This window comes from Pelobates fuscus, chromosome 2 (genome assembly GCF_036172605.1).
Source record: "Pelobates fuscus isolate aPelFus1 chromosome 2, aPelFus1.pri, whole genome shotgun sequence".
Classification (NCBI taxonomy): Eukaryota; Metazoa; Chordata; class Amphibia; order Anura; family Pelobatidae; genus Pelobates; species Pelobates fuscus.
Window position 1 is genome coordinate 110,534,391 of NC_086318.1, and position 144,179 is coordinate 110,678,569.

Sequence of the window (144,179 nt, forward strand, 5' to 3'; positions counted from 1 at the left end):
CATGCAGTGCTATAATGCAATTAAGCTGTATATACTATTCCCCAGTTCTGAGTAAAATATTTTGAGGAGAGGCAAGTCCCTCTAAGTAATTATATCATTAGCATGCCAGTGGTCATTAGGGGTTAATGCAGGTTTGAAGAGATAGTTTCAAAGATTGTTAAATAGTGGGGAACTCGAATCAACCTAAGTATCAGAAAGGAGATCTACACAGAGGCAATTACTTGCTGTGTACAACTTTTCACCAACACAGTAAGTGTTACAAAACACTGAGCAATTAGCATTGTATTTACCCAATCCAAACATTAGACACAATAAAGGCCAGATTAGTTTATTGTGCATACAAACTACTGTAGGAAGTAAGGTATCACTCTTCCCCAAACCTCCTCCCCCACATCAAGGCATTATTTGCACCTCTAGCATGTAAACAAAACACATTTATGGCTATACACTAAAATGTATTGTTGGGATTTCACCAAGCAAATGCAAATTTAGAGCCAAAATAGCCACAGTGAAAACATAAAATGACTATGAAAATGTGTACATTTCTGATAACTCACTGAATAATCCTAATTTTCTTTGTTTCCCGAGTTTTCCAGGAAGCAGATCACACTGCCATTGTAAAAGTGATCTAGCAGTGTCCTTTGAAACCCGAGGCCAGGCATCTCTTTCACCATCGCTAAACTGAGAGGCTACTGCCTGGCACCTGACTAACATATTCATACAGATGTATGCTGATTACTAGGTTGGAAAAAAATAGGTCAAAATCTATAAACCACATTTGTAGATAAAAAAAAAATAGCCCACGTGATAAGGGATGGATGGATAGATATTAGTACAATGCCTGCTGCCAATCAAAGAAAGATAATAAAGGTAAGAGTCTCACAAAGGGTAATACTTATATTGGTCAAACTACTGAGATAAGACCAAAACCACTGCATTAAGATGTAAACAATGTTACTGACATGCCAATGTGTTTCTTCCTGGTAAACTGACTATTATGTATTTACAGTAATGTAATCGTTTGTTTTGAAGTGACAAAGTGAATACTATCTACAGGACAGTACAGAATACAAATTGTAATGGGACCACTGGACATTTTAGCTTAAATGTTTATAATGGAAAAACTATGGCGGGTAAACGGACAAATGTACATATCCTGAGCAAATTGTTTCATTACAAACAAATGTAATTTAATCATGATTTTAGATTGCAGTTTTGTAAGATTAAAATACAAATAATTTGTAATCTAAAAGTGGGACACTCCATTGAAATAGTGTAGGTTTCACTGGTGATTATAGTACTTTTACAATTTTTTTTTTTTTTTTTTTTAATTCTTTATTTTTGCAGTGCATATGGTGATAACATTCAGGCACGTGGTACCCCAAAGGCAATCCGCGTGCTTAGTTCAAAACAATGAGTGATAACATGGAAAGCTTTAGGGTATGTTAGGACAATGCACTATTTTTATATATATATAAACAGGTTTAAATCAAGATAGTTAGGCATGGTATAGATTATTTACGTAGTGTGCTAGAGTAACTATGCGTGTTCAGAATAAAACATACGTGTGCTGAGACAGGTTAAACTAGCTATATACTGAGTTAGCAATACATATATGTGGTCATGCTTAGATCATGCTGAGTAGGTGTTGTTTAGATTGAGATTCTACGAGACAACAAGGAAATATATAGGACGGTAGCTTAGCGTTAGAATCATATGGTTACATGCAGGTGTTATGCGTAGTTTAGGTGAGTACATGCTTAGGTATGAACAATGTAATTAGGTATCCATGAAGTAACTTCACCTATTACTCAATTTTAATTGCTGTTCTGATCATAACACTTTCACAAATCTGACCAAGTGTCCAACTAAACATGGTCATTGATTATTCATAGTTTCAGTGGTGTTTACCCACTGTACAGAACTGTAAAATGTCAGAACTTAAAATAATAGAGACGTACTGGATACCGCACTCACCAAGTAACCCAGGTGCTCTGAAACCAGGGCTGGCTAGGCCTCCCTTTCAAGATATGCAGAATAAATAACGGTTCAGACACTCCGGGATAACAAAAAATAGTAGCTTTATTGGGGCAAAAACAGCAACTTTGTTATCCCGGAGAGTCTAAACCGTTATTTATTCTGCGGAACTTAAAATAATGGAACAAACTGCATTATTTTACTAAATCATATTTACCAGGCAGTGCAATCTAGGTGTCTGTTGCTATAACTTTGTGAAATCACATTTCTTCTCAGGTAAAAAATACATGTTATAGCTTTATAGAAAAACATTTAAGCTATGCATTATGTTAGTAGAACATCTCACACAGATAATTCTACTATAAAAACTATGTGCGGCACATCTGTTATCATGTACTTCAGCAGCCATGTTGGAAGAGACATAAGAAATCTTAAAGTAAGCATACCTTTTTAATCTGTACATATCTATTTTTCAGAAAATCTCCAAATAATGAAAATACAAGCAGACTGTTATTCATGAATGTGGCATAGGAAATACTTATAAAATATTGTTCATTACCAAAGCAGTTTGTTACAAATATTAGGAAGTAAAAACATAAATTCTTTGTTCATATAAATATGTCTCTTGAAACAGCAAATTGGAATTTTATTAAACATATATGTACACATACACAATTATATATTCTTTGTCATCATCACAATACAGTCCGTAAAGATCGTATGCATATACAAACTGTCCTGCTAGTTTAATTTCAGTAGCTCAATACAGTCCAGCTAAATGAGTGGGACATTCCATTCTACCATAAGATCCAACCAATCGAGTCCTTAAAGGAATACTAGCATTAAAAATAAATATATTGATTTGTTATGTTAGAATGTACCATACATAGAATACATGTTCCCCCCTGCCAGTAAAATAATAATAATAAACACCAGTAAACCTACTGGTAATCTTGCGGCAGGCAATCCTCATCAGGGCGTTGTTCCTCCCTCAATGAGACTATCTGGATGATTTTAGGTCCAATCAAAGCATCTCATAGAAAAGCAGTGGGGACCTGCGGGGCATGTGCAACAATCACTGGACAATCAAATTCCTTCTATAGAGAAATATTGAATCCAATGCTTCTCTATGATATCCATTGTGATATTGAATATGAATATTTTCAATTATTGAAAGTCTTCACAAGGAATGTTCTCTAGTGGCTAATTGGCATCAACAAGATGTATATTTGTGACAAATGTAAACGTTGCTACTTCTCACAAACGATAATGCTTACATTTGTCACACTGCAGGGACAGGGTCTATGTACTAGAACCACTACATTAAAATGTAGTGGTTTTGGTACTTAATGTCCTTTTAAGAGTTTAAACAGTAAAGCATACATATTTTTTTCAAACCTCTTGACGATCAATTTGTCCAAATTAATGCACATATTAGAATCATCCACTTTACAAACAAAAATAAAACTGTCTTTCATTTACCAATGTGCCAACTGGAAATCTTTTACAATAAAATGTTTATTAGCATAGCTGTTTCTATAGTACATGACATGTGTGATACTATGTGTGTCTGTTTAAACAAATCAAATATCTCAAAATTTATCCTTTTGTAACATATATTATTATTAAATATCACATATGTACAAATACACAATAAACAGTATTAAAATACTCATGTTCTGAACTTTTTCCAGTAGTTCATAATAAAACTGGTAAGATGGTTGAGCTTTTGCACAACACTATTATTCAGCATTTTATTAGACAAAACATCAAGCCGACTATCCAGTTTCCACAAGCCTTTTCCTTTGTTCTGAGCCTTTACTTCTGCTTGTAAGAGTCTCTTGTAAAATTTCCAAAGTATTGGGTTTTCATCTAGTTTTGGAACGTGAGCTACTTTACCAAGTCCTTGTGTCACGATCTCCACGTTGATACATTCACTGAACAGTCTTTTCTGCAGAAAAACAGAACATATCAAAATTTTAGTATATGTGCTTTAGAATCTTCTACACAGACAAACTGGACATTAATAATAATAAACATACATAAAAAAAGTAGTTTGCAAGACCCAAGTGCAAAGACACATGAGAAACATAGAATGTGACGGCAGATAAGAACCATTCGGCCCATCTAGTCTGCCCAATTTTCTAAATACTTTCCTTAGTCCCTGGCCTTATCTTATAGTTAGGATAGCCTTATGCCTATCCCACACATGCTTAAACTCCTTTACTGTGTTAACCTCTACCACTTCAGCTGGAAGGCTATTCCATGCATCCACTACCCTCTCAGTAAAGTAATACTTCCGGATATTATTTTTAAACCTTTGTCCCTCTAATTTAAGACTATGTCCTCTTGTTGTGGTAGTTTTTCTTCTTTTAAATATAGTCTCCTCCTTTACTGTGTTGATTCCCTTTATGTATTTAAATGTTTCTATCATGTCCCCCCTGTCTCATCTTCCCTCCAAGCTATACATGTTAAGATCCTTTAACCTTTCCTGGTAAGTTTTATCTTGCAATCCATGAACCAGTTTAGTAGCCTTTCTCTGAACTCTCTCTAAGGTATCAATATCCTTCTGAAGATACAGTCTCCAGTACTGCGTACAATACTCCAAGTGAGGTCTCACCAGTGTTCTGTACAATTGCATGAGCACTTCCCTCTTTCTACTGCTAATACCTCTCCCTATACAACCAAGCATTCTGCTAGCATTTCCTGCTGCTCTATTACATTGTCTGCCTACCTTTAAGTCATCAGAAATAATCACCCCTAAATCCCTTTCCTCAGATGTTGAGGTTAGGACTCTATCAAATATTCTGTACTCTGCCCTTGGGTTTTTACGTCCAAGATGCATTATCTTGCACTGATCCACATTAAATGTCAGTTGCCACAACTCTGACCATTTTTCTAGTTTACATAAATCATTTGCCATTTGGCTTATCCACCCAGGAACATCAACCCTGTTACATATCTTAGTATCATCAGCAAAAAGACATACCTTAACATCAAGACCTTCTGCAATATCACTAATAAAAATATTAAAGACAATGGGTCCAAGTACAGATCCCTGAGGTACCCCACTGGTGACAAGCCAAGCTTCGAATATAATCCATTGACCACAACCCTCTTTTGCCTGTCACTCAGCCAGTGCCTTACCCATTCAACAATATTGGAATCCAAACGTAAAGATTGCAATTTATTGATAAGCCTTCTTATCAACATATAACGGTAAAGGAAAAGTGTGAGTTAAAACTCAAAAACCTCAGTGTTTTATTAAATTTATATTAAATATTTAGTAAATGATAATCCATCCAATCATAATACCATTCATGCCAGGACTAGCCAAAGCACACATTGCAAATGAGCAGGGGAAACTCTTCTCTTTGTACTTTCTCTATGGTGACTGCCAGATACAAATGACAAAGCCAAGATGCAGGTGCCCAATTGCAGGATAGCGAGATGTGTGGATTTCTAAAATTCATTTTATTTTTCACACATCTCAAGCACAGACTTGTTATAGATAGAAGAATAAGTGAACATTATATTAAAATTCCTGGGAAGTGACAGTTCTTCTTTAAAATAATAATTTTATGATACCCAGTAATTAGAAGAATTAAAGACTACCAATTTTAAATTTCGAATAAAAATATGCACGGTTTTACATTAAGCCTCCCATGCCAGGCCTCGCTACAACTCATAAATGCAAACCCAGCAATGTGACTATTCACGCATAGAAGAGGCCTAACTGCTAAAATGTTTTAATCGTTCATTTTACGTAAATGTCTCTCCAGTGACAATCCATTAATGTTAAGACGGAAGTAGGTCACGCAGAACTTTCTCACAGCAAAGTCAGTTACTAAACGCAGCTAACCCCCTTATGTATATGCTCTGACTAACACTACAACATAAATTGAACTCCCCTATGTATAAAACAGAGGCAAGATTAAACAGCAGTAACTTACAGCAATGCAGCAATTTATCGTGTATGTTCCACCGGTTATTATTTAGTTAGCCTATGTTTAGTGTTTATCTCAGCCTGTAATGCAACTGACTTAACCAGTATTGTCTTTCCGCGCCATAAGCATAATTGATAGGCTCTCAGAAACTTTACCGACTACTCATGAAGTTAAACTTGTTCATTTATATAAAAATGTGCAAACATAAATGCCACTACCTAACCTGCATGCAAATGTATGAATACGCTGTTGTGGCGTCTTGGCGTCATTTTTTATAGGATATTAAACAGTTCTTATTAAAAATCTTGGGAAGTGACAGTTCTCCTTTAACACCTGCGGATCTATTTACAAAATGGACATGTACCAAATCGATCAAACCATCAGGATATTGCAATTCAGGCTCCAAAAGAGCCAGGATTGTGTCTGGTTGTTACCCTGTCCAAACACTGCCATGAGGCTGGAATCCTCTTGATTTTACTTGGCTAAATCTTGTTAGTCAACGGTAACTGAAGAAAGTAATAAAAAAGAAAAACATTTTGCACTTTGACGCTCATTGCTGGGTGCCTGGGGACATCAGGGGAGCAAAATGTTAACAATGACATGTGGACAAGACAGTGCCCACTGCCCAGCAATCCACCTCCACCAGTGATTAGCAGGTGGGTGCTCTAACATAATACATGTGGGGGACATGCCATGCTCATGAGAGATGAGACGTGATTGCCAGAGTTCTCTGATTGGTTGGTGGGATTAACAAAGGTATATCCACCATTATTATTTTGCACTGGCATGTCCCACTCTTACATATACAATAGCTCCCACCGACAGTCAATGGGTGGGAGCTAGAGGTGCTAATATCCTTCCTGTTTTAATTTATGATTAACAGTTCTGAACCACCACATATGGGTAGTGTCTAGGGGAACACTATCTCCCCCCCCCCAATTTAAATTTTATAGCCCCATCTGCCTCCCACATGAGTGGACCTACAGTACAATAACATGTCCCTGCATGAATTATTCTAGAGCCCACTCTGACCATGAAGGAGGACAGGGGGGTGGACCTTAACATGTTCATTCACCAATGTTAACATTTTGCCCCCATGGGTGGGGCCACATTGAGGGACCAGTGTTAGGTATATTAAAAACCATTTTGTTTTACTTGCTTCCATTAATATAATAGTGGTTCGTCCTGCAACAGCAGAACCTTAGCAAGGTACATATAATTCACTGTTTAGTGACTAGGTAACTAGCTGCCCACTCTCTAGTTTTATTGGTGAGCAGTCACTGACTGCTCACATGTGGGGGCATAAGGAAATGGTAGAAAACCCCAATAGTTAGAAAGGGTCATATAGACACCCAGAGGCTTTTATTTTACCCTTTTCATGTGGAGGCTGGCTAGCAAGTCCACATAACCTAATCTAGCTGCCAGGTGGAAAATAGCACTGAATATAATGATTTGCTTTGAAAAAGCAAGTCAAAGATAATTTGCGGTTGTGCATCTTACCATATGCATTTGGTCCTGAATTTCTGTAGAATCTGTGATTTGTAAAGGTATTTATCCTATGATTTACATAGGATTAGGATGCAAAAGCACTGATTTTAAAATTGACACCTAATGCATTTGGCCAATAGCTCAACTTCAAAAGGATTTGGCTTTAGTAAATATGAGACTTGCCAATGGGGTTGGAATTTGGTCTTTAACTAATTGTGTGCGTCTGAACAAAATTCTTGTTTACTAAATAGATCCACTGCAATTTTAACGAATATTTTAAATATATAAATATTATTTCTAAAACTCAATAAAGAGGGGGTACACATTTGGAAACCTCTTATCAGTAATATTTAGCAATTTGCTTTACTTTCCTCAAATATATGAGGCAGCTCAGAAAGGGAAATGCGAGAGAGTGGACAAAGTGTAGATAACATTTGTGGGGATGTGGGATTTTCAATTTTTAATTAATGACCTGAATACCTTTTATATGAAATCTGAAAGGCCAGTATAATGCTGCAGTTGGAAATTACACATCTTTGGTGTTAAAAGAAAACCACATGTGACTGCCCATGCAATCTACAATGCTAAAAGGTAAAGTGCAAAAAATAATTTTTGTGCTTTCTAAGTGCTTCTTTGAAAATTCAAGAAATAAAGAGCTCCTGAAATTCAGGAAAAGCAGGTTTCTATTATGTGTACACAGCAAAATATCCAGGGTAAAGTGATATTTGGAACCTTTGTTCATTAATGTATCAAATTATAAGGTTATTATTGTTCAAAAAGTCTAAAAGCTTTATTAATGCAACTTAGTTACATTAGCACATTTTTTTAAAAAAAATGTAAAAAAATATTTTCTCTTAAGCACAACAATATAAAAAAAGGATAAGAGTAGAGTGATCCACCTCAGTTTGAAAAATAGGGTAGTAAATATTTTACTACCTTTTTTGTTTATATGACATGTCCTCATTTTCAGTATTTGATATATTCTGCTTAATAAATGTGGGAACAGAATCATAGAGGGACCATCGCCCGATTTTGATGGTAGAGTATGATATGCTCTATAAAGATTCAGGTCAGAAGGCTCAGAAACCTGAAGGCATCAGAACTCATGCAGTGGTTCTGCAAAGTATACTGCTGTGTGAACATATCAATATCGGTTTGCATACTGGTTATCAAGTGAACTAGATCGGTAACACAGTTGAAAAAAGTGTGTTAAACACCCTATCGAGTGTTAATTCTATTTATAACTCTGGATATAACAGCAAATCTTCTAATTATTCTTGAGTGATGAACCTCAGCGATATTTTGGGTGTGTATTTTTTAAATATAAATCTAACTCTCTTGCAGCAAGCAGTAAACAAGAAGATGGTTCACGTTTCAGTTGTAAGTAATTTTTTTTTTATCAATAACTAAATCATGAAAAGATCAGATTTTTAAAGTCAATATATTCACAATGATTCTTAATTACACTCAAAGTTTTATTTATTTACTTTTCCTATGTGTGAAACTTTTTGGTTTGAGCTTTTTAGGACTACTGATGGTCCCAATGATTTAGCTATGAATCCCTGGGGGACACCCTATGAATCATAAAACTAATTAATATTGGCTTATGCACAGGTTTAGGATGGGAGACAGAATGGAACATAAGGAGTCCACAATATAGGTTAAAAGTCACATTTACCCACTCACAAGGAGGAAAAAAAAGATCAATTTAACATGATGGCTGCTTTAATACTACAATCAAGGCAGATTTCTACTGGACAGATGCTGAGGTGAAAGCCAGACAGGACTGATAACAAGGAAATTGAAGGATGACGACGCATTAGTGGTTGGTAAGTGGCTGATGGGATCACTGCTGTTAGGTAATAGCAGCATAACTCATAGTTAAAAGGGAAATTTATTTTAAAGGAACTCAGACTGGAGTTGATAATTGCACCCATACCACATTACTGTATATAAGTAATGCATAAAAAAATTTAAATAAAATAAAAGATGTCTTTGAGGTTTTTCCATTTTGAGCAAATCCTCAGAATTGTAATTTTGCACTGCTCTCTCTCAGACCAGAAAGTGTCTTTACCCCTTGAGGACTGAGCCAAATGTACACGTTATGAACAGAACAAAACGTAAACAAAACCTGGCATTTGCACTATATCTCTGTCCAACCGTAATTCACCTCTTTCATATTAAATGCACCCCCCCTTATTATATATAATTTTATTCAAGGGAAACAGGGCTTTCATTTAATATCAAATATTTAGCTATGAAACATAATTTAATATGAAAAAAAATGGGAGAAAATAAGAAATGTTATTTTTTTTAGTTCTACATGTCAATGTCATAATACTGTTTGCTTTTACTGCAATAAAATACACATATTTGTATTCAGCAAAGTCTCACGTGTAAAACAGTACCCCCTATGTACAGGTTTTATGGTGTTTTTGGAAGTTACAGGGTCAAATATAGCGTGTTACATTTGAAATTGAAATTCGCCAGATTGGTTACGTTGCCTTTGAGACTGTATAGTTATTTTAGTAGTTATTTTTTTAATTTTATTTTTTTTACGTATTTACATTTTTTTTTATATTAAATATAAATATATATATAACAATAATTATATATATATTTAATCAGTATCAGTCTACGTAATTTGATATTAATATATATATATATATATATATATATATATATATATATAATTATACAAACGAAAAAATCAGAGCACTCCAAAAGGACTTCTTATTCAGTGTTTACTGTGACAAAAGTTACATCAAATCATCAAATCGACGTTTCGACCCCTTAGGGTCTTTTTCAAGATCAAATAATGTGTGTGAAAACAAAGTTTAAATAGCAAAACATTAATGAGCAACTCACCAATCTCGTGTGTGCGGCTACTCGAACCCGGAAGTGTTACACCCCTTCACGTGACTCATACGACGTGCGTACGTGTGTACGTCATGGTTGCTAAGAGATGGAGTATCAACTCCGTGAAAATGACCGTGCGGTTGCTAAGTGATAGAGTGTAAACTCAGTGGGTAAACAGTGAGTGAACCGGAAAACCCGTGCATCGAAACATGTAGTGTGGGACAAATTACGAGATCCCACAAGGAGATCATAACGTGTAATATAAAAACAAATGAATATGAGCACATATTCAAACGGAGGATTTCTGGTATGTCAAAGGATATCAAGTCGGGCCATATGACGAAAAGAACCAATCCACCTGTGACCAAGTGATCTAAATATATGTGTGAAGGAACGTGAACATAAAAAAAAACAAAAAAAAAAAAACGATATCCGGCAAAGAGCCTCAATAACATACCAGTAAAGCTGATCGTGATCGATGACAAAAATGTGAACATTAAGATATAAAAATATATGTCATACAATATGAACCAATAAGGTCAAAGGTAATAAGTGACTGAGAGACCAAGGTTAAATATCTATATCAATGTCTAAAGGACGGAGTACGGCTACCAGATTACACTCATAAAAACATAGTGAATGAGATGTATTCATTTAGTCCCTTTGGGGTGACAGTGTCTAAACGATGTATCCAGTAAGTTTCTCGTTGGAGTAGTAATTTTGATCTGTCTCCTCCTCTGGGACTGGATGGTACATGGTCAATGGCCATAAATTTGAGGGTAGGAAGTCTATGATTCAGTAGAAGGAAGTGTTTGGCGACAGGTTTGTCGGATTTTTGATCCCTAAAGGCAGTGGTGATGGTGGATCTATGGCCTCGGATCCTTTCACGGAGGGTCAGATCCGTTTTTCCAACGTAGGACAAACCACACGGACAGGTGATGAGATATATTACATGGTCAGTCAAGCATGAGATGTAATGGGTGATGGAAATTCGAGTGCCACTATGTGGATGTACGAATGAACTGCCTGTGTTCATATGGCTACAGGTGACACATCCGCTGCAGCGATAACAGCCTTTCTTGGTGGGTCCAGTAGGTTTCTGGTAGCATTTGATAGGATCGCTTTTAACTAATAAATCTCTCAGGTTTCTATTTCTCCTTAAACTAATGTTAGGTTTTTGAGAGAAAATTGGTGGTAAGTTTTTGTCGGATCCCAAAATGCCCCAATATTTATGAATGGCTTTTTGGATTTGTGGGGTACCAGTATGCAGAGTGAGTGGTAAGTACATCTTAGTTGGAGTGGGTATGTTGCTAGCAGTCTCCATATGTTCCCTTGTCATGTGTCTATTTATAATTATATATATATTAATAGTAAAATACACCTAGACAGTGTATGTGTGTGTATGTATATGTGTATATATATATATTTTTTTTACACTGATTTAATTAATTTTATTTTATTTCCAGCCAGCAGGGGGACTAACTGTCATTACAGTTAGTCCCCCTGCTGGCAATGCCTCAGCCAGCTAACCCGGCCATGTGATTGTGAGGTCCTCGCAAGGACCTCACTTTCACATGGCCGGGGTGGCCCCCAGGACGTCGGATGTGCCGCGGGGGGGCTCCCTGGGAGTCCCCCCAACCGCGATCGCCGGTGTGGGATTGCCGGCGACCGGGTAAGTAAGAAAAGACCGGAGGGTGTACAATTACGCCCGGCGGCGTTTAGAGACGCTCAAAATAGGGTCTTAAAGGGTTAAATAATGACTAAAGTCACCCAGAGCACTTCATCCTGGTCACGTGGGGTTGCAGTTCATAGAAAAGCATTGAATTCAACGTTTTACAATGAAAAGCAGGTAGAAGTGTATCTGGGCACATGCCGTGCATGCACATCACAGTTTCCAACGCTCCTTTATGAAGAAAAGCTGAGTAATATTGATTAAAGGGTTGAAGTAGCTGGGAGGTGAGGTGTAGTTTTACATTTGAGTGGGTAAGTTCAAAGTTAAAGAAACACTACAATCAACATAACCACTAGAGAGTGCTGTAGTGGTTATGGTGGTTATGTAAACATGTTAACAAGTGAAATTCAAGTTTCTTCTTACTTTAGGGACCAAAACAAAACAATCAAGGGCTAAACCTTCTCTTTGAAGAAGTTGGAACCACAGTATTTGTGACGGTTGGAGCTTCTCTCTTAACCATATCTTGCCACTTGGAGTCAACTGCACGCCAGCAAGTTTGATAAACAAACTGCCATCTCGTTGCCCTGCAGGATGATAGGAGTTAGGATTATGATACATCATATATTTACAAATTACTTACCTCTTCTGCCGTGGTGTGGAAAATGTAAATACAATTACTACTGTGTGCTTAGAATTAATGTAAAAACAGAAGTTCTCCTTATATTGCAGGGTGGTCAACATAGTTACAGCTTGCAAAGCATTGTGGGAGTAAAAACAACTACTAAGTAGTTTCATTGGTTTATAGGAAGTGATAAAACGCAGATACAAACAAAAATAACAACAAAAAACAAAACAAAAATGCAAACATGTCTTCAATAAAACAACTGCATGATAGCCTGGCAGGGAATCCACAGTGACAGGATTGAAGGTTTTCATACTGCCTTTTGTGTTCTACATATGTTTTATATGTGCTCTGAAATCTTTTTTTTTTTTTATTTATTTTTTTTTTTTTACTTTTACCAATATACTGCTCTAGAACCTGAAGATATAGCAGTGACAACGACAATATGGGGATAGGTAGGAGCATGCTTTGCAAGCACAAAAAGGTAGCATATGGATCATTTTTGAAATGATTCAATTCCATGTACATATAATCATAGAATAACATGTTTGTTTCTACATTTAAAATTTTTCCTGATTTATTGAGCACATTATTATAAGGATAATGAACTTCATAATAAAATTATGAACTTACATCTGTTCTGAAAGGACGTGATAAAGGGAACATTAATTGGCACATGCTCGACTTCTAGGCCTTCTTCTGTGATACAAAGCAACTTTCCACGTAACTTTACATTTTTCTTTATAAATTTCTCTGGTATGTCTTTGGCACTTGTGAATTTTGTTACCTTTAAGAAATTAAAGCATATATAAATATTGTTTCTAATTCCCATGTTTATGCAAAGTGTGAGTCACAAAAAAGTGATTAAACAAAAGCTAGATAAAAATTTATCTTCTCTAAAAATATAAAAGGAATTTTTTGTGAAGGGATTACAACAGCACACGTGAACAAGAACATGCATTGATAGAGGGGATAACCAAAAACGTTTGTACCTTATGTCCTTGAAAATAAATCTTTTTGTAGCACCTGGGGCACATTTGCAATTGTTTGCACTGCCCTCATTTTTTCTATTTTTGTGGAGCACACGTGACATGCACTGTCAAGTTTGATTATACCAAAACGTCACTCTGTGTTTTCAAAATACCAATTAAAACAATATAAATACTAATTTTATGGGAGGAACCATTTAATGTTCTGAAAAGTTGGTTTGCCTGCTATAGAGCAAAAATAAAGAACGAAACAAACAAACAAAAATGCATTCTCTCATTTAGAAGGAGGGCCAGTTATTGAGATAAAGTTCAACCTTTGTAGGTAATTAATAAAATGCCATTTTAGACTTGTTTTTGTAACTTTCTTTCTTCTATAGGGTCAGGAATACAAACATGTATTCCTGACCCTAGAGTGTTAAAACTCTATCTAGCCTCCCCTCCCCCCGGAGACCGTTTGAGAACAGTTTAACCCCTGAAAGTGAGAGTGCATTCGGGGGCTCCTGGCACCATAACAAATTAATTTAGATTAAATTGTTTTGGGGCCTGGAGTCCCCCTTTAACCCCTTAAGGACTGAGCCTAATGTACACGTTGTGATCAAAACAAAACGTACAACCGTAATTCACCTCTTCATATTATGTGCACCCACACTTATTATATATCATTCTATTCAGGGGAAACAGGGATTTCATTTAACATCAAATATTTAGGTATAAAACATTATTTAAAATAAATAAAATATAAAAAAATGGGAGAAAACAAAAATATTTATGTTTAGTTCTACGTGACATTTTAACTGTGAATGTTATAATACTGTTTGCTTTTACTGCAATAAAATACGCATATTTGTATTCAGCGATGTCTCACGTGTAAAACAGTATCCCCTATGTACAAGTTTTATGGTGTTTTGGGAAGTTACAGGGTCAAATATACATGTTACATTTTTCAGTTTTTTTCACATTGAAATTCACCAGATTGGTTACGTTGCCTTTGAGACCGTATAGTAGCCTAGGAATGAGAATTACCCCCATGATGGCATACCATTTTCAATAGTAGACAACCCAAGGTATTGCAAATGGGGTATGTCCAGTCCTTTTTAGTAGCCACCTGGTCACAAACACTGGCCAAAGTTAGTGTTAATATTTGTTTGTGAGTGAAAAATGCAAAAAACGAATTTGAAAGCCAATTTTGGCCAGTGTTTGTGAAGAAGTGGCTACTAAAAAAGACTGGGCATACTCCATTTGCAATACCTTGGGTTGTCTACTATTGCAAATGGTATGCCATCATAGGGGTAATTTTCATTCCTGGGCTACCATCAGGGCCGGTGCTTGGATTTTTAGGTACATAGGCGAAGATGCATTTTTCCGCCCCCCCCCCCCCCCAAAAAAAAAAACATCTTCACCTATGTGCCTCTTAACCAGCCCCTCCCTGGTCCCTTCCCTGTCCCTTAGTGTTCTTCTCCCCTCCCCCCTCTTTTCCCTGTCTCTTGGTGTTTCTCTCCCATTCCCTCCCTGTCCCTTGGTGCATCCCACACCCCTTTAGTGGTCACACTCCCCTTCCTGGTGTGTCAATGTGTACAGAGTGTAGCGGAGCGCGGTACAGGAGCTTCAGTTTTCTGTACCCGGCCGAACTGACAGGGAGTGCTCTCTCTGTGAGCACCTCCTGTCAGTCTGGCCAGGTACAGGAAACAGAAGCTCCTGTACCGCGCTCCGCTCCGCTACATTCTGTACACACTGACAGACACAGACTCATTGACAGACACACTGATAGTCACACACAGACTCAATGACAAACATACTCTCACTGATTTGACAGACACACGCCGTCACTCGCACACACACACACGCCGTCACTCGCACACACACACACACACACGCCGTCACTCGCACACACACACACACACGCCGTCACTCGCACACACACACACACGCCGTCACTCGCACACACACGCCGTCACTCGCACACACACACGCCGTCACTCGCACACACACACACGCCGTCACTCGCACACACACACACACGCCGTCACTCGCACACACACACACACGCCGTCACTCACACACAGACACATACACTCACACACAGACACATACACTCACACACAGACACATACACTCACACACAGACACATACACTCACACACAGACACACACACACTCACACACAGACACACACACTCACACACAGACACACACACACTCACACAGACACACAGACACTCACACAGACACACAGACACTCACACACAGACACTCACTAATTATTTTACAAATACATATTTTCCACCCAGCCTCCCTACCTGGAGAGCTGGTGTGGATGAGGAATCCTTCCCTGGGGTCCAGTGGGGCTGCTGGGCGGCGTGCGGCTGTGCTGAGATCAGATGCGGCGAGGGAGCTCTAACCTCTCTGCTCTGCTCCCTCGCGCGCTGCCTGTCTGCTGATACCGCGGGAGCCGGAATATGACGTCATGGCTCTCGCGGTATCAGCAGACAGGCAGCGCGCGAGGGAGCAGAGCAGAGAGGTTAGAGCTCCCTTGCCGCATCTGATCTCGGCACAGCTGCACGCCGCACCGGGGGCCGAGATGGTGGCCCGGCAGGAGGGAGAGCTTCCCTCCTGCCGGTCACTGAAATCTTGCGCCCCCAGAGCCCGTGCGCCCTAAGGCAGCCGCCTGTGCCGCCTTATGGACGCGCCGGCCCTGGCTACCATACAGTCTCAAAGACGATGTAACCAATCTGGCGAATTTCAATGTGAAAAAACTGAAACGCAAGCCTTATATTTGACTCTGTAACTTTTGAAAACAACATAAAACCTGAACATGAGGGGTACTGTTATACTCAGCAGACTTCGCTAAACACAAATATTAGTGTTTCAAAACAGTAAAACGAATCACAACAACACTAATATTTGTGTTCCGCGAAGTCTGTACAGGTTTTATGGTGTCTTGGAAAGTTACAGGGTTAAATATAGTGCTAGCAAATTATGCTATGTCACTCCCCGGTGTTTAGAGCTGGGTCCCCAAGGACGGCATAGCACGCCTGCCGTCCTTAAAGGGTTAAAGGGTCATTTAAGGCGGCAGGAAAACAAACATTAGTAAATGTTGTGCAATACAAATTCAATACCATAACAATTCATAAAAAGTAGTGATAAATACCTTTAAAAATATGGGGCAGAGCCTGACTGCTGAGCCGACTGGTCTCATACTGCCCGAGCTCCGGGCCTGAGTCCCTAACATTACCGGCTCTTCCAGTCAAAAATGACTTTAAGGACCAAACTTCTGGAATAAAAGGGAATCATGACATGTCACACATGTCATGTGTCCTTAAGGGGTTAAAGTATACAATGCCACAGCGGGCCACCTATTCACATCCTGGTGACACCACTTATGAAGCATTGCGGCCAGCAGGAGATTGAGGCGGAAAGAGGCGGACGCTCTCCATGCTCTTGGATCAACTGCGGGGCCCGAGCTTGCTCCCGTCTCCCCCCCATGGACCGGCAGGGGTCATCACGGTCCTCCCTGTGGAGAGACCACACTCACCACACCTGGACCTGAGGGTACATGCGGAGCAGGAAACCCGCTCAGTGCAGGCCAAGATGGCCGCCAACACAAGGCCAAGCATGACCCAGACTCCAGTGACCGCATTGCTCTGGCCTTCGAGCGCTTCTGGAAGCAATACTGGGAACACATCAAACAGCGCCAGACAAGACCTGCCGTTGCGACCTAGTTCCATGCCGGCCCCTTACAGAACGAAGACAAACCGTTGCAGTCCGGGCTAATGCCTAACGCAGCACGACAAGTGGGGAAGTGAAGGTGGAGGCCTCATAAAGTGTCCCGACGCAGATGGCTCAGCCCAGCTGAAACCTGCAGACCACATGGACCACAGCTCCTTCGGAGAAGAACCCTTCGACACCACTCAGCCCCGCGGATATTCTCCACCCACCACGAGCAGTGGAATCCTTATAGAGGGCCCGGTGCACAAATCTTGCCTGCAACCACACAATGGAGTAATGAGACCGGAGAGGGGAACAGCCACCTAATCTGGGACTGGTGGGGTAACACGAAGCAGGAATCTTGTAATTTCTCTCACAAGGCCACTAGACATGCAGTGGAAGGCATAGGTTAAATGACGAATTGATTAAAGATGCCACAGCACAGAAAGAGATATTCCCAACCTATACATTGTGTATTTGTCTACCCGGGGATATACATCCACTCACTATTAAGCAATGTTAGATGATCGTAATTTACCTTATAAAAGCAGTTACCTAGTTTGTTTACCTTATGCTTATTTATGCTTTTAATTATTTTGTTTTTTTAAACTCACACAAATACGATAAGCCTTAGTTAGGCTTGTGAACCTATAATCTTACAAAAAGTCAGTATGTTAATCTGAATCAGTATTTTGTCTGCCTTATCTTATAACTGACATGTTGATCTAATCCTTAGTGAATCTACTATATAATATAAAATGTGCAATCTTCTGATATGCCAAATGAATGTCTTTAAATGTTGACCTAAAAGCTGGCAATAGCGGTTGTGTCATTACTTGCCTCTTTGTATTTTTCGTGCACAATAAAATAAAGAATTATATTAAAAAAAAAGATAGCCAATAGAAAAAATAGCAACACGTTTGGAAACTACTAGTTACTGCCTGTTGTTAATAGCAACATTTTTTTGGAAAGTTATATACTGACAAGGTTGGAAATGAGCCTTAGTCCTGAAGTAATGATTCTAATAGTGAATTATTGCTTCACTCTGATTGGCTCCAGAAGGGAAACCGTTTGAGATTTGAAAAGGAAATGGGAGACTAGAAGCTAAGGAGCTGTTAGTCTGCAAAAACACATAAGGGAAAGGGTATTATTTAAAGCTTCCATTTAAGATATTTTTTTTAATGAATGCTAAGTTAAAAAAAAAAATGTTTTCCCAAGGACGTAACTCTAACTAGAAAATGATATAGAAAAAGAAGCCCCCTTCCTCCACAAAATCAAACTGTAATAGTCACAGTAAGCACCGCAATCACTACAGTGTATTGTAGTTATTGTAGTGCATGGAATCTTTGGGTTCAGTCCTTTAGGTTATTGTTAAACTGTTTTTACTAGCAGTTTGAAAAAAAATGGGGGCTCTCCCAACAAACCGCTGCTTTCATGAAATTAAAGTTGTACACCTGCATTATGCATACAAATATATCTGAGGTTGAATGCAATTATGGAATGCAAAAGCTTGGACCTCTTGTGAGCTAAATACAGGCTGTGGAAAAAAAATGTATAGATTATACCCAAGACTCATTATAAACACTACCTCACACTGAACTCCAGTCCCTATTGTAAAATTCAACATTTTGATTATGCGATATTTAAGATACAAACTGGTATTCACTGGTAAAGGGATATAGGGCTATGTTATTTAGTCTCTAAACCATGTTTACAATGCAATTGAAGAGCATTACAATAGTATATACATTTGATTGCTAATTTATGTGTACACAGTAAGAGGAAAACATTGTTTTAAGCTAGCATTGGGGTTATGTAGAAAAATAAATTATTGTGTAAAGTTCTCACAGCAGGAAAATCAGCTCGGACATTCTATTGGTTGATTAGCTTATAGTCTGGGTTTCTAAAATTTGCCCCAGAATTGGGCTTCCTAGAAAAACTAAATTTTATGCACTGTAAATTCTTTTTTTTTCTTTTTTGTTGCTGCTTTCCTTCCTTAGGCAGATCCATTAAAGCAACCACTTTAAGCACCATAACCACTAAAGAGTGCTGTATTGATTATGGAACCAGGAGTGCTTTGGTTCCTCTCCAATGTAATTCATCAAACCAACTTAGAACAGCTCACTGGGCACCTCTGCCTGCCTGCACTCCACTTCCATCTCCAACACCTTCTCAGCTTAGACAGCGAGCATGCACTCTGAGCCAAAGAAAACCCTTTGATTGGGTCTTGCAATGGAAATAGTGATGTCAGATTGGGCATAGAAACCATGGCGAGGGGAACTTTGCTTGGCGCTGGATTCCAGGTTTCCAAGTTTATAGCTTATTTTGCAGGTTTATAAGGAGGTGACCTAATTACTAATCCCCAGTAGGACATTCTAAAAAATAAAAATGTTCATTAAAAATGTGGGGAGTAAGCCTTTAAAAGTAGTACAAAGGAGAAACAATTGTATTCACACTGTTGCAGTCTGTCAAAAACACTAGTATGCTGCCATTTCAAACAATGTAGACAAAAACTAGGTTGGTAAAAAAAAGTTGATACAGCATTTACTTTCCGAACATGATCTGGACTAAATCTTTTATACCTTTGGTGGAAATAAATATTTGCTATTTGCAGTATATAATTATACATAAATGTTACAAACATATCATATCTAAATATCTAATCACCGTGGCCGTTGTGTCATTGGACCATATTGCTATGACATAACCTCTGGTAGCAAGAACAAAAAAGTATCCTACTACTTGCTAACAGGTAGGAAAGGGGAGTGGTAGGTGAGAGGGTATGTAATGATCTCATAACATACACAGGTACTTTCACCACCAAACAATAACTCAGTGTAATAGTCAGTGACCCATTATCTAGTGAAGCAGTCTCTTGCTCACAATAGTAGGTCATCCAGCCTCTATTCATGGTATATTTACCACTTCAATCATATAACTGATTTTTAGAAACTAGTTTCCAATCTGTAAAACCATTACTGTGAAACATAATTTTGCTTGTGCATGAATGAGTCACAACTAAAATCTTATTGCTGCAGGCATTTGCAATTCTACGAATTAAGAACAAGTCACAGAATATGTGTTTACTTTAAAGATCATATCCCTGGAGATTGCTTACCCTGCAGAAAACTCAACTTACCAGTTTTATACTCCTTGCAAACAAAAGCACGCCAGCTATGGCCAGGCCAGTGCTGATATTCTGTTAAGGAAAGAAATGTGTTTAAATACATGTTTCTTAAAGCAAGAACAAATTATAGCATAATAAACTCTTTTTTTTTTTTTTAAATAGAATGTATAATTAATGTATACTTAATATAAGCATCTCACTTAAAAAGCACAGGCTTTTCTGAAAGATAGATCTCACCCATTGTCTAGTATATCTTGTAATTTGCCAAATGATTGTGACTGTAAGCCTCGCTCAGATATGTTACCCATCAAGACACACAACTGAAAAAGCATTCACAGAATTACTACGAAATGAATATAATGAAAAATCACACATTAGTAAATAACTTTTTTTTCTGTAAGAAAATAGCTTTGGCCTCACCAACATGTTACGTTATTAAACCTGCCACCAAAACCACATGGAAGCTGTTGTGGACAGCTTTTTCAACTGATTAGTCATCATGGCATATGTAGCCAACAACAGCTAGTGTGCCAATAGTATTTGACTATCTGAACATCACTGAATGCATATATGGTTGCACCACCAGTTAATCGTAAACACATATCACTTATACATACTACAGGACAACATTTTTCATGTACTCTCATCAACATGAAAAATCATGTATTCACGAAAACATAAAGGTAGCCTTGGGTAAATAGATAGCTGTATGTACATTGTTCACTTGGGTCAGTGAGTAGATGAAGATTACTTAGAAAACAAAAAGCTCTGGTTCTCAGATTCAAACTAAATTGGTTTTCAAAGTCCTTGATCTGGCAGACGTCTGTATAATTAAAGGAGTATCTCAAATATGTCAATGAAGAAAAGGTCCCCTGGGGAAGCTTCAGTGATGACCTTATGACCATTAGAGATATCATTAAGTATTCTTTGATTTTATATTTGTTTTTATACTATTCACTCAGTATGAGATTTTGTTTTTATATAAGAAATAAAGTTTAAACTATAATTACTTTGGGCTGTCGGTTCCTGAATACAGGCGTGTAGTCCTTAACTACACAAAGTGCTGTGACAGAGCCGAACGGAGTGGCTCTATGTTTGTGAGTATATATCGTATTGAGTATACATAATTATCTGTGATCTGCAATACTGCACCATATATAAATTATATTTAAGTCCTAGAAGACACGACACAAGACTGCATAATCAAAAGAAGGGGAAGGTCGCTTCTACGGACCTACAAGCGCTTATCCCTGAGCTTGGTGTTAAGCTCAGGAGAATGTGAGTGTATTGACTGTTAGCCATATAAGAATATATAAGTACGGTATATACGTTATCACACTATTAGAGGTTTTAAATTCGCTTTATAGGTGCATTCTGGAACACATATTCATTGTGGAATTGTTACCAGTACGAATACCCTCTGGTTTGGCTCAAAAAGAACACCATATATGTATGTAGCGCTACACCTTTATTTGTTGTTGGAAGAAAAGGTCCCGGCCCGATATTTCTCCGTTGACATCACTTCCTCCCGCCATTGGTTGTCTATTGCCACAGTGCTCTGCCTCTATGATCACTTTAAATAAGTGAAGCAATGGAGGTGCTTGGACTTTAACATGTACCATGTGCCAGTCAGAGGCAAAATTCTAAATAAGGCCAATGTCCCAGTTTGGGAACAGCTCTTTCAAATATAACCCTTTAGTTTACTGCATTTGGGGTGCCAAGGGTTAGGGTATACTACCCTATATACAGTGTGTTTAGGGGCATGCTCATTATGAAAACAGGAACCTGACCTGGTTAGTAACTAAAGTGTCAATTGTCATAAAAATGCACAAGGCAGCTTTGTATTGACTTTAACTATTTTAGCTTTAAGGAACACTATAGTGTTAGGAACACATACATGTAGTCCTAATGCTATCCTACTCCCTATTTAGATTCAAGGTCCCCTTTTGCTACACAAAAAATGGTTAAAGATTTTTAATTATATTTTCCCCCAGCATTAAGACTTATTTGGTGCTGTCGCCCACTCCTCCTCCTGCGACTTCCTGCTACGGGCATCACTTCCTGGCTTCTTGTCCAATTCTGATCCTAGAGGGGCACTGGGGACAAGATGAGTGTACACAGCAAGCATCACACATGTGCCCAATGAAATGCTTCTCATAGGGAAGCACTGAATTCAATATTTCTCTATGATCTGCATTTGATGACGTTTGACGTCCTCTTGGATGTCGAATGTCACTTAACCGTATAACACTAGGTTGTTGCAGTGTCAGGAAGACAATCACTAAAGGTTTGTTTAACTCTTCAATCAAAACCTTGTTGTATCTACTAAACACAGTGACAGAACTAGTGCCAGTGCACTTAGGGCCACCCGATGTGTACTTCTGAAAAGGGCCTCAGTTGAATGCAGTGGCCCTTTAACAGCACAACTGGGCCATGTCAGATAATTAATGCTAGCAGGAAGTGAGCGTCTGTTACTTCCTCCAAAATTCAGAGGGAGCCACAGGACAGGGAGAGAGCAAGCACAGAAGTGGGGAGGTGCAAGGGGAGCACCAAACCAGCACTCCTGCAGCAGGACCCTGCATGTTTGTATGAGTATTTATGTGTCAGTATTTGTAGGTGTCTGAGTTTATATGTGTCTAAATCGGAGTGTGTATGTGTCAGTGTGTGTATCTGTGAATGTGTATGTAGAAAAACAATAAGTTACTGCAACACCACAATAAATGTCAAAGAGATTTATTCCACCAGTGTGGAACCGGAAACATTTCAACCTGACTTCGGGGTCTTTGTTGTTGTGGCTTCTTATTTTTTTTATTTTTATAAATAATCTTTATTAAGAGTTTTTTTTACATTTAATACAAAACAACATGCAATACATGATACAAGATTAGTCCAGTTATTATTTTGCATATATGGATTACAACAGACCAATACCTTTTATACATATTACTTAGGTCATTTAAAGTGTCTTACCAGGACATCCTATTACTTAACATATCTACAGATAGACATAGACATAAACAAGCAAACACACAGATATGTATTGCTAATATCTTAATTGACGGGAGAGGGAGGGAGATACTCATAGTCAAAGTTTTCCTACATATCGTTTATATTAAACACTGCACTTTTACAAAAACTGTTACTAATTCAGTCCGGGAATACCAAATTGTCTTGTTTGCTTCTTAAACTAAAAATAAAATTAGATTTTACTAGTTAATTCCCAACATGCGTTCCATAAAGGTAGTTTCTTTTTTTATTTTGCAGTGCATATGAGGGTAACATACAGACATGTGGTACCCCAAAGGCAGTCCGTATGCAAGTTTCAGAACAATGATAATATAACATTGAGAGCATTGGGGTATGTTAGAACAGTGCACTAATTTTATATTTAGGTACAAGCTTGAATCATGCTAAATCAGCATATAGGGTATAGAGATGCAAGTTAAACATTTTCAACTAGAGATGCAAATAGTTGCGGATCTGGTAGATAATCATTAGTGACATGCTAGGCTGTATATGCATACAATCTAATATACTTCGCTTAAGGCTTTGCTCATGAGGAAATACGTAAAGAGTCTAACAGATAGAAGATCGCTTGAAATACAATATGTATGGGTGTGAGTTATGCTATGTTGGGCGGTAATCGCATGTCTATGTCTACCGTGCTATGTGTGATGTATGTGCTCCCCAAGCCTTGGCATGGTGGGGAGAGACAGGAAGGTGCTTACGGCTGATCAAGTTTAAGTTAATGCGATTATCTAACTATGTAAAATTCTGTGCTGTACACGTAGAATTTTAATATATATACATATATATGTATTTAAAGACTACGTGTACACTTATGTAGTTATTTATGTAATTATATATATTTATCTGTATATATATATATATGCAGTTATTTGTATTTAACTATTTTAAATATAGATAGATATAGAATGTCATTCTAAGTGTATTTTGTTTCCAATATATATATATATACATATATATATATATATATATATATATATATATATATATATATATATATATATTAATAACAAAATACAGTTAGAATGAAATTACACATGCATGTATAATTTATTTAAATTTTTTAAAATATTTTATTTATTTATTTATTATTGTAATTATACGTGTATATATAAATATAAAATTTATATAGATGCATTATATATATTTAATATATATCATATATATGCAGGGGTCAAGTCCTGGAGAAAAAAGTGTGGGAACTCACCCATGATCCCCCCCCCCCCCCCCTAAAAAAAAAATTACACTCCTATGCATATAGTGCAGTTCAGGGTGTGTGTATAATGAATGTACTGTGTTTGTATAATAAATGTAGTGTTTTTGTAGTGAGTGCAGAATGTGTATAATGAATTTAGTGTCTGTAGTGAGTGCAGAATGTGTATAATGAATTTAGTGTTTGTAGTGACTGCAGAGTGTGTATAGTGAATGTAGTGAGTGCAGAGTGTGTATAATGAATGTAGTGTGTTTGTAGTGAGTGCAGAGTGTGTATAATGAATGTAGTGTGTTTGTAGTGAGTGCAGAGTGTGTATAATGAATGCAGTGTGTTTGTAGTGAGTGCAGAGTGTGTATAATGAATGTAGTGTGTTTGTAGTGAGTGCAGAGTGTTTATAATGAATGCAGTGTGTCTGTAGTGAGTGCAGAGTGTGTATAATGAATGCAGTGTGTTTGTAGCGAGTGCAGAATGTGTATAATTAATGTAGTGTGTCTAGTGAGTGCAGTGTGTATAATGAATGCAGTGTGTTTGTAGTGAGTGCAGAGTGTGTATAATGAATGTAGTGAGTGCAGTGTGTATAATAAATGTAGTGTGTTTGTAGTGAGTGCAGAGTGTGTATAATGAATGTAGTGTGTTTGTAGTGAGTGCAGAATGTGTATAATGAATGTAGTGTGTCTAGTGAGTGCAGTGTGTATAATGAATGCAGTGTGTTTGTAGTGAGTGCAGAGTGTGTATAATGAATGTAGTGAGTGCAGTGTGTATAATAAATGTAGTGAGTGCAGTGTGTATAATGAATGTAGTGTGTTTGTAGTGAGTGCAGAGTGTGTATAATGAATGTAGTGAGTGCAGTGTGTATAATAAATGTAGTGAGTGCAGTGTGTATAATAAATGTAGTGTGTTTGTAGTGAGTGCAGTGTGTATAATGAGTGCAGTGTGTTTGTAGTGAGTGCAGTGTGTATAATGAGTGCAGTGTGTTTGTAGTGAGTGCAGAGTGTGTATAATGAATGTAGTGTGTTTGTAGTAAGTGCAGAGTATGTATAATGAATGTAGTCTGTTTGTAGTGAGTGCATAGTGTGTATAATGAATGCAGTGTGTGTAGTGAGTGCAGTGTGTATAATTAATGTAGTGCATTTGTAGTGAGTTCAGAGTGTGTATAATGAATGTAGTGTGTTTGAAGTAAGTTCCGAGTGTGTATAGTGAATGTAGTGTGATTGTAGTGAGTGCAGAGTGTGTATAGTGAATGTAATGTGTTTGTAGTGAGTGTAGAGTGTGTATAATGAATGTAGTGTGTTTGTAGTGAGTGCAGTGTGTATAATAAATGTAGTGTGTTTGTAGTGAGTGTAGAGTGTGTATAATGAATGTAGTGTGTTTGTAGTGAGTGCAGTGTGTATAATAAATGTAGTGTGTTTGTAGTGAGTGCAGAGTGTGTATAATGAATGTAGTGGGTTTGTAGTGAGTGCAGTGTGTATAATAAATGTAGTGTGTTTGTAGTGAGTGCAGGGTGTGTATAATCAATGCAGTGTGTTGGATGATGTGGGTGTGCGCTGGATGATGTGTGTGTGCGCTGGATGATGTGGGTGTGTGTGTGCTGGATGATGTGTGTGTGTGTGTGCTGGATGATGTGTGTGTGTGTGTGCTGGATGATGTGTGTGTGTGTGTGCTGGATGATGTGTGTGTGTGTGTGTGTGCTGGATGATGTGTGTGTGTGTGTGTGTGCTGGATGATGTGTGTGTGTGTGTGTGTGCTGGATGATGTGTGTGTGTGTGTGTGCGCTGGATGATCTGTGTGTGTGTGCGCTGGATGATGTGTGTGTGTGTGTGTGCGCTGGATGATGTGTGTGTGTGTGTGTGCGCTGGATGATGTGTGTGTGTGTGCGCTGGATGATCTGTGTGTGTGTGTGTGCTGGATGATCTGTGTGTGTGTGTGTGCTGGATGATCTGTGTGTGTGTGTGTGCTGGATGATGTGTGTGCAGTGGCGTACACACGATCCATGGGGCCCCGGTGCGAAAATTAATCTGTGGACCCCCCCCCCCCCACACGCTTACTCTGCACGGGCCTGGGCCGCAACACATGGTGCGACCCCTGTGACCGCGTGATGTAAGCCAGTGCATGCAGATACACATAGACTTAAAGGACCACTATAGGCACTCTGATCACTTCAGCTCAATGAAGTGGTCTGGGTGCCAGTTCCCTCTAGTTTTAACCCTGCAGCTGAAAACATAGCAGTTTCAGAGAAACTGCTATGTTTCACTATGGGTTAATCCAGCCTCTAGTAGCTGTCTCACTGACAGCCGCTAGAGGAGCTTCCGCGATTCTCACTGTGAAAAATCACAGTGAGAAGACGCTGGACGTCCATAGGAAAGCATTGAGTAATGCTTTCCTATGGGCAGTTTCAATGCGTTCCCGGCTTCGCTGCGCATGCGCATTCGGAGCTGAGAGGCGGATCAGGGCGGAGAGATCCCCAGCGCAAAGGGAGCCCGGCGCTGGAGAAAGGTAAGTGCTGAAGGGGTTTTTACCACACACACACACTCTTACGAACAGACACATACACACTAGCTAACAGACACACACATTTACTGACAGACACACTTAGTGACAGACATACATACACTCTCACTGACAAACACACACTCACTAACAGACACACACAAATTAACACACTCAGTAAGACACACACAGTAACACACTCACTGACACACAAACACACACACTGACACTCACTAGCAGACACACACAACTAACACACACACTAACAAACACACAAAAACTAAGACTCACTGACACTCACTAGCAGACACACACAAACTAACACACTCAGTAACAGACACACACTAACACACACACTAACACACACACTGAGGGCTGCACACAGAGGGTGCTGCACACAGAGGGCAAGGGGGCTGCACAGAGAAGGGGGAATGAACTGCACAGAGGGGGAAGGGGAATTCACACAGGGGGTGGGGGCTGCACACAGAGAGGGAAAGGGGGCTGCACAAAGGGGGGAAAGGGAGATTCACACAAAGGGGAATTAACTGCACAGAGGGGTGAGAGGGGGAAATTAACTGCACAGAGGGAAAAGGGGGGATTCATACAAGGGGGAGAGGGCTGCACAGAGAGGGGGAAGGGGGCTGCACAAAGTGGGGGAAGGGGGCTGCACAAAGGGGGGAATGAACTGCACAGAAGGGGGAAGGGGAATTCACACAGGGGGTGGGGGCTGCACACAGAGAGCGAAAGGGGGCTGCACAAAGGGGGGAAAGGGAGATTCACACAAAGGGGAATTAACTGCACAGAGGGGTGAGAGGGGGAAATTAACTGCACAGAGGGAAAAGGGGGGATTCATACAAGGGGGAGAGGGCTGCACAGAGAGGGGGAAGGGGGCTGCACAAAGTGGGGGAAGGGGGCTGCACAAAGGGGGGAATGAACTGCACAGAAGGGGGAAAGGGGGAATCAGAGAGGGGGTAAAAGGGTTCAAACAGGAGGAAAGGATGCACAAAGGGGGATGGGCAGCACACAGGATTGCCAAGGGACTCACTGTGGTGGGGATTAAGGACTTTAAAATACTACAACAATGCAATGCAAAAAAAAAACAAAAATAACAACAACAACAATACACCTTCCTATGTGTTGTCCCCCTCACTTTGGCTTACCTTGGGTCAAAGAGGGGAGACACAATGATCTGGACCTGGCCTGACTGGGGGGATGCACAGCAACACTCAGTGTCTGCTACTTCCTGCTGTCAGACAGTGGCAGTGCTGAAGGGCTGCTGCCTGCTGGAGATGCAGTGAGGGAGATCTGATTTCCTGCGGAGCAGGAGGAGAAGGTTCCTTCCTGGCTGCCTTACCACCTCCACGTTCCCCCCCTGGGCTCCACCCCCACTACCTGCACCACCCAGTCAGACAGCATACCGGCCCCAGCTTACCTGCTGCATCAGTCACTGAGTCTGAGACTCAGAGCAGCCAGCCAGCTATCTGCCGAGGCCGCCCACAGCACCAGGAAGAATGTTATTATCTGACAGTAACAGCAGGGGCCCCCAACCCCCCCCCCCCCCCCCCTTCCCTGCTTCTTACCTTGTCAGGGAGGGGGGAGATCGCCTGGTGGTCCGGTGGAGGGAAGCAGCCGCTGCACACAGGGGCCATCACACGCTGTGTTTCCTCTGAGGCTCTAACTCTCGCGAGACTCGCCTGTGCGGAGCGTTGCCATGGTAACCCGTGGTCTCGCGAGAGTTAGAGCCGGAGAGGGAACACAGCGTATGATGGCCCCTGTGTGCAGGTAGCAGGGCAGGTCCTGCAGGACTGGGAACGGGAACGGCGTTCCTGCTTTGGAAAAAGTGCAGGAACGCCGTTCCCATGCGTTCCTGCAGGACTCGAGCCCTGTATATATGTAACGTCATTTTAAGTGTATTTTAATACTAATATATGTACTTATATTAATATTAAAATACATTCCGTATGACGTTACATATATATAAGATGTATATATATAATATATATATTTTATATATAGTATTTATATATATAAAATGCATTTAAATTTATTTTAACATGTTTATTTTTTTTTATTTTTAATACTTTCCACCAGCAGGGGGACTGTCTGACATTTCAGACAGTCCCCCTGCTGGCAGATCCACAGCCAGCTATAGGGGGCCTCATTTGCCGGAGGATCTAGAATTGAACGAAAGTTTGGTATAACATTTCTTGGATATTGTGTAGAGATATTACTTGGCTTATATATTCGATGTATCCTTTCTAGCGAGTAATCTAATGTTGAGATATCTTGGAGTAGTGCTTTAAATAGGCCTTTGAAATATTCTTCAATTTTCTCTACATTAATTTCTTCAGGAATTCCACGTAAATGTAAGTTTGATCTTCTTGATCTGTCTTCCAGTTCCGATATTTTTTGCTCCAATCTGTTAATTTTAATTGTTAAATTATATGTTGTATCTTTTAGGGACATATATTAGAAACATAGAATGTGACGGCAGATAAGAACCATTCGGCCCATCTAGTCTGCCCAATTTTCTAAATACTTTCATTAGTCCCTGGCCTTATCTTATAGTTATTATAGCCTTATGTCTATCCCACGCATGCTTAAACTCCTTAACTGTGTTAACCTCTACCACTTCAGCTGGAAGGCTATTCCACGTATCCACTACCCTCTCATTAAAGTAATACTTCCTGATATTATGTTTAAACCTTTGCCCCTCTAATTTAACCCCTTAACGCCGTTACATGCCGTCCCGGCTTTAAAGCCGTTGCCGTGGCATAGAACGCCGTAACGGCTTTCTGCCCCAGGAGGAGAGATGTACTCACCTCCGCCGCGATCCTCTTCTGGAGGGCTGCCTGATAGCCCAGGCAGCCCTCCCCAGCAAATTAGGCCCCCGGGGGCCATGTGATCGCTCTCAAAGAGCGATCACATGGCCCCCTATAGCTGGCTATGGATCTGCCAGCAGGGGGACTGTCTAAAATATTAGACAGTCCCCCTGCTGGTAGGTAGTGTAAAAAAAAAATATTAGACAAGTGTAAAATTAAATTAAAAGTATTTTTATATATATAATATATGTATATATATATATAATATATATACATATTATATATATGTAACGTCATACAAAGTGTATTTTAATATTAGTATATATATTAATATTAAAATACACTTAGAATGACGTTACATATATATATAATATGTATATATATTATATATATATATATAATAGATATATACACATAATATATATATATATATATATATATATGTGTGTATAATTACAATAATAAATAAATAAAATAATTAAATAAAAAAAATATTGAAACAAATTTAATATAAATTATATATTCATATGTAATTTCATTCTAACTGTATTTTGTTATTAATATATATATATATATTGGTAACAAAGTACACTTAGAATGACATTCTATATATATCTATCTATATATAAAATACAAATAACCGCAAATATATATATATATATATATATATATATATATATATATATATATAAATACATATAATTACATAAAAGATTACATTAGTATACACGTAGAATTTAAATACCTATAAATGCATATATATTAAAATTCTACATGTATATTTAAATAATCTTTTAACATAATTATGTGATTTTATTAATTAAAATTTGATTGACATGCCTGGCAACACAGGGAGAAAGTGCAGAGAATTTAATTCGCAAGCACTATATTTGACCCTGTAACTCTCCAAGACACCATAAAACCTGTACATAGGGGGTACTGTTTTACTCGGGAGACTTCGCTGAACTCAAATATTAGTGTTTCAAACTGGTAAATTGTATTACAACGATAATATTTTAAGTAAAAGTGAAGATTTTTTGCATTTTTTACAAACGAACTGCACTTTTATGGACTATATTATTGTTGTAATATGTTTTACTGTTTTAAAACACTAATATTTGTGTTTAGCGAAGTCTCCCGAGAATAACAGTACCCCCATGTACAGGTTTTATGGTGTTTTGGAAAGTTAGAGAGTCACATATAAGGCGTGCATTTCATTTTTTTGACATTGAAAAGTGCCAGATTGGTTATGTTGAGAGCGTATGGTAGCCCAGGAATGAGAATTACCCCCATGATGGCATACCATTTGCAAAAGTAGACAACCAGAAGTATTGCAAGTGGGGTATGCCCAGTCTTTCTTAGTAGCCACTTAGTCACAAACACTGGCCAAATATTTGTTTTTTGCTTTTTTCACACAAAAACAAATATGAACGCTAACTTTGCCCAGTGTTTGTGACTAAGTGGCTACTAAAAAAGACTAAACATACCCCACTTTCAATACCTTGGCTTGTCTACTTTTTCAAATGGTATGCCATTATGGGGGTAATTCTCATTCCTGGGCTACCACACCGTCTCAAAGGTAACATTACTAATCTGGCAAATTTCAATTTGAAAATGGAATGTTCTATATTTGACCCTGTAACTTTCCAAAACACCATAAAACATGTTAGCCCCTTAAGGACACAGCTTCAGAAGCTTGTCTTACGCTTAACCCCTTCAGGACGGAGTCAATAGTGCACGTTCTGATCAAAACAAAACGTAAACAAAAACTGGAATTTGCGCTATATGTCTGTTCAACCGTAATTCACCTCTTTCATATTAAATGCACCCACACTTATTATATATCATTTTGTTCAGGAGAAACAGGGCTTTCATTTCATATAAAATATTTATATATGAAACAATTTATTATGAATAAAATAAAAAAAAAAATGTGAGAAATTTGACATTTTTTTTTTTATTTGTAGTTCTGCCTCACATTTTAGCTGTAAATGTCATAATACGGTTAGGATTTACTGCAACAAAATGCACATATTTGTAATCAGCGATGTCTCACAAGTACAACAGTACCCCCCATTAACAGGTTTTATGGTGTTTTGGAAAGTTACAGGGTCAAATATAGAACGTTCCCTTTTTGAAATTGAAATTTGCCAGATTAGTAATGTTACCTTTGAGACGGTGTGGTAGCCCAGGAATGAGAATTACCCCCATAATGGCATACCATTTGAAAAAGTAGACAACCCAAGGTATTGAACGTGGGGTATGTTTAGTCTTTTTTAGTAGCCACTTAGTCACAAACACTGGCCAAAGTTAGCGTTCATATTTGTTTTTGTGTGAAAAAAGCAAAAAACTAATATTTGGCCAGTGTTTGTGACTAAGTGGCTACTAAAAATGACTGGACATACCACATTTGCAATACCTTGGGTTGTCTACTTTTGCAAATGGTATGCCATCATGGGGGTAATTCTTATTCCTGGGCTACCATACGGTCTCAAAGGCAACATAACTAATCTGGCAAATTTCAATGTCAAAAAAATGAAATGCACGCCTTATTTGTGACTCTCTAACTTTCCAAAACACCATAAAACCTGTACATGGGGGTACTGTTATTCTCGGGAGACTTCGCTAAACACAAATATTAGTGTTTTAAAACAGTAAAACATATTACAACAATAATATAGTCCATAAAAGTGCAGTTCGTTTGTAAAAAATGCAAAAAATCTTCACTTTTACTTAAAATATTATCGTTGTAATACAATTTACCAGTTTGAAACACTAATATTTGAGTTCAGCGAAGTCTCCCGAGTAAAACAGTACCCCCTATGTACAGGTTTTATGGTGTCTTGGAGAGTTACAGGGTCAAATATAGTGCTTGCGAATTAAATTCTCTGCACTTTCTCCCTGTGTTGTCAGGCATGTCAATCAAATTTTAATTAATCAAATGATATAATTATGTTAAAAAATTACTTAAATATACACGTGGAATTTTAATATATATGCATTTATAGGTATTTAAAATCTGCGTGTATACTAATGTAATCTTTTATGTAATTATATGTATTTATCTATATATATATTTGCGGTTATTTGTATTTTATATATAGATAGATATATATAGAATGTCATTCTAAGTGTATTCTGTTTCCAATATATATATATTAAGAACAAAATACAGTTAGAATGAAATTACATATGAATATATAATTTATTTTAAATTTTGTTTCAATATTTTATTTATTTATTTATTATTGTAATTATACGTATATATATATATATAATATATATATGTAGATCTATTATATATATAGTATATATACATATTATATATATGTAACGTAATTGTAAGTGTATTTTAATACTAATATATATACTAATATTAATATTAAAATACATTACGAATGATGTTACATATATATATAATATGTATATATATTATATATATAATATATATACATATATTATATATATATATATATATATAAATACTTTTATTTTATTTTAACATGTGTATTTTTTTTTTTTTTTTATACTTTCCTACCAGCAGGGGGACTGTCTAATATTTTAGACAGTTCCCCTGCTGGCAGATCCATAGCCAGCTACAGGGGGCCATGTGATCGCTCTTTGGGAGCGATCACATGGCCCCGGGGGCCTCATTTGCCGGAGGGGGGCTGCCTTGGCTCTCAGGCAGACCCCCAGAAGAGGATCGCGGCGGAGGTAAGTATAGCTTACCTCCTGGGGGCTTCAGCCGTTACGGCGTTCTATGCCGCCGCAACGGCTTTAAAGCCCTTTAAAGCCGCGACGGCATAGAACGCCGTAACGGCGTTAAGGGGTTAATGACACAAGCAATTTTAGCATTTTCTTGCTGTATGCGTTCAACTTCAATTTGCATCTCTCTCGTTTATTGCATCGACGCATATTATATACCGTTTTTTAGAGGACAGAAAGAGCTTTAATTTGTTGTAACATATTATATATATATAAATGCTTATTTATTATTAAAAAAAATACAGAAAAATGAAAAAAAAAGAAAATTTTTGTGTTTTTTGTACAGTTTTTGCAATAATAATGTGTGCCTAATTAGTGCAGGTTAAAGAAAGTAATTAAAAATAAATTCATTTAGTTGTTCTGATTTACAGAATATATAATGTGTCTGGGATTTTCAGTTTTTTTTGGTAGTTACAGGTCACAAAGCACAAAGAGTAAAATAAACTTTTAATATGGAGCGATTTTAGAATTTGGTATGTTTGTCTTGTAAGCTTAATAGCCATAAAAGAAAACAAAATTGCCACACAAAAGTATATATTTATATAAAGTAGACATCACAGGCTATTGTCCTAAGGTTGTTTTGACACTTTCTAAGTAGCCATTTCACCGCCAATCTCTGCTAAATATTGGAGTAAAATTTTGTATTTTGGGGTTTTTGGCACACAAACTTATAACAAAGAACTTCTCATGTGTATTTTGTAAAGTTGGTGTGTGCTATTCCTGTACAAGGTTTTATTATGTGATCAGTTACCGTATATACTCGAGTATAAGCCGAGTTTTTCAGCCCATTTTTTGGGCTGAAAAACCCCAACTCGGCTTATACTCGAGTCAGAGTCTGTATTATGGCAATTTGCATTGCCATAATACAGACTGGGGGGAGAGGGGTGCTGGCAGAGCTGTACTTACCTGTTCTGCAGCTCCTGTCAGCTCTCTCCTCCTCTGCGCCGTCCGTTCAGCACCTCGGTCAGCTCCCAGTGTAAGTCTCGCGAGAGCCGCGGCTCTCGCGAGACTTACAGTGTGAGCTGATAGAAGGAGCTGCACGGACGGCGCAGAGGAGGAGAGAGCTGACAGGAGCTGCAGAACAGGTAAGTTACAGCTCTGCCAGCCCCCCTCTCCCCCCCCACTGAACTGCCACTGGACCACCAGGGAAGGAGCCCCCCTCCCTGCCATATATCAAGCAGGGAGGGGGGACGAAAAAAAAAAATATATAAATAAAATAAAAAATAATAATAATAAAAAAAAAAAATTAATAACAAAAAAAGGGGGATAAGGACCACTATGGGAGGGAGGGGGGGGGGGATAAGGACCACTATTGGAGGGAGAGGGGTATAAGGACCACTATGGGAGGGAGGGGGGGTATAAGGACCACTATGGGAGGGGGTGGGATAAGGACCACTATGGGAGGGAGGGGGGTATAAGGACCACTATGGGAGGGAGGGAGGGGGGGGTATATGGACCACTATGGGAGGGATGGGGGGGGATAAGGAACACTATGGGAGGGAGAAGGGGGATAAGGACCACTATGAGAGGGAGGGGGTGGGATAAGGACCACTATGGGAGGGGAGGGGGAAGTAAGGACCACTAGGGGAGGGGAGGGTAAGGACCACTAGGGGAGGGGAGGGTAAGGACCACTAGGGGAGGGGTGAGTCAGGACCACTGGGGGGGGGGTGAAGGAACACGGGGGTGGGGAGGTAAGGACCACTGAGGGAGGAGGAGGGGAAGTCAGGACATATGGGGGGGGGAGGGGGCGGCAAATTTTTTTTTGCCTACGGCGGCAAATATCCTTGCACCGGCCCTGCACACACTGCATTCACACACACACACACTGCATTCATGCACACACTGCACTCATACACACACGCTGCACTCATACACACACACATACGCACACACTGCATTCATTATACACACACTGTAAATAAATATTCAATTAATATATTTTTTTTAGGATCTAATTTTATTTAGAAATTTACCAGTAGCTGCTGCATTTCCCACCCTAGTCTTATACTCGAGTCAATAAGTTTTCCCAGTTTTTTTGGATAAAATTAGGGGCCTCGGCTTATATTCGGGTCGGCTTATACTCGAGTATATACGGTACTTCTGCTGAGTAAGACGGTACCCCCATTGTATGTCTTTGGCACTATTTCGTGAAGCTACAGTGCCATATAGGAGACCTGTCCGTTTCAACATTTACAGTAGAATTTTGAGAGGCGGATTTAATGGGCCTATGCTTCAATTTGGGGTATTATAGCAGTTTGACTGTTCAAAAAAACCTCACAAAGGCCTACCATTTGTAAAAGTAGACACCTCAGGGTATCTCATATGGTGCATATTGTGCTTTAACATATTGTGCTTTAACATGCCCCCATTTTTCACCAATATGCTAAAGTATGTGGTAAAATATAATTTTGGGCATTTTTTACATATGGATTACATTTTTGCTGGGCATTTTGTACATTTCATATGGGCCACTAAGTTCAAACCCCCCAAATTATGCTCAGCTAAGCCTTCTGAGTAAAACAATATGCCCAAATGTATGACCTAGACACTATTTTGTGAAGTTACACTGCTGTAAAAGAGACATAACAAGTTAAGTCTTTAAGTGTGAATTTTCATGGAGGGTTTTGATGCTTCCGTGTCCCACTTTGGAGCACTTGAGCAGGCTACATATTACAACTACACTTTAAAGGCATACCATTTCTTAAAGAAGACATCCCAGGGCAATTCAAAAGGCATTTTTTGAACCTTAGCGTGGGATCATTTTTCCGCTAGCTTGTACCAAGTGTAGTGGTAATACGCATTTTTTCTGCCTTTTTGACACACAAAGTGAGTTTGCGCAGTATATTTTTCAAACCTTATGTGTACTACGACTGTATAATACTTCATATGTTGCTCAACTATGTCGGCTGAGTACAGAAATACCCCCGTATGTACCTTTGCCAGGTATATGTGGACATTGAAGGGTCACATTTGAGACACAGCCATTCCAGTTTTTTTTTTTCAAACTTTGAATTTTTACGCTGTGTCCATGTCCCATTTTAGAGTATTTTACAAGGCTATATAATCCAATTACCCCATAAAGGCATACCATTTCTTAAAGAAGACATCCCAGGGCAATTCAAAAGGCATTTTTTTTAACCTTAGCGTGGGATCATTTTTCCGCTAGCTTGTACCAAGTGTAGTGGTAATACGCATTTTTTCTGCCTTTTTGACACACAAAGTGAGTTTGCGCAGTATATTTTTCAAACCTTATGTGTACTACGACTGTATAATACTTAATATGTTGCTCAGCTATGTCGGCTGAGTACAGCAATATCCCCGTATGTACCTTTGCCAGGTATATGTGGACATTGAAGGGGCACATTTGAGACACAGCCATTCCAGTTTTTTTCAAACTTTGAATTTTTACGCTGTGTCCATGTCCCATTTTAGAGTATTTTACAAGGCTATATAATCCAATTACTCCATAAAGGCATACCATTTCTTAAAGAAGACATCCCAGGGTAATTCAAAAGGCATATTTTGAACCTTAGCGTGGGATCATTTTTCCGCTAGCTTGTACCAAGTGTAGTGGTAATGAGCATTTTCTAATGTATTTTTTTACTTTGTAAAACATTTTTTACTTTGTAAAACTCGTTTTTAAACTTTTTTTTTTACTTATTAAATGTTTTACATTTTCTTAACTTTTTTTACACTTTTAAATTTTTTTCTAAACTTTTCTTTTACCGTTAACCCCTAACTAGCAGTTGATGTAGAATTATTAAAAATCTTTATTGTACTTGTATTGAATTATTGTACTAACTCCATTTTAACTTCATACCGTGGCAAATCCTCCATCTTGTCCTCCTAACCTGACTTCTTCATTCCTCCATTTTGTCCTCATAACCTAACTTCTCCATTTGAAAACTACATTACATGACAGAATTTCCCAGCACATCTAACAATGGACAAAGACTGTATTTTCTATAAAGACATGACTAACTCAGGAACTGCTGACTTTCCCCTAACTCGCAACATAGTATAATTTGAAGGCCATGAGAACACAGTAGTAATGAAATGTTCTATTCATAAGAGACCTTGCACCTGGCCACGAGATCTGAGATCACTGACCGTGTAAAATGACGCTCCAGACCCCCTTGTCCCCACCCGTGTCCAAAAGAATACCACCTCTTGGTGGGTGGGCACGGGACTAACCACTTAGTTTTTGAGCCAATTAATTATACTGATAGGTGGACACTAATTCAGACACTTAACAATTAACCCAATTAATGATGTTTATTCACTAATATATTGATAATCAATGATGACGTAAAATGCCTCTTAAAAGGGCCTGCGCGCCCGCTTTGCTTCACTTGCCAATAAATTTTCTCGAAGTTATTTTAACCTGAACTCCGTGTGTCAGACTTAATTACTTCAGCGTATATACGCAATTCAATTTTCTTAATTTGGACAGGAACAGATAGACATTTAAACATTTTGGTTTACTGCTAAAAAGTACCATAACAACCTTGGCGCCCAACGTGGGGCATCGGGCTATGTCCGGCCGGTGAGCCGTCCTAAGGAAGACGCAGTTGGACGGAGGAATCCGGGGGGAAGGAAAGAAGATTGATCACCTCCAGGTACACGGTAGAGACTTCTGCAGAGCCACCGGTATGTTCCGGCCCCTTTGATTGACCCGTCCACGTGTCTGTGACTGCTTCCCGGGAGGACATCAAAGACAGGTAAAATCTTGCCCGGTGCCTCGTTACTCACTTGTTTACCTGCATTTAGTCTATCTGTTGCCTGGGTGTGTTTGAATTGTTTGCCTGTTTCCCCTTTTTGAGATAAAGGGGGGTGGCCCTGCGGGGGTTTTGCCTGGGGTTCTCTGTTTCGCCTGTTTTCCACTTTTTGAGATAAAGGGGGGTGGACCTGCGGGGGTTTTGCCTGGGGTTCTCTGTTTTGCCTGTTTTCCCCTTTTTGGGATAAAGGGGGGTGGACCTGCAGGGGTCTTCTGTTTTGACTGTTTGCTTGCTTACCCCCTTTTTGGGTTAAAGGGGGGGGTGGACCCGGGGGATTTGCCTGGAGTCCTGTTGCCTGTTTTACTCCTTTTAGGGGCCACGGGTCTGTGGCTGTAAGGAAAAAGGGGGGTTGACCTGTGGAAGTTTTCCTGGGGGTCTTCTTTGCCTGTTTACCTCTTTTAGGAGCCTCGTGGCTGTGGCTGTAAGGAAAAAGAGGAGTGTTGGAACTGTGGATTTTGTGTAGACTCATAATTTCCTGTGATCCTTCTTGTGTCACCTTGATAGCCTAGCTAGCGTCATTGTGCACGTAACTCTGCTTGCAGAGAGGTGGTAACCCACAGCTTCGAGCGCTGAGGCTGGTGGAATTCCAATTTTCTTTTATTTGTGGCGGGGGGATTCAGGCAGGCATTGCTTGTCTCCCGCACCACGTGGTAGTGAGACCTATAAGTGGGTTTTATAGGGGCACTACGGGGTTGAGGGAGGTGACTTTGGAGTAAGCACACGAGTAAAGGAAAGGTTTACTGTTGATTTTATTTGAACTGTGATGCATGCACTGTATTTCAATTGTACTGTTGTCTTGTTTGTGTAATTAGGAGTTATTTAAACTCCTGTGTCTGTCTCTAAGGATTTTTCCTTGCCTTTTCCCTTTTCTACACTTCCTATATTATTATTCTATCCACTCCTATTTCTCTTGATAGAGAAGTGATTGGTCACACACTTCTCACCTCGCTCCAATCCGTGTCTACCACCTCGGGTAGGCGGATTCAGTGACTAGTCTACGTTTTGGGAAGACGCACTTGAGGGAGGGACCCACCCTTTTCCTTGAGTGGCAGTCGAGCATTGTAGACGCTCTTGTTCCTTTTTCCTTTTCTATCCCTATATCTAGGACGCTGGTATAGGGGGGAGGGGGAATATGGGACAGGAATTGAGTAAGCCCGGTAGGGGCTGGCTCGCATGTGATTTAGTTGAGGACAGAGAGGGAGAGGAAATGGTTAAAGGTGTTGAAAGAATTGCGAAAGTGTGTAAAATTGCTGTGCCTTCATGTGGTAGATTACAACCAGAAAGCTGGCGTAGATTACTGACAGAGAAGAAAGGCAAGCTTACAGATAATGATTTATTAAAGACTGCTGAAGCATGGTACAGAGTAGCGAAGGCTATTCAGCAAGAAGGTTGGGTTGAGGAAGAAATAAATCACAAAGGTGTGAAATTGTTTGTGTATCATAATAATTGTGTTGCTGGGGTGTTTCCTCAGCCAGCGCCCCAAAATGGCGCCCAGGGATTGTCCATTCCCAAGGTTCAGTCAGCAATAGGTGATAGCCAGCTGACTATGTTCCCCACTCCCAATCCTCCCGAAGCCCATCCCATCACCTCCCCTGTCCTGAATTCTGATGGATCTTTCTTTTCCCCTTCCCCGTCTCTAACATTCCCATCATCCACATCCATCCCTACGCTACCTCCTGTACCTAACCCTGACATTTCATCTGCCATTTCTTCCCTGCATTCTCTCTCCGTTAATAATCCCCTCCCCTCTTCATCCGCCCAGCTAACTACCTCCTCCACCCTTGCTCCGGCTCCTCCTTCTGCACCCACCCCTACCAATCCCTCTCCGTCCCCTCCCGTAACCATCTCCACCCCAGTCCAATATCCCACCTCCTTAACTGTAAATCCCCACCCAACTCTCCTGCCCTCCCCAGCCTGGCCATACCCATTCCCGTATCCCATGGCCCTGCCCTATCCAAATTATCCGCACCCCCTTCCCCAAGCCACTCCCCAGGTTCCGGTCATGCCCAGTACGGCACAGTCTGCCCCGGATGTGCCCACATCAAACATGGCCGCCACTTCTTCCCTTAACCCCAATGCAGCTTCCTTTCACGCCTCCAATATGGCGGCCCCCAGTCATTCAGCCCTGATGCCGGTACTCCCCGGTGACTACCTAGGCTATGATTCGCTAGCCACCCCTGCATCTGGGGCTCCCTCTCAACCCCCGGTCCTGACACCTCAAGCGGGCCCCTCACGCAGGAGGGCCCAAATCGTAGAAATAGATGAGGAAGAGGATGACAGGGTATCCCAGGTCTCATCGGAAGCCGTAGGAGCTTCAGCTCATCGTTCTATCGATGATCCCTTCGGACACAAGGGTCGGGGAGAACGGGCCCCTCCTAAGTATGTTGCCTTTAACCCCACTCAAGCTAGTGCTTTAATGAAGGCACTCCCTGACCCAGAAAAGCAGCCTATGCCTTTTTACCGAGGGATAGTTCAAATTCAAAAGACTTATTCCGCCGCATGGCGTGATTTGCTGAGCATTTGTGCAATTAAAGCAGGGGATGCATATTGGCCCAGCATGGCCCGCCACCTCAGTACAGATCTGCTCTCCAGTGATGTTGATTACCCCTCCGGAGTGACTTTTTGCAACCAGTTAAGAGAATGGGCTAAGGACAAGCTTGCAGATGAGGCTGCTGGCCTTACTGATGTTATACAAGATAAAGGTGAATCAGTGGAAAGGTTTCATGCAAGACTGTATCAAATGTTTACAGATTTGGGGTTTGATCTTACTGACAAAATCCATTCACAAATGCTGTCCGGTGCATTTGTCCAAGGTGTTAAAGACTCCATACGCAAGGGAATCATTGCTGCACGCCCTGAATATAAGGTTGTTCCTCTGGATACTTTACTTTTAGTTGCTAGAGGTCTGGAATCTGCCCAGACCCCAAGAAGACCCACCTCAGCCCCTCTCATGGTGTCCCGCTCCACCCCTGTCCCAAAAGGCACCAAACCTGAGGATGGACATTGCTTCAATTGTGGAGCCAAGGGACACTTTAGAAGTGACTGCCCAGAGCCTAAAAGAGAGCCAAGAGAGCCCAGAAAGCCGTGCAAGCCTGCCCCGGCTCCCAAAGCCACTCAACAGGTTCCAATAGTTGAGGAACCAGATGATTAGGAAATTGGCAAGCCTGTGTCATTAACCCCTGTCATGGCAGTGTCTGCAGGGGATAAGGGGGGGCCACTTGCTACAGTGACTTTACCCATTGAGGGCCAACCAACCACATTTCTTGTTGACACAGGTGCAGCCCGTAGTGTTCTGCGAGAACAAGACCTGCCAGACCCATCTTTTCTGTCCAATATTGATGTCTCTTGTGTTGGAGTGGATGGCCAGCCAAGACACAGCCCTTTAACAACTCCACTACGAGTTGGCTCTAGCCTGCTTGCTCGTTTCGTGGTATCCTCCACATGCCCAATTAACCTGTTAGGTGCTGATGTTCTCTCACGCCTACAGGCCTCTATCACCTTCACTCCAGATGGACAGGTAGAAATGTCCTGAATCAGACACCTCAGCCTTGTGCTCCTTACCTCTGATGCTGCATTTAGAGGGATCCCGTGGGGAGGCAGCAGAACCGAGGTCCAATTTTCCAGAAATATTAAAATCACAGGTGCCTGCTAAATTATGGTCCTCAGGCCCAGAGGACATAGGTCACCTAAATGTTCCCCCTGTGGTGGTAAAGCTTATTCCAGGAGCTAAGTTACCAAGAAAACCACAATATCCTTTAAAACCAGCACAGGCTGCAGCCATTTCTGTCCAAATCAAAGCACTCTTGGAGAAGGGTGCTCTAGTGAAATGTAAATCAGAGTGTAATACTCCATTATTTCCTGTGAAGAAGAAAACTCCAAAAGGTGAGCCAGAGAAGTACAGGATGGTTCAGGATCTCTGTGCCGTTAATGAAGCCACTATCCTGGACACCCCTCTTGTACCTAATCCTCATACTCTGCTCTCTGGAGTCCCACCATCTGCATAGTATTTCACAGTCATTGACCTGGCTAATGCCTTTTTCAGTGTCCCTCTGGACCCATCCTGTCAGTACCTGTTTGCTTTCACCCACGAAATGCAACAGTATACCTGGACTGTCATGCCCCAAGGGGCACAAAATTCTCCAAGTCAATTTGCTAAAGCCATGGGCACTATCCTTGACCCATGGCAAGCTGACCACCCAGAAGTTGTTTTGCTCCAGTATGTGGATGATTTATTACTCTGTGGAGATGACATACCCACAACTGAAGCCTGTTCAATTAGTCTCCTTTGCTATTTGGCAGAACAAGGATGCAAAGCTTCACTTATCAAGCTGCAATTCTGCCAACCCTCAGTAATTTTCCTTGGACATTGCCTATCTCAAGGTACCAGGCATCTTACTCGGGACCGGGTAAGAGCAGTACTGGATATCCCACCTCCAAGGACTTCAAAATCTCTTCATGCCTTCTTAGGCCTCATTTCTTACTGCAGAGCATGGATCCCAGAAGCCTCTCTGCTTATGCAACCTCTCTATGATGCACTCAAGTCAGACCCATTCTGTCTGACCAATGAAGCTCTGGATAACTTCAAATCTCTTAAACGTGCAATTGCTTCTGCCCCTGCCTTGGGCCTACCAGACTATACAAAACCTTTCAAATTGTTTGTCTCTGAAAGACAAGGCCATGCAACAGGGGTTCTTACCCAAACTAATGACTTAAGAGGCCGCCAGAGGCCTATTGGATATTTCTCATGTCAACTGGACATTGTGGCCAGAGGGACTCCTTCATGCCTTAGGGCTGTTTTTGCTGCGAGAGAACTCATTGAAAGAACTTCAGACCTGGTCCTTGGCCACCCTCTGGTTGTTTTGGCCCCTCATGACATGCCATTATCAACCAAGTCCAGCTCAAGCACGTGTCTCCTGCTAGACACTTGCGCCTGCAATGTCATCTTCTTCTACCTGACAACATTTCTATACAAAGATGTCAAGTTCTTAACCCATCCACTCTTCTTCCACTCCCTGAGGGGAGTATCTACTATGGGTTTATCCTGGATGAAACCTACATCTACCTTCTCTGCGGATGCATCAAGAAGATGCATCCAAACCTAACATTTCATGAAGAAGATACACCTTTATGTGAAGGCCCGGATTACGCCTTCTGTACCATGTGGTACAAGCCAAACATTACTCCTGAACCTTGCTATGAAGATGAGCTTTACCACTGGATTGATGTGAAGCTCACTGCTAAAAATTTCTATTGTGACTCTGAAGGCAATAGCATGGTTCTGATCCAACTACCTCAAGAACTCAACTACCTCTACCGCCATTGGGATACTGCTATCCCACATATTCCTGTTACCAAGTTGAAAACAAGGTCATGGAATGATCTTGGGCCCATGGCAAAGTTATGGGCCACCATGGATGAAACACAGCTACAGGAAAATGGTATTGTCAAATACCCAACAACTGACCTTCTGGAAGCATGGCCACGCCATTTCCTGGAAAAAGAATTCCAAGATCTGGTCATAGTGAATGATTATGACCCAGAAACACCTCATGACTGTTTTGAACAGATGAAAATGGAGACAGTGCACTTACCAACTGTGCATGAGAACCCATTACCAGATCCAGATTTTACCCTGTTTGTGGACGGCTCAAGATATGCTGATGAATAAGGAAGATACCATACAGGATATGCCGTAACCACAACAGATGAAGTTATCAAATCATCATCTTTACCGCCAGCAATGTCTGCGCAAGAAGCTGAATTACAAGCCCTGACTTCAGAATGCAAAATTTCCGAAGGAAAACGTGCCAACATCTATACAGATTCAAGATATGCTCTGGGTGTGGCACATGACTTCGGCCTTATTTGGAAGTCAAGAGGATTTCTTACCACCGCCGGTACACCAGTTAAACATAGCTCTGCAATTAAGGATCTAATGGATGCCCTCCTACTCCCTGAAGAAGGGGCCGTTTTGAAAGTTAAGGCACATGGGAAGTTGGATACAGATGAAGCAAAGGGCAACCATTTGGCTGATCAGGCCGCTAAGCAAGCAGCCAGAGATTTGCAGGAAGTGGATGAAGAAGTGTCCGGACAAGAAGAAGAAGTTCCTGTTTTTGCTCTGCAAACCCTTCCTACTGATTTAAGAATTTTGCGAGAACAGCAAGCTGCAATCACCCCTGAAGAAATCCAGAAATGGAAGAAGAAAGGAGCTATCCTAAAGGACGGAATATATTACAACAACTTCAAATTCTGCCTTCCAAGAAATTTATATCCAGCAGTTGTCCAATGGGCACATGGGCCTGCACACCTGTCAAAAGATTTAATGGCGGCCCTCATACAGAAGTATTATGAAGCACCTGGAATCACAACATTGATCAACAGCTTCTGTAGGGCCTGTGTCATTTGTGCAAGATGCAATCCAGGGAAACCAATCAAAGTACCTTCAAAGCACCTGGCGAAACCCATGTACCCATTCCAGAGAATTCAGATTGATCACATTCAAATGCCCAAGAGTGGGCCTCATGAATATGCACTAGTAATAGTGGACATGTTCTCAGGCTGGCCAGAAGCCTACCCAGTGGCTAATATCACTGCAAAAACAACTGCAAAACGTCTACTTACAGATATTGTATGTAGATTCGGACTTCCAGAAGTCATTGAAAGTGATCAAGGCCCAGCCTTTACAGCAACAGTGACTAAAGAAATTTGGACTGCTCTAGGGGTGACCCTAGCCTTCCACACCCCTTACCACCCACAAAGTAGTGGTAAAGTAGAGCGCATGAATGGCACCTTAAAAGCCAGAATGTTAAAAATGTCACAAGAAACAAAGATGCCCTGGCCAGAAAGCCTGTCAATAGCTTTATTCAGCGTTAGGCACACACCTAGAGGGAAGCACTCATTATCCCCATATGAGATTCTATTTGGGACAGCACCCAGACTAGGTTGTTATTTCCCGCAACAGTTACAGCTCCAATCAGATGTTTTAGTAGACTATGTAACTGAACTTGCAAGTGCCTTAAACAAAATACATGCCCAAGTTTTCTCTTCAATTCCAGATCCCGATTTGGATACAGGTACCCACAGCCTGCTTCCCGGAGATTGGGTTCTGGTTAAGAAATTTGTGCGGAAAAATACCCTGGAACCAAGATTTGACGGTCCATTCCAAGTTCTCCTGATCACCGCAACCTCCGTCAAAGTGGCCGGCAGGCCAAATTGGATCCACGCTTCCCACTGCAAGAAGTCTCCTGCCCCAGAGGAAGCAGATACCGCACAAGCATGTACCTCTGGTACATAATCTCCTTAATTAGCTCAATTAAAGCCCAGCAGGTAGCCATTACTAAGGATATTAGTGGGTACACCTTTTGGTATAATTCATCATGTACCCATGTGGCTACCTATACCTTTGATTATTGTGATATTGTAGAATGCCCGTTCCCTACATCACAAATTCAGAGTATCTATAGAGATATCCCTCATTCAAAGGACCCATATGTTTGTGTAGTGGACAGACAATGGGGGCACAATTGTGACCATTGGGGGGCGGCGGGATGGAATGCCGGGCCTGCCTGGGGTTACAAACCAAAAAGTGCCTTATCTAAAGTAGATGATCAAGGTAGATCCCTTCTCCAGAGAATGACTTTGAGAAAGCCTGGGGGAGGTACACCAATGAAATTATTTCTTAATATTGAGCATCCAAGTCCAACAGATGCAGACCAATATGTGATGGGAATGTATTGGAAAAAAGGTTCCTACCATAAGTTAGGGCATTTCTACCTTAAAGATATGTGCAACTCTTCTGAGTGGCAAGGGGCCACTCATATGGTCCCTAATCCATTAAAACCACACATCCAGACTTTTCAAGATATGATGGCCATTGCTAACCCCACCTTTGAAGATACCATGGCCGCAGAAACAGGTTTTAATGATGTAAATCTATGGTTAGAATGGATGAAATATAATGCTAATAAGCATAATAAGACCGCATGTTATGTGTGTGGCGGTGCCCGGCCTCACCTGGGCACTGTGCCTTTAACCCTGCCAGTAGATATAGAAGCATGTGTTTTGAGCCTTTTTGCCTATCACTATGATTTCAACAGGTCCATATGTATAGCATGGACAAAGGAGTATCCTCTCCTAACCAAGGATGTCAAACCCCCAGATGGTATTACAGTATATAAAGGTAATTACACTTGTTATGCTAATTATGATGGAATTGGTAAATTCTTAGGTAACTTCTCCAAGGGGTATTGTGCTACCTACAGAAATGTCTCCATGAACTTGTTGCAGTTTCACACTAGGTCATTGGGGGATATTTACTGGTTGTGTGTGGATTTACAGCTAAGATCCAGGATGGACAAGGAGTGGTGGGGGGAGTGTACTTTGGCTAAAGCCATTATGCCCATACACATCATCTCTGACACACACCTCATTACCCATGAGTCCAGACACACTAAGGTTAAGCGCGAAGCCCCAGTGAAGGGAAGTTTTGACCCTCATGTTTATATTGATGCCATTGGGGTGCCCAATGAATTTAAAGCAAGAGATGAAGTTGCTGCAGGATTTGAATCACTTTTTGCCATAGTTACCACAAATAAGAATTTAAATTGGATAAATTATATATATTATAACCAACAGCGTTTTGTTAATTATACCAGAGATGCTCTCCAGGGATTGGCCGAACAGTTGCAGGCCACATCCCAAATGGCCTTCCAGAATAGAATGGCCCTAGATATGATCCTAGCCGAAAAAGGAGGGGTATGTAAAATTTTGCCAGACACCATGACATGTTGCACTTACATCCCAGAAAACACAGGCCCTAATGGTAAAGTTACATTAGCCATAGAAAAATTAAATGACCTTTCTGAAGAGTTAAAAAGGAATTCTGGGATAAAAGATCCCTGGGAAAGATGGTTTGGTTGGATGACAGGATGGCAAAAGGCTTTAATGCATATTGGTATGGCAATGCCTTGCCTGAGAAAATCCCTCATGAAGACTGTTGACCAAGCGGCACCCACTTTCACACATCTCGAAGTTGATGACCAAGATTTCCAAGATCTCAACTCACCCTGTTTACCGCTGCAAACTATCCCTTTTGTTGATAAAGTGCGAGAATTCTAGGAAGGGACCAGCTTAGGGACAGCATCTGTCAGTAAATGGTAAAGACCCCGTGTGGAGAAGTGGTGGGCAAGCCATCATGGGCCACCCATGGGAGTGAAGTGTTCGAGAGCCATGCTGACGATGAGTTAGCCTATTAGGGTCAGCTCTAGGGACAGACTTGCACTTTGCATTAACACCTAGCTAGCGGCCACGGGGTTTCTGTGCCTTTGGGTTAACACGTCTTCTGGTACTAACAAATAAAGTTTTATCTCTTAGAATCTAACATTTCATAGGGGGGACTGATGTAGAATTATTAAAAATCTTTATTGTACTTGTATTGAATTATTGTACTAACTCCATTTTAACTTCATACCGTGACAAATCCTCCATCTTGTCCTCCTAACCTGACTTCTTCATTCCTCCATTTTGTCCTCATAACCTAACTTCTCCATTTGAAAACTACATTACATGACAGAATTTCCCAGCACATCTAACAATGGACAAAGACTGTATTTTCTATAAAGACATGACTAACTCAGGAACTGCTGACTTTCCCCTAACTCGCAACATAGTATAATTTGAAGGCCATGAGAACACAGTAGTAATGAAATGTTCTATTCATAAGAGACCTTGCACCTGGCCACGAGATCTGAGATCACTGACCGTGTAAAATGACGCTCCAGACCCCCTTGTCCCCACCCGTGTCCAAAAGAATACCACCCCTTGGTGGGTGGGCACGGGACTAACCACTTAGTTTTTGAGCCAATTAATTATACTGATAGGTGGACACTAATTCAGACACTTAACAATTAACCCAATTAATGATGTTTATTCACTAATATATTGATAATCAATGATGACGTAAAATGCCTCTTAAAAGGGCCTGCGCGCCCGCTTTGCTTCACTTGCCAATAAATTTTCTCGAAGTTATTTTAACCTGAACTCCGTGTGTCAGACTTAATTACTTCAGCGTATATACGCAATTCAATTTTCTTAATTTGGACAGGAACAGATAGACATTTAAACATTTTGGTTTACTGCTAAAAAGTACCATAACACAGTAAGCAGCACTAACAGTAAATTCCCCATTTTCCCATAACTCCCACCCACCCCAGCTAGCAAAATATATAATTATAAAATATTGAAATGAATTAAATAAATTGAACCCCTGAGGGTTAAAAAAAATAAATAAAAGTTAATCCTCAGGGGTTAAAAAAAATTAGATCACAGTATAATACTGTGATCTGTATGTTGATCACTGTAGGCAGTGATCAACTGTCAGGGAAGGGGTTAATTTTTATTTAGACTGGGTAAAGGGGGTGGTTTTTTTTTTTTTTACTTAAACGTTACTAAAACAGTTAAAAATTTTTAATTTTTTACCTTTTTAATAACCCCTTAAGGACACATGACGTGTGTGACACGTCATGATTCCCTTTTATTCCAGAAGTTTGGTCCTTAAGGGGTTAAAGCTTATTTAAAAAAAAAAAATTAACGTTAACCCCTAGATAGCCTAACACCAAATTCCCCAATTCCCCACTAACTTCCACCCATCCCAGCCACCTAAATAAATAATTTTTAAATATTTAAATTAATTAATACAATAAATTTAACCCCTGAGGGTTAAAAACAAAATAATTAACCCTCAGGGGGGGTTAAAAAAAAAAATCAGATGACATTAAAATGTATACCCTGCCAATTGATCACTGTAGTCAGTGATCAATTGGCAGGGAAGGGGTTAATTTTATTAAAACAGGGGAAAGGGGGGGTGGGATTTCACTTAAAAAAATGTTTTTACACTAGGGGGCAGGATCATTGAAGATCCGTCTCCCTGCACTTCACACAGAACCCGGAAGTGCAGGGAGGCGGAAGGTAAGTACATTGAGCACATGTGCTCACTCTGACATGCTGTCAGAGCAGGCACATGAGCTGGGGCAGCCCGACCGGGTGCTCCCGGTCTGCCTCTATTGCAGAGGCAGACCGGAGCACCGTTAACCCCACGATCGCTGCGATTGCGGCGATCTGGGGTTAACTTTAGTAAATTACGGAAATTTTCCGTCAACGGTCCTTAACTGAAGGATAAGGTTGACGGAAAATTTCCGTCACCGGTCGGGAAGGGGTTAATGGGGGGTACTGTTGTACTCGTGAGACATCGCTGATTACAAATATGTGCATTTTTTTGCAGTAAAACCTAACAGTATTATGACATTTACAGCTAAAATGTGAGGCGAAACTACAAATTTTTAAAGAAAATTTACATTTCTGACAGTTTTTATTTTATTCCTAATAAATTATATTTCATATAAAAATATTTGATATGAAATGAAAGCCCTGTTTCTCCTGAACAAAATGATATATAATAAGTGTGGGTGCATATAATATGAAAGAGGGGAACTACGGGTGAACAGACATATAGCGCAAATTCCAGTTTTTGTTTACGTTTTGATCAGAACGTGCACTATTGACTCCGTCCTGAAGGGGTTAAGACTATGTCCTCTTGTTGTTGTAGTTTTTCTTCTTTTAAATACAATCTCCTTCTTTACAGTGTTGATACCCTTTATGTATTTAAATGTTTCTATCAAATGCCCCCGTCTCGTCTTTCCTCCAAGCTATACATATTAAGTTCCTTATATTGATCTTCAATACATTTAAAGTTTTGTTCCATCGCAATAATTACTTCTGTAATTTTTTGTGTGTCTTGTTTGATCTCCTCGAAGTTAGATAACATATTTTCTAAGCCCTTGTATTTGTTACTCCATTAATTGCTTTATCAGTTCTTGTAAACAATTATGGTCAGTCGATTGTAACACATTTGATTCTGCACTCACTGCCAAAAATTAAAATGTCCCACTGCACTTGTTGCTCTGTTCGTTTACCGATATTCCACCACCGCTTGGACATTAACCAAACACCGCCAGGTCCACATGTACAGCCGTAATGCTGACCAAGTCCTTCAACAACTTCAGAGGGGATCTCTCTTACAATGCCTTAACCTATGCGCGTCACATCACATCACGTCATCGCGCATGCCTCCGTTCTCCTACTCTGAGAAAATCCGACAATCGTGTCCCACCTCCTTATTGTTTTTCTACTGCATGTGATTAGAAGGAGACCTTGGAGATTTTTCACCTAAAATTCTAGTGGAGTCCTGGGCCTCTCCATTGTTTTGTGTGAGAGTCAATGTTTATGTGTATCTGTGTAAACATTTATGTATGTGTTGCAGTGTATGCATATATACTAAAGAAAGCCATAGTGGTTATGGTGCTTGGGTGTTTCTTTAAAACAACAAATTCCTCAGACAGTGAGGTTTCTTCACTAAATGCAGTGTTAGGTTGCAAAATTTGCTCAACTAAATTTGATTAGGAAACGTATATTCTACACTTTTTGGTTTTAATTTATCTACATGCCTTTTGTGAAAAGCCCAATGACAAGGTTACCTGTTAAAATATGAATTCCCTGAAATTAAAACCGGGTCATTCACCAGAATTATATTGTTAAACGTTTTAGATCCAAATGTCAAAATTTAAGCAAAAGTATTAGCACTGGAAAATACACTCACAAAGGCAACAGTAAAAAAGGCAACCTGTCAGCCAGCCACCCTGGCAGAGAGCGATGGGAGTGGGGCTGCTGCACTGGATTGATTGGCCTGTGTCTGAATACTAATCACAGTTACATTGCTAAATCCCAAACTCGTACAGAGAGAAGCTGTAGCTCCCTACCCGGACTAAATATAAATGTTTATCAGCCAGCTGGGAGGCCTTGGACACAATGTTATCACCAGACGGTTCGGTCTCCCTCTCACCGCCCGCCATATTGAAACAGTCAGGAAGGATAAGGCATATCTGCACTACCAGCAACGAGCAGGAGGGGGCAGCAGGCTTCCTCGTATTTCCAGCAGACATGACTACGCATGCGCAATGGTGAGGAAAGGCGTGATACTGTGCGCAGCGTCGTGGAAGAAGGCAGGACACAGTGCGCAGGTGCCGTGGGAGAAGGCTGGAGACAGTGCGCAGGCGCCGTGGGAGAAGGCAGGAGACAGTGCGCAGGCGCCGTGGGAGAAGACAGGAGACAGTGCGCAGGCGCCGTGGGAGAAGACAGGAGACAGTGCGCAGGCGCCGAGGGAGAAGACAGGAGACAGTGCGCAGGCGCAGGGAGAGAAGGCAGGAGACAGTGCGCAGGCGCAGTGAGAGCGCAATTGGTTTTGTATAGACAGGTCACTTGTTTGCTTACAGTCAAGGTATTGGTAGAAGGACCAGGCGGGAATATTTGCATTAAGTGATTTAATCATTAATGGCTGAAGAGTGGTGTCTTAAAGGAAAGCATATGCATCACAATTTCTTTACGATTAGATGAAAACGTGAGTGTGAAGCGCCAACATATTCCGCAGTGCAGCAGCAAACATTGTTTAAAACGTTTTGAGTGGGTTATATTCCTGTAAAGTGACATTATAGACACCCAGATCACTTCGGCTAATAGAAGTAGTCTGGGGGCACTGTACCAGGTCCCTTAACCCTGCAAAACTAATTATTGCAGTTTTTGATAAACTGTAATAATTACATTTCAGGGTTAACTCCAACTTTAGTGACTGTCTACCAGACAGCAACTTAAAGGGACACTATAGTCAACCAGCTAAATTAAGTGGTCTGGGTGCCAGGTCCCTCAGGTTTTAACCCTTCACATGTAAACATAGCAGTTTGAGAGAAACTGCTATGTTTACATAGCAGGGTTAATACAATCTCTAGTGTCTGTCTTCCTGACAGCCGCTAGAGGCGCTTCTGCAACGCTGGATGCGAAATTCACATCCAGCGTGCAGAACGTCCATAGGAAAGCATTGAGATTTGCTTTCCTATGGACTGTTAGAATGCCCGCGCGGCTCTTGATGAGCATTCCGCTCCACTCAGGAGCTGACATCGGCGGGGGAGGATAGGTCACCGGCGCTGGATAAAGGTAAGCTGCTGAAGGGGTTTTAGCCCCTTCAGCGCCACGAGAGGAGGACCCTGAGGGTGAGGGTCCCCCAAGGATGACCCTGACACTATAGTGATCCTACCTCTGGGCTGTTGAAAACAATTTTTTCTTTTTTTTCCAGGCACTATAGTTTCCCTTTAAGCAGCTTCTCCTACTGATATCTATCCATGAGTTGGTATGCACACATTATAAGCAGAGGAATGCAGTCAGACTGGGGTTCTCAGATGCACCCAAGTGTGCCCAAGCAAAGCAAATCACACAGATGTTTAATGGGATACTCGAGATCCCTAAAGCTTGCTGGAGCACTTTGTGTTCAGAGTGCGTCCTCTTTTTCTAATTTAGCAAAAAGTGCATATTTCAATACAAATCAACACTTTTATAAATGAACCTCGTTACACCCCTAGGCTTTCGAGCAGACAAAAGGTCCTGTTATTTTCTTTGGTTAGCTTAGTGGAGCTAACCTCAAGAGGCAGCAGTTGTCCAGAGCACCCACCTTGCAAAGAGTACAAAGAGTTGTCATTAATGGTAAATTTTCAAGCTGGACAGAGGTGGCAAGTGGTGTCCCTCAGGGGTCTGTTCTAGGACCCCTTCTATTTAACATGTTTATAAATGATCTTGAAGACAGCATTGAAAGCCATGTTTCAGTGTTTGCAGATGACACAAAACTTTGTAAAATAATACAATGTGAGCAAGATATTACTTTGCTGCAGATGGATTTAGATGGACTGGTCACTCAAATGGCAGATGAAATTTAATGTTGAAAAATGCAAAGTTATGCACTTCGGCGTAAAGAATACACAAGCAACGTATACCCTTAATGGAAGCAAATTAGGGATAACAACACACGAAAAGGATTTGGGAATTGTTATAGACAACAAACTATGCAACAATGTGCAATGTCAATCAGCAGTGGCCAAGGCCAGTAAGGTATTGTCATACATGAAAAAGGGCATTCATTCTCGGGACGAGAATATAATTTTGCCTCTTTATAAATCACTGGTAAGACCACATATTGAATATCCTGTGCAATTTTGGGCACCTGTTCTAAAGAAGGATATTATGGCCCTAGAAAAAGTGCAGAGGCGGGCTACAAAATTAATAAAAGGAATGGAACATAACAGCTATGAAGAAAGGTTAACAAATTTAAACCTATTTAGTTTAGAAAAACGTCGCCTTAGAGGGGATATGATAACATTATACAAATATATTCGGGGCCAATACAAACCATTGTGTGGAAATCTATTCACAAACCGGACTTTACATAGGACACGAGGCCATGCGTTTAGACTAGAAGAAAGAAGATTTCGTCTAAGCCAAAGGAAAGGTGTTTTTACTGTAAGAACAATCAGGATGTGGAATTCTCTGCCTGAAGACGTGGTTTTATCAGAGTCCATACATATGTTCAAACAGCTACTAGATGCATACTTGCAAAAACAGAAATTCAAGGATATAATCTTTCAATGTAGGGTAATAACTGCTTGATCCAAGGATAAATCTGACTGCCATTCTTGGGTCAAGAAGGAATTTTTTTCCTAGCTTGTTGCAAAATTGTGCTTCAAACCGTTTTTTTTTTGCCTTCATTTGGATCAACAGGAAAAAAACAAATGTGAGGAAGGCTGAACTTGATGGACGCAAGTCTCTTTTCAGCTATGTAACTATGCAACTTCTCATTGTGCTGCAGTTGTTCTGGTTACTATAGTGTCCCTTTTAAAGCGGCACTGAAATGCCGAACTTACCTTTCCCCAATTCCTCTTCTCTCCCTCTCTCAGGATCTGTTCTTCTTTTCTTCCTATCTGCTATAGTTTTCTTTAAAACTTAAGAAAAAGTAGGGACTATTTCTCTTCTGGAGGTTTCCTACGCAGTGACCAGCGGAGGAGCAAAGTGTGCTTCATTTCCGTTGGTCACAGCAATTTTCCCATGATCCTTAGCTTTCCTCCCTGTTCCCACGATGTTTCCTGTCACTTATACAGAACGCTGGCAAAACTGCCGAATTGCGTTCTAACAGTTTCTCCATTTGTGTTAGAACGCAATTCGGGACTTTGTTCGGGTCGGAATTTCATTCGAATGAATGAAACTCCGATCCTATTCATTGCTGTGGCTGCATCTTGCAGCCGCTTAGTAGATAACTCCCTAATTCCCACGGTATTAGGGAGCTATCTACTAAAAGGCTGAAAGACCTAAATTGGTCTTTCAGCCAAATTTACTAATACTTAGTAAAGATTACTTAGTATTAGTAAATAATATGCCCCTACTTGCTATACCGAGAGTAGGGGCATGTCTAGTAAGCAGTGAGCAGCCTGTGGCTGCTCACTGTAAAAAAAAAAAAAAAACACACAAAAAAAACTATTGGCCCCACCCCTACTGTCCTGCCCCCACCCCTGCGCGGTGGGGGCTATAAATCACAATGGGGGGACCTATTGTCCACCCCCCGCCCCCACCCCTGCGCGGCGGGTGGGGGCCCTAAATAAGGATAGTGAGTGGGACCTACTGTCCTCCCCCCTGGCCCCCACCCCTGAGCGGTGGGTGGGGGCCCTAAAAAACAATAAGGAGGGGGGACCTACTGTCCTCCCCCTCTACCCCCCACCCCTGAGGGGTGGGTGGGGGCCCTATATAAGAATGGTGGGGGAGGGACCTACTGTCCTCCCCCCCTGGCCCCCACCCCTGAGCGGTGGGTGGGGGCCCTAAAAAACAATAAGGGGGGGGACCTACTGTCTTCCCCCCCGGCCCTCACCCCTGAGCGGTGGCCCAAATGATTGGCTGGTTTAAGCCAATTAGAGTGCTCTTTGTCATTTTACACAGCGTGGGAAATTACACAGAGCACTGTGATTGGATGGATTTCAAGCCACCCAATCAGAGTGCTCTTTGCCATTTTACACAGTGTGGGAAAATTCCAAAGAACTTTTTTTAGTGTCGGGTTTTTTCTTTTTCGTCGGGATTTTTTTTTTGCGCTCAGGTTTTTTATTTTATTTTAAGTTCGACGGGTATGATGGTTTTTTATTTGGCCTTTTTTGGGGCTGAAAAATGAAGATTTTAGAAAAAAGAAGACGTCAAATGGTAAGTTGAATTTTTCTTTACAGGTTAGTTATTTTATTCCCCCCTCAGTTTTTTTTAGGGTGAGGGTGGTAGGTAGGGGGTAACTTTTTTGGGGGTGGGTGACTAGGGGCTTGGGGACCCCTAGTCACCTTTGATTGAGGGGGGGGTGATTTGTTTTAGGGCCCCACCCTGCCGCCCATGGGTGGGTGGGGGCTGGGGGGGAGAACAGTAGGTTCCCCCCCTCATTATTTTTATGTCCCCCACCCAACGCTCGCAGGTGGGGGTTGGGGGGAGGACAGTAGGTCCCCCCCATTGTGATTTATGGCCCCCACCAACCACTCAGGGGGGGGAGGACAGTAGGTCCCCCCCCTCATTATTTTTATGGCCCCCACCCAACGCTCACGGGTGGGGGTGGGGGTGAGGACAGTAGGTCCCCCCTATTGTGATTTATGGCCCCACCCACCGCGCAGGGGTGGGGGCTGGGGGGGAAGGACAGTAGGTCCCCCCCTCATTATTTTTATGGCCCCCACCCAACGCTCACGGGTGGGGGCGGGGGGGAGGACAGTAGGTCCCCCCCCCTCATTATTTTTATGGCCCCCACCCAACGCTCACGGGTGGGGGCAGGGGGAAGACAGTAGGTCCCCCCTATTGTGATTTATGGCCCCCACCCACCGCGCAGGGGTGGGGGCCGGGGGGGAAGGACAGTAGGTCCCCCCCCCATTATTTTTATGGCCCCCACTCAACGCTCACGGGTGGGGGCGGGGGGGGGAAGGACAGTAGGCCCCCCCCATTGTGATTTATGGCCCCCACCAACCACTCAGGGGGGGGGAGGACAGTAGGTCCCCCCCCTCATTATTTTTATGGCCCCCACCCAACGCTCACGGGTGGGGGCGGGGGGGAGGACAGTAGGTCCCCCCCCCTCATTATTTTTATGGCCCCCACCCAACGCTCACGGGTGGGGGCAGGGGGAAGACAGTAGGTCCCCCCTATTGTGATTTATGGCCCCCACCCACCGCGCAGGGGTGGGGGCCGGGGGGGAAGGACAGTAGGTCCCCCCCCATTATTTTTATGGCCCCCACTCAACGCTCACGGGTGGGGGCGGGGGGGGAAGGACAGTAGGCCCCCCCCGTTGTGATTTATGGCCCCCACCCACCGCGCAGGGGTGGGGGCCGTATAGTAGTTTTTTTAAACAGGCTGCTCACTGTTTAGTGGACATGCCCCTACTCGCGCTATTGCTATTATGGGGGTCATATTGACCCCCATAGAGTGAGGGGGGAGGACATGGGGGGCTTAGGAAGTGGTGGGGAGCACAGCTCCCTGCCGCTTCTATCTTTTCATATTACAAGGAGGGAGCTGCGTGCCGGTAGCTCCCTCCTTGTAATAAACCGAACGAACAAACGAACACTGATACACAGTGTTAGTTTGTTCATCTGATTTTTTCTATTCATTCATTCGTCTGTCTGCTGAATGAATAGATGAAATTCCCGTTCGCATGTCCAAGTGTTTGACTGGGCATGTGCGGGAATCTCACAGCACTATCTAGTGCAGGCAGATGACGTGTCCCACAGGGACTTCCTCTACCCACACAAAGATGGCGGGCCCTGAATATAGATCGGGGCAGAAAATAAAGATTAAAAATAGGTAATATGGGGGACTTAGGGGCATTTGGAGGTGACTAGGGGGTCAACGGGATTCGGCCATGACAGTGCCGCTTTAAAAAGTTTATTTTATCCCCCCAAAAAATACATATAAGTTACATGTATGTTGTGCACAGAAAAGATTACAATCTCCAAGAAGGGAATCATAGGAACAGATACATTCTTGCATTATAAATTGTCAGAGCTATGACAATGCAAGTGCACCATACCAATTAAAGGGACATTCCACTGCCCAAATACAAAAAAATAATTTTATATATATATATATATATATATATATATATATATATATATATATATATATGTAAAGTCCCTGCTTAGTAGATCTACCCCAAATGAAAACATAGAAGGAGTTTAGTATCTATTTTGTTTTATTTGGGTATATCTAAAACAGCTTTAAAAAGCTGCAGTTATCCCCTGGTCCTGAGGAGAGGCTTGCTACACATTTTTAGTCCCTTGGAGGGGTGCTCACCGTCACCCAAGACGGAGAGCGCCCGGGCGGTGAGCGGGACGGACGGCCGCTATCCTGCCTACCAGCTGTCGACCAGAGGCACGAAGTTAGGTGGATGTGGCCCCGTTCCCCCCCCTCTGGGCCAGTGGGGGTGATCCCAGTCCCCACCCCTTGGCCCCCTGTGAGTGCGAGACCACCAGCATTCCATTCCGCAGCAGTGTTCAACTAGAGCACGGAGGCCGCACACAAGATGGCGGAGACCGCATGCAGAGCCACTTATACTAGAAGGAAGCTCCCCCACTCACTTGACTCCACACCAGCGATATACCAGCGCGAACTAAACATGAATTGGCAGTTACCTGCTACGACCACACAAAGAGCACGAAGTTCGGTCCTAGGACGAGCCAAAACTGGCAGAGCAGCCAAAGACACAGCATGCCAACTTAAGAGCAGGGGTCTGCTAACACAAAACACTGCACTAGCATGCTTCAACCTACAACCCTCAGCAAGGAACACTGTACCAACGCGCTGGCCTCATCTGCCATACCTCCCAAACCCAAGCGTAATGGACGAAAAAAACGGAGCGGACTGCCTGTGTCGGCGGAGATAAAACAACGGATTACCCCATCTACTACGATCCGCAACCTGCATGCGACGGTTAACTGAAAAAGTCCACTACGGGGGCCTACCGCTTAGACACTTACCTGGCATGAAATCACTACGGAGAATATCAGGCTGTCATCCCTCCTTGATCCCTCACTGAGAGGGGTCACACGGTACACGGACACTGACTGTCATCTTGCGGGCATGGGGGCGATGGGGGGGTAGAAAAGTTTACAGAATAATCTATCTTATCAGAAGTTCTCACATAATCTTGTTATTAAGCTAACCTAATAACTAAGCTAAGTGAAATGATGGTCTACTCGGGAACAAGTATTTACCTTAACACCCATTAAGCGTCTGCTACACTGTTATATAGCATAACCTGTAGATAAGCCTGTTTAATCTTTTATATGCACGTTAAGATTTACACCACACTGTTGTCTTCTCTTATATAATATAAAAAATGTGCACAGTCTATCCATGCCATATGATTGTTTATCTATGCTTATGAAAACTCTGGCATTTGCTGTTGTGGCATTGCTAGTATAAAATGTACCTTGTCTAATAAATGCACAACAAAATAAAGAATTAAAAAAAAAAAGCTGCAGTTATCTTTTTTTATTTTTTTTATTTTTTTTTATTGTATAAATTCTTTTATTGCTTTTTTTTGACAAAAATACAAAGACCAACAACACACCACAAATCACTTTATACCATTACATAATTAACACATTCGAAAGCCTCAATAGACACACATATAACTTATTACACCCTTTTCTGCGGGGGATATGCCAGGAGAGAGAACTGTCTATGCTCAGGCCTCTATCTAATCTAATAAATGCCAGTCAATATATTCTAGTTTAATTTACAGAATACTTTCCAATTTATTAACCCAACTTTGCCATAAGACCAATCTTTTTGGGGAGTTCAGGTATGGTATACTTAAATCTCTTTCCATCTCCACCTGAAGATTGATTTGAGTTTTAATATCTTCCCAAAATAATACTTGATTAGATTTCCAATTTCGTGCCAGAACAATTTTAAATGCAATAAGGCAGTGAATTATAAAACATCTGACTGTGTATGGCATATTCGGCCAATGCATATGCAGCAGGACTACCTCCGGTTTCTTGTCAAGAGCTATTCCTGTTAAATCCTTAATAAAACTTATCAATCTCTCAATTGAGATCTGAATATTTGAACAACTCCACCAAATGTGGAGGAATGATCCATCCTCTTTATCACATCTCCAACATCTGGAAGTAACTCCTGGAAACATCTGAGATAGCTTGCTAGGAACTAAATACCATCTGTAGATGACCTTATAATAGGTCTCTAATAGATTTAGACATTGGACCTGACTACGGGTATTGTTTATAGCTTTACACCAATCTTGGTAATCCAGAGAACAATTTAGATCTTTTTCCCATTTATTTTTCTGGGGGAAGCTGGATATCTCCTTGATGTTTCTAATTACGTCTATAGCTTTAGCTAGAACTTTAGGGATAATCTGGCAGTTATCTTTTTTTATTTGCATTTTTTATTCGGTTGTACAGCAGTTTGACATATACAATGGTTGTAGGTAGTTGGATGGATTATACAGTACATTGAAGTGGTGAAACCTAAAAACAGAGTGTAGCTTGTCTACATATTGGGTGTGCCTCGTGTCAACCTCCTGCATGATACAGAGGTGGCACAGCATTGGGGCACAAGCGTCACAACCTCTACTAGCTACTTAGAGTGTCATATCTGTCTATGCTGCCTCGCTGAAACAGACCAAAAGGGTAACCTTGTATGCAGTAGTGTACACATAACCCATGGGGGCCCCGGTGCGAAACTCATCCATGGGCCCCTCCCTCCCTCTTCCCCCCCCTCGACAGACACACACACACACACATACATACAGAGACACACAGGGAGACAGATACATACGACACATACAAACAAACAGACACACACACAAGACACACATACATACAAAGACATATACATAAAAATAGGCACACACACACACACACGACAAACATACATACAAAGAACATGCATACAAAGAGACAGGCACACATACATACATACATACATACAAACCGACAGGCGCACACACACACACAAGACTCATACATACAAAGACACATACATACATAAAAACAGACAGGCATACATACATATAGACAGAGACACATACAGAAAGACATACACACATGCAGTCACTTCCTCCCTGCAGTGATGATCTCACAACAGGGGGCCCGGTCGCGCTGTTAAAGTGCCCAGTGCTGACCGGGCCCCCTGACAATCCATCACCTTAAAATGCGGCCCCAGCGGTTTGCCGCTAAAGATGATGGCGGGCACCCGGTCGCAGGGGTCTGCTGGGCGGCCGGACCCCCGGGAGTGACATGCCCGGTCGCAGCTGCGACACCTGCGACCGAGGTATGTACGCCAGTGCTTGTATGTTAATTTGCCAATACATTTTGTGGTTGATGTACAACCCAGGAAATTGTAGAGTGAAATCATAAGTTAACACTATTTACGAAAGGTAAAAAAAGGTAACTATAAACTAACACTGTGCATCTTTCATGGTCTGGGAAAAACCCATTGGTTTACCAGATGCGTTTGGTACAGCATCGCAGGGCGACGTGTCTTTTCCACTTAGAGATCGGGTAGGGTAGGTCAACCAGTAACCCTGATGGGTAGGCCGATGGCAAAGTGGGGTGAGTCGCTGTGATAATTGTGATAAAATTCCAATTAACTAATTAAGCATGATTGATTGATCACTAATGAGCACATTAATCTATTATAGATAGTTAAGATGGCACTTGGCTTAAACTGTGTCGCACTAAGAAATTCAATTAAGATGACATTGCATAAAATATTCCATAGCATGTCTGACCAACATCCCAAAAGGCCCACGTGCTGAAAAGAGGGATCTGGTGCCAACAATGTGTAGAAAGATAAGAATAGGGACATAGATAGGATAAGATACCGCATGTGTCTGGCATGGGCCTTGGGTGGTCATAACTGGCCTGATCAACCATACTGATTACTTCATGCGCATGACAAGATACATGCTGGGCTGCACTGATAAGAAATCTTGGAAACGTTACAAACTTGGTAAAAGGTATAAAAGACGGAGAAACTTGGCACTCACTTGGAGAACTACCCACCTGTAATGCGGACGCGTGTTGCTGGTCTCTGCTGTTCCCAGAGAGGGTCCCTCCAAGCCTGACTGTCAGAGTTCCCCCAGTCGTGCAGTGAGGACACAACCAAGCCCCTCTAATGGTGATGTATACTTAAGCTGATATATCTATATACTAAGCTGTTTTGAAGTGAATGCATGCAACTACTTAGTGAGAGTTAATCTTACTCTGTATTGGGTCCCCTCGTGGACAATAAAGTGTGACGTAAATTCTTATCTGCAACTTGGTCTCTGTGTTGTTTCTGTTTCCTATAGCCCAAGATACTCATCCCGAACTGGGTTGTGTGCCCGCCAATATCGTTATAAACCTTATTAGGTAATTGATTATTACTTTTTGGTGCTATATTGGTGCTTCATGAATTTAATGATTAGGCACAGTCGCTCTATCATATGTCCTTTCAACGGTGGTCACTAAGGTCCCTTGGTCCCGTCTCCCACTCCCACAGTACCGAGGTATGTGGCTAGCTCCCTTACTGAGGGGAGCAGTTCCTGGGTGAGGCGCCATGTGGGCCATGTGCGTCCATTGGCTGACGAGTGCATATCCTCCATTTGTCTAAGGTCCTCCACACGGGTAACCCAATTATCCACACCGTCACCTTTTCCAGTTAGCTGGAATCAAGGCATTCGCCTCACCCAAAATGAGCCACAGTAACCTCTGATTGTGCAGGTCTGGGAGGGAGCTTGGCCACCCTAGTAGAACCTGAGATGCAGTAAGCGTGGGGATAGTTGGGAAGACCAAACGGATGATGTCCTCACAATGCCACCATATATGTTTCATTGTTCCCTCTGCCCCCTGACACCTCCAGCATATATCGCTCATTGTGGGAAAGAAAGAGTGTAGCCAGCATGGGGTATTATACCATCTGGTTATATGCTAATAGAAGGCTTCCCTTCTAGAAAGGCTGACTGATGCCTGCGTAAAAATATGGGACCATCTGAGGGTTGCACCCGTAGGTTCGCAGCCCATTTCAGTTGAAATGAAGCAGGTTCTGATTTGGTGACTCCTAGCTGTAGTAGGGAATAAATAGCTTCATTATCTTGTCTGCTACCTTTTCATGCCCTCTGTGGTTGTCCAATTACAGACTTTCCAATGCAGCTCAATGAGAAGTCTTTGCAAGGCAGATGTTCCTGGGAATTAACTCTAAATAACCAGCAAGTAAGAGGGCCTGTTGTCTGTTTGAAAGCCAGGGACAGGGACAAAGTTATTTTATAAAAGTGCAAACTTCCATTGAAATTTGCACTTTTTGTAAAAAGATACACGCTGACACAAAGATAAACTGGCACACACACACAGGTACAGATACATACACACACATTGCAATAACATTGTTTATCACCCACCTGCTTCCATACCTTTTGGTTGCAGGCAGGTGACTTCCGGGGATTACTGCTGATGGGAGTCTGCGGCTGACTGCCTGCAGAGCTCCCTTACTGTTCCTCCTCCAGCACACGTGGTCTTTAAGCTGGGAGGAAGTAACAGATACTTCCTGCCAGCATTCCTTGCACATATTTAAGTGGCCCGGTCGCGCTGCCAAAGGGCTGACGCACCTGACTGAATGCCTGATGAGATCTACCTGGGGGGTACCTGCCAGGATTTTTCACGGTTTCACCAAAACTGCAGGGGCGGTCAGGCTCTTATGAGCCACAGCTCCTGACCGGACCCCTATTTAGCACCAGCGGTACTGCTTTGACGTTAACTTTTGTTCAGTCCAAATGATGGCTGTAGAATTCAGGTTCTGTGTTGTAGTCTCATGTATGCACTGACATGGCTCCTAGCAACTGAAGCACCAGAAGCCGAAGAGGACAGCAAGACGAAGCTGGTGATGGTCACAAGGGATAGCGTAATCTAAGTAAAACTTAGCTTCCTTGCACCCTGGAGCTACCAGACCCACATAAAACCTGTCAATTTCAGGATCTTTGCTAAATATGCAAATGTTTTTCTCGGAGAAGAGTCTCTACACTTCACTTATGTATATTTATCAAAGTATCGTGTTCTTAAAGGACCACTATAGTGCCAGGAAAACACTCTGGCACCCACCCTCAGGTTCCCACTCCCGCCGAGCTGGATGGAGAGGAAGGGGTTAAACACCTTTCTCCAGCGCCGGGCTCCCTCAGTGCTGGAGATTCTCCTCCTTCTTTCCCCGTCATCGGCTGAATGCGCATGCGTGGTAAGAGCCGCACGCATTCAGCCAGTGTCATAGGAAAGCATTCTCAATGCTTTCCTATGGACGCTGGCGTCTTCTCACTGTGAAAATCACAGTGAGAAGCGTGGAAGCGCCTCTAGCGGCTGTCAATGAGACAACCACTAGAGGTTGGATTAACCCATTTGTAAACATAGCAGTTTCTCTGAAACTGCTATGTTTACAGCAGGCAGAGTTAATCCTAGATGGAGCTGGCACCCAGACCACTTCATTAAGCTGTAGTGGTCTGGGTGCCTATAGTGGTCCTTTAAATGTTTGTGCAGAGCTCTGAAAGTGAAGTCATAGAAACCAAGAGAATCCATAGGCAGTCCATTGGTAATTACTCCACATTTACACCTTTGATCCTCTCTTACAAAAAATAATAATAATATCCTTTTTAAAACTGAATGTTTCAATGAACCAGATAGAAATTCTTGTTTTCAAAGTCGATCTGTTACCATATGGATCTCTCGGCAGAAAGCGTAGGTATCTTTGCCCCCCAAAACATTTTCGGAACCTTGGACTGGCTTTCTTACCTATGTGTACGTAGTTCTGGTCCCCCTGCTTCTTCAATCTAGACATCACAACCACTATCAAGAATCTAAGATGGTGGTGCCCTGAATTTGAATATGAGTACACATAGGTAAGTAAAGCCGGTACAAGGTTCTGAAAAGTTTTGGGGAGGGGGCAAAGTTGCAATGATACCTCAGCTTTCTGGTAACAGATCGACTTCAAATACAAAAATTCATATTTGGTTTACCGAAACATTTACTTTTAAAAAGGAGTTGTAACCAAGAGAACAGTGACGCACCGCTACAGGATATGATAAGCCGCTTGAGGGTTGTGAGTAAACGAAAAACCGGGCCAAATACAAAGGCAGTGGAGTTTGACTAAACCTCCAACATTTGAGTCACACATAAGGAAAAAAAAACAAAAAAAAACACACACAACTACTTTTCCTTATGTATAACTTTGTAATGAAGCAGATTTTAAAAAGAGGAAAAAAAAAAAAAAAAGAGGGTGGTTTGGGACACGTGGTCTTTTGACCTATAAGTACTTTGAGCAATACATAATCTCGCAGTCAACATAGCATGAATTCCAAAGGAAACAAAGCAACAATTTATGAAAATGTATGTTAGAACAAGACAAAGAAATCCATAAGGTCCACTTTTGAAATAAAGTTTTCTTTAATAATTTTTTTTTAGTCAGTAGAACAATGATTTACAGTTATATCAACACTGTAAGAAAATAAAACCGATCACTAATAATTTTTGTACAAAATGATTCATTTGATAAAGATTATTTTCAAGAAACATGACTTGTTTACAAGATAATCTGTATTTTATAAACAGTTAAAATTTTATTTAAAAAAAAAAATACAAAATATTTTTTACATGCACCTACTCCCAGCCCGTATTTTATACGGGAAGTTATTGGAATGAATTGCCTGCACAAACTCAGACATTAAAAGTAATACTCCAAGCACCATAACCACTACATCTCACTGTAGTGGTTATGGTGCCAGCTGTGCCCTCCCCTTCCTTTGTAAACAGTCAACCCCCTCTTAAACGGTTTGCTTTCTTACTTGGGGCCTGCCAGGAGTCTCTCTCCACCTCCACTACTAATGCCAGAACAAAATCAGGAGCTTCTGTTAGCTCTCCTGACTTGCAGGACTTAGATTAGATCATTGGCTGAGAGCTGTAGTGGTTATGGTACTTGGAGTATTCATACAAGAACTATAAAAAAAAAATAAAAAAGTATAATAACTTGCTACGTCTTTGCTCTTTAAACACGATGCAGGGTTTCTGGCATCCGTCAATATGACAGGACCTGGGCAGTCTGCTTGCACAGTAGCAAGCAAACACATCCAGTTCTACCTTAGAGATTTCTGGAAAATCATAAGGCTGATGTGATAGCAATAAGGCTTTTACCATATTTTACCATTTAGGTCTTTTAGCAATATAATACATACATTTACCTTTTACATGTGTTTTAGATGGAGTTTATCGCAAGGATCATTTGTTGCAGCAGTGAATTTTAACCACAGACACGCTCAGGGTTATTCACGGAGCAAAAGAACCGTAAGGAATTGGCCAGATGTCACACATACATTTCCACATTTAGAACTTTGTCAGAAATTGTTATTGGGTAGTAAATTATGATTATTATGGAATATCTACATCCTACATCCTAGGGTTTATTTTAACTACTTTATTAAAAAAAAAAAAAAAACACTTAGGTGATCCGTAATATACATCTTGTACAACTAGTAGTGGGATTTATACTAAAATAAAAAAATGACACTAATACTACTAAAAATTTATACTTAAAAGGTATTAACTAGACTTGTGCAGAAAATGCGTTTTTGTCCATAAATAAAAATATTGATAAGAATTAAAAATCCACACTTGAACAAATTGATTTGTTCAGAAAATAACTTATTTCCGAACGTATTGATTTATTCGGTGTGGATTAAAAGTATTTTGATTTGCACAAATTGATTTAAAGATGGAACACATTTTTTTGTGCAAGCCTAATAATAACAAAAATAAAAGATCTAATAATCTTTGATTTAATCACCTGTAAATATCTGATGGAGGGACTGAATAATTAATAGTAGGCATGGATGGCAGCCCAAGAGTGATGGCCTTCAATCTGTGGAAGCCTGGGGTATGCATATACCCACTTCTGAGCCAAAGTTTTTATGTACTCCTGAAGTTATTAAAAATGAACAGTAACTTTTACAGAAGTGATGGTTCTTTGTTCCTTCATCCCAGTAAATGTTAGTTCAAGGTTTACAGGGGTGAATAATCCTGCAGAGGTAAGTAAAATTAAATTGGAATCTCCATTGCCGAATGATGCCTCGCTATGCACATGCGCACTCTGGCATCTAAATTAGAAATCTTGTACATATACATGTGCTGTGTGTACAGCACTGGGAGAGACGCCTGTAAAGTATGCAAATAACAATATAAAGTGAGATATAAAAGAAATAGCACAACAATAGCGAACTTTTAGATACATATTTAGTTGTGCTAAACTAAACTGACCTATTTTTTTTTAAATTCTGCTCCCTTCCTTTACATGTAGGCCTGTTGTGGGATAGGGGGAGTAAGAGGGAGGTAATAAATCTCTCTCCAGCATGTTTCTCTGCTGGAAGAATGAGTGTGATCATGACAGTTGCAAACAGTGGCTATTGTATTGGAGTGTAGCTCCCAATAATCTTAGGTAAGCTGTAACATATATACCAGGCCTGCCATTGAGACAACCTGATTATTCACTCAAGTGAAAATGTTCAAATTTAAGGCAATATAGCTGAAAAGGAAAATAAGTTAACATATGCCTCAACAATTTTGCTCTTAAATTTGAATTCTCACTTTTGTGAATAACACTGAAATGAATGTGCGTGTGTGTGGGTATGTTTTTCATTCCACAGTAGCTACAGGTAACTACCCCTGGCATGAAACCATCTCTGGCATTTCATATGTTGTGGAACATAAACATTTTACTATATTTTGTAATATAAAAGATGCGTTATGCTGTATTCAGTATCATGATGTCTCCAGAACTATAGAAGGTTTACCGTTGTGTATCCTTTCGCTTCTTAACAATAAATATCATTTCCCACTTCTGTGCAGATAACAAAATAGGAATTTCAATCAATCACTCTATTAAAAGAGGTGATTGAAATATATTATACACAACACATTGTCGATAGATTCCGTTTAAAAACACAATTCTCTACACGGTCAAATGCAAACAGTCAGCCTGCATAAACAAACACAAAGACGAAATACAAAGTAAATGGGAGTACATTTATGGTCCGTGCATTTTTCAAAGCACTGCATCTTTATAACAATGTTCCCTGAAGGTCTATATAAGATGAAATTCAGTCTGCCTTGTGGTGGTCCCAAGTAAAGTAAATGCTACAGCGGCAAGTTATTGCCCGAACAAATAACAGATGAGATTTTATCTTTAACACTTTTTCACTGAAAATAAAACGTACCAAAATCATGCCCCCCTGTGAATCTCATGTGGTATAGGAGGACTGTCTCTATTGGCGAGTTCCCTAAACTGTGCAAAGGCATCAACAAGCAGAAAATACAAGCTGTCAATGTAGACAAACATATCCCATCAGCCATGTATATATCAGTGCTGCTTAAAGAAAAAAGGACAATAACACTACTAAGACAGACTGGTTTTATATTGATTGACTATTTGTAATTTATCATGTCTCTGTAACATGTTTACATGTTAATGCATTCGCTTATGGATTTTAAGAGAATTGCAAATTTTAGGATCAGGATAGAAAAAAAACTGGAGAAAGTGTCAAATTTTGTAATTTTGGCCATAACATTTGCAATTCTCTTTTCAATCCTCCATCAGTCAAAGTTTAGCGAAAAACTCATCTTTCCCAAATTACAAATCAGGCTAAATGTCAATTTAAAGCAGACCTACTTTTTAGTGTTTTGTCTAATAACATTCTTCTCATAATTCTGTTTACCGTTTGTGTTTTATTTTTCTAACGTGTCCCATTTTCATGCTGTTGTGTAAATAGAGGAATTGATTTACCTTGTGTAAATAAATATTCTAAAGAAAATTTCTTCTGTTCAATTGCTTAATCCATTCGTTACTGTACTGCATTTTCTGTAATATAACAACTGGCTGACCTGACCTAATTTTATGCCAATGAACTTTATTGTGCACATTTGTTCACTGTTAATCACATTGATTACCCACCTATATAAACTGATTCTATGCACTAACAATCCACACTTCTGATGAAACCAAGGTGAAACACGTAAAGTGAGATTTTACCATTTATATGGACTGTTTTATATTATATTTTTTTACTATTTAGTTTGCGTATTACAATAAAACTTAATCCTTTTAAAATGTAATTAATTTGGAACTTATTTTGGATGGTTACCTTTTGTTTTTTAGCTTCCTGATCCATACACATCCTGGGTGGGGGTTATACCACCACAGCGCTTCTACACTAGAGCAGGTCCATGTTCTAGTTCATGTGAGTGAGATACTAACCTTTGTAAACGCAGTCACTTTAGTATACATGTTGCACTATTGGATATTCTCCCCCCCACATATCTTGATAATGGCAAAGCCCACTACCACCACTGCTGAAAACAAATCCCAAGATGGGGATTTTACAGTCTAAGCCTAATACAGCAGAGCTCTTTGTAGCTCTATAAATTGTGAGTGAGCTTTCACTATAGCACTTTATTCTATTTTACTTTTAAGGAACTATTGCACTATTCTTTTTGGTTCTTTCTGAGAAATCTGATACTGTGTAACGGATAAAGATTGATGTACACACAAACACTATATTATATACACACACGAGAGCTGCACTCACCTGAACATGCATACATTATAGGGTGCTGCTGGGGCATATATATATATATATATATATATATATATATATATATATATATATAGTGACTCCACATATGGGCTATTTTGTATTTTAGGCACGGTCATCTATTGTTTTTTTGCTATATTTCTATCTCCACAAGGTTTTGGGAATCCTTGTACGATTGGCTGCTGCCTTCCACTATAAGTATATAGAGAGCACCTATTTCTTGTGCTTCCTGATTTCACCCATCAATCAAGTTAAAAAGCAAAGAAAGACACCATTCTAAATGTTATAACAGGAAAGAGGAACCCATAAAGCAAAACAGTCCCTACCTTTACACAACAGTATATAAAAACCTTGGACACATAAAACCAATACAAAATGTAGATAAAATTAGGGGAAAATGTGAATTAAAAAAAAAAAAAAAACCCCACTAAAGAGCCACATGAGCATTTAAAAATCAAAATGACCAAAAATCTATCAACGGACAATGTGATAGTAGGCTTCCCCCCCCCCCCCACATTTTGCAGAATATTCACTTTTCAAACTACTCCTTTTCTGCAAAAATAATCATGTTTACTTTGTGTTTATAGTTGTCCATAAAAAGTAATGACAGAATTTGCCATTAAATGCAATTCTATAAACGAATCCTTCGTGGACACCTCCATGCAGAGGGATCTTCTTCCTGCAGGTTTTTAAATTTTGGGCCAAGAAAGATCCACCAAGCAAATCCGATGATAAAGCATATAGCAGACTCCACATGATAACCGTCCAATGTAATGACACATGAGCCCCCAGAGCTTAGACATAGCTGCAAAAAACAAATGACAGTATATGATTAAATCAAAGAATATGAAATTACAGATTTAATATAACTGGCTCAAAGAACAGAGGGGAAGATACAAATTAGGAGTATTTTAACTACAATGTAGTAGCATCAGGTCAGCTATAATTTATAAACTATGGTGAAAAAACTGCTACTCACCTTTGAATTTGTGTGTTTGCTATACCTGCTGCTGCGAGTACTGGATAAAGTTAGTACTGCATTGGATTAACTCCCTAAGTTGGTCTTCCATAACCAGACACAGATGTCCCTCTGCTAAGCTCTCAGCCCATCACCAGCCTCCTGGCCAAACCTTCATATTGTAACGGCAGAGAGGAAGGATGTGGGTGTAGCTGTGTCGGGTGCCAGAGGACCAACTTAAGGGTTAAACAACGGCTGAACAACTTCACCCCTTCAGGTAAGACAGCACACAGATACTCCTGCCCCCACTATAATTTCAATTAACGGAAATTGTTACGGGAGTGGAAATGCTTTTTGAACCCTTTACAGTTTTTCTCTACAGTCTTCCTTGGTTAAGTAACCTGCCCTACTAAAACATTCAAATTGGATTTCAAATTTAATGTCAAAATAGCCAAACTGGAAACATTTTCTAAGTCAGATATGCTTCCAGATCAGCTGCTCTTGCCTTAAATTTGAACTTCACTTTAGTGAATAACTGTGGGGTCGTAATTTTGTTTTATAGTCAAAATAACACAATAGCAGTTTAGAAAGATAAATCTCTCAAGTTTCCAAAACCTAGTATGAAGAAAACCAAACCAAGTGTGATATTTACTCTAAAATTTCAACAATACAGCCAATGTAAATAAAAGCATGGCTAAAATATTGTGCTCACAAGGTCTTTTAATTATCACTTCACTAAGCAAATAATTAAACTGCCGCATCTCCACTTTTTTGGCTTATAGACTAAAAACAGTTTAGTAAACATACCCAATGAAATAGCGGAGATCTGGGCAAGACATAGCAAATGAAATGTACATAGTTACATAGCTGAAAAAGAGACTTGCGTCCATCAAGTTCAGCCTTCTTCACATATGTTTTTGCTGTTGATCCAAAAGAAGGAAAAAAAAACCCAGTCTGAAGCGGTTCCAATTTTGCCACAAACTAGGAAAAAATTCCTTCTCAACCCCAAAATAGCAGTCAGATGTCTCCTTGGATCAAGCAGCTATTACCCCACTAATTAGAAATTATATCCCTGTATGTTATGTTTTTGCAAGTATTTATCCAATTGCAGTTTAAACAGCTGTTTAGACTCTGACAAAACTACCTCTTCAGGCAGAGAATTCCATATCCTTATTGCTCTTACTGTAAAAAAAACATTTTCTTTGCCTTAGATGAGATCTCCTTTCTTCCAGCCTAAATGCGTGACCTTGGGTCCTATGTATATGCCCGGTTTATGAATAGATTTCCCAGATAACAGTTTGTACTGGCCCCGAATATATTTGTATAATGTTATCATATCCCCTCTGAGGTGCCGTTTTTCCAAACTAAACAGATTTAATTTTTTTAACCTTTCTTCATAACTAAAATGCTCCATTCCGTTTATCAATTTTGTAGCTCGTCTCTGCACTTTTTCTAGTGCCATAATATCCTTCTTTAGAACAGGTGCCCAAAATTGCACAGCCTATTCAAGATGTGGTCTTACCAGCGATTTATAAAGAGCAAAATTATATTTTCATCCAGATTGAATTTGCATATTGCTGCTTAATTTGTTGTCTATAGCAATTCCCAAATCCTTCTTGTGTGTGGTTATCCCTAGTTCACTACCATTTAGTGTGCAAATTGCTTGTGCATTCTTAACCCCGAAGTGCATAACTTTGCATTTCTCCATGTTAAATTTAATCTGCCATTTTAGTGCCCGGTCCCCCAATCTATCCAAATCCCTCTGCAGCAAAGCAATATCCTGCTCACATTTTATTACTTTACAAAGTTTTGTGTCATCTACAAACACTGATACATGGCTTTTAATACCTATTTCAAGATCATGTACTGCTGGCTGAGGTTGGTGTGGGAGGAGGCAGGCTCGATCAAGTACAGCGTGACTGACACTTCCGTTAGCTCAGGGTTGCCAACAGAATGAGGCTGTTTATAAAAAGGTACCAATTTCTCATAGAGATCTGCACTTTTATAAACTGGTTTTGAAATAGGATACACCTTACCCATAAAGCACTTCAAAGCTTGCTTGGGGCGTGGAGTGGTCGTTATTATGGGGTCCACCAGGCACAGCTTACTGCCTCCATTATTACTGACAGAGTACCAGAAGCTCCTAGTTAGGAACTTTCTTTAGCTCTCGTTCGAAGTGTTATTTCGTAGGGCTTGCTCGTTTGCTTAAAGTAAAACTCAAAGCCAGAAAAGTGACAGTTAATCATTCCCTCAACTCTGTAACCACTACTACAGTGTTTACTAGGGTGAATAAAGCAATAGAGGCATATAAATGGATGATCTGCTGCACTAATTTATCCCATGAGGCCTTTTTAGGGAGCTCATGTATATATGGGAGCATGAATGCCCTGCACTTTCCCAGCAGTATCATGTGCAATGATTACACTATGTACATGATCTGCCCAGTGTACCGATATAGATTATATATATATATATATATATATATATATATAAACACACAACCAATACCTATTTAAAAACTTAACTCCAGCTTTATTTATACATAAAATTAAAAGGTCCTTTTATTTATTTGCAGGATTTTCTAAAAGAAAATTAACCAGTATAAAAAATATCCTGCTAAATGTCAAAAGTTTTGTTTGATTTACTAAAATGAGAAGAAAACAAACTAAGAAGACATGAAAACCATCTCACCTCTGCAGCATCATTATCGCCACAGCTCTGCCCTTCTGCTCCAATACATGCTTTGCTTGTCAAATGATCCACACACCAAAGGGCCACAGTGGCAGGCCAGTTTGATCCCAGATTGGACACAGTGTTTAATAGGGTCATATATGTGCCCCCAATAAGAGGATCACTAACTTTGGCATTGAAAGCCATGATAGCCACAAACATACTATATAAAGTAATCTGAAAGGCAATAAGAAGAAACATACTTTTAACATTCTTTTCAAATATATTTTTATAATAAACAAAAATAAAAACTTTTACACTGAAAACGAAAATGCCATATATGTTATACATAAAAAGAGTAAATATCAATGTATCCAGTCCTTATGTATATCACTGATGAACGTATTGAACCTTATAGTCAATTTTCATTGTGATAACATATTGGTACCACAATAGCTTTTTCAACATAAACTCTGATGACTAACAATTCAGATTTTTGCATAACAAAATAACTTTTGTCAAACAATTTTCCAAATAAATGTTTTTATACTTTTAACATTCAACTCTCTATTGCTCTATTTTTAACTTAAATAAATGAAAATACATCTTCTGAGTTAAACTTTGGGCTCTAATATACCGGATATTGAGTTTCCATCACTTTAGTTACTTAGGTACACGTCACTGTATTTAACAATGGATTTGCTTAGGGTCCAAGGTCCAACAGAATGCTAAAGTTCTCCAAAATATTCTCTTTGGGGTCAACCCATTGTGATAATCATAATTATACTTTGTAATAATTATTTAAAATGGTTCTAATCTCACGATGATTACACATTTTCACTTTTACAATGGTCAAAGCTTATTTCAAGCTTGCATAAGAATACAATGTTTCTGCATGGCTAGCGTGACATACATTAGAACACATTGTGTAACTCACACAGTGCAAAATTTGTATAGTCTCTAACGGGTAGATTTTATTTTTTTAAACATTTACTTCTTAGTAAAGTGCATCAGATGCAGCCCAAAATATAGAATCAAATTAAGATGGAATAAAAGCATAGTCGATTGTCAAAAGATATCGGACACGATATACTCCATATTCATCATGAAATTCCACAACCAAACACATATCCCTTGCACAATAACCTTTGCAATAAGCTGTAGTTATGGTGTCCAAAGTGTGCCTTTAACTAGATAGCACTTTGTAGCAGGAACATAAGAGCTGCCATTCCACATACATCACACTATCCTTGGGGACAATACTCAAGCGATATATTACAGGATCCTATCAAGATGCATGCATTTAATAAATCTATTCACTAAACAGCACAAATATAATGTACCTACTTACCTGGTGTAAGGCGTAGCTCACTAACAGAGCAAAGTAATAATACAGAGGGAAGCCATCCTCATGGTTTACTCTAGATGTCAACCAAACCAGAAATGAGAACTCCAGACCCATCAACAACCTAGGAAGGTAACAGAATGTATTTGTAAACCTCATTCAGCTATAAGAAGTGACTTTATTACAGAAAACTATTCTGATCTTGAATTGGCCAGGGTTCTTCTATTGTAAAAATATGTTGTGTGATCTAATACTGTTCACAATAGGGCAAATAGTGATTTTGTGCACTAATCAACACTTATTACCAATATTGTTCTAGATCTAGAATGTCACACAGAAAAGTGGGAAAAACAAAACACATCTGGCTGATGAAATACACAGAAGCAATTTACTATATAGTTATAAGAATTACTATACAAGAATTACTTATTTAGTCAAAGAGATGGTTTGCGCAAAAGTACAAACATTCCAGTAACAGTGAAAACATAGAGAGAAGGAAATGGCACAATATAAAATCTATTACAAAAACAATAAATGCTGATGTTAGGACTATAGATTAGATTATATTCCTAGATTTGTTTATTTTTTTGACAAAGGATTATCCCGAGCACCATGAGCATTCAGCGTTTTGCATTGGTCGTGGTGCAAGGATCTTGTATGTGTCAGTATGAAACACAGCACATACAGAGATATTTAGGCTACCTACCAGAGGTTTAATTCCATCTCCAGCAGCATCATTAGCCAGCCTATTAAAAGTTGTATTTGTAGGCACTTGGGAAAACTTCCCATAATATAATGACATCCACAATATTGGTCATTAACGGGTCTATCCACATTGTTGTTAGTAGCTTTACTTAAAGAATGTATACATTATATCATATCTTATACCAAAGAAAATACTGAGAATGTAAACCAACTCAAATATCTTGTCCATACTGTTCCTAGGGGTTATTAAGCAAACCTCACTATTGAGGCCTAGCAATGCCAAAATAGTGATCTGTGGTTTATCCTCATATCAAGGGATGTTGCTAGCATTTTGGCTCTGAGCAGCCCCTTTGGGTGAGATCAGTCTAATATGCAAATTGCATGGGTTCTGTCTGTAAACAAAAACTAGCTTGAGACCAGACTATTTGAGGTTTTTGGCCATTCTCTTGCAATCTATTTTTGGGTTATTTTACAATTTCCGTGAGCAGCACGGGTCATGTACACCATCAGTAGATGTGAGGCACACACACCCCACATCATCATCTACTTTAGTTTGCAATTTAAATATCTTCATGTAGAAATATTTATTAAATGTGTATATCCATCTATTCTATGTACAGTACTACCACATTTTATTTCTCATTTGTACAATGTGCATTGATACAAACCTAAAGGGCATCGCTTTGTGGGAGACATTCAGTGGCTTAGGCCCTGCAGTATACTTGCTGATTATCAGAGGCAGTAGTATTTGTAGAGGAACCATTGGAACAGCAAGTAGTGCCAAGTGTTCCTTTGGGACACCCCTCTCTACAAGCTTGAGTCCAGTAACAGCGTCTGCCGCAGAGAATCCGATCTATGAAAGGCACATTGAAAGAGGAATGGGAGAAATGTTAAGGTGTTTCTTTATATAGAGTATAGGGATACAAAAACTGCAATGAGGGGGAACACAGAATCAATGTGTAATGGTAAGGCATTTAGATAGGCCACACAAATGGTGACTTAGATAAGACTTTGGTATTCTGGCTATAGTTACTCTAGTCTTTTACTACTTACAAATAAATGGTTGAAAAAAATATACATCACACTTTTTGTATTTACATTTGGTACTCTAGTGTACCAATTCTCATCAACACTGGGGAAATTGGTAGAATGCTATTCTGCAGATGGGAGCACTTGTTGATCAACATGCTCTATGTGCAGATTTTCTATCAGGGTTATTTACTAACATGAGAATTCAAAGTGAATTTCAAACTTAAAGGTCAATATAGCCAAACTAGAAAAAAATATCTAAGCCAGCTAAGCTTTCAGTTTGGATACTCTGGCCTTATACATAAAATTCACTGTGAATTCTCACTTAAGTGAATAACGTCACCTTAACCGTCCATTAATGATCCTGTGACATTAACACATGATACTTAATTGCATTTCCTAGTTTTCACCATTATGTACAATAGAGGCAGAGCTATATAAAGGAAATTAAAATGAGTGTCATCACAATTTATCTAATAAACTGATATTTTAAAAAGCTCAATGAACATTCCCCTTTACGTATAGACTGTGGTTTGGGTTCAGATATTTCCAATTCATTCACTTTTGATTTTCTGATTTGATAGTCATGGAATGAAAAACCTTCATTTACATACTCTTGCTGAACAATTGAATGTACTTCCACTTCTTCTAGAACAAATAATGCTTTAAACTACAGTACTTGCCAAGCGTTCTGTTTGCTATCTAAACACCCACTTGGGATTAGAGAACAAGTGCAAACAAATCTTACGAAACAGGAGCGTCTTGAAACCTGTAAGCATTATGCAGCAATGAATAACATCCCTTTTCTTACATATTTTATATTTTTGCCTGGGATTTATTCTATGCTAAAGGAAAATGTAATATGTCTAGCAGAAGTGAAATTGAATATGTACACTTGATATACTCTAACCCTTTGCATAAAATATTTTTAAGTATGCAATATCCTACTAGGCATTATTAACTATCCCCTCCGCAAACTTGTACAAACTTACCTGGACACTGGCATCGGGTGAAGCTCCCATGCCGTTTTCCACAACAATTTGCAGCACATGGATGGAGGGAAGATCAAGGTTTCCCTTGGCAGGCAGCGTTGCAAGGAAGAAACACATACCTGTTGCCAGAGTGCTGTGTGCGCTAAAGACAGATGTATTTTTTTTGCACAGAATGGACAACAGGCAGCCGTGAACAGGGTTCAGGGCCATCTAAGTCACATGTGCCAGGGGTGCAAATAGCCCCTGCCACAAAAGTGCACATACAGACTCATATCACCATGACCACTTCTAAAAGCAGAAGTGATCACGGTGGTTAGAGAAACCCTTTATGCAAGTTTACATTTCCACATCATGCAATATCCTTTGCCCTTTTTGTTTTTAACCACCATGCACCAATACATTCCACAGCACTTTAAAATACAGCAAATAAACTATTTATACACAAACTATACCAATTGTTAACAGGAAGCAAGAAGTTTGAGAGAAACCTGCTTTAGCTTCTCTCAGGAATAACAACATGGGAATGAGATAGTCAGGTGTAAGAGTACAGAAAAGCATTTGAATTGAATGGGAGAGCGAAAAGGGCCGTAGAGCCACTAGTTATGTTATGATAGAAAGAAGAGACAGATTTAAGGAATGAAACCTATCTAGGCAGACAACAGGTTAGCTTGAAGAGATGAATGTTAAGGGACTCCGGCTGTTCCTGCCAGAGGTGCAGGTCAAGCACTCTCACACCAGGCCACACAAAATCACAATCTCGGTGGTCGGGGCAGAGTGAAGCACTCAGAATTATTCACTAAACTTTGAATTTCCCGAAAATAAATTTAAATAGAAAAATTAAGGCAAAAGGTTTTAGCTATAACTAAGCTGGAGAATTGTTTCCAGGCCAGCTTGCATGGTTTTTACTTGCAAAAATTCTGAGTTTAGTGAATAACCCTGTTAAAGTCCAGAGCTACTGTGACTACTATGTGTACGGGCAAAGTATTTAATAATGATGGACAGGGAGCCAGAGGTGCCTAGTTGCTGAATTTAAAAGGTGGGAATTTCATATACATTTAATTTTTTCACAACTCCTAAATGCATATTTGTTAAATATAGGGGTTAAATAAGCGAAATAGGAAAATTCATGGGAAGTGTCATTTCTGCTTTAAATGAAAATGGCAGGATTTAGAGATAGATGATACGTGGTGCAATAGTGAGGTCAGTCAAAGATAATACCAAGGCAGTGAGCTTGCAAGGAAACAAGGAGGCTACAGTATTCCTGTTCCTAAACCAATATCACTTAGCGAGAAAAGAACACATACCAATGTATGAATTTGTAGAAGCCACACAGAATGGTTCTCATTTATAAAATGGCATAAATGCCAATGTATCTATTGTATCATGGCAACTGCACAACTACAAAACAAATATATCAGTACCTGTATATATATAGCACAGTTCACTCACTTTGGCTGTTAAGATCATAGCGCAGAATTTGAGAACAGCCGGCATTTTCACTATGCTTATTAGGAGACCATAGGCTTCTTTTACATTACGAGTTTCCTCTCTTGCTGCTCTTTCGTTCTGATTTTCTTTTTTCAGCACTGCCACTAGTGTTGTGGTTATTAGAAATACTATTCCCCAGAAGAACAGGAAATCTAAAAAGGGACATCATAGAATCACATAGCAATAATGCAATGGCAGATATGGCCCTACACTATCTTGTCAAATAAATAGATATTTCAACACAAAAAAAAAATAAAAAAAAAATCAGCCATTATCACATGTGAATTTAAAGTGCGTGACAAACTATGTGAACTGAGAAGTTTTTAATAGTTTTACAAATATCTTCAGTGGATGGTTGCCTGAAATACAGATTGTTAGTTAAACTGACTGGCTGTAATATGTGACCTATGAATAATGCAACAGGCGTGTGGAGTATAACAAACTGTGACCTAGAAAAGAAAGCCATTATGTTACTTTATTTAACATTATATTGCAAATCACAGCTGCTGTTGCCCAACGCTAGTGTACATTATAAACGGTCTGAAATTTACAGACATATTATTTTTGTCTTCAACAATTAAGTTAATACCATGCTAACCAGCTCCACATAGTAATGTCACTATTGGCCACGGACACTTTATTTTACTCTTATGAAAAGAAAGTTTCACCTATTCTAAAATCTGTAGCTGCCCTCTCTTTTGTGCTGACTGCTAATAATGAAGTGTACACCCTGAAATAAAACCAAAGAGTGTGGATGATCAAAGGAGGAACTCAAGTTGTTGCTTTCCTTAAATTCCCCTCTCACTTTTAAAGAACTATTGAACATTTTAAATAGTTTTAGTTTCTAAATAATAAGCACATTTCAACACTTTTTGCAACAAGTTTGGGACTCATGGGTAGCTAAGGTACTAATGTACCTAAATCATTTTACATAAGTGTCTGATGATTTAGCAGCTTATTAACAGAAACAGTATAACAGCGGAGTTCAGATGTTAAGGTCTACAGTTACTGACGTGCTAAAATATACCCACCACCACAACAAATGCACGTTAAGCACATTTGGTTTTCAGTTATGTTGCTTCCGGCATTAAGTGACAGTGTGTGAATGCAGTGGGATAATTACCTTTTTGGGCCAGTGTCTGTGAATGCAGGAATGTTAATGTAAAGTGTCATTGTGTGTGCATGAATGCAGGGAAGTATTGGAGCAGAGTGCCAGTGGTTCTTTTGCATGGTGAGTCAACATGTCAGTTCAGCAGTGTAATCGCTCCTCTGCTCATGTTATGGGATCTCTTAACTATTCTACTATTCATACTATCCTACTTACCCCATCACTTCCACTTCACCACTTACTCTCCATGTTTTTTTTTATATAACACTATCTCCATATCTATTTTTACAAGCGGAAGTCCTTACGTCTGATCTCCTGCACCATCAGAGTGTAATCACTAATTACCTGGAAGTGTAACCAATCCTTTGGGCTGCGGGGTAAATCTCAAATATTTGTTGCAGAAATTTGGTGATTCGAGGGCGAGGAAAAGTACATTGCCCATGAAATATCCAGCTGTTTGTCCCACTGAGTTGCATGTTGAAGCATAACCCACATTATGTTTTGAGAGCATGGTTAGTGCCCAGCCATCCACGGCAATGTCCTGAGTTGCAGCCAAGAATTCAAACAAGAAGAAAGTAGCAGTCAAAGCGAACATGTCAGGCCCATGATCTCCACCTAACAGATCATCCACTACACGAGACAGATACATCATAAAAAGTCCCAAAATGTACTGTGTTGGAACCAGCCATGATTTCCTGCGACCAAACCTCTTAATATATAAAGAGTCAACAAGTGGGGCCCAGAGCAACTTAAGACTGAACGGCCAAAACACAAAACTGAAAATTGCTTGATTGGTGTAACTAACATTCTTGCTCTGGAGGATTAAAGGAATGCTCCCAGCTAGTCCTAATGGGATTCCCTGTAAAACATAAAGGAAAAACAACAGCAGAATATTCCCCAATTCATCCTTGTAATTGGCAATCCTTCTGGGTGCAGTTACATCAGAGTCCTGTAGTAGAGCCTCTCCGTCTCCTTCCTCCATATATTCATGACGATTGTGATCACTTTGGTTTGCAACTGGATACTGGTAATTCTGCCGACGATGCCGGCTCTCTCTAGGTGTGCCTGACATTTTGGATGTTTTCTTTGGCTTCTTTCGCAAGGATATATTATGCCTGAAAATAAAGTTGAGAACAACCCTTAATGTAAATATTTATAAAGACAATGGCCTAACACTCTGCCAAAAAAAGCTAAACCTAGGCACACGGTGTACAACATTTATTCGATATAATATTAAAAAACAGAAGGGTAGAGAAGCATGGTGTTGCAGATAACATGAAAAAGGAATTGTTGCAAACAGTGGCAAAGGGCAGATGGTGCATAGGGTAAGTATAAGGAATGGGACAGAATCGGAAAGGGGAAAAAAAAAAAAAAAAAAAGGCAAAAAGTAGGCAAATACCAAATGTGAGGTAAGAACATACCTGGGGAAAAGATGGACGGTTAGATGGATGGATGGCAGGCAGACAGCAAGATGTGGAGAGGAAATAAAACACACCTACCTTCATGTAAACGGGAGAGAGGTGAGTTTTAAGAAAGAGAATATGTAGCAAGAAGTCAAGGTTGGCTCACTTTAGCTCCCTGCATGCTTCAAATGCCTCATTTCAATAAACATTTCCCAGATGCTCATGGTCAATAAGGACATTAATGGTCCTGGAGAAGGTGGAAGGGAGAGGGGAACAGAGTACAAATGAGTCGCATTAGGGAATTTTAAGCCCATTTTAAATGCCCAGTAGGAGAAAGCTCTTTATGTAAAAAGGAATCCATTAGTGAAGTCAATCACAACCTTGACTGCTTGTCAAACCATTTTCACAGCACTGCCTGTTCAATGAAAGCTATGCTACAATGTAATGCAACATGGTAGTTCGTTAAATATCTTAATACTGCTAGTGTTGGGTAATGTTTGGTTGGTAACGAGTAAATTCATATTGCAGGAAAGAGAGAGCGATACGAAATTTGCGTGGCATTTAAGAATGGTAAAATAAAACCAACATTTAGTGGGAAAGTAAATTGTCAGGGGAATGAATGTTGGAAACACAGTGCTGGATGCAATACACAAATATGTGGAGTTAGTCATGGTTGTTGTAAATGGAGTGAGGATGCATGCTTAAGGCAGACCACATGCTAAGTACTTTGCAAAATACATGAGCATGTCCTCTCCTGTTGCCAAGATAAGCAAAAATTAAACATCCACATTGTCACGATTCCGGGAACCAAACATGCTAACACACACACACAGAAAAGGTGCAGTACCGGACCTTAGAGTGGCCGGGCTAAGCACACAAAGAATAGTCAGGAGACAAGCAGAGTAAGGGAAACCAGAAGACAGAATAACGAGAAACAAGCCGAGGTCAAAAGGTTAGGAGAAAGTCACAAAGTCAGATAAACAAGCCAGAGAGTACGTAACCAGAAACACAAGTTCAGTAGCAATACTAGCAAGCAAAGACCACAACAGGGCAGAGAGGAACAGGAAAGGTAAGTATTTAAATCCATAGGTTAATTCTGATTGGATAATTTCCAATCAGAATTAACAATCACACGTGGTTGATATCTAGACCTCCCACTGTGATTGAGGCACTGTGCCTTTAACGCCGGGTCAGGTGGCTGACCCCAGCGTTTATTAAAATGGGCGGTCTCCCAGCGTGCAGCATCATACATGCTGCCGCTGGGGGACGTAGAGGAAGACGTGGGCGGCATCGGTGGCTGGGAGGATGCCGCCCGCCGAGCGCACGCCAGGAAGGGGACCGCGGACGGCTGGAGGGTGAGTGCCGCGAGCGGACTGCAGCCTCCCCTTGCAGCCGCCTGCGGGATCCCGACACACATTATCTCAGATTGTGAGCTTGATTAAACAGGACCCTTAATGCCTCTTGTTTCTGTCAGCATTGCTTTGTATGTCAATATTGTTATCACCAATGGTTGTAAAGTGCTTCAGATTATGTTGGAACTATATAAAAGATATTATTATTATTAATAATACATGCATATTTGTCCAAAACTAAACTGAAAATAACAACAACCAAAAAAAAAAAAAAAAAGGTATGACATTTGCTGGAAATCCCCAGGTTTTCCAGGGAACAGGAAATGATTGAAATTTCTCAGTCAAATCACAGGATGCGAAAGAGCTTTTATAACTACAACGATTTTTGAAAACTGTTACTACAATAATCTAATCGAATTATAGAGCGTCTATAAATTTCATGTTGTGTGACAAAACCTATAAGACCAATTAGTTTGCACCGTTTACTTTAACCGGCTTTTGAACAAAGTATCGGAAGCATGTTTAAGAAAAGCGCAATACAAACGTAATCTTTTAAAGTATTACATTTTTTTAACAGAGGAAATTGATATGATTTCAAAGCACCCAAAGGTCCCACAGTTCACCAAGAAAAAATATTTATGAAATCCTTGGGACATTCTATGTACTAAATTCATTTACCCCATTGCCGGTGATAATATTTAATATACTGTAGAAGGCGGAGATGAGTCTGTTAATTTCATACTGGTCTCGTAGAAGCTGGTTCCACTTATTCTTCGGAGTGCTGAAGAATGACCCGGAAGTATCTCTATAATCCTGCATACATTATGCTAGAGTTGGAATTTGTATATCTGGAGTGGGCAGCTGAGATAGGCCTGAGATTATTAGACAGTCTGGTCAATACATTTGTGATATCAAACAAAAAAAACTAAAATACATAATCAGATTGAGAAGAAGTGGATAAATGCCTGCTACTGATATGACAGTAGCGAATAGCCATCAATTAACAGAAAGTGTATAATAAATGGTTTATAAAAGAAAAGGAGTTATAACTAAACTAACCAAACTGTTTTCCAAAGTATCTATTATTGCTTTCCAAAGTCAACTATTTTTCTTTAAAATTTGCAAATCTATTTTCAATGCACTGTTTATCAAATAAACATCATGGTAATAATACAAAATCACCATTCCACATCTCATCCATATGTTCGATGGGAATGGAATGAGACTTCCTCATTCTTGTAGACACTGAGAAAAGGTGGATGTTGAAAGAAAGTACTCAATGTTATGTGGCATTTTGTACAGTCAATATGCTTATTGATCCATGGAGAAAGTTGACTGCAGTTTCGGTATAAGAAACAATATTCTTCCTTTTCAGTGGCAACATTTTTAACCCCTTAAGGACACATGACATGTGTGACATGTCATGATTCCCTTTTATTCCAGACGTTTGGTCCTTAAGGGGTTAAGAAGAGTGTTATTTAGAGGAGGAGGGTGTCCTGCCTTGGGGATGTCTATGTGTGTTTTCTAGTCTGCGTAATGCCGATACCAGGGATAAAAAATTAGAAGTTCCTTATTTCTTGGACATCATCAATGTTACATTACCCCCAATTCTATTAGCTCAAGAGGTAGATACTTGTATCTGTAACCCAAAAGGGGAAATGTAGTAAAGCAAGGCTTCACAAACATAGAAACCATACTTTATTTATTGATGATATACTAATTATATGCAGGGAAAAAAAAAAACCTCCATTAATGTTCCACTTAAAAGTTACTAAAATTACAATTTATAAATGCATGCATAATATATAAGGCCACCTGGCTCCTAACTTTGTCATGCCCAGCTTACCGAACCTATACTTAGCCTTGTACATCTAAATACACCCACAAGCCAGTAATGAACTACCTACAGCATGTTAGATGTTTAGGCCAGGCATAGGCAACCTTCGGCACTGCAGATGTGTTGGACTACACCTCCCATGATTCTTTGTCAGCATTATGGGTGTAAGAGCATTATGGGGGATGTAGTCCACAACATCTGGAGTGCAAAGGTTGCCTATCCCTGGCTTGGGCTGATGGCTACCTTTATGCACAGCCACCCACACGGTTAGATATCCCTGTACAGACCTATGTACGTACACTGTTGGCTGGGATATCATTAATATTAATATATATTTAATTAATGTAAATGTAAACATGGTATCTGCACGACAATCAATATATATTGTACATTATAAAGCTCTATTTCCATGTGATAGGATGATATGCATTTGATAAATCGGTAAAACAAACTCCCCTTCCTTACCATTTACTGACAGCTCAGCACTCCCATCATTTACCGGTCATCCTGCAAACACGGTACGGCTTCTTTAAACTCCGTGTACAAACAGGTTTTCTCTAACCTATTAACCCAGCACTGACACGGAACCAACTTCCTACCGTTTTGTTTCCAGGGGTGCTTTTCTGTAACACTGAGCAGGCTGATAGCCAATGAGAAGCTAGCCGCACTCTCTTTGCACAGTGTGTGTCAGAGTTAACCAGAGGCCGTGTCAGAGTTCTAAACACTAGAGATATAATACACCACAAGTGGCTCTTCTTCATTGGAGCCATTATTCTGTATGATCACTCTTTGTCATCCCCCCCCCAGTGTTTTAAAAATATATCTTCTGACGGTGTATTTCTATAATAACGGACATATTTTTACTACCACTGTGTAAAAATATAAATAAAATAAAGACGGTGTGCGGTTGCTATGACAGCGAGGAGTGCTTTCTCTAGTGTTTCTAACTCTGCGGTGGGCACGGCCTAAAGTTTTGTCTCAGCAGTGGGCGCGCGGTAAGGGAAGCCATCTTTAGTGAGGGCGACATGCCCACAGTGGGCGCCCAGTCATTTCACTAAAGGCGTAAACTCTGCCGCGCCCGGCCCGGTGCCACCAGTGGCGGGTGCCCAGACGTCATTTGACGTGCTCCGCCGGTCTCCCGGCCGCGGTAACCCTGCGCTGCCCTCTCTGACGGGCAGGTTTACTATCCCGAATCCAAGATGGCGGCCCTGGCCTTGTAGCTCCCCCTGGCGGCGTGACAGGAGCAGGGGGCGGGGCGAACTGCGGAGCACTCACTCCCCAGCACCATTCTCTCCGGCGCCAAAGCTGAGCTCTCACTGCACTGACTGCCCTCCCTCACTCGCAGCCCGCCGCCCACAGCACGGGCTCTCATGGCGCTCTGTAACGGAGACTCCAAGGTCAGTGCCGGCTCCTGGGGTGGGGGACAGGGAGGGGGCTGATGGCGGGGGCCCTGGCTCTGTCTGGCTGAGGCCTTGTGTCAGCGTGTGTCCCTGACAGGAGAGCCAGCATCAGCCAGAAACGGGGGGTAGACAGCAAGAACACCCAGCTCCCACAACCCTCAGCCAGCACGCTAAGGGTAATAGGCAGGATTAGCGGTACTGGCCCTGGCAGCCGGGCATGCTGACACCCCTCAGATATCATGTGGGTAATGCACCCCCCAAATAACAATGCTGACATGGGGTGCCCCCTGTATGCTCAGGGTGTTAAAACATAATAACAGCCACATGTTAAATGGTCCCTGGGGTATAAGGATCACTGCCAGTGTCTGGGTCATGCATAATCCACCTATGGTTCATTGAAATGATTATTATACCTGGGTACCTGTCTGACTTGCATTGCTTTTCAGATAAATAATGAATAACTTTAAATTATCCATTTGTTTTAGTTAATCTTTCCTAGTGAATGAAGGTGTACAGATAGCTGTCTGCAACTAATATGATCTGTCCAACACGTGGGCAACAATGTTTCATTCCTAACCCTTCAGCTGCATAGTTTGCTTTGTGTGTATATATATATATATATATATATATATATATTCTTTTACTTGAAAAGCTGTCATATCTCTTTCACAAAGATATGAAACGCATGTGGCTAGATTTATATTTTGTATGGTGGTAGTGGTTTTATCAGAGTCCATACAGATGTTCAAACAGCTACTAGATGCATACTTGCAAAAACAGAATATTCAAGGATATAATCTTTCAATGTAGGGTAATAACTGCTTGATCCAAGGATAAATCTGACTGCCATTCTGGGGTCAAGAAGGATTTTTTTTCCTAGCTTGTTGCAAAATTGGAAGTGCTTCAAACTGTTTTTTTTTTGCCTTCTTTTGGATCAACAACAAAAAACATATGTGAGGAAGGCTGAACTTGATGGACGCAAGTCTCTTTTCAACTATGTAACTATGTATGTCTCTTTTTCTCTCTCTCCCCCCCCCATTTTATATATATATATATATATATATATATATATATATATATATATATATATATATATATATATAAAAATAAATCCAAATAAGATAGCACTCCCAGGACTTGTAAATCAGAAGATAAAACTTAACTTTTAATTCTCTTGAAAAAATCGACGTTTCAGTCTGTTAACCACAGACTTTCATCAGGACTTGAGTCCTGATGAAAGTCTGTGGTTAACAGACTGAAACGTCGATTTTTTTCAAGAGAATTAAAAGTTAAGTTTTATCTTCTGATTTACAAGTCCTGGGAGTGCTATCTTATTTGGATTTTTTTGTATTTTGCTGGACAAGCACCGGGCATTTATACTTTGTGAGTGGAGTGCAAGATTATTTTTCTCTCTCTCTCTCTATATATATAATATATATACACACATACACACACACACACACACACACACACACACACACACGCGCGCGCGCACACGTGTTCCCAGCTTGCACCTCTGCAATCTATAATGAATAAGGTGGCGAAGCAAATTTTCCTGTCCGCTCAAACCTCCCACACCTGCCCGCTCTGTCAGTCCCTACATCGGCTACCAGTAAGATATAGAGCTCAATTTAAAATTTTGGTGCTTGCTTACAAGTCCCTACATAATGCTGCTCCAACCTACCTATCCTCCCTAATACAAAAGTACGTCCCGTCGAGGCCCCTGCGCTCTGTTGAACACCTACGCCTATCCTTTGTCCGTACTCCCACCTCTGATGCTTGTCTTAAAGACTTCTCCAGGGCTGCACCTTTCCTGTGGAACTCCCTTCCCTTCTCCGTTAGATTTTCACCAAGTTTCCACGCTTTCAAAAAATCATTAAAAACTCACTTCTTCATAAAAGCATATCAATTAAACTGTTTCAGATTTTCATCCCCTGTCCCCAATGACTCCTCTCAGACAACTGTCAAAAATGTCCTACTAAGCCCTCAATTAATACTTTTCTAACAACCTACTTCGTACCCCTACTTTTACCCTTTGTGTCACTATACCCCACTACCTCTATCATGTAAGCTCATTGAGCAGGGCTCTCAACCCCTCTTTTCCTGTACGTCCACTTGTCTGGTTACAATTAAATGTCTGTTAGTCCACCCATTGTACAGCGCTACAGAATCTGATGGCGTTATATAAATTCTAAAATAATATATGATACGTTTGTTTCAGCATAGCAAGATCTATAACGCAAAGCAAATGTATAATGTAATGAGAAAAACGCCAAAAATCTCATGTAACACACCCTCACATAAAATTCTGCAACTTTTTAGCATTTCTAGACAAAATATCAACTGCTGTGCATATAAATACAAATTTGTGTCAATTTATCAGTCTTTTTTTTTTTGTAAGGAGTGAACTTTGTTTGCCGATTTTTGGAGCCAGACAGGCAGGTGCATTCTAAAGATTTATATAAATGCTTGGAACATGGTGTAATCATAAGTGTTTCAGAGCTTGCTACCCCTTGAGTCTTGCTCACCTTTGCTTTGTATTAATTACGGTATACCGTATATACTTTACAAAATAAACTCTAGTAGTGTTAGGACCCCAATACATAAGTGTTTATAAAAATTATTGTGCTCATTTTTAGACTGAGCACGGCACTTAAGGCTTGCCAAAATATTCCTTTTTGGTTATTTTTTTTCTGTTCACAAATGTTTCTTCCAATATATAAGAAAGTTGTGTATTAAGCAGCATTCAATCTTACATTTTGATTAAGGGGGAAAAAATCCTTCAAATTGCATTTTTATTTCTCCTATCTACACGTATTATGCATGTTTTATTTTCTGAATTCAATCAATAGTAAAATAAAAAAAAATCTGAATACGGCAGTAGAAAAATTGAATATTTTTGAGCATTACAGAAAAGTCACCAATGTATTAAGCATATATTATAACTGTTTTAATACACTAAATAGTATTAAAGTTTTATACAATAGAAAATGGTTCATGCACAAAAAAGAGGCAAAGGAGAATGTGACAATTTCTATATATAACTTCCATAGTATGAAGGGTATTTTATGACTTCTCTTCACTTACTGTCTTTGTCATTTTATTTATCAGCCTGATTATTTTTAATGTTCTTGGAGTGCTTTTTCTTTTCTGATCCATTAGTACTTGGATTACTATCTATGTGTTAGAAATGGTAATACCAACTTCTCCAAAAATGTTGGTTTCATCCAATATGACATTTGTAGTGTACGTTAATGCCAATATAAATACTTATAAAGGATTAGAGATTATAGCATTGTAAGTCCAGTGATGCAGATTAAATTAGTATCTTGTATCAACTTTTTAAATTAATAATTTATTGTTATTATTGCCATTAATAGAGCGCAAACATATTCCGTAGCGCTTTATCTTGTAAGAAGGGGGATTTAGCTATAAATAGGACAATTACAAGAAAACTTACAGGAACGATAGGTTGAAGAGGGCCATGCTCAAAAGAGCTTACAGTCTATAGGAAGTAGGGTGTAAAACACTATAGGACAGGGATAGCAATCAAATAAGGCAGGAGTGAAGCAGAGCTGGAGGAGAGAGTAGAGTGCTGCCCTTTAGCAGAGAGCAAGAGACAGGTATGTGAGGTAGAGGTTACTCTGGGAGGCCATAAGCTTTACTAAAAAGATGGATTTTAAGGCACTTCTTAAACGATTGAAGACTAGGGGAGGGTCTGATGGCGGTAGGCAGGCTATTCCATAGGAAGGGAGCCACCCGCAAGATGTCCTGCAAGCGTGAGTTGGCCATACGGGTGCGAGTAGTGGACAGGAGAAGGTCACAGGCAAAGCGCAGAGACCGAGAAGGGGAATACCTACGGATCTGTGAAGAGATATGAGGGGCTAGAATTGGTCAATGCTTTATAGGTATGGGTTAGCATTTTGAATTGACTCCTATAGGATACAGGAAGCCAATATAAGGACTGACAAAGGGGTGATGTGTGAGAGGACCACTAGAGAGGAAAATCAGTTTGGCGGCAGCATACATTACAGACTGTAGCAGGGCAATATGTTTTTTTGGGAAGACCAATTATGAGAGGGTTACGATAATCCATGTGGGAAATTATGATGGTGGGATAAATAACGGCAATGTTAGCAGAGAGGGGTTTAAATAAGTAAATTGAGTGAATTTCGGAGGAGAGAGAAAGAGAGAGAGAGATAAAGGGGGTTCGGTGGAGTTTTGAAAGAGCAGTGAGGTGAAAGGAGAAACCCTACACCGCTACCTTTACTGTCAGACTGTCTTGGGTTGTGTGTAAACTGTAGACCACCATAGGATAATGAGGCAGGGGTAGATGTGTCATAAGAGAGCCAAGTTTCAGTTACAGCAAGTAAGTTAAAGGGACATTCCAGTGCCAGGAAAACAATTTGTTTTCCTGGCACTGCAGGTCCCCTCTCGCTCCCACCTCCCAATCCCTGGTTGCTAAAGGGGTGAAAACCCCTTCAGGTCACTTACCTGAGTCCCCGCCGATGTCCCTCGGTGGGGGTTTCTTCTCGCCACTGCTCCTCCCAGTCTTTACGTCAGCCGGTGGGCGTGACTGATCCCGCCCACCGGCCACGGAGACTTTATGCGCGGAAATGCTTTCCTATGGGGAATTGAGCGACGCTGGAGGTCCTCACACAACTTGAGGACGTCCAGCGACGCTCTAGCACAGGTTTTCTGTGCTATTGAGCAGGAAGTGCCCTCTAGTGGCTGTCTAGGAGAGGTTTCTGATTGGAGAGGTTTTAAGGGTGGTCACAAGGTAGGTGGGTAGAGGCAGGACCAGGGTTTGGAGAGGCATTACCAGCTGCCAGGAGTAGAAGTGTAGAAAGTAAGAATCCAGAATACAATAAAGCATCCATACATACATGCTTGGCTTACACCACATCTAGAAATGAGCTTAAACCTGAATATGTCATAGTAATGAAAGGTTAAATTACACTGACAAACTAAATGTTTCATTAAGGTCTACCCATAGGGAAAGCAAGCAAAATCATTGGAAAGCACACATTGAATGCCTACATTTTATAATACATTTTCACAGGTCATTCATTATCCTATTAAAATTAACTTAAAATGAAAAAGCAGATTTCTTACTAAATCTGTTGGACATCTTAAATTTTAAACTAAGCATTTTTCAAGACAATAAATTTATGAATGTATTTATACATGCACTGATAGACAAATCCTCCTGCTTATTAATGACAATCACTGTTCTATATTTATCTCTTATTGGGTTTCTACCTGAAAGCTGCTACTTTATTTCAAAATATACAGCAACAGAATACCCAAGAATCCACAAAGTTGGTCATAATGAATGAATAAATTTACTTAAACAATCCGGAATTCAAACAATACAAATTACAATACATTAATCCACAACAATAAAACATGAATTTATAACATATCTATACTTCTATTTACACATATAACTCATGTATGATCATAAAGCTACCTTTCTTTGAGATCTGCTGGGGTCTGATGTTCTCTCCTCCCTGTCCCTTCTATCTACTTACCAAACAGTTCCCTAGATGTACTATTGACAGACATTAGAAGTAACATGGCACCATCGTAATTGGATGGTTCCTTGGATCGCAGTTTCCCTCCTGACCTTTGGCTACACAACACACACCTAACATGCCCCTGGGGTCTTTCTCATTCCTAAATACCTTATGTGACCCTCTGGAATCTCAGCAAGGTTATCGTCAAACATCTCCTTTGTCCCTTGGGTTGTGTGGACAGCAGTTCAGATAAAACCTGTTTATCTTGCCATACCATAAACCCTACAGCCATCACACATACTCCCATTCTCACACATTTTGATATATTCCATTTATACAACATAAAGCAAAGGGTTTATAAGATTAGCCATTCAATAGAGTAACAGTCGACCCTCTTGTGGCCCTTAATGGTCACACATTAGAATAATTGTTTATGCATAAATCCCATTAGTACACACATCATCTCTCTCTATTTTAAAACCTTCTCTATATAAATAATCATGGCAATAATACTTATCAGCATCCCTTGTGTTCATTTTCATCCAGGTATTACCCTAAGCTCACATTCCCATCATGCAACCAGTCTCCTACACCTATGAGTAAATGACATCTTCCCCAACACATATTGTTATATACATTATGTTGCAAGAGAACCATGATAATGTATTCATTCATATGTGCTGAAACAAAAATATGAAATTGAGTTGTGACACGACCACCACGTAGAGTTAAGACTACTAGTTTGACACTTTAAGGGATTTCACGCTTTCTTGGCCTGGCATCTAAGGCTGTGATGTAATTGCTCGAATATATAATTATAAGAAAAGCTCAACTGAAAGTGGGTGAGAAATAATGTGGTATAAAAAGTACTGGGTGCTCTTATGGCAAAAAAATCCGTTCCCACACCGGAGATAGATATATAATCCCCTTAAGGACGAGTGACGGACCTCGTCCGTCATGCGTTAAAATTAACCCCGCGATCGCGGGGTTAATGCTATTGCTGGGTCCCTCCGAGTCAGGGGCAGCAAATCCGGATATCCCAGCCCATGTGATCGCTGTGACAGCCAGTCACAGCGGTCACAATGCTGCTGGGATATCTGATCCGCCTCCCTCCACATCTTGTGGGTTTGTGAAGTGGAGAGAGACGGATCGGTGCTACATTGTGTCCCAGAAGAAAAGTTAAAGGTTTAAAAAAAGTTCCCAATCCCTTTCCCCTGTATAAAAAAAATAACCCTTTCCCTGCTGTTTGATCACTGCTGGCAGTGATCAATATACAGGTCACAGTACTTTACTGTGATATTTTTTTTTTTTTTTATTTATTTTTTTTTACTTTCAAGGGTTACGTTTTTTTTTGTTGTTTTAACCCTAAGGGGTTAAATTTTATTATTTGATTTTATTAGTGTATGATTTAGTTACTTGGGTGGGTGGAATTTAGTGGGAATTAGGGAATAAAAAAAAATTGAGCTGCATACCACATGGTAAGTCTTGCGATTTCCAGTCGGAGCATTGCTGTGGTAACACCTCAGTCTGCAGCTCACACCCGGCAAAGCTGCAGACTGGATGCTGGCTCTCCTCGGGCAGACTGTATGGAGTAATCAGCACTTTTATAAACTGGGATTAAATGAGGGAACTCCTCACCCATAAAGCACTTCAGTAAGCTGAAGTGCTTTTGTGGTGTGGAGTGGTTCTATAACATTTTTACTGACATCACAATCTTAAAGAGCACTAATGCCTATAATTTTTGTACATATGGGAACAAAAATCTTGCTATTATCAATATCAATAATATAAAAAATGAAAGAGGAGGGGATTTGGACCGCCTCTTAAAACAAAGGGAGTCTTTCTGGATCTATACATTAAAGACTTTAACACTTTTGGGTCTAAATGAAGGGTTTACATATACTCTATTCTTGCACTAATTCATATGGATACATAGTTTGTCTAGAATCTGTCTTTAAGTTTAATAAGGATCAAATTTAGTCAATTAAACCATCATAAAAATAAATATATAAAGTAAGTTTTTATTGGGTATTTTCATGAAGTCATTTTTTTTCACATCATTATTTTTATTTATCTTGTCTCCCGTTTTTTTTTTCATTTTCTTGACTCCAGAGTATAACTAGTAGGCAACTCTAATGTGACCTTTAGGATCTAATAACGTGTTTTTTTTTTTTTTTTTCCCAATATAGATAAATACGTTTTTCGAGCTGAGATACTTTTTATCGCAACATAAAATTGACACAATGATTGGAATTGAAATATTTAATATAATTTTCCTATTGAGTACTCTAGGTCTTTTGTGTCTTTATATTTGTATCTCTTTATGACCTGCAGTATTATCTTTTACACTGAGCGAGCGGATCTTTGCGCTCCTATAATGTCATTTTGATGTCCAGTGGAGAGTTATTACCTCCTCTATATTGAATAATCTCGAGACAGCAGTGTATCTCATATGGACAGATCTCATTACAGTAAGCCGTGATGTTTAACAGGATCTTTAGGATTGCTCAGAACAGTTGTTTACATTCATTGCTTCCACGCTGTATTGTTTAGAGAGAATTACCTACCCTAAACAGGCTCCTTGTTTACTGGAATTGGATGACCCATCTAGAGGGGCGTACCTAATGAATTTGCACGGACATTTAAAAATGGAGCTTTCAGTCATAAGACTTTTGATTTACGCAAGGAAATACCTTTAACTATTTTGTCATTTTTGGCAGACTGCTGAGTGAGTTATATTTACAAGTACTCTCTACTAGAGTTTAGCGAATCCGGACTGTAAAGTTCAGGTTCGTACCGAACATTACATTTTTTGGACATATCACTGTATGTTCGGGTTGGAGTTTGATGTTCAGCGATTTAATGGCACGTTTTCAAAGGCTGCAGGGCAGCCAATCAACAAGCGTTTGACTCGTGTGCCCTTAGAAGCCATCACAGCCATGCCTACTAATGGCATGGCTGTGATTGGCCAGTGCAGCATGTGACCCAGCCTCTATATATAAGCTGGAGTCGCGTAGCGCTGCACGCACATGAGGTCTTATTAGTGTAGGGAGAGGATGCTGCCGCTGATAGGGACAGCTTAGGAAAGAATTCTGCAAACTAGTACATTAGTGGGTGGGGTGCACTTCATATCTGAGAGTCAAATAGAAGCTTCAAATACCGCGGTTACATCAGTTTTAAAAAGTCAGTTTTTTTTGTGCTAAATAGTACATTAGTGGGGTGCACTTACAGCGCACTTGTAAAAATTATAATTTTCTGGGTGCTAATCTGCTAAATAGTACATTTTGGGCCTGCTCTTCATATCTGAGAGTCAAATCGAAGCCTCTAATAGTGCGCTTACAGCGCAGTTGTAAACATTAGTGGGGTGCACTTACAGCGCACTTGTAAAAATTCTAATTTTCTGGGTGCTAATCTGCTAACTAGTACATTTTGGGGCGTGCACTTCATATCTGGGAGTCAAATACTGCGGTTACAGCACAATTGTAAACATTCTAATTGTTTTGCTGCTAATCTGCTAAATAGTACATTTTGGGCGTGCTCGTCAAATCGAAGCGTAACTTTGATTCAAATTTACTACATCGGTCACTTGTAATATTGTTTCACACCTACAACACTTGTTACACAGATCTAAGTGATAGAAAATATCAAGCTGTTTTCTACCCTAGAAACTACCAGATAACAAGCTGCTATATTTAAACCAGTTATCAATAGCTAAGAGGTACTTAAACAATATTGTAATTCTGGGGCACTACCCTCACAAGTCAAACTGAGAGGTCAGTTTATAGGGAAAACTGTTGCCTGGATACAATTCTAAAACAATTTCCATATGTCCTTTGCAGACTTTACATGCTGGAAAAACACAAGTGCCAACTGCTGTGGCTTTCTGCAGTGTGCATACCGGCAAGGAGGGCAGGGTTGAGGAGTGGGTGGAAGATGATGTGGAGGATGATGTGGTCCTAGACACCACATGGACTCCAGGTCATGCGAGTGACGTGTGCAGTTTGGAGGAAGAGGCGCTGGTCGCACAGGCACCAGCACAGCATAAGAGGGAGCAGGGTGCAAAAGCGGAGCGGCCGTCCCCTAGCTCTCGTCGGCATGTATTATCTTTAGAATTCCCACAGTTATCCAAGTAACAGTTGAAGCGATAACAAGAACCATAACAGATTTAACGACCGTTACGCAGCCCGGTGACAGGGACCCAGACACATTTGTTTGCAGGGCACCTGTCCTACTCTTACCCCCATTTTACTTCCTTTTACAGCCCTCTAGCCCTTTCCATGACTTTTTTAGAGGCATTTTTTTGGCCAAAATTTCGGGTCCTCATTTACTTCAATGGGGTTCGGGGTCAAGTTCGATCATGAACCCAGACTTTTTTTTCAAAGTTCGGCCGGACCCGTACATCCAGGTGTCCGCTCAACTCTACTCTCTACCTACTTATGTGTGTTCAGACTTCGTGATTAGACATCTGTTTTGACAATTACAATATTTTGTTGCCAGCAGCATGTTATGGTTTATACAAGTGTCAGTTCCGCTCATCTGATAGTCTGGGAGTATATATTCTCAATTGAGTGACCTTACCGGCAGTTAACCTGAGTTGTAGAGATCAGCCTATTATAGCACGACCCATTCTAGACAGAGTCTATGGAAGTGGGGTAGACTGACTCAGTGTAGGGCCACACTTTACCAGGCTTATTTTTTGTTCCTCTAGATCTAGATACTCTCAGGTCTTAGACCACTCTGCTACTTTAGGTAACAGACTAATTATTGTATCTATTTACAAGTGGATATATACGCTTGAGATTCTCTAGGGTGAGCTATATATTTTAAGCTCTTACTTAAGTGTTTCTTAGGGCATATAGGTCCCTTTTTAGGATTGTTACTATCAATCTTGTTTCTTTGCCTTCCCCCTCTTTTGTTTAACATTTAGTAGACATACCATGCAATATATGTCCAAGTGATAATAAAGGAATTCTTCTCAATAAAGCATTGGTTTTGCTATGGTATTGTCTTATATAGAATCCTATTTAGGTTTTAGTCATATAACATACACCCTAATTTTTGCACAGTTATTAATGTTGGGACTTTATTGTTTAATCTAATTTATTTTCAACATTGCTCTATCCATAGGCATTACTCCAATACTTTGGTTCCTTTAGGGAACAATTACATTTTTATTATCAATATCACTACATTGTTTAACATCACTAAATTACTTTTTAATACATTCATTTATTGTTTTCCATGCATGGGACAGAGTCTGTAAACCTCTCCTGCCCTGCAATACTGATTTAAGATGATCCCACTCAGTCTGAACCTCTTTTTGAGCAATTTTGCTTCCTCTGATTTTAATTTCCTAAATAACTCTGCAACCCCAATACGAGTTTTTAACGATTGTAGGGGCTTGTTGTGTGTGTGTGTGGACCCAGGGTACACTGTTTTTTCTGTACTGTTATTCTCTCCTGTAGAAGGGAATAGACATTTTCTGGGCAAGAGAGGGGATGTAGCTGCCTCAATTATTGTGTGCACCCACAACTTACCCCGAGGCAATAGGCACTCTGTGTGATTTGGTCAAATCATGGTCCCATTCATCTCCAAACCGTTCACTATCCCATTCATTGACCAAGTTTGCACATGCAGGAGCAGACTTTTTGCTTTTTTTAATTCCTGCATTACTATATTCTGATCTTGCAAAACAATTATTGACCTACCAGGTACAATGGAGTACTCTGTGCACTCGATGGCACTTGTGGGAGAAGGTAGGCCTTTACTTCTGTTAGCTCAGTGGAGCAAACAGAAGGTGGAAGAAAGCAGACAACCAGGTAGGTGTTTATTATATTTGTAAAAGTGCAGATTTCTTAAAGAAATAGGTGCTTTTAGGAATTGCACTTAAACGCAAGCTGAAATGCTGTATGTGTGTGCAGTGGTCCTGTGAGGTAGGGGTTGTACATCAAACCCCATTTTGGTTTATTAGAACCTAGTGAATGAATTCCGGCAATTTATACGGTTTTAACATAAATCTTGTACTAATTCAGGTGTGTTTGATTTCTCCTTGGCTTGAAGCATAAGCAAAGGTCCCTGTGATGTTGATTAGAGGCACTTAACTTCGCTCAAGCACAAGCCAAGTACTTCCCCAGCAATTTATAAAACATTCAGTAAAGTTGAAATCTTTGAGCTGCTGTTGGTTTTGATTTGGCTAATTTCACTTGGGATTGACACACCGAACGTTTTCTCATTCTCTTAATTCATTACATGGGTCATATGTAGTAAACCATTGCACTTGGCACAATTTAAAGAAACAATTAATTTCTATTTTTAATGTTAAGAGCCATTAACAGGGTTAGAAACCCCCCAGAAAGATGATATATTTCACTGTAACAGATCTCTGACTATTTCTATTGTAATGCACAAAAAAACTCCCTCAAATTAATTTTCGATGTCTTCTTGAAATGCCTTCAGTCTAGCCAATTGGGTCTGATTTATTTGTACATAAAAAAACAAACCTATAACCCCTGTGTTTTAATCATAATGACCATTGTGTGTTTTGCCACGTTGACATCTGTTAAAATAATTTGAAGACCCTAAATGAGCTTTATCTAATATTGGTTATTTTGCCATGTGACAAGCATGCGTTGCACCATCCTGTCTTGTCAATGGGTCTTGGTAGCTGTATATAATCTAATTTCTCTACATTTTAATTTGCAGCATGTGATATAACCTTGAACAATCACTGGTTTGTTAAAAACCTCCTCTTATAATTACAAGTTTTTTAGTCACAAATGCTTCACTTTCTGTGTCCATTAGCTTTGTACTAAGATGCAGTTGATATCTTATGTAATTTCCTGTAGCGTTCTATGAACCTTTCTTTTAAAAACAATGAAGGTTTGTAACTGTCTGTCTGAAACATTAACTAAGTCATTTATTGCAATAACTGATTGGTATTGCGTTTGTAACATTTCAGAGTACATTCTTTGAGTTTGGATATGCAATATTCTGTCAATAGGATAACCTTTTAAGTCCCTGCTATATATTTTTATGATTATTTTTCTTTTTAGCTGGATAAAACAGATGCAGAAGTAAAGGATGGCCAGCATCGCTACGAGGGAGCCATCGTGATTTTAGATGCTGGAGCTCAGTATGGCAAAGTCATCGATCGGCGCGTAAGGGAGTTCTTTGTGCAGTCCGAAATATTTCCACTAGAAACACCAGCTTTTGCCATTCGAGAGCATGGATTCCGGTAAGACCTGCTTTTTATGCTTCATTTATGCTATTCAATGTATCTGTCTTGCAAAGGGCTTTCCAAATTGAGCAAATTCATTGGCAGCCGTTGCATGGTTGGCACTGAAATGCTTCAGAAAGACTGATATTGAAGTAGATCAGAAATTTCACCTAGATCTCTAGGACCAAATATGTTCCATTCTTTATCTGTACAAATGACTTTTGTTGTTAATTTATCTGGTATACAGGTGAACTCTGCATTATTTTTTGGTTTGTTCTTCATATGGGCACATGGCAAAAAGCTACATATCTGCAGCTGGAATGCTACCCATACCTGTACTGTTTGTATACTTTTATCATACTGTTTATTTTGTCTTGTTTGTTTTTAACTAAGAATGGTGTTTTTAATGTTTTCACATTACATAAAATAAAATATGGACATAGGAACACAGAAGCATGAGGTAATATACAAGGTAAAGCTCATCTCATGTGCTGTTTTGTTTTACCCTACAGAGCAATCATCATATCTGGAGGACCAAATTCTGTTTATGCAGAGGATGCACCTTGGTTTGACTCTGCAATATTTGCCATTGGCAAACCTGTCCTTGGAATATGCTATGGCATGCAGGTATACATTAAACAGTTTTTCCTTTTGTTTATAAAATTATTGGTTAGTTATTCCTTATCTGTGTTAGTACTCTGAAGTTATTGTAAACTTTATCTTGTTCTCTGGTTTGTCTGTGAAGTATAAATTATTAAAACTTAAGAGCTCCATTACAAAAACAAAAAAATCACATGATATCAAACGAAAAAACAGTCGCTAGAGTCTACAGCCCTAGAGGGATGGGCTCCAAACCTTGTGTGAACCAATCAAGATAAATTAATAAAAAAAAAAAAAAAAAACGATTGGCTAAATAACCCTGAATAGTTCATTGAGCTGCAAATTTAAATAGAAAAAGGTTCCTGGAAACTATTATTGGAGTATAAGAAAAACAACAATAAACACAAAAAAAGTAGACAAATGAGCATTTCTGCATAAAAGGTAAGGTAAAACGTAAATACTGTGTATCTCCAGGAGTTAAAGGGCTAGAGGAAAAATGTTATAATGAAAGTCTGATAAACTAAATGGACTAATGTAAACAACCCTCGTTCTTGAATCCACAAGGCCTGAATAAGGGCTTTTTCTTCTCCCCTTTCATATGGTTTTGTTTTAGTACTTACCATATTTGTATCATTAATCTGCCATGCCTATAAATTGACACACTTTAATGTAAATAAAGCAGGTTGTTTACCTTTTAGAACAACATTTTAAAGTACTTCCTTTTTTTTTTTTTTTTTGTGGAAGTTTACATTTAGTGAAACTCAACACATTCTAAATTTCCATTAAATTGGGTAATAACTACCCTGTCTTCACCTTCTTGGTGATGTATACTTTCACTAAATAAGAATCAAATCAATGTGGATTTTCTGAGGGCTCGCTAACTGCAAATCTGCAATAAGGGGGAGGAGAGTGTGATTCAACTGAACATTGTTGAACTAAAACAAAACCTAATTTTGGCATCTACCATACAAACCTCCATCCCCCTCCCCCCGCCCCCCCTTCACTCTACCTACCTGTACTGCTTGACATTGGGCACCCCTTTTTGCCAGTCTCTTTCGATTTGCCCCCTGTACCAGTGTTGGTAATTTTTCTAATAGGGCTCCTAACATGGTAGGGTTATTAGTTACACTCTCTTATTAATCCAGTATTTTCTGTTTTTTATTTACTGTATTTTCCAGTTTATTTTTCCATCTCTTTAACAATAAGCCTATCAGACAGATTTATCCTCCAATTACTTGACCTGGGAAGGGCGTCTTTAGACTGTCTCTATGCCCCCTTGGTGATGGTTTCTAGAGGGGAGGTTAATAGTGGAGAGTACCTGTTTGTCTGTCTCCAGACTCCTCTCAGTCCGTCCAGTTTGCTTGCATGGGAGCCCTTGGCTTTCTTTTCCTTTAACGGCAGTTTGGATCCCTTAGAATCTTCTTACTGGGCATTTTTAGTTTTGTTATACTATTTTTAAGTTTCTCAGACTTTCATTATAAGAGTTTCCATTTTGCCCTTTCTCCCCAATTACCATACATGCATTCCTAGCTTACATATTTCCTTTTTAATGCAGATATTCCAATTTGTCTCCTTTGTGGTAATCATTTTATATTTTTATATCTCAATAACGTTTCCTCCAACTTTTTATTTGACTCTGCAGCCCAATAAATGTTTCTCTTATTTATTTATCTTGATTTTTCCAAATGATATCAAACATAAATGTTTAACAGCTTGCTGTCGGATGGTGTCAGGGAATTCATGCAACCTTAACTGCTGCAGAGCACTGTAGTGCTTTTTATATGTAGAATGTTTCCTTAAAGAAACACTCCAAGCACCATAACCACTACAGTGCACTGAAAAACCCTGTACGTAAAGATCCTTGAAAAACATAAAGTAGTAAGTAGAACCAGTGTTTTTGTTTTTTTCTTATGGGCTTCACCAAACCTTAAAGCTGTGTGCTACTTTATAACAGGAACTCTTCAAACAAGTTTTTATTTCAAATCCTTTTGTTGCTTTTTTCCTACAAATGCATATATGTTTCTGTAACGTGTTTTTTGTTGCTTTTATATAGATGATGAACAAAGTGTTTGGTGGCACTGTTCATAAGAAGAATGTGAGAGAAGATGGGGTCTTCAATATCACTATTGATAATACATGTTCTCTGTTCCGGTAGGTGTTTTCTAACACAAGACTTAATGGTCTTTAACATTTTAGGATATTTAACAACAATATTATAGGTAAAACAACTTTTGCTTAATACAACAGTTTGGGTGTGAAGATAATGCACTGTCGGTCTCACTGCTCAATTATCTGCCATTTAGGAGTTAAATCACTTTTGTTTCTGTAAATGCAGCTCTAGCGACAGCTCCCCTGACTTTGACATAGCCTGCATGAGAAATGGTTTACCTTTCAATCAGAAGTTTAGAAGTTTTTATCTCCTGCTTTGTAAACAGAACTATAATCACACACAAGATGCTCCTGCAGTGTCTAGATCTCTTTTAACAGTAAAGCAGATAAGAAATTCTAGATTAAACAGACTGCGCAATATAGGAAATTTTAAAATTGGATCTCTTTTTACAGGGAGTGTTTATGCTGTGTAAGTCACATACAGGGAGGTGTGACTAAGGCCGCATAAACAAAGTGATATAACTCCTAAATGGCAGAGAATTGAGCAGTGAGACTACAGGGGCACGATTTATTCACCAAAACTGCTTCATTAAGCTAATTTAGTTTTTTTGCCTTTTAAACACTAACTACAAACTGTTTATTATTGCTTATGTTATAGTAAGTTTTACATACGTTTATGATGGTTATAGTGCCTTCAATGTCTCATTGATTTGTTTATAATGTCTGCAGTCCTGTGGCACTGTCCCTCAATTCAGTGTTAAACCATTTCCAAACAATTATAAAGGACATTTTGTGCAAACTTTAGCTTGCTGAACTGCTTTAGTTGTGAAGAGTGTGTCCTCCTTTTCAGTAGAAATTGGCACTTTATAATTGATCCTTGTTACACTCCCTACCTATCAATCAGAAAACCAGTCCTAATATTTCCTGGTTTGGTTAGCTCTGTGGAGCTAAACTCAAGAAGCAGGTAATTGCTTAGAGCAGTGTTTCCCAACCCAGTCCTCAAGGCACACCTACCAGTCCTGGATTTAAGGATTACCCAGTTTTGTCTAAGGTGTTTTTTCTTTTTTTTCTAAAAACACCTTAGACAAAACTGGGTAATCCTTAAATCCTGGACTGGTAGGTGTGCCTTGAGGACTGGGTTGGGAAACACTGGCTTAGAGCACCTGTCTTGCAAAGACTTCTCATTGAGCTGCATTGGGAAGTGCGTGATTGGATTGCCACAGAAAGTCTGTGCTGGGTAAGGAATGGGCTTGCAAAGAATTGTTACAAGAGATCTACAGCTTTTGTAAACTATTTTTAGATATACCCACTTGAAAAAATATGCATAATTACATAATGCATGTTTTCCTTTATCTACTAAATAGTTATTTATTTGGGGGCAGTTGAAGTATCACTTAATACTGGATGAGGGTTCCTGGCTTCCCATAGATTACACACTTCTAGCCATACTGATTCATACCTGAGGGGGGGCACTGCGATTGGCTCAGAATCTCAGCTGACTGCTTTCAACCTATCAGCTGCTCAGGCTCGTTACCCCCACAGCACTGAGGGGATGGAACTCTTTCTTTGTAAAAATAGTTGAATGCTTAATGGAAGAATTGTGCCAGAGGACCCAGACACTATAACCACTTCAGTGAGATGAAGTTACAGTGACCCTTAAAAGTGATGATGGTGGTGTCTTTTTTTTTTTTTTTTTTATATCCCTTCATCCCCCTCCCGGTTTCAGTTTTTCTTTCCTTTTGCTCCATGTAGCTTAATGATTATATCGGCTGCATGCCTTCATAATTTCTTTTTTTTGATTGTGCTGTCTGTTTTGTTCTCCTCAATCCATGATGTCTGCTGTTTTGTTCTTCTGTGGAATTATTTTACCGGATTGTGGATAAATAAGCTTACCAACTGGAATGGAACTTTACAAAAGCTCTGCCAAAGGCAAAAGATCATACTCCCAATAAAAAAGCAGCCCCTACGTTATCTCACATACAACTACCGTATATACTCGAGTATAAGCCGACCCGAATATAAGCCGAGGCCCCTAATTTTACCCCCAAAAACTGGGAAAACTTATTGACTCGAGTATAAGACTAGGGTGGGAAATGCAGCAGCTACTGGTAAATTTCTAAATAAAATTAGATCCTAAAAAAATTATATTAATTGAATATTTATTTACAGTGTGTGTATATAATGAGTGCAGTGCGCGTATGAGTGCAGTGTGTGTGCGTGTATGAGTGCAGTGTGTGTGCGTATATATTAATTTAATATTTATTTCCAGTGTGTGTATATAATGAGTGCAGTGTGTGTATATAATGAGTGCAGTGTGTGTGTATGAGTGCAGTGTGTGTGTATGAGTGCAGTGTGTGTATGAGTGCAGTGTGTGTATGAGTGCAGTGTGTGTGTGTATGAGTGCAGTGTGTGTGTGTATGAGTGCAGTGTGTGTGTGTGTGTATGAGTGCGGTGTGTGTGAGTGAGTGCGGTGTGTGTGAGTGAGTGCGGTGTGTGTGAGAGTGCGGTGTGTGTGAGAGTGCGGTGTGTGTGAGAGTGCGGTGTGTGTGAGTGAGTGCGGTGTGTGTGAGTGAGTGCGGTGTGTGTGAGTGAGTGCGGTGTGTGTGAGAGAGTGCGGTGTGTGTGAGAGAGTGCGGTGTGTGTGAGAGTGCGGTGTGTGTGAGAGAGTGCGGTGTGTGTGAGAGAGTGCGGTGTGTGTGTGTGAGAGTGCGGTGTGTGTGTGTGAGAGTGCGGTGTGTGTGTGTGAGAGTGCGGTGTGTGTGTGAGAGTGCGGTGTGTGTGTGAGAGTGCGGTGTGTGTGTGAGAGTGCGGTGTGTGTGTGTGAGAGTGCGGTGTGTGTGTGTGAGAGTGCGGTGTGTGTGTGTGTGAGAGTGCGGTGTGTGTGTGTGTGAGAGTGCGGTGTGTGTGTGTGAGAGAGTGCGGTGTGTGTGTGTGAGGGTGTGTGTGTGTGTGTGAGAGTGCGGTGTGTGTGTGTGTGAGAGTGCGGTGTGTGTGTGTGTGAGAGTGCGGTGTGTGTGTGTGTGTGTGAGTGCGGTGTGTGTGTGTGTGTGAGAGTGCGGTGTGTGTGTGTGTGTGTGTGTGAGAGTGCGGTGTGTGTGTGTGTGTGTGAGAGTGCGGTGTGTGTGTGTGTGTGTGTGAGAGTGCGGTGTGTGTGTGTGTGTGAGAGTGCGGTGTGAGAGTGCTGTGTGTGTGTGAGAGTGCTGTGTGTGTGTGTGAGAGTGCTGTGCTGTGTGTGTGTGAGAGTGGTGTGTGTGTGTGTGTGAGAGTGCTGTGTGTGTGTGTGTGTGAGAGTGCTGTGTGTGTGTGTGTGTGAGAGTGCTGTGTGTGTGTGTGTGTGTGAGAGTGCTGTGTGTGTGTGTGTGTGAGAGTGCGGTGTGTGTGTGTGTGTGAGAGTGCTGTGTGTGTGTGTGTGTGAGAGTGCTGTGTGTGTGTGTGTGTGTGAGAGTGCTGTGTGTGTGTGTGTGTGAGAGTGCGGTGTGTGTGTGTGTGTGTGAGAGTGCGGTGTGTGTGTGTGTGTGTGAGAGTGCGGTGTGTGTGTGTGTGTGAGAGTGCGGTGTGTGTGTGTGTGTGAGAGTGCGGTGTGTGTGTGAGAGTGCGGTGTGTGTGTGTGTGTGTGTGTGTGAGAGTGCGGTGTGTGTGTGTGTGTGTGTGTGAGAGTGCGGTGTGTGTGTGTGTGTGTGTGTGAGAGTGCGGTGTGTGTGTGTGTGTGTGAGAGTGCGGTGTGTGTGTGTGTGTGTGTGTGTGTGTGTGTGTGTGTGTGTGTGTGTGTGTGTGAGAGTGCGGTGTGTGTGTGTGTGTGTGTGTGTGTGTGTGTGTGTGTGTGTGTGTGTGTGTGTGTGTGTGTGTGAGAGTGCGGTGTGTGTGTGTGTGTGTGTGTGTGTGTGTGTGTGTGTGTGTGTGTGTGTGTGTGTGTGTGTGTGTGTGTGTGTGTGTGTGTGTGAGAGTGCGGTGTGTGTGTGTGTGTGTGTGTGTGTGAGTGCGGTGTGTGTGTGTGTGTGTGAGAGTGCGGTGTGTGTGTGTGTGTGTGTGTGAGAGTGCGGTGTGTGTGTGTGTGTGAGAGTGCGGTGTGCGGGTGTGAGAGTGCGGTGTGTGTGTGAGAGTGCAGTGTGTGTATGTGTTGGTGGGGGTGGGCATTTAATATATTATTAATTATTATTATTTTTTATTTTTTTATATATTTTTTTGTATTATTATTCATTATTTAATTATTATTATTATTTTTTTATTATATATTTTTTCGTCCCCCCTCCCTGCTTGATATATGGCAGGGAGGGGGGCTCCTTCCCTGGTGGTCCAGTGTCATTGGTAGTTCAGTGGGGGGGAGAGGGGTGCTGGCAGAGCTGTACTTACCTTTCCTGCAGCTCCTGTCAGCTCTCTCCTCCTCCGCGCGGTCTGTGCAGCTCCCTCTGTCAGCTCACAGTGTAAGTCTCGCGAGAGCCGCGGCTCTCGCGAGACTTACACTGGGAGCTGACCGAGGTGCTGAACGGACGGCGCGGAGGAGGAGAGAGCTGACAGGAGCTGCAGGAAAGGTAAGTACAGCTCTGCCAGCCCCCACAGCCCCCAGTCTGTATTATGGCAATGCAAATTGCCATAATACAGAGTATTGACTAGAGTATAAGCCAAGTTGGGGTTTTTCAGCACAAAAAATGTGCTAAAAAACTCGGCTTATACTCGAGTATATACGGTAATTAACTGAAAAAAAGGTGAAATAAACTCTCAAAACGGATTAATATCAAGACAAAACCGGGAAAGCGACAGTGCTTCTTTACGTGTTTTGTAGGTACACATACAAATATAATACATAATGGCGTGCCATTGTTTGCTAAAAAAATATTTTGCTAGATTTAACTCCTGATTTAAAAAATAAATAAAAAATAAATGTTTCCTTTCTTCTGGATATGGAGAAGAGAAGTTCAGAATTTTTACACAACTTAGAAATGACTTGCCGCTTTTAGGTTGAAATGGAAAGGACAATAATGATTAAGAAATTTTAATATCTTAATGGGACACTGTAGTCACTAGAACAACTACAGCTTAATGTAGTTCTTCTGGTGAGTATAATCATTGCCTTCAGGCATTTTAATGCAAACACTGACTTTTCAGAGATCCGAGCAGGTGAGGTTTTCACTGCTTTTAACCCCTTAAGGACACATGACATGTGTGACATGTCATGATTCCCTTTTATTCCAGAAGTTTGGTCCTTAAGGGGTTAAAGGGGCTGAGTGGGGCTAGCCACCTTAATGGTGGGTTTAGCCCTATAAGGTCAAGGATACATGGTTGTGTTCCTGACCCTATTGTGTTCCGTTAATATAATCTTTTATGTTTAATTGGTTAATATATTTATTGGAATGTTTCTTTAACAAAGCAATGTGGCAGTCACTGTAAACGACTAAGCTGTTAAACACATATTGTAAGATTTCTGCTAAAAATGTAATCTGTTAATTTTGTCCTCTCAGGGGCCTGCAAAAAGAGGAAGTAGTGCTGCTGACCCATGGAGACAGTGTAGATAAAGTGGCTGATGGCTTTAAAGTTGTTGCACAATCTGGAAACATAGTAGCCGGTATGTATCTTGTTAGCCTGCACTTACCTCAGGTCATGTAAGTGGGAGATTAAACACTTTGTATATTGCACCCATTTCTACATATAATACAACGACTTACCTTTTTTATAAATGTATAATTGAAACTATCAAGAACACTTATTCAGATTTAGTTTAACCCAGATAACCCAATAAGAGGACACAGTACATTTGTCGTCTTTTGTATTTTTTTTTTTTTTGTGTGTGTGATCCTTCCCCATTGCTCCAGTGCCATAATTTCCTCACAGAGATGAGAGTTGCACATCTGTGACACCCACATCCAGATCACTCTCATTCCTCCCACAGTTCTCTTGGATTTTCCATGCTTGGGGACACTTACCCAAATAGGGCAAATATCATCATTACCACCATACTGCAACAGAGTGAAGCCAGTCACTCCTTTCCTTTACACCTTTTCCGACATTCTGTAAAGGATATTTGGCAATATTTAGACTGGACATAATTCGTTATCACCTGAACACCCATAGAAATATGTTGCTTATATGAAAACCCTTTGCAGCTAAGATTGGGATGCTCAAGTTGCATGTATTCAGGATTTTAATGTTCAATCCAATTTGTATGCTTTAAATGTGTTGTCTATTAATATTTCCTTTTGTATGAAGGTCTGTTTCTGATGCATATTATGACAAGCAGATCGCTGTACTAAATATTAAATTTCAATGCCATTAATATAATGCTGCTAAATTCTTCAAATTTGTTTGAGAAGCGACTAATTGTGGTTCTATTTGACACTCTAAAGGAATAGCCAACGAAGCCAAAAAGCTTTACGGAGTGCAGTTCCACCCAGAGGTTGGCCTAACAGAAAATGGCAAAGTAATGTTAAAAAATTTCTTGTATGATGTTGCTGGCTGTAGTGGGACCTTTACTGTACAAAACCGAGAAATTGAATGCATTCGGGACATTAAGGAAAAAGTTGGCTCTTCTAAAGTTCTGGTGAGTGGTTTGACTTGACTGCATCAACATACAGCATTCAGTATTAATGTAGTATTTTTCCATTGATTTCAGGCTGTACTGCCTTTCTGGTCCATGCAACCATACCAAAAAAAATTTTGCACACTTATTAATGTATCAAAAGCTTTTTGCTAGATTTCCCAAGAATAGCTTCTCAAAAGAGTAGGATCTTATTTATGAGTTGATTTTTTTTTTTTTTTTTTCTTAACTGTATTTTGCAGGTTTTGTTGAGTGGTGGAGTGGATTCAACGGTATGCACAGCTCTCCTGAACAAAGCCTTAAATAAAGATCAGGTCATTGCTGTGCATATAGACAATGGATTCATGCGGAAAAGGGAGAGTCAGTCAGTGGAGGAAGCTCTCAAAAAGCTGGGAATCCAAGTCAAAGGTTAGTTTATTTTATATAATTTGAACTCCATAATATCAATGTTGGGCTAAAAGTTGTTTTTGAGTTTTGTATTTTTTTTTCCTTTCTTATATTCCTCATTTATGAAAACTAAATCCACGTTTAAGCCTTTCCTTACCATCAGGGTAAATGTTTAATTTTGCTTCTATTTGAAATACACAACAAATACTTCCAAATAATTTTCAGTTTTAGAAGAAATAAAAAATTATAGAGCTACTGAGTCTTTTTTAATTGTCTTTGTGTAAAGGAACAAATGTTTTAGTAGCTGTTAAACAATGTCTTATGGCAGCCACGTGGCATTCAGTGGTCCAAGTCCGTTTCAGCTGTAAATGTGCCATGTTAAATGGCTATTTACAAAAGAAAATTGAGTTATTTCAGCCATATTTGCTGTACACACAAAGTTGACTGCGGTTTTGCAAATTCTACCACTTATGCCTCGTTTCCACTGAGCAGTATGGTTAGGAAGAGTTAGAATGGTCCAGCCAATTCAGGTGAGCGCTTCCACTGCAAGTCGGACCGCCAGGGGGCATGTGTGGTTTAGACCAAATGCCTAGCGTGTCATTTGTCGTGAGCATTGACCTTTTCCTGTCCGCCAATCAATGGATTGTATAGTGTGACGCTAGTTTCTCCGCCCTAACCGTATCGTACCATTACCTATGGACCTACATCTGAAGGGGGCTCAGGAATGGTGCGGTTTGGTTCGGTTGTATGGGCCACTTTCATAATGGAAACACTCAAAATAGCGTACCAGACGGTACCGACCCGAACCGTACAGCTGGGTGGAAATGGGGCATTAGTGATCAACTTGTTACTGATTTTCCTTAATTTGTTGGATCCAGTTACCTTGAAACGGCTCATAGTTATTGTCAATAACCCAACTCTAAATCAACCTCCATGGTACCCTACATTTACTTTAGTAGTTGCAATTATGTCACAAATGTTTTGAGATATATATATATATATATATATATATATATATATATATATATATATATATATCTCCCCCAAATAGGGCATATAGAGAGAGATATAAAAGGTACTCTTGCACCGTGTATGCTAGGCAGAAGGAGTTCACCTATTCAGTCTGACTAAAGAAGCAAACCGGGTTGCTTCCTGTTGCCTTTGGATAAATTTGAGTATCTAGAGTAATTCACCACAGAAATAGATTAATGGGACAGTCAAAACCCCCAAATCACTTTATTTCAGCTTAATGAAGGGATTATGGGGGCATCAGTGCTGCCACAGCTCTGTCAGAAGCACTTTGGGCAAAAGTTATCAATCTTGATACTTTCTCATGAGGAGGTTCGGGCTGAAATGAGGAGTCTATATTGGTGCTGAATGAGGTTTGTTAAATTGCAATTTAAACTTTTGTGTCTGTGTACACGCAGTGTACGCTGCTCATTATGACTGACTAACAACATTTGTTATATGACTATGATTTAAGTTAACATTTTATTAATTTTTTAAATAGTGTACTATATAGAGTGGCTAAAACTACCATCAATGCAGATGATCACTATACAGCAGAGGCTAAACCAAAAGAAGAAAGGATCAGATCAGTTAGTAGAGGGTGTGTCTCACCTGAGGACACGCTTACCTATGTGATCTGAGCCTGTCCTATCTGGCTCTACAATATGTAAATGTGCAGCACAAGATTGTACATACATACTTACAGACTATATTGCACCACACACGCGCATTAGACCTCGCATTATACAATGCTTTCCTATGGGGATTTCAGCGACGCTGGAGGTCCTCATATAGCGTGAGGACGTCCAGCGTCGTTTTATAACACTTTTCGTGTTCTATGAATACGGAAGTTCCTCTCGTGGCTGTCTAGTAGACAGTTACTAGAGGAGGAGTTAACCCTGCAATGTAGATATTGCAGTTTATGAAAACTGCAATATTTACAGTTGCAGGGTTAAGGGTAGTGGGAGTTTGCACCGAGACCACTCCAATGGGCAGAAGTGGTCTGGGTGCCTGGAGTATCCCCTTAAGGACACATGACATGTGTGACATGTCATGATTCCCTTTTATTCCAGAAGTTTGGTCCTTAAGGGGTTGAGGGGACACAAACACAGTGCCGTAGCTGCTTTCTTTACCAATTCTGTTATGCGTTTGTGTTTTAAGCACTCCTATATTGCAGAGAGTACTTTGTTTCTTTTAAAAAAAGATTATTTTTTTATTCACGTTGGGCATATTGCAATGATTTACTTCTTCTAATGTCTGTTTTGCAAGTGAATGTCCAGAACTTCAATTACAGTGTTCATGCTATGTCTTCACAGTTGTGAATGCAGCACACTCTTTTTACAATGGAACAACAACATTGCCAATATCAGATGAAGACCGGACACCACGTAAAAGAATCAGTAAGACCCTTAACATGACCACAAACCCTGAAGAGAAAAGAAAGATTATTGGGGACACCTTTGTAAAGGTATTTGTAGAACCAAAAGCAATTCATAATTAGAAATGTTTCATTTTGTCAAACCCTGTTAATACCGAAGCTTGTTGGGCAGTTAAGGCAAACAATGTTTTTGTAAAGATCAGGCACGGGATAAAGTGGTATGAAAACGAATACAAGTTGTGTTCTTGTTGTTTCTTACATATAACCCCCAAGTATTTGGACATGGTTGTTAAAGGATATAACAGATCAAGATTTAAAAAAAAAAAAAAAAAAAGACTGCCAGTTCTCTATTAAAATTAGTTTGAACCAGCTCAGAATTAACAAACGTATTACCATATAAATACAAAAGAAAGTTAAAAAGTTGAGTAATTTAATGAGCAAGGCTATGCAGTGACATTATTAAAGGGATCCTAAAGTGCCAGGAAATCAAAGCCGTTTTCCTGCCACTATAGGGTTAATAGCCTCCCCCCTCCCATGGGCTGAAGGGGTTAAAAAAAAAAAAAAAATCTTCAGCCACTTACCTGAATCCAGCACCGTTGTCCCTCAGCACTGGGTCAGGCTCCTCCCTCACCGACATCAGCCGGCGGGGGAGACCTCATGCGCGGCAATGGCCGCGTGCGCATTAGACCTTCCCATTGGAAAGCATTATTCATGGAGGTCCATGAGGTCCAACGTCCGATAACTGTCTAAAAGTCTGTTTGGATTCCGGAAGCCTTCTAGTGGCTGTCTGGTAGACAGCCACTTCTGGCAGACTTAGAGCTGCAATGTAAACATTGCAGTTCTCTGGAACGAAGTGCAAAAGGGCCTTTACCCTGCAGAGAAACTAATTTAATTCCAGGGCTTCATTCTGTATTCCATTTTTATTTATCAGTTTTGTCACTAACTATATTTTCAAAACATAATAGATTTAGTTGATATACTAATGTATTTCACATCCGGTCTGGAACATTGCATAGTAAGTGATACCAACCAAGAAAGTACTTGCCCAATTTCATATTTTATTTTTATTTATTTTTTAGCAATCTTTGAAAAGTTTTCTTACATTTATGAGCTAGCTTCCCTTAAGATGTTTCAAAATGAATGTTATCCTATTTTAATTAAAATGAGCTTGGTACTAAAGTGGATGTTTTAATTTTTGGATAAATGTCTATTTTTGTGTCATGTCCCCTGTAGATTGACATTTTATTTTTGAAGTTATTTCACTTTTTATGTGCACCTAGATTTATTTTTTTCCCCCTCTTCTAGATTGCTAATGAGGTTATTGGTGAGCTGAACCTAAAGCCTGAAGAAGTCTTTCTCGCACAAGGGACATTAAGGCCTGATTTAATAGAAAGTGCATCTGCGCTTGTCAGTGTTAAAGCCGAAGTTATTAAGACCCATCACAATGATACCGAGCTCATCAGAAAGCTGAGAGAAGAGGTAATGTCTTATAGTATTACCTGTGTTAAATAAGGCCCTTTCCTGTGATAATCTAACTACAGTGAGAAAATAAATAAAAATTTTGTTTAGAGACCAAGCTTCAGATGTACAGTTTATCAAATGATAGGTTACTTGCCAATGCTGCTCATATCTTTATTAACCCCTTAAGGACCAAACTTCTGGAATAAAAGGGAATCATGACGTGTCACACACGTCATGTGTCCTTAAGGGGTTAAGCTGCCTACCTGCAGCTCAAATATTGTCCCCTTATTTGGTTTCATGCATACTTCCGCATATATTTTCCAAAATAAGTTTACCTAGATATGACAAATATTTAGGCTGCTACATAATCCTAATTTGATATCTGTCTCTCGAAAGAAAATGGATCTGCACGATTCCCACATAAATGATTCATGAAAAGAATACATTTCTATTAAAACTATTGGTAGTAAAGGGTAGGATTTCACAAAAATAGCGGACAAAAAAAATATGTTTTGGAAGACATGTCAATGCTGTATGGCAACATAGTACTTTCCAACTTTTTTTGCCGTTCATATAAAAGAGCCCTTTTATCTAACATTTAGTTCTTTCTCATTTAGTGTTGCATTGACTGACTGGTATGTGATGTGTATAGTCATTGGTAGATCTTACTGCAGATTCTGAAATGAATTTTGTTTGTGTTTTGTAGTTTTACTATGTATGATGATATAAGTTGGTAGCCAAGAACAGCAATTTTTACACAGGAAAATGTATTTCATTATGAAAGTACAAAAACCCTCCCATACAGTTCACCTTTAAGTACAGATAATTGATGACTCCTTCCTATTTCTAACCAAGTGTAGCTTCAGAAAATGCTCCTGTTCAATTTGCTTACCTAATCACACATTATTATTTTTTTGCCTTCAGGGTAAAGTAATTGAGCCATTGAAAGACTTTCATAAAGATGAAGTCAGAGTGTTGGGTAGAGAACTTGGTTTACCTGAAGAACTTGTCAGCAGACATCCCTTCCCAGGTATGTTTGGGGAATTGTCTTGAAAACATTACATCATGTTCTTGTCAGAGTTCCAAAAAACAAACTTCTTTCAAATAGCTATTTGTTGTTTTGGGGGTCGGGAATTCTATTTCTGCAGTTAAAACAAGCTATGTGCAACAAGATTAGGCCGCAGGACTTCTTTTCCCCATAACCTATAGTATGTCCCTTTTAACATGTAATTTTTTATTTTATTTTAAATAAAACCGGAGTTGGGAATATTTGCTAAATACTAAACAAACACAATGGATGGAGCAATAATAGTCCTCTCTTCTCAATAAAAGTTCTGTGGAGACAGAGGGGTATACACAATAGTGCAGATGGCTTTCAACAAGTATAAATGAGCAATAAAAGGAAACACTCACAAAGTTAGAGCCAATTATAAACCTGGCTCTGGTCTCAATGGCTTCAGGATCTTTTAGGGGTGATCCAAATCCCTCTGTGGATGATCTGGATATCCAAGGATGGTTTGGTTTCCCACCATAAACTGTAAGGGATTCAGCTTGGGTGATTCCCCACATGACCGAAAACAGGAAGTAACTGCCGACCGGGAAATGGAACGCAAGGTGCGTTCCACGCACTAAAAAGACCGGCACTAAAAAGACCGGCATTTAAAGATTCACATGGACACAGAGACTAATATACAGCCAACTGAGGAAGCCATAGAGGCGAAACGCGTTTTGGCTATTATCTTACACTTATCTTTTTAAAGTTACATTTTATTTTTTTTATGTATCAATAAATTTCAATTTTATTTTCAACCGAGCTGAATCCCTTGCAGTTTATGGTCGGAAACCAAACCATCCTTGGATATCCAGATCATCCACAGGGGGATTTGGATCACCCCTTAAAGATCCTGAAGCCATTGACACCAGAGCCAGGTTTATAATTGGCTCTAACTTTGTGAGTGTTTCCTTTTATTGCTCATTTATACTTGTTGAAAGCCATCTGCACTATTGTGTATACCCCTCTGTCTCCACAGAACTTTTATTGAGAAGAGAGGACTATTATTTCTCCATCCATTGTGTTTCTTTTGTATGTATATTCCAGTGTTGGTATAGGGGATTCTACACGGGTGTTTTTGAGCAATTCACTTTTGTCACTATTTAGCTATACCATTTACATTTGATTTGTTAAATACTGGCTATCAATTATGTTGTCTCTCCTGCTAGGTCCTGGACTAGCAATCAGAGTGATATGCGCTGAGGAGCCTTACGTCTGTAAAGACTTTCCTGAAACCAATAACATATTAAAAATAATTGCAGACTATTCAGCAAGCGTTAAAAAGGTATGTCATTTTTGTTTTCATTTAGAAACACTTTTTATAAGATTCAATTGTACCCTATAAAATATAAATCAAGCAAATTTTAGCAAAGCACAGTTACAGAGAAACATTTGCAATTAGGACATTACCAATCCTCTTGCTTGATAAGTGAACTAGTTTTTGTAACCACGTAAGATGAACAGTATGTAAACTAGATAACCTATACACATCCCAACCATAACCTGTGCAGTTATAGACATAGCAGATATTTTTAAATAGCATTTACAATCTTCCACATGTGTGCATATATAATACACAGATATGTTTATAGATGTACAAGTAGAGGTTGTAGCCGTAATAGTCCAGTGATGTAGATGTAAAAAAACAGATATCATTTGTATCTTGTAATACCTTTTTATTGGACTAAAAACATTTTTTTTTTTTAATGACAAGCTTTCGGGAGAACCTCCCTTTCTCAAGTCTGAAGCATTTCTGAGCAAGACGAAAAATAGAATTCACAGTTGAGTTGTGAAACGGGTTAAAGCGACATGAGTGCAGATAAGACACAGGTTTGATAGAAAATAGACACCATTCTCACAGAGGGTCGTAAATCTCTTTCTGAAGATCAGATTGAGGGGCGGGGGGAGAAAAAAAACAACTACTAATCAGACAGGGCAGAAGATAGTACACTATGTATATGCAAACACTTGAACACATATACATACATGCACATTAACGCATATACACAAATCTAAATGCACAGTTACATATATATATAAGCATACATGCATGAAAGCATAGGTCTACACATCGGGACACCACTTTACCCAACCTGGCCACTCAATGAAGGACCTAAAAATCAAAATGCTGAAAGGGGTTTTAAAAATACCCAAGAAAGAAAAAAAAAAAAAAAAAAACATTTGAAGCCAGAATGATCAAATTGTTTAACAGCAAGAATAGAGGACTAAATATTGATTTGGGTTTCCTGTCCAACTACCAACACTTTACATTAAAACTCCCCCACATTATCTTACTGTTCTGTCATATGTATCAACACTTTTTAAAATGCATTCCAATATCTTTATTCTATCAATATACAAAGTACTATGTGTAGACCTATGCTTATATATGTGACTGTGCATTTATATTTGTGTATGTTTATTTTTGTTTGTGTACATATACGTACGTACGTGCGTGTGTGTATATGTGTGTGTGTGTGTATATATGTGTATATATATGTATATATGTATATATGTGTGTGTGTATATATATATATTGTTCCATCTTCTGCACTGTCTGCTTGGTGTTTTTTTTTTTTTCTTCTTCTTCTTCTTCTCCCCCTCACTCTGATCTTCAGAACGATATTTACTACCCTCTGCAAGAATGTTGTCTATTTTCTTTTAAACCTGTCTCTTATCTGCACTCATGTCGCTTTAACCCCTGTATCACAACTCAACTGTGAATTCTATGTGTCTTCTTGCTCAAAAATGCTTCAGACTTGAGAAAGGAATGCTCTCCCGAAAGCTTGGCATTAAAAAATTCTGTTAGTCCAATAAAAAAGGTTTTACAAGATACAAATGTTGTTTGTTTTTTACATTTATAGATGTAGTTAACTATATGTGATAGAATCATGGTGAGAAACTGACACACACCATTCGATTGTAATGTACGCATAGAACTAAACAAATTTAGAAAAAATATCCTTTTAGCATCTTTCACATTCAGAATGATATGCTTTAAAGGATCACTATAGGGTCAGGAACACAAACGTATTCTTGACCCTATAGTGTTAAAACCACCATCTAACCCCTCATGCCTTCATAAATATAGCATAATCTTACTGTATTCAAACCAGAAGCTGTAACTCTGCATGCTGTTTGCCTAAAAAAAGAAAAAACCAGTCTGCTGACTTCATCAAAAGTGGTAGCCTGATCCAATCACTTCCCCATAGGATTGGCTGAGACTGAAAAATAGGCAGATCAGGGGCAGAGCCAGCATGATTCAAACACAGCCATGGTCAATCAGCATCTCCTCATAGAGGTGAATTGAATCAATGAATATCTATGAGGAAAGTTCAGTGTCTGCATGCAGAGGGAGGGGACACTGAATGTTTGGATGCATTTTAGGCAGCCATGACCCAGGAAGGATCTCTAACAGCCATCTGAGGAGTGGCCATTGAAGTCATCACTAGGATGTAATGTAAACACTGCATTTTTTCTGAAAAGACAGTGTTTACAGTAAAAAGCCTGAAGGTAATTATGCTACTCACCAGAACAAATTCAATAAGCTGTAGTTGTTCTGGTGTCCCATTAAGCAAAAACTGTAATATTACTTTATATTCCTTTACCACATTTCTTTAGGTTCATGTGCAATAATATTTTCAGCATTGCTGTTGATTCCATTGAATGGGAAAATTGTTAATTTATAAGCAATCAACCCTTCGAAAAGACATGCCATTCAACTCGACCATGTCGCCCTTATGGCACCCACGCATCTCAAAGTACCGATGACTTACCACGATGAACCCACGTCTCACACATTACCAATTAGTAGTTCATATCATGCCATAGCATTACCACCTAACATACAACTACAGTATGTTTGGTAATTCCCTCATTTGTAATGTTTGCATTTGATGACTCATGTCATTTCCATAGTGCCAGCCTAGAGAACTACTTTCACCAGTTGTTCCCATAGCCATCAATCATTCCTATGCCACAAACGACAATCTAAAGTCATTCACTAGGTCAACAATTTCATGCAAATCCCCCAGTAGTTCCCTCCATGCCACACACAGCATTTATCAGTCATTGGCACCATCCTGTCCCCATACACCACATCACCACATGAACATGAAATGAGCTCATTTTCAATCTCTGCAGCATTACTTAAAGTTGGGATATTCTCTCCATCAAATGGTTTAAATAAGTAAATAATAATAAAATAATATAAATAAAGACACCATTCTCTTTGAGAATGTTGTCTATTTTCTATCAAACCTGTGTCTTATGTGCACTCATGTCACTTTAACCCCTGTATCACAACTCGACTTTGAATTCTATGTCGTCTTCCTAAGAAATGTTTTAGACTTGAGAAAGGGAGGCTCTACCAAAAGCTTGTCATTAAAAAAATTCTGTTCGTCCAATAAAAAAGGTTTTACAAGATACACATTTTATCTGTTTTTACATAATCATTCTTTATTTCACCCAATGGTCCTCTACCTCTGTAAAAGCTTCAGACCCTAGTGATCTTCTGTTGTGTACAGGACCTCCATATTCCAACAGATTATAAGTGCAGCCAGTTCCTTAGTTTAGCCATTCATCTCAAAAGACCTTGGCTGCTGCTCTGAAGCATATATGCATTTCAATAATTCTCTACCTGAATTATTGGCAAGTAAAAATGGATTTTGTTTTACTCCAGTAAATGCGTTTTTTTAATAATATAATGTGAAAATCATGTTAAAGATTGATCAATGTGTTGTTGAAACTCATTGGATTGTTTTTCTGTAGCCACATACCCTTCTACAAAGAGTCAAAGCTTGTACAACTGAAGAGGACCAGGAGAAACTACTGCAAATTACTAGTCTACATTCACTGAATGCCTTTTTGTTGCCTATAAAAACTGTTGGAGTTCAGGTCAGTAGAAATTTTTTTTTGTTTTTTTTTTTCCTTTTTTTTTCAGTGTATTTAGTTTTTTTTTAGTTTTGTAGACTTTGCATTTTTCTTTTAGTGATATGGAAATTGGTTCTATGTCTATTTTCAGGGGGACTGTCGCTCTTATAGTTATGTGTGCGGAATCTCCAGTAAAGATGCTCCCCATTGGGAATCTCTAATGTACCTGGCTCGTCTCATACCACGCATGTGTCATAATATCAACAGGTAGATTCAACAAATTTCAATAGCAGAGTCTGTGACTTTGTTTGGTCTCTTAGGTTTGAGAGTTGATGTCCTAGAGATTATTTTTAAGTGCATTTGTCATCTACATTCAATTTTGGCACTTCAAATTTCTTAAACAATTTCTTCATTTTACTGTAAATTCACCACCACACAATAGTGTATTACAGATAATATATTATAAGGAAACTGTATAGCATTATAGCACCAGCTAGTCCAGATAAGTGTTTATTGGGGGGGTGTCATGCTTCTTAATTTTCATTTTTTTAAATTTATTTTTGTATTTCTTTTAGAGTTGTTTTTGTGTTTGGGTCACCTGTCAAAGAGCCTCCTACTGATGTTACTCCTACCTTTTTAACAACAGGAGTGCTTAGTACGTTGCGGCAAGCAGATTTCGAGGCTCATAATATTCTGAGAGAGTCTGGTAAGTTGCCATGATCATCTTTGAACAAAAAAAAAAGTAGATCATTTAAAAAATATATATATATTATTTTTTTTTTGTGCTACTGGAAAAGATTAATATGCCTTTATTATGTTGGCATCTTTGATTTAATTGCTAGATCTTGACAGTACTGGGCAAATAAAAGTTTTAGTACTCTAGCAACTCCTGCCAACCCAAATACAGTTGATGAGTATCATCTTACATCTCTTTAAAATAATTTTGCTCAACTTCCATTCAGCTATCAGCCCTGGTAAATTCTGAAATCTGCATTTTGGGTTTACACATAGAAACCTGACATCATGTGAGATATTATGTCACTTGGTGTATTGAAATGTATAGGGCTGAGTAGAATTGTAAAAATGATAAAAATGATTTCTGTCTGAAAATATGCCGCCTTCTTTACTTCTCATAGTGTGTGTGACTCGGTTAGTACAGTTCCCAAATAGCAGTGATTAAGGTTAATGCCAGATGGTGAGGATCTAGTTACAGGTCAATGAGCTTGGTGAACTTTATGTCCATGCAGTTCTATATTGTATAGGGGCATCCAAGGGAAACCTGTTTGGATTGGGTTCAAAAATGTTTTCTAAACCTGTACATAGTTATGCGATGAGTAAAGAAAACTGAAATAAGTATGTGTAGTAAATCATAAGAAATGTCAGCAAGATATAATGTGGACCATACACAAATATGCTAGCAGTCCAGTACTGTACATAAACTAGAACTGTGCATACCAGCCCTTTCTCAAGTTTTTTTTTTTTCTTTCTTTTTTTTTTTTTTTTTTTTCACTGTTCAGATATTCTAATGGGAAACATTTTATTTTAATGTTAAAAATAAAATTGAAAAAAGTAGTTTTGTATGGATTTTTCCAATTTCATATATCACTCAAAAAGGCATTTAATTACCGAGAATGGGGAGTGTCTTCCTACAGTGCTGTATCTCTATTGATCTCTATCTAAATCAATATTATGCATTACAATTTTTTTTTTACATTTTGTTTTTTAATAAAAGTTTTTTTTTTTTTTGTTTTAATATTTTTTTTTATTAGTAGTGCCCAATATGCATGAACATTACATTGTTTTTTTTTTTTTTTTTTTCATGGTAATTTCTTCGATTCTAGAACTGTACCCTAGAAAATATTTGTGAATAACATAATTTTGTGTATTCAGTGACAGTGGGAAGCAGTATAGAGACAATGGGGGAAATTAATCAATAATAACTTTCCTTTTTGTGGTGATACAAAAACTCTTTTCAGTTAGCAAATTGAATGATCATTGCAAACTGATAAGCATGTCTGAGAATCTGAATTTTGATAACTCATATTCTAATATTACAATAAGTCTCCCATTAGCACATTTTGTAGTCCTTCGTTTATTCACTTCTCACCAGCCTGGTACATTTTGCCAGTCTCCTTTCTTATACAGGTGAAAGTCATTTTGCCCTGTAGCGGTGTAAATTATTGCTTACTTAACTGTAAGTTTAGTGTTATTGTATTGCTTCCACAGGTTACGCCGGTAAAATCAGCCAAATGCCCATCATATTAACACCTCTGCATTTTGATCGAGACCCTTTACAAAAACAACCTTCATGTCAGAGATCCGTAGTTATCCGTACATTTATCACCAGTGACTTTATGACCGGCGTTGCAGCAACCCCAGGCAATGAGATTCCAGAAGAGGTACTTTCCATAGTTAACCTGTTTTCTTTTATCATTTATTTCATATTGCCAAATGCAAAGTTTGTGTTGTCCATTCATATGTTTTCAATGAACCTCAATATGAATATTTAAAATATAAAATTATCTTGAATTCCTTCTCCATCAATTCAAAGGATCTCTCTAAGCACCATCACAACTCTGCATAATTGCATAGAGAGCATGCAGCAGCCGCTCTGCTCTTTATAGTTTTGTAAAAATTGCTGCAGTACTAACCCTATTGGGCAGACCTGGAACAAGAGTGCTAATTTTGCTTGCAGTGTATGCACTTCACCCACACAATTTAGACTGAGCTCTCTCCTGATAAAAAGCCAACAACTCTACTGCTAGCTTAACATAACTTGGTTCAATAATTAGTATGTGAACTAATTGCGGCTGCGAATGTTAGAGGTGCGTGAAATTCCGCATGAGGATTAAATACTAATATGATGTGCAGGATTTTATGGGACAAAATTTTGTTCTTGGTATGGGAGGGATCTACCTGTAGTTGCTGCAAACATACTAAATAGTGCAACTGAAAGGTGAATAACATTATTTTTTTTTTGAATACATTCCAATACAGCGAGTATTTTTACCCCACCATGTTCAAATTTTAAAATATGTTGTGTTTTTAAATCTCTTGTTTCTGCATTAAGCGAACAAAAAGTGAAGGCAAATTTCAGACTGCTCCCAAATCTTAGTTGTGTGAATGGAACCTAAACGATTTACTTTAATTTGTAAATTCTATCTTTTTCCAACTCTCAGGTTGTGTTGAAAATGGTCACTGAAATTAAGAAGATCCCTGGAATATCTCGAGTAATGTATGACTTGACATCAAAGCCACCTGGAACTACTGAGTGGGAATAATAAACATTTTCTTGTAATCTGATTTGAAAGTACTGTGTCCGGCTTCGATAATATCAGAAACCATTCCCAGTGTTGACATGCAGTACTGTTGTTCAATTGACTGGAGCTGCTACTGTACCTGACGTCTGATTCCGTTCTCAGAGCCCAAACATGCAGTAGAAGCGGTGGGGGATACCTTAACGGGGCAGAGGATTTGTACGGGTATTTTATCATGGCAGCATTGCCTGAGAGCAGACACACACTCATCTTGCTTTGCCGTTTTGTCTTAAGGATTCTGCCTGATTTAATCAGTTTTTTTTTTTTTTTTTTGTTTTTCTTGTTGCGGTCATATCAGTGTTCTGTTTTTTTTTTTTTCTTTTTTTTTTTTTTTCCTTTTCATATTTTTATTTTTGTTTTTTATTTTTGTTTTTTGTCTTTGTAAACTACGAGAAAGGCAGTTCATTTATATACATCTATCAAATTCATTGTAATAGCCTAAAAATGTAAAATTAATAACTGACGTGACCAACTGCTTTTGAACAGATTTATTATAAATAAATATTTTGCCAAATGGAGTTGCAGATGTCTTTGGAGTTGACTTTTTTCCCATTTTGAGTTGGTTTTGTATTTTAAAAAAAATATAAATAAAAATCAGATAAGATTAGTATTAATAGAATTTGTAAAGTATATAGGTTGTTTTGGCTTTTTATTATAAGTTGAAAATGAAAAGTGGTAATTATAAGGAGTGTGTAAAGCTATGACATTCCATACCTAGAGAGTTATATTGTGAAATGCCACTACCACCGCTATTATCCTATTTACATACATGCATAACACACTGTGAGCTCTTAAAGGAACATTATAATTACATATATGCAAAATGTTGGTGTTCCTGGTGGTTTTATATTACTTTTTAAAAATGGTTTAATCCCGAAGCTGGCCCCTGGCAACAGGACTTCCTCAGTACCCCTTCCATGGTGGAGTCCAGAAAGGTTTACCTTAGGGGCCAGAGATGGCCCATATGGAAGAGGAAACAGGAGGCCTGGGCGCCAACTTTTGGGTTAAATTGTTTAATGCCTAAAGTAATGTTAATTGTTATGGGGGCTGGCATCATCCATGAGTGTTCCTTTAAGGTGTAATGCTTTTGGTGCAAAATTCAAAGAATTCTGTATTATGATGTTAAAGAGGGAACATCAGCTTTTCTGGTAATTACATCAATGAATGAAACATTGAACATCACCTATAACTTGTAAACCTTTTTTATTCATGTGACTGATATTTTTTAAATGTGTATTGAAGTCCTAACAAAAGCCACCACAATACAATCCAGTAGTGGCACAACCAGGTTGCACATTGCATTGGGGGAGAAGCTGAAATGTTGGTAGAGGAATGGTTATTTGAAAGTAGTGCAAAATTCTAAGTGTGGAATAAACTCCAATGGAATGTGCTTTGGTTTCCTTAACAACTGCATGACCCAACTTTGATATGTCTCCCCTGTTGTTTCTCCTCCTCCTCCCTCCATGCTGACTACCTGGTACAAAATCCAAAGCTCATATTTTTTGACAGGAGGCCAAGATGGAGGCACTCGGTTCCAGTATAGAATGGTGTGTATTTCTACATTTAATTTCTTTAGACCTTACAGACATTTGTTAAATGTTGGGGATAAATAAACATACTAAAAAAACCTGGGCAGTTTCTCTTTGACGCATGTCTGGACTTAACAATATGTCACTTTTTAGATGCCTATTATCTTAATGAAAAATATTTACAAAAATTAATGTTGTTTTTAACTGCTAATAAAAACAATCTACAAATATTTTTGACAGGCAGTGTGGATTTTTATTTTATGTTGTAATGCATCGTCTGCATTTTTCTTTTTTTTTTTTTTTTTTTTTTCTTGTGCCACACCACTCGTTCATATATGAGAATAGCTATGTCTGCTGTGTATTCATCCCCCCAACTCCCGATACAAATGATTTGGATCTGGTCAAACATGCACAGTGCTGCCACATTCCTCTGCATTGATGGAAAAATATATTCTGAAGCATTGGTGCAAGTGAATTCAGGAATGAAGATTGCAAAATATTAGAAGGGGAATGGAGAATGATACAGTAGACATTGAAATAGGCAAGAAAGGGTTGTAATCTCAGCAGACTGAATATAAATCTGTTTAATACACGGGTATATACTTTGAAAATTGTATGTTTAATTGCTAGAGGATGCAAGGAACACGCGTCCGTGGTAAAGGACATTTTATAAATGTTATAGTAGATTATAGTTAATTGTGCATACTAGGAATGTGATGGCTATTTTCTAAGCAGATGTGTTTGAATATGACCACATTTTATTAAAAGGACTCTGCCAAGGTAAAAGGAGTGTCTTGTTTTTTGTAAAACACTTCCTGTATCTGTGCATTTTGTCTGTTGCTAGTAAATGCATATATTAAAGTGTTTAACTTTGTTTAAAAGTTACTTCTGACGTTTAACTCTTCAGTCTTGCAGAAACTTGCGGGACTGAAAACAAATGTACTAAGCGATATAAATCGGAGTTGCAGTCTTTAGTCAAATTCACTTATCTCATGAATCTGCATTAACCCGTCATTCAAAGACAAAAGACTTTACCTTTAACTACATACCTTGCATATATTAAAAATACGCATTTGACAGCAGATTTAGTGTTACTGTATTTGCCAACGTTCTGCATGTTATTCTCTACTATCTTGTTTTAAACAAACTACCACACTGCAACACTTGCTTTCTCGTTCTATTTCCAATTTTAGGAAGTAATTTTGTATAAAGTTTTCGTGGTTTACCTTTTCAGAAGACAGATGTGACATTAAGGGGGTAGCTTTTTTACTATATTCATTTAATATTTTTTAGATGGTACAGTACCCAAACTACTTATTTCCGGATTTCTATAGAATACTTTGTTCTATTACTTTGGTTTCCTAGAGTGTTAGATACAACAGACACTGTATCACCTGGGCAGTACCAGATCATACCCTTGATGGAGAAACTGTTGCAGAAAGTGCACATATGCAGTGTTAATGCTTAGTGGAATATTTGTACTTTTAAAACCAGTAACCTCATGCAAAACGTCTTTAAGAGGATAGACCCTACTGAAAATTGAGCATTCCTTTTTTCCAGACCCTTGGAGGAATTTAATAAAAGAGCAAGAGTAATTAAAGCAAATGGGTTTTAATTAAGGGAACACTATAGTGTCCGGAATGCAAATGTATTCCTGACATAAGTCTAAATAGCGGTTTAGGTGTCAGGCCCCCTTTACCTCCCATTTAAAAAGTTTTTTTTCTTTTTAAAACTCTCCTTTATCAGCGCCGTGCAGGTTGAGTTGCGACTGGCTCTGCACCCTGGGCTGAGATAATCAAATTTTGAGATTCTTCAAAAAGTAATAAAGGGTATTCCTGTACAACAAAAGCTAATTGAACTTGTGCAAAGATAATTTTAAAAGTCTTGAAAATAGAACCTTCATTTCAAGGACATTTTCAAACTTTGAGGTGAAGATGAATGGGAGGAATTGCCAAAGGTTTACATACAGGTAGCACAACTGTCCAAAAAGACAATTCACATTGGTGAAGTTTCTGGGTTGAAAGATCTGATTGACAAAAGAGCAGAAACTTCCTGCAGACTGCAGGTTTCCCTTGCAGGGCAGCAATGGCAGGAGCATCAGTGGCCAAGGCACAAAATTCCTGGCTCCAGTTTCTAGAAGATTGTCTGATGGGTAATCAAGATAAGGATCTGTCACTTGATGCACAAATATGAGATTATCTAATGAATACATTATTCATGGTTTAGTTTTGTAAATAAATAGATTTTTTTATTTATTTTCAAAAAGACGACATTAAATTACAATACAAATCTATTGTTAATATATTGCATATATAACCTTATAATCAGAACTAGACAGACAAATTACAAGCATCCCTGAGAAGATAGCAGGTGGAGCACTTTCCTTTCCACTTAATGGTCCAATTACTTATAGCCATGTATGTGCATTATGGGGGGGCTATTTTTTAAATCCAGTATAACCACATTTTAACGGTCTTTGAGTTCCAGTTCCCTTGAATACATTTTTGATGTGTTTTATTGAAGTTTTAAAACTTGCAACCTGTATTATAGGACTCACTTCTGCTTCCAGAAGAGCTTGGTGGCTTAGAGCTTGTACAGCAGATATGTGTGAATTACTGTTGGAAAGAAACAAATTTGATTAATCTTTTAGAAGAAATAATAAAGTAAAAGATCAGTACTGCAAGATAGTGTTTTCTTAAAAATCTGGAAATAAAAACTTTCAGTTTTGGAATTGCAGGGCATACAAAGAAAGAGCTTGTAATTTTCTCAGACAAAATAAAGATTCTACGTTTGAGGAAAAAAGAAACAGACCAGACAAGAAGAGATTGTTCTGACCCCAAGACAGTAGATGTTAGTAAAAAGTAGGTCCAGGCACTCAAGGTTTCTTTTAAAAGACAGATTTATTAAAAACTGAATGTGCAACATTTCGGCCTACACAGGTCTTTGTCAAGAGAGTATGCAGAAGACTGCAATATTTCTATCACGGATAGGAAAAGACTACTTCAGATTCTTGGATTTTTAAACCTTATTGCAAAAGGTTACAAAATCCGTTTCTCGAGACCCGTTTCCTGGTGTCTTCATTTCATTCTTTACAGAAGCCTTGTTACCGTTTTAAAATAAACTGGGTAGAAAAAGTCCCCTAAAATCAAATCAGGCCTATCCTGGAGATCTATTCCTGGTTCCCAACCAGGTCATTTTTTCTGGCCTATTCTAGATTTTATGGCAACCTTACATCTCAAAGACACATATCTGCACATCTGCAGTAACATTAAGATAATTTCAGAGGTTTCCAATAAAAGGGGTGCAAAGATGATTTCCAGTTAAAGGTTTTGCTTTTCAGGCTCTCCAAAGCCCCAAAGATCATCACAAAAGTCCTTACTCTTATCACAAAGAGAACAAGGAATAACCACTGTTCCATATCTGGACGACTGGTTTATACAAGCAAAGTCAGGGAATCCCCTGCTTAAAGATGTTCAGGTCACCATTACAGTGTTAGAAGAACACGACTGGATCATAAATCAGGAAAAATCTTCTCTACAACCTTTAATAGTCATTCAGTTCCTGGGTTTTCTGGTAAATTCAGATCCCCTGTCTCATTTGACTTCCCTAAAAAGAGGAAAATAAGAAGAAAGATCTCAAATCCACAACTAGACACTATGTGTTCCATTAGAAAGGCAATGAGCATTCTGTGCTATCTGACTTGCTCCATTCCAGCAGTCAATTGTGCAAACTTGGCAATAAGTGGGAAATCTTGACAGTTTGGTCAAAGAGTGACAGATTCTTGGATATGACTTTCAGTATCTCATCAAGTGTCCGAAAACAGCTGACGTGGTGGAAAGATTACAAGTTCCTCTCAAAAGGTCTGTCCTTTCATCCAAAAAAATTGGATTATGATTACTATGAATGCCACAAAAATAGGTTGCTGAGCACCAGTCACATGTACCAGTCAGGTGTATAAAGCGTTTGGTCAAAAGAGGAAGAAAAACTGTTATAAAATTACAAGGAACTGAAAGCTGTTCTCTATGCTCTCCAGCAGTTCAAACCATTTACTTTTGGAAGATCTGTCTAAATCCAATCAGACAACAGTATCTTACCTAAACAGACACAGAGTTACAAAGATCAGGCATATTCATCTTCTTTATGCAGAAATTATGGCTTGGGCACAGGAATACTCGGAAGACTATGTTGATCTCTGCATCCTGGGAGTGAGAAATGTGCTTGATTCTCCTCCCAGCCAGTGGCTGGTCTTTCTGCTCTTCCGTGGCGCACCTTCTCCTGGTCTGCCTGCTCCTTCAGCCGCTCCATGTGGTTGCGGTGTGCAAGGGAAGGGAGGCTAGTCTTGTCTGCCCTCTGGCAGGCTTCCTCTGTTGTGTAACAGCTGTGTTCCTGGCACTGCCCTGTGGCATGGATCTTAGAACACTAGGGGATCGTTGGTAGTGTGCTATGGGGCAGTGTGTGCAAACAGCCAGTCAGGTGTATAAATGGACATAGCGTCCAACCCACATAGTGGGTGTAGAGGCCTACCTGCACTAGAGAATCTACCTAAATATATAGGCCCAGGGGCCTACATAATATTTGTTTGCTGGTCCTGATCTTGCATTCTTTGATCTTGTACTTGGGCTTTTCAGTTATACTCTTTTGCCTTATCAATAAAGACTTTAAGTACAGTAAATGTGTCCAAAATCTCTACATACTGAGCCCATTTACCACAAATCCGTGACAGAACAACTGAGCCAATTATGGATCTCGTAAAGATTAGAGACTTTGAATAGCCTGACCCATCAAGTGAGTTCCCTGGGTTAAACTGTTCAAGATCTGCAAGCAGGACAAATGCAGTTACAGTCACAGCTGTTAACCTCAGGACCCACCCATACAGCCCACCTGACTCCACTTCCTGAAGATGAACCACATGCTCTGGAACCTCAGGTTTCTTTTCCTGAGCAAGTTTAAGTAGAACGGAATAAGTACAACACTTTTATGTCCTCCGAATTATTGTTTACTTTAAAACCACGCACCTATCATAATGACTGAAAAAGAGCGAACTCTTATGTCAGTGGAACACGGAAGTTAGGCCCATTAACTTCTACATAATCAAAGTCCCCATCTTAACGATTGTGATTCTTTCAAGTTAACTATGGACTCCCTCTATCACGATCCAAACAAGACTACTACTGCAATGTCTACCTATAAACAATGCTTTCCTATGGGGTTTTGGATGATGCTGGATGACCAAAAGTCACCTAACGACTCGAAAGTCCCTCTAGTGACTGTCTGGTAGACCGCCACTAAACTGCAATAATTACCACTGCAGTGTTAAGGGACTTGGGACACAGTGAGTTGAAGTGCTCTGGGTGCCTCTCCACATCACCAGCAGAGGCAAAATAACTAATATTCTTGGGATCAAAAGGCAAAGAAGGCCTTTGAAGACCTAAAACAACTTTTCATTTCTGCTCTATATTATCTCTCCCACACCCGAGAACCCATACTTTGTAGACGCGTCGGAAAGGGTCAACTGGGGGCCTCCTCTCACAAAGCCGAGAAGATGATCAACTAGTCTGCCTGGCAAGAATGGCAAAACAGATAAAATGACGGACTATGCTAAAGACTCCACTATGCCTTTGTCACCAGATAAGTTTAACACTCATTTTGGAAAATTTAAGGAAAGAGTTCCTATAGTCATGATTCTCCCACAGTAGCTGATGGAGGCTGTTTTAAAATGCTAGACCTTGTAAAAAAAAAAGGTAAATTTTTGACGGCCATCCATGACTAAAGATGTTTAGACCTATGTCCAAACCTGTTCGGTTTGTGCCCGAAATAAGCACGCTCTCACAATTATTACCAGTACCATCTCATCCCTGGAGTCATTTCACTATGGACTTCATTGTTGATCTACAACCAGCATGCCAATTTACCATAATCTTGGTGGTTGTAGATCGATTTACTAAAATGGTACATTTAGTATGGTACAACCTCTATTTTGTTTTATCAGGAACTATTTTGCCTACATGGAGTTCCTGAATCCATTACTTCTGAGAGAGGAACTCCATTTACCTCTCATTTTTGGAAAGAAAGCTGTCATCCTATATATCCAAGTCAACCTGTCTTTAGCTTTCCACCCACAGACCAATCGGCAAACCGAAAGAACGAACCAGGTTGTGGATCAATATGTCCGAATGCTATACCACATATTTACAGGATGATTGGTCCGAACTACTACCTGCCACTGAGTTTTATCATCAATTCACAAAAAAGCAAATCTACACAAGAGACCCCTTTCTTCCTTAACTACAGATTTCACCCCTCCTTTTTGCCAGATGTACTCACTGAAAGTCCTATTCCAGACCTCCAATATTTTTTTCACCAGGACTTGTAGTCTTGTGAACAAAAGGGGGCATTCTTGTCACTTTGATATGTAAAGAAAGTTTTTTTTTCTGGTTTTGCCCATTCTGAGTGAATTAGTTCTTTTATAGTTGAATGAAGTGAGAATGTAGGTCTAGAAGATCTTAAACCTTCAAAATACATATCTGAAGCAGTCTTTTCAGATCTTTCTTCTTGAGATTTATAAAGTGTTTCTTACTAATGCAAATAATTTATCCACCTTCCTGGAGTCTAGGTATTTGTTCCATGATTCGTAAAGTTCCTCTTCATACTAGATTCTGAGGAGACAGAAGCTTCTTTTTTATTGTGTATTCTATTTATTTTTATTTTTCCATTATTATTATTTGATAGTATGATTTTTTGTTATTTTGTTTCTTTGTGTCCATTTTTCTATTTTCTTTCTCTTTCAGATACCCAGTGCGGCCACCGTAGTTGAGATGTATTATGTGACGTGATTACGTATATTTACGTGGAATAGGCGGCCCGCTGTTTTCGATACCCTTGAGATCTGATTTTTATTCAAGGTATTTCTTATATTACTAATTGTATTATTTTAAGTTAAATGGTTCATTTATTTAAAAGACCTGTGCATGTATAATGATTGTGTTTTTTTTACAAAACCTGGACTTCTTATATTTTTTTTGATTATGTTCTTTAGCCATCTACTTATTCATTCCTTACCATGTTTTTAATAAGGGTTTGGTATATCAATTTATTATATTGATTGCATTACTTTTAACACGTTTTGTTGAATTGTTTAAAGGGACACTATAGTCACCTGAACAACTTCAGCTTAATGAGGTTGTTCAGGTGAGTGCTACAGCTACCCGGAGCCTTTTTCTTGTAAGCACTGTATTTTCTGAGAAAATGCAGTGTTTACATTGGAAGCTTGGAACACCTCTTGTTGCAGTCAATCAGACTGCCACCAGAGGGACTTCCGAGTTCAGAGGCCCTAAAAAGGCCTCTCGTCCGATGCATTCTGGGTGAATGCATCAGACGGGCTATCAGCACACAAAGCACTGTGAACGTGCTTTGTGTGCTGATAGCCTGTCAGCACTGCTGTGGGCGTGGCTTCAGCTGACAGCTTCAGCTTCAGCTGACAGCTGAAGCCCGAACCCACAGGGACGCTTACGGTCCACAATAGTGGTTGAAGGGGGGGGGGGGGAGAGACCTACTCTCCTCCCCCCCCCCCGGCCCCCACCGCTGTGCGGCGGGTGGGGGCCCTAAAATTATCGATAAGGGGGGGACCTACTGTCCCCCCCCCCGGCCCCCACCCCTGTGCGGCGGGTGGGGGCCCTAAAATTATCAATAAGGGGGGGGACCTACTGTCCCCCCCCCGGCCCCCACCCCTGTGCGGCGGGTGGGGGCCCTAAAATTATCAATAAGGGGGGGGACCTACTGTCCCCCCCCCCGGCCCCCACCCCTGTGCGGCGGGTGGGGGCCCTAAAATTATCAATAAGGGGGGACCTACTGTCCCCCCCGGCCCCCACCCCTGAGCGGTGGGTGGGGGCCCTAAATACAAAGGGGGGGGGGACCCTAGTTAACCCTCCCCCCCCCCAAAAAAAAAATTATCTCCCTACCTACCCCCCTCACCCTAAAAATAATGAGGGGGGGAACATTAACTAAAAACCTGTAAAAAAGAAAAAATGAGATAAAATCAACTTACCATTCGATGTTTTCTTTCTTCTAAAATCTTCTTTCTTCAGCCCAAAAAAGGCCAAATAAAAATCCATAATAACCGACGCAATTAAAAAAAAAAAAAAAAAAAAAAACGAGCGCAAAAAAAATAATCCATCTTCACCCATGGAGGGCTCCGCGCAGACTGAGCTCCGCAGGGCGGGGGAAGGCTTATAAAGCCTTGCCCGCCCTGCAATTATGCTAAGAACACTCTGATTGGTGGGTTTAAGCCAATCAGAGTGCTCTTTGTCATTTTACAAGCGTGGGAAAGTTCTTTGGAATTTTCCCACGCTTGTAAAATGACACAGAGCACTGTGATTGGATGGCTTGAAATCCATCCAATCACAGTGCTCTGTGTCATTTTACAAGCGTGGGAAAATTCCAAAGAACTTTCCCACGCTTGTAAAATGACAAAGAGCACTGTGATTGGATGGCTTGAAATCCATCCAATCACAGTGCTCTGTGTCATTTTACAAGCGTGGGAAAATTCCAAAGAACTTTCCCACGCTTGTAAAATGACACAGAGCACTGTGATTGGATGGCTTGAAATCCATCCAATCACAGTGCTCTGTGTCATTTTACAAGCGTGGGAAAATTCCAAAGAACTTTCCCACGCTTGTAAAATGACACAGAGCACTGTGATTGGATGGCTTGAAATCCATCCAATCACAGTGCTCTGTGTCATTTTACAAGCGTGGGAAAATTCCAAAGAACTTTCCCACGCTTGTAAAATGACAAAGAGCACTCTGATTGGCTTAAACCCACCAATCAGAGTGTTCTTAGCATAATTGCAGGGCGGGGCAAGGCTTTATAAGCCTTCCCCCGCCCTGCGGAGCTCAGTCTGCGCGGAGCCCTCCATGGGTGAAGATGGATTATTTTTTTTTGCGCTCGTTTTTTTTTTTTTTTTTTTTTAATTGCGTCGGTTATTATGGATTTTTATTTGGCCTTTTTTGGGGCTGAAGAAAGAAGATTTTAGAAGAAAGAAAACATCGAATGGTAAGTTGATTTTATCTCATTTTTTCTTTTTTACAGGTTTTTAGTTAATGGTCCCCCCTCATTATTTTTAGGGTGAGGGGGGTAGGTAGGGAGATATTTTTTTTTTGGGGGGGGGGGGAGGGTTAACTAGGGTCCCCCCCCCTTTGTATTTAGGGCCCCCACCCACCGCTCAGGGGTGGGGGCCGGGGGGGACAATAGGTCCCCCCCTTATTGATAATTTTAGGGCCCCCACCCGCCGCTCAGGGATGGGGGCCGGGGGGGGGGACAGTAGGTCCCCCTCCCTTATTGATAATTTTAGGGCCCCCACCCGCCGCTCAGGGGTGGGGGCCGGGGGGGGGACAGTAAGTCCCCCCCCATTGATAATTTTAGGGCCCCCACCCGCCGCACAGGGGTGGGGGCCGGGGGGGACAGTAGGTCCCCCCCTTATTGATAATTGTAGGGCCCCCACCCGCCGCTCAGGGGTGGGGGCCGGGGGGGGACAGTAGGTCCCCCCCTCATTGATCATTTTAGGGCCCCCACCCGCCGCTCAGGGGTGGGGGCCGGGGGGGGGCAGTAAGTCCCCCCCTCATTGATAATTTTAGGGCCCCCACCCGCCGCACAGGGGTGGGGGCCGGGGGGGACAGTAGGTCCCCCCCTTATTGATAATTGTAGGGCCCCCACCCGCCGCTCAGGGGTGGGGGCCGGGGGGGGACAGTAGGTCCCCCCCTCATTGATAATTTTAGGGCCCCCACCCGCCGCACAGGGGTGGGGGCCGGGGGGGGACAGTAGGTCCCCCCCCTTATTGATCATTTTAGAAAGCGAGCTGAGCTGTCAGTCAGACAGCTCAACTCGCGAACGCGCATTCCGCGCACATGCGCGGTAAAGCGCTCAGGTTCTTCATAGGGCGGCATTCAATGCCGCTCTATGAAGAACGCGATTGGTGCAGCGCGAAGCCGTCCCATTGGGCCCCGCGATTTCGTCATTTTGACGAAAAAGGGGGCGCGGCCTAGCGGGGAGCTCGGCGCTGGAACGGAGGTAAGTTTTTAATATAAAAACACCTCGAAATTTATTTTTAATAAATGAAAGTACATATAAAAGCAAGAAGGAAGGCTGGGGGACCTGTCTTTCTTGCTTTTATATGGTGACTATAGAGTCCCTTTAATTGTTATATTGATTTGATTTGATGGTTTGTAATTTGTGTGTATATAAATGCAATACATTTTTCATTGTGGTGCATGCTTGCTAAAGACCTTGACAGGTCGAAACGTTGCAAATAAATCTGCCTGGATACAATCACAGTGAGTGCCTGAGATGTTTTCTTTTTATGTGTGTTTCATGTGTTTTTTTGCTGACCCATACTTAGTGGCACCCTGTATTGTTTTATTGTGGCTGAGTGCGACCCTATCTTTTTTTCAGAAACGTATAAGCAGGCACTGCACTCTTTTATTCCCCTTAAAACTGGACTCATCTTTTTTTGTCTAGTTACTTCTAGGGCAGGTGGTAAAAGAAGCCATTCTGAATAAATGAGAAAATATATATATTTTTTTAATTGTGCAGTTATACTCTATACATCAATGTTATGAACACTGGTATAGTAGATACTCTGTTCGCCTATTTCCTCCCGAACTGCTGAGCCTGAGTGATTATAGCTGCAGTTCGGGTGTAGATTTGAACGGTTCCAGACGAATGCAGCATCCAAGTAGTTTCTCCCCAGCAAGTAGACAGTTGCTCAAACATGAGCCTAGACTTCGTGAAGGGTACAACATGAATGATTTTAATGGGTGCCACTGTGTCACGGCTTACCTTGGTGGGAGTCCAGTGTGCAGAGATATGCTCACCCTTGCAATTAAACACAGGCCAAGGTGGTCAGGGAAGAACTCACCTGGCCTGTGAGTCTGTGCACGGGGGCTGTTCAGGATAACCAGGTCGAAGTACAGACAAGGACTAGAGCAGGAGAATAGTCGTGGGTAAGCCAGTGGTCAGAGGATGCCAGAATTCAGGATAAACAAGAACAAAGCCCAGGTCAGAAGCCGAAAACTAACAGGACAACAGGAACTCGAAATAACAGGAACCAAACAAGGAAACCAGAGTCAATGAAATGACACTGCCTTCTGGGAGAGGCAGTGTTATATACCTGGCTAACGGCCATCAGCTTCAGGTGTGCTGAGAATATTGGAGCAGCCACAGATAACGGCCAGCCCCCAGTGCTGGATACAAGGCAAGATCAGACTATGGGCAATACTTGAACTGTAAGGTGGCTCTGAGGAGAAACAACTTCTGGGGCGACCTCGTCTTGCAGTCTGGATGTCGCGGCGAGAACCGTGACAGCCACACTGGATTTTATGCAAGTCTCCATGCAAGGGCACTCCCACCTGGACCTTGTGGAGAACAGGGACACAAAGTTTACAACCAATAACAATACAGTGACAAAGTTTGACACTCCCAATACAACAGATAATTCCCTCCTCTCTGCCTGTGAGATAATTGAATCAGATAAAGTAATAACTCAATTATCTCCAGGCAGAAAAAATAAATTTTTCATAAAACATAAAAAGTACCCCACAACACATAAAATCACCCAATTTTCATATCTCCTGATAGCCCTGATCTGGGTGACCAACATGTCCAAAAATCACCCAGATCAGTTCAGGGGTTTTTGAATTTTATGGAAGTCCCATTTGGACCGACCACACACGAGGCTTCTGCCCAAAAACAGTTCCATGAGTTTAGGCTGTGCGGTCGGTCTATTTTGAAAAGGCATAAAAATGAAATAATGCACAAATGCAACCCCCTGGCTCATAGCGATTGTTCACCTGGTTCGTGGGAACCAAACTACCGAACAGCGCTCTCCTGGCTGTTCGGGAAAAGGAAGCAGGCATTCGTATACTTTAACCGGTGTTCAGGAAGCCGAGTGTCCGATTTTAGTTCCAGACACTCAACGAGCAAGTCTTGCTGCCTCCTTTCGTGCGAACAAGATGCGCCACTGGGAGAGCGCTTAATTGACAGTTTCCTTTGAAGATAATGAGCCAGGGGGTGGACGGTGTTCTGTAGTTACAGCTACCGAACCAATAAAACATAACAAATCCTGAATGGCATGCTATTTTCTTCACAATCAATATTTATAAAATAGTATATTGGTGTGACGGACCACCTGGCACCCCGACCGGGTGCTTCCGTCAGTCAATGCTCCTAGTGCTCACCGAGGACTCCAAGCACTCCACCAGACACCATAAGCACTGCAGTCCCCACGTCCAGTGTTACAGCTTGGCTGGGAACTCGCCATTCTCCACCCACCCTGGACCCAAGACCAGGATCCAGCTTCCAATGGGTGAACCTTTCCTACTCCAGAGAGCGTAGCAGGAACAGCTCTTAAAAGCGCTAGTGATTATAATCCCAGGGTAGTATAGAGATATAGCAATCCCCATGGTAGATACTGCTGTTTTCCCCCACACATGAGATGAGACTCTATGTTGAGGGTAAGCAGGAACTCAATTGTAATGGAGGCACACTGGCCTTTTATGCAAGTTTCCCCACAAGGGGGACACCCACATGGACCTTGTTGGGCACAGGGACACAAAGTTAATAAACCAATAAATGCAGTGAGACACTCCCATACTGTATACACAATCCCTCCCCTCTGCCTGGGAGATAATTAAGGCAGATAATGTATTAACTTAATTATCCCCGGCAGAAAACACACATTTTTATAAAGTATCATAAGTACCTCAAAACACAACATATCCTCATAAAAGTCACATCCCCCTGATAGCCCCGATCTGGGTGAACAACATATCCCAAAATCACCCATATCAGAGCAGGGGTTCAGGGACTGACCGCACGCATGGTTTCATGCCCAAAACAGTTCCAGAGAATCAGGCTTGCGGCTGGTCTATTTCCAATAGTCTAAATACCGTTCGAATTACCGAACGTAGCCATTCGTGAATGTAATCAGTGTATGTCACTTGTTCGTGGGCTTCGACTCACCGAACGCCGTCCAACTCCTGTTTGAATAGCCGAAGTACCATGGAAGGTAACTGTTCAGCAGTGTTCGTGCCGTCACGTGTCCGATTTGAGTTCCATGAACTCGACGACCAAACACCGCTCATGGTACTCATGGCTTAAGATGGCCACCGCCACGTGTTCAAATGTCAAATGGCGGCCACTTCGACTGTTCTGGAGTTTGAATTTGTTCCAGTTAGAAGTCCAAGAGGCACAAACAGTATCTTTAAAACAAAGTTCACCACAGGGGCCATAGTCACAGGGCAGGAGGCTGGCAAACAGGCCCCTCCAAAAACCAGTGGCGAGGTCACTTTTGCCACAATTGGCAATATTATTTTCAGCAAACAAAAAAGTATAAAGTAAAATAAGTAACATATCGGGGGTGTGGCCGACCAAGAAACTAACCAAAGGCATCTTGGTGGGGCTTCATGATGGCCTCACAAGCATAGGCATATTTGGGCCAAAAAAAACAACTCTTTTGACACAGCACCACAACCCCCTGACAGAGGACACAATGGTGCAAATGTGGGAAAAACCAGCGAACAGAGGCGATTCACCGGCCTGATATCAGGCTCTCTTTTGAAAGACCCACACGGCCAGTATCACCTAAGATGGTGCCCGAGCCTCGCTGCGACTCCGATGAAGAGAGGGGTTCCCAGATCCAGGCGGAGTATACGCGGCAGAGTTAGAGGAAGACTCTTCCCCTTCCACAAAGGGTGATATTAAGAGACTGCTTAATGCCATGTGGAAGATATGGAAGGCAGATCTCCAGCAGACCCAGGAAGTACCCGAATTTCCGAATTGCCCGAAATTCGTCCGAATTCACATTCAGAGCAAAACTAATTGCACATTAGTGATGTACAGAACTGTTCGCTGGCGAATAGTTCCCTGGCGAACATAGCGTGTTCGCGTTCGCCACGGCGGGCGAACACATGCGCGGTTCAATCCGCCCCCTATTCGTCATCATTGACTAAACTTTGACCCTGTGCCTCACAGTCAGCAGACACATTCCAGCCAATCAGCAGCAGACCCTCCCTTCCAGACTCTCCCACCTCCTGTACAGCATCCATTTTAGATTCATTCTGAAGCTGCATTCTTAGATAAAGGAGGGAAAGTGTAGCTGCTGCTAATTTGATAGGGAAATGTATAGCTAGGCTAGTGTATTCAGTGTCCACTACAGTCCTGAAGGACTCATCTGATCTCTGCTGTAAGGACAGCACCCCAAAAAGCCCTTTTTAGGGCTAGAACATCAGTCTGCTTTTTTTTTGTGTAATCTAATTGCAGTTGCCTGCCTGCCTGCCAGCTTCTGTGTCAGGCTCACAGTGGATACTGTGCCCACTTGCCCAGTGCCACCACTCATATCTGGTGTCACAATAGTTTGCATTTAAAAACAAAAACATTTTTTTCACTGTAATAGACTGAATAGCAGTTAGTTGTCTGCAAGCGTCTGTGTGTCAGGCCTACAGCGTGTACTCTTCCAACCTCTGCCAGTGCACATTGCCACTCATATCTGGTGTCACAATAGCGTGCATTTAAAACCCAAAAACTTTTTTCACTGTTATAGATTGAATAGCAGTTAGTTGTCTTCAAGTGGGTGTGTCAGGCCTACAGCGTGTACTCTGCCAACCTCTGCCAGTGCACATTGCCACTCATATCTGGTGTCACAATAGCGTGCATTTAAAACCAAAAAACTTTTTCCACTGTTATAGATTGAATAGCAGTTAGTTGTCTTCAAGCGGGTGTGTCAGGCCTACAGCGTGTACTCTGCCAACCTCTGCAAGTGCACATTGCCACTCATATCTGGTGTCACAATAGCGTGCATTTAAAACCAAAAAACTTTTTCCACTGTTATAGATTGAATAGCAGTGAGTTGTCTTCAAGCGGGTGTGTCAGGCCTACAGCGTGTACTCTGCCAACCTCTGCCAGTGCACATTGCCACTCTTATCTGGTGTCGCAATAGATTGCATTTAAAAACAAAAACACTTTTTTCACTGTTATAGATTGAATAGCAGTTACTTGTCTTCAAGCGGGTGTGTCAGGCCTACAGCGTGTACTCTGCCAACCTCTGCCAGTGCACATTGCCACTCATATCTGGTGTCACAATAGCGTGCATTTAAAACCCAAAAACTTTTTTCACTGTTATAGATTGAATAGCAGTTAGTTGTCTTCAAGCGGGTGTGTCAGGCCTACAGCGTGTACTCTGCCAACCTCTGCCAGTGCACATTGCCACTCATATCTGGTGTCACAATAGCGTGCATTTAAAACCAAAAAACTTTTTCCACTGTTATAGATTGAATAGCAGTTAGTTGTCTTCAAGCGGGTGTGTCAGGCCTAGAGCGTGTACTCTGCCAACCTCTGCCAGTGCACATTGCCACTCATATCTGGTGTCACAGTAGCGTGCATTTAAAACCAAAAAACTTTTTTCATTGTTATACAGGGAGTGCAGAATTATTAGGCAAGTTGTATTTTTGAGGATTAATTTTAGTATTGAACAACAACCATGTTCTCAATGAACCCAAAAAACTAATTAATATCAAAGCTGAATATTTTTGGAAGTAGTTTTTAGTTTGTTTTTAGTTTTAGCTATTTTAGGGGGATATCTGTGTGTGCAGGTGACTATTACTGTGCATAATTATTAGGCAACTTAACAAAAAACAAATATATACCCATTTCAATTATTTATTTTTACCAGTGAAACCAATATAACATCTCAACATTCACAAATATACATTTCTGACATTCAAAAACAAAACAAAAACAAATCAGTGACCAATATAGCCACCTTTCTTTGCAAGGACACTCAAAAGCCTGCCATCCATGGATGCTGTCAGTGTTTTGATCTGTTCACCATCAACATTGCGTGCAGAAGCAACCACAGCCTCCCAGAGAGGTGTACTGTTTTCCCTCCTTGTAAATCTCACATTTGATGATGGACCACAGGTTCTCAATGGGGTTCAGATCAGGTGAACAAGGAGGCCATGTCATTAGATTTTCTTCTTTTATACCATTTCTTGCCAGCCACGCTGTGGAGTACTTGGACGCGTGTGATGGAGCATTGTCCTGCATGAAAATAATGTTTTTCTTGAAGGATGCAGACTTCTTCCTGTACCACTGCTTGAAGAAGGTGTCTTCCAGAAACTGGCAGTAGGACTGGGAGTTGAGCTTGACTCCATCCTCAACCCGAAAAGGCCCCACAAGCTCATCTTTGATGATACCAGCCCAAACCAGTACTCCACCTCCACCTTGCTGGCGTCTGAGTCGGACTGGAGCTCTCTGCCCTTTACCAATCCAGCCACGGGCCCATCCATCTGGCCCATCAAGACTCACTCTCATTTCATCAGTCCATAAAACCTTAGAAAAATCAGTCTTGAGATATTTCTTGGCCCAGTCTTGACGTTTCAGCTTGTGTGTCTTGTTCAGTGGTGGTCGTCTTTCAGCCTTTCTTACCTTGGCCATGTCTCTGAGTATTACACACCTTGTGCTTTTGGGCACTCCAGTGATGTTGCAGCTCTGAAATATGGCCAAACTGGTGGCAAGTGGCATCTTGGCAGCTGCACGCTTGACATTTCTCAGTTCATGGGCAGTTATTTTGCGCCTTGGTTTTTCCACACGCTTCTTGCGACCCTGTTGACTATTTTGAATGAAACGCTTGATTGTTCGATGATCACGCTTCAGAAGCTTTGCAATTTTAAGAGTGCTGCATCCCTCTGCAAGATATCTCACTATTTTTGACTTTTCTGAGCCTGTCAAGTCCTTCTTTTGACCCATTTTACCAAAGGAAAGGAAGTTGCCTAATAATTATGCACACCTGATATAGGGTGTTGATGTCATTAGACCACACCCCTTCTCATTACAGAGATGCACATCACCTAATATGCTTAATTGGTAGTAGGCTTTCGAGCCTATACAGCTTGGAGTAAGACAACATGCATAAAGAGGATGATGTGGTCAAAATACTCATTTGCCTAATAATTCTGCACTCCCTGTAGATTGAATGGCAGTTACTTGTCTTCAAGCGGGTGTGTCAGGCCTACAGCGTGTACTCTGCCAACCTCTGCCAGTGCACATTGCCACTCATATCTGGTCTCACAGTAGCTTGCACGCATAGTACCACTAATCCCCAAAAAATGACAGGCAGAGGCAGGCCACCCCGCAGGGGCCGTCGTGGTGCTGTGATTCCCTTTTGCCCTAGAATAATGCCCAATTTTCAGAGGCCACGTACCCTGAACTTGAAAAGTTCTGAGGACATAGTTGACTGGCTAACACAGGACACCCAATCTTCTACAGCTTCCGCTCGGAACCTTGACGCACTATACTCCTCCAGCTTAGCTTCGGGCACCTCTCAAGATACCACTCACCCACCTGCCGCCACCACCAACACTAGCACCACAGCCGCTTCACTTTATCTGTCAGAGGAGTTATTTACACATCCGTTTGAAGAAATGAGTGATGCGCAACCTTTATTGCCAGAGGATGTAGATAACAGGGATATGTCTCAGTCAGGCAGCATTACACACATGGACGTACGGTGTGATGATGATGATGTTGTACCCGCTGCTGCTTCCTTTGCTGAGTTGTCAGATACAAGTGAAGCGGTTGATGATGACGATGCGTCCATGGATGCCACGTGGGTGTCCGCTCGGCAAGAAGAAGAACAGGGCGAAAGTTCAGATGGGGAGACAGAGAGGAGGAGGAGACGAGTTGGAAGCAGGGGGAGGTCGTCACAAGGAGCTAGTGGCACAGTCAGACAGCATGCATTGGCACCCAGGGTCAGCCCGACAGCACGCCAATCAACTCATGCTGTGTCCACCACCAGAATGCCGTCATTGCAGAGCTCAGCAGTGTGGCATTTTTTGTGTGTGTCTGCCTCTGACAACAGCGATGCCATTTGCAACCTGTGCCAAAAGAAACTGAGTCGTGGGAAGTCCAACACCCACCTAGGTACAACTGCTTTGCGTAATCACATGATTGCACATCACAAACGACTATGGGATCAACACATGAGTACAAGCAGCACACAAACTCAAAGCCGCCATCCTCCTCCTGGTCCAGTATCTTCAGCCACATCAACCACTGCTGTCCTCCTTGCCCCCTCTCAACCATCCGCCACTCCGTCTCCCGCCTTGAGCAGTTCCCGCTCATCTGCCCACAGTCAGGTGTCTGTCAAGAAATAGTTTGAGCGTAAGAAGCCAATGTCAGAAAGTCACCCCCTTGCCCAGCGTCTGACAGCTGGCTTGTCCGAACTATTAGCCCGCCAGCTTTTACCATACAAGCTGGTGGAGTCTGAGGCGTTCAAAAAATTTGTAGCTATTGGGACACCGCAGTGGAAGGTACCCGGACGAAATTTAAATTTAAAAGGCAATCCCCAACCTGTACTCGATTGTGCAAAAGGAAGTAATGGCATGTCTGGCACACAGTGTTGGGGCAAGGGTCCATCTGACCACTGATACCTGGTCTGCAAAGCATGGTCAGGGCAGGTATATCACCTACACTGCGCATTGGGTAAACCTGCTGACTGCTGCCAAGCATGGAATGTGTGGCTCTGCAGAGGAGTTGGTGACACCGCCACGACTTGCAGGCAGGCCTGCTGCCACCTCCTCTACTCCTCCTACTCCATCCTCTTCCATAACCTCCTCGGCTGAGTCCTCTTCTGCTGCTGCGTCTTGCTCCACATCAACGGCACCCCCCCAGCTCCCCAGGTACTATTCCACATCCCGGATACGGCAGTGTCACGCCATCTTGGGTTTGACTTGCTTGAAAGCAGAGAGTCACACCGGACAAGCACTCCTGTCCGCCCTGAACACACAGGTGGAAAAGTGGCTGACTCCGCAGCAACTGGATATCGGCAAAGTGGTTTGTGACAACGGAACAAATTTGTTGGCGGCATTGAAGTTGGGCAAGTTGACACATGTGCCGTGCATGGCACATGTGTGTAATCTGATCGTACAACGCTTTGTGCATAAGTACACAGGCTTACAGGACGTCCTGAAGCAGGCCAGGAAGGTGTGTGTCCATTTCAGGTGTTCCTACACGGCCATGGCGCACTTTGCAGATATCCAGCGGCGAAACAACATGCCAGTGAGGCGCTTGATTTGCGACAGCCCGACACGTTGGAATTCAACACTCCTAATGTTCGACCACCTGCTCCAACAAGAAAAAGCCGTTAATGAATATTTGTACGACCGGGGTGCTAGGACAGCCTCTGGGGAATTTTTTTGCCACGTTACTGGATGCCCATGCGCAATGCCTGTAGGCTCATGCGTCCTTTTGAGGAGGTGACAAACCAAGTCAGTCGCAACGAAGGCACCATCAGCGACATCATACCATTTGTTTTCTTCCTGGAGCGTGCCCTGCGAAGAGTGCTGGATCAGGCCGTAGATGAGCGTGAAGAGGAAGAGTTGTGGTCACCATCACCACCAGAAACAGCCTTATCAGCATCGCTTGCTGGACCTGCGGCAACTCTGGAAGAGGATTGTGAGAAAGAGGAGTCAGAGGAGGAATGTGGCTTTGAGGAGGAGGAGGAAGACCAACCACAACAGGCATCCCAGGGTGCTCGTTGTCACCTATCTGGTACCCATGGTGTTGTACGTGGCTGGGGGGAAGAACATACCTTCATTGAGATCACTGAGGAGTAGGAACGGGAAATGAGTAGCTCGGCATCCAACCTTGTGCAAATGGGGTCTTTCATGCTGTCGTGCCTGTTGAGGGACCCTCGTATAAAAAGGCTGAAGGAGAACGACCTGTACTGGGTGTCCACGCTACTAGACCCCCGGTATAAGCAGTAAGTGGCTGAAATGTTACCAAATTACAATAAGTTGGAAAGGATGCAGCATTTGCAAAATAAATTAAAAAGTATGCTTTACACAGCGGATAAGGGTGATGTCACAGCACAACGGGAATCTAACAGGGGAAGAGGTGAAAGCCTCCTCCTCCCACGACCACGCCGGCAAGGACAGGACGCTTTAAAGACGTGTTGTTGATGGAGGACATGCAGAGCTTTTTAAGTCCTACACATCGCCACAGCCCTTCGGGATCCACCCTCAGAGAACGACTCGACCAACAGGTAGCAGACTACCTCGCCTTAACTGCAGATATCGACACTCTGAGGAGCGATGAAGCCCTTGACTACTGGGTGTGCAGGCTTGACCTGTGGCCTGAGTTATCCCGATTTGCGATTGAACTTCTGGCCTGCCCCGCTTCAAGTGTCATTTCAGAAAGGACCTTCAGTGCAGCAGGAGATATTGCCACAGAGAAGAGAAGTCGCCTGGGTCAAAAAATCTAGATTACCTCACCTTTATTAAGATGAATGAGGGATGGATCCCGATGGGACTGACAGTGAGCGATACATTCGACTAAAAAAGGCCTGATGAATGAGCTGCCTTGGGCTAAAAATGGTGACCCTATGTAGGAGGAACAGTCCCTATTCTGCTCTGTGTCAGTGTGTATCAGGGTCCCTGAGGACAGGTGTCAATCCATATCTGCCAAGTGACCCTATGTAGGGGGAAAAGTCCCTATTCTGCTCTGTGTCAGTGTGTATCAGGGTCCCTGAGGACAGGTGTCAATCCATATCTGCCAAGTGACCCTATGTAGGGGGAACAGACCCTATTCTGCTCTGTGTCAGTGTGTATCAGGGTCTCTGAGGACAGATGTCAATCCATATCTTCCAAGTGACCCTATGTAGTAGGAACAGTCCCTATTCTGCTCTGTGTCAGTGTGTATCAGGGTCCCTGAGGGCAGGTGTCAATCCATATCTGCCAAGTGACCCTATGTAGGGGGAACAGTCCCTATTCTGCTGTGTGTCAGTGTGTATCAGGGTCCCTGAGGACAGGTGTCAATCCATATCTGCCAAGTGACCCTATGTAGGGGGAACAGTCCCTATTCTGCTCTGTGTCAGTGTGTATCAGGGTCCCTGAGGACAGGTGTCAATCCATATCTGTCAAGTGACCCTATGTAGGGGGAACAGTCCCTGTTCTGCTCTGTGTCAGTGTGTATCAGGGTCCCTGAGGACAGGTGTCAATCCATATCTGCCAAGTAACCCTATGTAGAGGGAACAGTCCCTATTCTGCTCTGTGTCAGTGTGTATCAGGGATCCTTAGGATAGGTGTCAATCCATATCTGCCAAGAGGAACACTCCCTATTCTGCTCTGTGTCAGTGTGTATCAGGGTCCCTGAGGACAGGTGTCAATCCATATCTGCCAAGTGACCCTATTTAGGGGGAACAGTCCCTATTCTGCTCTGTGTCAATGTGTATCAGGGTCTCTGAGGACAGGTGTCAATCCATATGTCAAGGTGTCAATCCATATCCATTGTGATTTAGGAATGTTAGGTGATTTATGACCTTTATGGATTAAAACCAGACTCTGCATCAACTGTGTAATTTTCCATGGGATTTTTGCCATGGATCCCCCTCCGGCATGCCACAGTCCAGATGTTTGTCCCCTTGAAACAACTTTTCCATCACTATTGTGGCCAGAAAGAGTCCCCGTGGGTTTTAAAATTCGCCTGCCCATTGAAGTCTATGGCGGTTCGCCCGGTTCGCCGGTTCGCGAACGTTTGCGGAAGTTCGCGTTCGCCATTCGCAAACCGAAAATTTTATGTTCGCGACATCACTATTGCACATGACTACTATCAGTAGGTGTTTGTACCTTCTGGTAATAGTAGTAGTGGGAATATTTTGTTGTTGTGTGGGTTATTTAGTGGCGTCTGTCTGTTTTTGTTATGTGGTTTGTGGGGGGGGGCGGAGGCGACTGTGAGATATATTGCCCCGGCATGCCCAAACCTTAACTCAACCTTATCATTGTAATTTCTTGACCAACTCTGTCCTGCCTTTTTAGTTTTCAAATGAGGATTCTT

General features: G+C 40.5%; 3 protein-coding genes across 5 annotated transcripts; 1 reads left to right on the top strand and 2 right to left on the bottom strand.

Moving 5' to 3' along the window:
- Positions 1–3,477: 3,477 nt before the first annotated feature.
- Positions 3,478–51,402, bottom strand: C2H3orf33 (chromosome 2 C3orf33 homolog). The gene is made up of 5 exons (XM_063441020.1): positions 51,291–51,402; positions 20,399–20,458; positions 13,199–13,352; positions 12,367–12,527; positions 3,478–3,928 (listed from the first exon to the last, which is right to left on the bottom strand). Exons 1-5 carry the CDS (start codon positions 51,381–51,383, stop codon positions 3,650–3,652), a joined length of 747 nt encoding a protein of 248 aa, XP_063297090.1. The 5' UTR covers positions 51,384–51,402; the 3' UTR covers positions 3,478–3,649.
- An 18,153-nt stretch (positions 51,403–69,555) lies between these two features.
- SLC33A1 (solute carrier family 33 member 1) lies at positions 69,556–84,516 on the bottom strand. 3 transcript variants are annotated; one of them, XM_063441021.1, is made up of 8 exons: positions 84,387–84,516; positions 80,829–80,979; positions 79,675–80,444; positions 78,183–78,373; positions 75,381–75,565; positions 74,014–74,131; positions 72,684–72,899; positions 69,556–69,839 (listed from the first exon to the last, which is right to left on the bottom strand). In XM_063441021.1, the coding sequence occupies exons 3-8, from the start codon at positions 80,399–80,401 to the stop codon at positions 69,666–69,668; spliced, it is 1,611 nt and encodes a 536-aa protein (XP_063297091.1). In that variant the 5' UTR covers positions 80,402–80,444; positions 80,829–80,979; positions 84,387–84,516; the 3' UTR covers positions 69,556–69,665. The 3 variants fall into 3 exon arrangements, with proteins under 3 accessions (XP_063297091.1, XP_063297093.1, XP_063297092.1); XM_063441023.1 differs by lacking the exon at positions 80,829–80,979; XM_063441022.1 differs by lacking the exon at positions 84,387–84,516 and having other exon boundaries at positions 80,829–81,090.
- A 640-nt stretch (positions 84,517–85,156) lies between these two features.
- Positions 85,157–121,062, top strand: GMPS (guanine monophosphate synthase). Its single transcript, XM_063442573.1, has 16 exons — positions 85,157–85,318; positions 97,893–98,074; positions 98,569–98,683; positions 100,710–100,807; positions 106,222–106,325; positions 107,104–107,297; positions 107,537–107,702; positions 110,006–110,157; positions 111,373–111,546; positions 112,453–112,558; positions 113,749–113,864; positions 117,350–117,475; positions 117,603–117,718; positions 118,027–118,157; positions 119,678–119,850; positions 120,631–121,062. Exons 1-16 carry the CDS (start codon positions 85,292–85,294, stop codon positions 120,730–120,732), a joined length of 2,082 nt encoding a protein of 693 aa, XP_063298643.1. The 5' UTR covers positions 85,157–85,291; the 3' UTR covers positions 120,733–121,062.
- Positions 121,063–144,179: the final 23,117 nt, after the last annotated feature.

Coding starts and splice junctions, on each gene's coding strand:
- GMPS (XM_063442573.1), top strand. CDS start 85,292: ATGGCGCTCTGTAACGGAGACTCCAAG. Junction 98,684..100,709: donor GAATATGCTATGGCATGCAG/GTATACATTAAA, acceptor GCTTTTATATAG/ATGATGAACAAAGTGTTTGG. Junction 111,547..112,452: donor TCAGAAAGCTGAGAGAAGAG/GTAATGTCTTAT, acceptor TTTTGCCTTCAG/GGTAAAGTAATTGAGCCATT.
- SLC33A1 (XM_063441023.1), bottom strand. CDS start 80,401: ATGTCAGGCACACCTAGAGAGAGCCGGCATCGTCGGCAGAATTACCAG. Junction 72,900..74,013: donor TGAGCTACGCCTTACACCAG/GTAAGTAGGTAC, acceptor ATTGCCTTTCAG/ATTACTTTATATAGTATGTT. Junction 69,840..72,683: donor GCGATAATGATGCTGCAGAG/GTGAGATGGTTT, acceptor TGTTTTTTGCAG/CTATGTCTAAGCTCTGGGGG.
- C2H3orf33 (XM_063441020.1), bottom strand. CDS start 51,383: ATGGCGGGCGGTGAGAGGGAGACCGAACCGTCTGGTGATAACATTGTG. Junction 13,353..20,398: donor TTGCAAGGAGTATAAAACTG/GTAAGTTGAGTT, acceptor AATTTCTTAAAG/GTAACAAAATTCACAAGTGC. Junction 3,929..12,366: donor GTTTTGTTTTGGTCCCTAAA/GTAAGAAGAAAC, acceptor GTTTTTCTGCAG/AAAAGACTGTTCAGTGAATG.